The sequence below is a fragment of the Manihot esculenta genome, chromosome 16, assembly GCF_001659605.2.
Source record: "Manihot esculenta cultivar AM560-2 chromosome 16, M.esculenta_v8, whole genome shotgun sequence".
Lineage (NCBI taxonomy): Eukaryota > Viridiplantae > Streptophyta > Magnoliopsida > Malpighiales > Euphorbiaceae > Manihot > Manihot esculenta.
In genome coordinates, this window is record NC_035176.2 from 30,785,511 (window position 1) to 30,924,159 (window position 138,649).

Consider the following 138,649-nt stretch of genomic DNA (forward strand, 5'->3'; position numbering starts at 1 on the left):
CTTTATGGTCATAAGACACAGAAGCAGTAACAGAAGAAACCCAAGAAACAAAAAACAACAGCAGAAACAGAAACAAGCTGCTCTTAGACATATTCCTCATCAAAGAATTGCCCTTTACTTATTTTTCTTTCTTTATCTTAGCTGAATGCTTTGCATGCAGATGAAGATTTGGGTTTTTCTAAAGAAAGATTGTATTTTTGATTCTTTTAAGAAACAAAGTGAAAAAAGAAGCAGGCTCGGGAGAGTTTATAATTGAAAGTTAGATAACGTAATGGAGTTGTGGAGTTTTTATTTATGGATTAGTTATGTGTGCGAGTGCAGGGAGAACTGGGCAACTGCTTTTATAACAACACTAGAAGAATGAACAGTCATGTGGGGTCCATCTTCTTGCCTCTGTGGTCTTGTAATAAGTTAATCCTTTCTCCATCTTCGAATGGATTAAAAAATAAAGGTTAACTGTTAATCATCATTCTGGCTTTTTACTTATTTATTTTAACCAAATTCCCCCATTCAATAAGATATTTTTTCTTTTCTTCCAAGAAGTTTTCTTCCAAGAAGCTTATCCAATCCCAATACCAGTCGCTATGAATTTAAAAATTAATTAGTGTTTTCATTAGTCTCATTTTTTTATAAAAATATATTTATTTTTTATTAACTTTAAATTATAAATCTTTTTAAATTAATAATTCATTTCATATACATTCAAAATTTAAAAATTATTAACTTTAAAAATATTTAATTTAATTTAATTTTAAACCGAATCGATTCAATACGCACCCTTAAATTCTGAATAAATTTATAGAGTCAAATAATATCAAATTTTTACATATAAAAAATTCAGTACATATGACTAATCAAACAATTAAAAATTTAGCATTTTTTTGAGCATTTGTATTTATTAAATTGGATTATCTAAATGAAATAAGCTGTTTTTAATTGTAATTTCTTTTTAGAAAAAAAAGAAATAAAATAAATTGTAAAATTGTTGAAAACTGTGAGTAATAGCATTAATTATTGAATATGGAGAAATTAGCAGCAAAAGGTTAGGTGGGGATGTAGGAGGTAATGGGAAATGAAAGGACACTTCTCCATTACGAATTGCTTTGTGAAATAAATGATTAAACAAACTTCCCATTATTTGACTTCAGAGTCCAATATGACGTCGTAGCTTAGCTAACTACTACAGTTAACTTCTTCTGCTATTACGCTTTTCAACGATACTGTACTATTAATTACTTAATAAAAAATTAATTTTCCGTATATTATTAGATTGCTATTTAATAATTAAATTATTATTATTAAATTAATTTAATTTTAATCTTTAAATTTTAATATAATTAATAAATAATATTTATATTTTTAAAATTTAATATTTAAATTTTATATAATTAATTTATTTAAATCGACTTTTTATTCATAATTCAGTTTGTCATTAATCAATAATAAATATTTAAAATATTCTAATTAATATTTAAATTTTTTTATATAAATAAATAATTTTATATTATAAAAACTATACTTTAATTCATAAATTTTAATATAATTAATGAGTAAATTTTTATATTTTTAAAATTAAATCTTTAAATTTTTTTATATATTGCATTCATTATAAATATCAATTCAAATTTAGGAGATGGTTAAATTTTTTTTGAAAATATAATTTTCTTTAAAAATTTATAATTTACTTAAATATTATTTAATACTACTTTAAAATAATCAAAATTATAAGTATTTTTTTAAAAATTTTGAAATTATAAGTATTAAAGTATTTTATTAATAGAAATTAAAAAATAAAATATATTAAAAATTAATTAAATAAGATATTATAGATAAAATTAATGAAGACTTTAATGTTATTTTAAATAAAAAATAAAAAATAAAAATATTTAAATTATAATAAATAAAAATAAACTGATTATAAAAAAATTTAATATTATAATTTTAAAAATATAAAAATTGATTTATTAATAATACTAAAATTTAAGAATTTAAGTTTAGTTTATTCAGTTAAAAGATGTAATAAAAATATTTATACTCTTTTAACAAATGAAAATAAATTGAGAGATTTATAATTTTAATGAATGAATTATAAAAAAATTTAAATATTTAATTTTAAAAATATAAAAAATAATCGATTAATTATATTAAAATTTAAAGATTAAAATGTAATTTATTTTTATTATCTTAAAACAATAAAAAAGAAAACGTTGCAGACATTATTTTCTCGATGTTTGACTTGGTTAGAATAACAAATTTAAAAAGTGATAAATATGTATTTGTTTAGTTAATATTTTTTTTATTTTTTAAGAATTTAAAAGTATTTATTCTTTTAATAAAGAGAAAATAAATAATTAAATTATTTATTAAAAATTCACCCCTTAAAAACACAATTCATTTAAAGTAATCAATACAATTGACTAGATAAAAAACCTATAAATTCAACCGTTCTCAATTTCTCCTCGTGAAACGCATTTTTACCTTTTTTTTTTTTTTTCCATCAAATTAAAGAGTTAGTAGTTTAGTTGGAAGAAAATATAACTGACTTTTCTCTTTAATTTTTCCCTTATTTTTAAAAACGAAAAGAAAAAGTTTTCTCTTTATTATTTTTTTATTTAATTTATTTAATGTTTTTTCTACTTTAAATATAGTGTAAAAAGTATGTATATATATTATTTAGACCACGTACCCATTTAAGCAGTAAAGTTGCCGTATCCACTGGGCCGTGCGGTCGACAGTCAGCCGAGTTCCTTTGAACGAAAGCGTTTTCTGCGCGGATCAATTGGGAAAAAAATTTTATATGCTGCCTCGGCCCTCGCCTACCCATTTCTTTCAATAAATTATTTATTTTGTGTACTAATATAACAAAATTTACTCTAAAACATATTTTTTTTATTCAAATATATATATATACACACATTAATTTTTCAAAGTAGGAAGAAACTATAATAAAAAATCAAAAAATCAAACTAAAATCATAAAAAAATGATTCCAAATGAATACATGATTATAAAAGTAGTTGATGATTTAGCATCAATTGTAATGAATGAAATTATACATTTAAAGGCAAAGACAAGTATTTGGGTTGCTATAAATTAAAGCATAATAATATTGATGCTTCTTAAAATTAATACAGCCAAGCCTTGAAAAACAAGCCATATTTAACCAAATACCAAAAATTAATAAAAACCCAAATCCCACAACACTCTGAATTGATGTTTGCTGATAAAATAATTAATATCTACTCATGCCTTAACCATCTGGTTATTGTCTTCTTTTAGTCTTCATTAGATTAGGTGATGTGGGGTCTACATTAATTAATAAATCTGTGTGTTTAAGCTTAATTTTGGTAATTCTAATTTCTAATTATAATTTTAAATTTAATGATATATGGGAAAAATCGTTTCAACTGCTTCAATTTAATGCAAGATCCATTGTATGTGACTGACTGCAACTTTGAAGTTGATTTCAACATGGAAAATTAAAAAATTAAAAAATCTTTTTTTATTTTTAATTTTCATTGCTGGGATTTTTCCAAAAGATATAAACACTAAAAATAAATAAATAAATCATAAAAGACGCTTTCGTGTTTATGTATGGCAATTTCTCCACCTAATGATTCCATTTTTAATATTTTAAAAGAATTAAAATTATAAAATCCACTGAACTTAGATTGGGGAAGGAATTAAACTTTATTCTATATATTTTAATTTATTTTTTTTTTCAATAAATAAATCAAAGACTCCAATGGAGTTTAGTGCATAGATACTTTGCCTAATCCAAACCTGACAAAAGTTATTCCTCCATATATTTCTTGCTTACCCAATTAAAAGGAATATTATATTTTTTTTATTCCATGCAAATCAATTCAATCGGCCCTTTTTTAAGCTAATCCAATTCTCATCGTTAATTCATTCATTTATAAAAAATAGCCTTAGTTAATATCAGTATTAACAAGTTAATTCATATATTTTTTTAAAATTATTCCATTAAATATAAGTGAGATCGAGAATTCGATCTAAAATACTTATATATTATTAAATCAGCTATAGCCATAAGATAAATACAGTTTTTTTTTTGTTTTTCTTTTTTGTAGAAAGGCAAATGCAGTTCAAAAAGGATAGATAGGCAGTTGTGATATAGCCAAGAAGCTGTCTAATTGCGTAACTAAGCAACCAAAGAAACATCCATTACAGTTATATCACTGAAGCCAATCCCACTGCAAAACAATCTGATCCATCAAATCATAGATTAACCAAATCATCAATTGCGAGGATCACACGACGGCCCTTATCCATAACCGATGTTAAGCCGTAGACGTATGTTAGATTTGGTAATGTGGGGACAACATCTAGGTCAGGCCCAGCCAAATTGCCCTCTGCTCTTAGGACATTCTTATCATCCTCAGTTTTCATTGTTTAACGTGGTAGGACCGCTGGGACCCATCTAATTCTTTTCGTCAAGAATGAAAAAACTTACGTGCATACCCAGAAAAAAGGTGGGACCCAATCTAACGAAAATGTCCCTAACCCCAATCTCGAGTCCATAGCTTCTTGGGGGTTGGGTTGGACCAAATATCAAACACTTGTTCTGCACAAATTCACTGCCCCAAATTATATGACCTGATGAAGGGGTTTTGGCAAAACTTAACACGCAAATTGTACTTTACCTTTTTGAAAAATTGCTAATTTTGGTTGAGAGAATGATGGGAACCGTAACTGGGGAGACCCCCTTAAGCCATAAGGCCATATCCCATTTTTGTTGTCCTATCAAAATGACAGCAGAATCTTCATCAGCAACCATGCAACTTGGATAATAATAAAGGAGGCTGCTACATGGGAGATGCAGCATCTTCTTTCTTTCTTTCTTTTTTCTTTTTTAATTATTTTTTTTCTCTCTGGTTTCTTATGGATGAGATGAGCATGCCACGTTGTGAACACATAGGGCTGCACTGATTATTATAAGCTAATGCATATCCAAATTTCTAGCTTCATTGTGGGGTCTGGTTCTATTTACTTGGGGTTTGATCAAACTTTGTGGGACGTCTCTTACACCAACTGTTCATTTATGAATCATGAGAATGTATGGTATGGTGTTGCCCTCAAGCAAAAGGGTTGTTGGACACGCAAAGTCAATCCAAGTAGCCAGCCCATTATATGAGAAATACTGAGATTTATATCATTATTTTACAATAATTAAGAAAAATAGTTTCCAGGAATCTTTCTCAGAGAAAAAGAAACCACTGGTATGCCTTCAAATTCAAGAATCCAAAACTAACTGATTGAGATTTTATGGAAGTACATTAGTTGTGATGATGGATTAAGAAAGATTATCTTTTAAGAATATAATGACATGATCATTTTGAATTGACTGCTAATATTATTGAATCAGATTAGGTCTGCTAAGTGAAGTTTTAACAAACTTTTCATTTTTAATAATCATGAATCATGTCTTCTTCTTAATTTTTAATTGTGGGTATTGGGCTGTTGGCTAAATTAAACATCCTAGAAGTTGCTATTCTTGAATCTTTGATTAGTTATGGAGCTTTGCTTCACATTGAAACTATTGCAATTAGATTTGTTCAACTACCCACCGGCCTTTTTATTTCTCCCAAGAAAGTCCACAGCAAGAAACCCCAGGCTGCCTTAGTCATTGACAAAATTTAGCTGCAATTTTCCACCGGCTACTTCTCAACTACAATTGTACTATTTTCTTTGTTAGGGAAGTCTAATAGAACTTTCATCAAACATAATTTGTGCATATTTTGGTTGGGTTGGGGCCAGAGCTTTCCTCATCTCCCAACCCATATTGTGCAAACTGCAAAGGTGTATCTGTGGCAATTGAATTGTGTCACAATCCACAACTACTTATGATAATTGGTTCAACACTTCAACTTCCAGCTGTGACCACACCCGCCATTTCTAATTTTACAAGGCTGTTGCGTAAAATGGTAAAAGTACACAGTGGTTGGTAGCATCTCTGATTCCATAGGAGCTCTCTACTACTCTTCAATTCAACAAACTTTTTGTCTTAATTGTTAAATTTGTTAAACTAGTTAACCATTAGAAGTCTATAATTAAAAAATCCTGACTGCCAATGAAAGAGATAACTAATAGATATCAACCTACACAAGAAAACAAAAAACGACCTGTCGTTGTAGAAAGATAACAAGATGGTGCCAAGTGATCGAGTGAGATGATTAATTTGATGAACATAGGTTTGCTTTTCCGATAAAAATTGAATTTTTTCTTTTTCTGTGGATGCTGGGTATATAGGATAAAAAGAAAGTGACAGAATTTTTATCAATCCAAATCAGGCTCAGAAAGTGAAGAGGTTTGATCCTTATCTGAATTCTAATTTATGAGTCTATGTTTGATCACTATCTCCTAATTTCTTGGTTCAGATTTCCTCTAAATTAATAAATTTAATTATTGCTTATGTGAAAAAGACACTTCTTTTCTGTTGAACTTCTCTTTTCATTATGTTCATTGAATTATTGTGATATATTATTTTTATTTAAATATAAATAATTGTTATAATATTATACTGCATTATCACGAGGATCAGTCTTGTTATTAAATTATTCTACTCAACTTTATTTTATAAGTAAAAAATTATTGAACTGAATTTTATTTTATTTTTTAATAAAGATGTATTACTCATTCTTTTATTATCATTTTATTATTATTATTTTTTTAAATTATTCCTAGTATGTTTTCAGTAAATTACACATTCTAATTTTTGTGGGCCGGTTAACGAGTGCATGATCCACTACATAGAAAATCAAATGGGCCAATCAGTGGACTAGTTCATTAATTTCAGCCCAATTATCAGTCCATAGAAAATCTATTTAGTTGACATTTTTTTTAAAGAGGCTTTTCTTTCTTAATGGAGGCCACTAACAGAATTAGTGACGAGTTTAACTTTTTTGAAAGTAATTTTTTTTCATAAAATAATTAATTTTTTGTACTGTAATTTTTTAATATTCAATAAAAAAATAATTTTTTATAACTTTATATTTAAAATTTTTAAATGTGAATAGATCTAAATATTTAGACTTTTTTATCTAATAAGTCAATAAAATATGAGGCAAAAAGTAAAATACGGATTTGTGCTTTGTCGGGTACATGATGTTAGTGGTCCAGCTTTGATTTCATGTATATTTTTTTACCAATTTGTGAGGATTTTGAGATCTACCAAATTACAGAAGAAAACGACTTCAGAGATTTTAGGGTTCATTCAAAGTTAAACCCTTCTCAAATTTTCTGATCCATGATTAGTTCATGATCCCATTTTTGTGATTATTTTATATAATCACAAAGTTCTTTATAGTAGCATTATCATTTTATAAAAATGATAGAGTTTCTTAGCGATTTTGATAAGGTTGAAACATGCCAATGGTTTAGAAGGTGATGATTGCATAATTAGATTGGCATCTGGCGAATGAATTAGGTTCCATTTCTCACATTATCTTTAGGGGGTTTGCCCATAAAAGCTTTCAGCCATCGCCATAACTCGTGTGAAGAGGGAGAGAGGAGGACAGAAGTGTAGAGTGTGATGTAGCAGAAAGGCCACAGCCCATTAGATTTGCAAGCAGCAATTTGAAAACAACCTGCGTTTGGACATATCTTATACTCCTGACACCTTTCATTATGTTTTTTTAACCATGTCTCTGTCCATGCTTGTCATGCATAGGAGTGATGCTTAAGCCGCCTACGTAGCCTGCCTCCTCATCGTTTAAATTATTTTTATATTAATTACTTTATATATTTTTTCTAGTTTAATTTTCATATGGATAATATCTTCTCTCATCTTGTAATATAAACTTCTTATGCTCCTTGCTTCAGATTTATATGGATTTTTCATTTTGGAAGATTTACTATTTAGATTTTTGGTATTATCATTATTAATAAATTATTTTTAAAATTTTAAAAAATTTATTAAAATGAATTAGTCATTTCATATTTTAGAAGTCTTTATATGAAAAATATATGCACACCCCCAATTGAAAGCTTTAGAAGTTTTGTTTTATTAAATGTTTCTGTTGCATTTGCATTAGGGATTGTCAATTATGTTGAAATCAAATTAAATTGAAAAAATAAAAAATTTATAATTTATAATTATAAGAATTGAATTAAATAAATTTTGTTTCAGTAAATTTATAGCTCATTTAATATTTGAAATTGCTTATTTATTATACTTGATTAAATTCAAATCATTATTTTTTAATATGTTTAGCATATACTACTCAAATCTAGTAAATAAATAAAATTAATATTAAAACTAGGTTAATTTATCTATTATTATACGCTAGTTTTCTAAATTTAGTTTCACTAATAATTTTTTGCAATTTTAGTCTAAATTAATTGAATTAAAAATTAAAATGAAAAATTAAATTAATCAGTTGGATTTTTAATTTTAAATAAAAATTTCTCGGCTCTAATATTTTATTTTATAATCATGCACAATTTATATCTTTTATGGTTACTTTTATTTTAAATTAATTTGTTTATAATTTATATTTTTCACTATTAAATTATAGAGATTTTAATAATTAATCTAATTGCTAATGACTATCCGCTATTAATAATAGTTATTACTCATGAAATAGTCCAATTTAAATTGGTTCAAATAATTTTTATGCTCACCGTTCAAAATGATTAATTCATATTATTTAATAATTTTGTGGTAACTATTATATACCATTTGGATTTGCTAAAAATCGATTTGGGATAGAAAGTAGGTTCGCCATTAAATTAAAGAAGCTCTAAATTTTATATAGTTTGCTGAGAAAGTTTTTTTTTTTTTTTAGCTATATGCGTACACATGTAAAAATTATATATATTTTGTACGGATATGTAAAGAAAAAATCATGATGGGAAAATTATGCAAAGATATTTAACTGTAGCTTGTGGAAATGGTTAAAAATTAAAAAAGTTGACGGATGATGGCTGTAGGCGTGGAGGAGCAGAGCGGTGCTGTATCCATCTGTCTCTTGCCTGCACAGGCATTCAATGCCGTTTGGCAACTACTATAATCTCAAGATGAGGCTTATTCCTTCCCATGCATTTTTAAATTTCTACTACATCACCTCTTCTCTTCTCAACAGTGTCCCTTCAGCTCCACAAATTTCCACATCCAAATTCATAATCATTAATGCAAATGCAATACAGTAGATTACTGATCATTGGTTCATAATTGTGTTGAAGAATTTATTATGAACCCACATAGAATATTTGTTCATGTACAACTTACCTCTGATTGTTTCTAATTTCTACTGTTACTAGTTACTGTTCTTTTCTCGAAAACTCTCAGCTTTGAAAATATCCGCCAATGAGCTACAGCCTATTGTTACTGTTACTGGTTACGGTTAGTTTAAGGTAAGGCTGAATATTTTGCAGATAGGGTTTGTCATATGAGGCTGTGCAGTAGCAATCCACAGCTTCTCCTTTTGGTTTGTCTCTCTAAGTTGTTTGTTTAGGGTCGGATGTCGTCAAGTCACGTGAATTTCTTTTATATATATATATATTAACTTGTAACTTGTAGCTTCAGGGCTCTCCTCCTTCATTGGTCCTTTTCTTCTCTACTCATCATCTCCCCGGTCTCTCTCTTTCTAGCCTCTCTTTGATCTCCATGACTCCTGTTTATCATTCTTCTTTTTCTCCTTTTCTCATAGACCTTAATGAAGACCAACAACACAACCAATTCTTCTGTTCTAAATCTACAGAAGAGGCTTCTTCATCTTCTTCTTTATCCTACCCAGTTCTCATCAACCCATCTCAAGAAGATGCAGGTTTTTACCATGGGGAATTCCACCAGCCATTAATACGGCATCAAGAACAGGTAGCTTAATAATTATACTTGGCTTTTTATTTATACTTCATAGTATTATTTGATCTCGCTTATCTCATCACTTCATTATCTTCACTTCTCTTGATCTTAGGCTGGTGGGTCATGGGATCATCCACAACTTAAGAACGAGAACGAGAATGGGTTCAAATTTTCTGTTTGCAAGGAAGAAGACAGAAATGAAGATCAACGAGAAAACAGTTCAGTTAAGTGGATGTCTTCAAAGATGAGGTTGATGAGGAAGATGATGAGCTCGGATCAAATAGTTTCCAGTACACCAGAGACTTCTATGACGAAGTTTGAAGATGAAAAAGCCGGATCATCTCCTTCACAAGATGATAATAGAAGCCAAAATTTCTCTAGCAACAGTAACAACACAATTAGGGTTTGTGCTGACTGTAACACAACTAAGACCCCTCTTTGGAGGAGTGGACCACGAGGTCCTAAGGTACAAAATCTTGCCATCTTTCACTAAATATATCCTTCATATAAGTTTCTAGTTTCCTAACAATTTCCTGATCTGGTTCAGTCACTTTGCAACGCCTGTGGAATCCGGCAAAGGAAGGCGAGAAGAGCCATGGCTGCAGCTCAAGCAAGTGCAAATGGCACAATTTTTGGTCCTGAGATAGCAGCCATGAAGACCAAAGTGCAAACTAAAGAGAGAAAACCAAGCAACAGTCATCTTCCATTCAAGAAAAGGTGCAAATTTACAGCGCAAGTTCGAGGAAGAAAGAAACTTTGTTTTGAGGACTTATCAATAATCTTGAGCAAGAATTCAGCTTTTCATCAACAAGTTTTCCCTCAAGATGAGAAGGAAGCAGCAATCTTACTTATGGCTCTATCTTATGGTCTTGTTCATGGTTGAGTCTTCAATTTTAGATTTCTTTGTTTGTTTAGCCATAATATTAGAACTACGTACCCTGAAAAGCTAGAGTTCATATTTTGTGTGAGAGAGAAATGGAGCCATGATGTCTGCCTGTGAGAAATCCAAATTCAATAAGAAGGAATAATTAGTGTTGTGATCTGCGGAGCTAATTGTACTATCAGAGGTTATATATATCAAGCTTAATTAACTAATAACAAAGAGTGTTCAAGCTTTTTGTTGTTTTAATAAAGCTTTATTTCTATTTCTTCCCATCTCTTTAAGGCATACTCTACTCTCGATAGGAGAATTTAAGTTCAATTTTGAAGACAGTATTGTTGAATATCAGAGATAAAATAAAAAAAAAGAAAGCTATTAATTAATCATCATAGGGAACTGTGATCAAGTGAAATGAAGTGATGTAAAACTCAAGCATTTCAATAATGTAAGGTTCACGAGATCAAATATGTACATAGTAGTAACCCACTTTATCTCTTATTGAGTGGCCTAGATCATCTGATCACTACAAGCTAATCATGCCAGCCTCAAGTTTTTTTTAAAGAGATAGCTCTAGGGTTGAAGAGATTGAAGCGATGGGGACCACAAAGGAACTGCAGAAAAGAAAACAAATATGTTAAAAGTGATGATGGTGATGATACACATTATAACCTATAGGATCGCAGAGAGTTTTTTTTTTTTTTTGGTGCAGCTCAGGAAAATAGCCTGCAGATAGTACTTTTGTCTGAGATCTTGTCTGGATTGGATCGACAGCTTAGTAGCTAGTCTGAAATATTTGTTGTACAAGAATTGCACAGTTGGACTTGTGGATTTGTACTGGAGAAGTAGATTTCCAAACTTGAATGTTGATGGAGGCGGAACCAAACCATTCACCGCCTGGTGGGTGGGTACAAATCCCACATGGGTGACTTAGGGAATAAAATGATAATATATATATTTAGAAATTTTATTATTAAAAAAAATATAATTTATCGTATTTAGTATCAGAATTATTCTAAATTAGAAAATTACGTGAAATATAATAAAAAAAATCATATGAAACAGTTAAAAATTATTTAAATCAGTCACATTGCAAAATTAAACTACTTTTTGATTAAAAAGTGAAATATATTAATAAATTAATATATGGAGGTGTTTATAAAATTTTAAAATTAATTTTTTTTAAAATGATTAAATTTTTAATACAATTTATATATATATATATTTTAAAATATTCCTTATATAGTCAAAACTTTTATATGATTTTATAAAAATTTATTTATTTATTTTTTCTTCCAAAAAGGAACCAAGGCTAGAAAATGATTAGTAAATATAAAATACATTATAATAGAGTCAAAATTAGTAAGACCATTACAGATAATCATGTTGGTTATGTTAATTACTTCATTTATCAATGGCATCAGAGCCAATCAGCCAAAAAGCAACAAAAATTCACAGCCCAACAGGGAGGAGCCCCAGGTTTTTCTATTACCCTTGAGCAGGTGACACTTAACAGTGCATTCTTTCTATTGGCAGACAACACAACACCTGAACTGCAAGCAACAGAGCAAGCCAGCAAGAAGCACAAGCACCCTCATCAAATCATCATTGGACCATTGATCTGAATGGAAGCTCCGGAGTTGTCTCCAAAGAATCGCTAATTAAGCGTTACAAGCCTATATGGCGTATTCTATTGATCTCTAATCTCGCTCTTGGAGGTCAGGCCCACCCTTTTCCTGTTTCATTGTCCTTGATTTTTGGGTTTTCATTGTCGTGTATCTTGTTTCTTTTAATTAAACGGTTGAGCGGATTTTGGTGTTGGGGTTTTGAGTTTTGTCGATAATGTGTTTGATACGTTGACACAGACGAATGTTTTGTAGGGTTTTCGGAAGCTTGTATCATATTTCTTTAATGTTACTTATTTGGTGTCCTTTTTTTTTGCTTTGTTTCTAATATGAACATAGAAATATTGATAGGATGCTGAAGTTCAGGAAATGCTTTTGTTCGGTTAGGTTAATAAAACACATGCACTACATGCATTGCAGGTATTTAAAATGAATCTTTTCTCGAAGGGCAATGGGGACAGTCGGAAACTGGGTTTTGGCCTTAGTTGTTAAACCGGCTGCTGCATGCAGATGTATTGTATAAGATGTATATGAAAAGCCTTGATTATGATTTATGATGAACCTTAGAAATGTGATCCTAGTATTCTGAGTTTGATGAAGTGATCATGGGAGTCCTACTTTAATAATGTATTCCAAACCATGATGTAAGGATTTGCTCAAAATCTGTTCTGCTGTTGGCTTGCTGGAATCAAGAGTGTTGTATACTGCCAACATTTAGTTCAGCTCCACTTGTTTTTAGGCAATGTTTATTGAGCTTTTAATCACCTTAAACGATAGAAGTGTTCAATGTTCTCACATTTCTCAGATAGAAGTGCATAGCTGTTATGCGCTTTCACCTTTTTTGCACTTCATGGTTAACTTTTTAATGTTACCGTTATTTATAGCATTTTCACCCTCTTCTGATTGGAGCTGTGCGCTGGTCAGTGACTGAAGGATAAGTTAATAAGTACATGGGATTGAGTCATACTGGGAGGTTGAGGTGTTGATTATGGTAGGTTAACATCATCGAAGCCTACCTTCTCACAATATGTGATGAATTAGTCTTTCTGTAATTTATGCGTATCCTGACATATAACAGATTCAAGCCTTTTGCCTTCTTGTGGCCATCTGTGCCAAAACCAAGTTTATTTGTTCTTTTACTTCTCCAACAGGTTCGGACTGCAGCTTATTTAGTAAATGTTCTTTATTAGTTGTGTAATTGGGTCACCATTGAAGGGCAATCTTCGGTTTTTTTCTTCCATGTTCATTATTGCTGGAGTCAAATATGATGTTTCAGATCTGCAATTAAATTTTGGTATTTAAATGTTGTGGTCATTCATGTGTGAAGTGTCAAAATTTCAGTCAGCTGCGTATTTACTATTTTCTGATATACTTTTGGATAATCTGAATCAATAATCCAGCTCAATAATTGAAGTGTCTTGAGCCCAATTACTTGACAAATAATATGCTAATCACAAGGAACTGAATTAATATGGTCTTACTCTGTTGGAACAACTTGCAGCTTACGTGTTTGCTAAGGCAAGGGGGAAAAATACGAATATATGAGGAAAGAAACCCACAAAAAAAGATTTGGAAGAGAGCCCAGCCCCAGAGGAAAAATTCTTGGATTCAACAAATCTCACAGTTCTTGAAACTCTGCCCCCTGCTCCAGATGTTGTAAAAGCAAAGGAGCCCATACCTGAAGATCAGCAGCGTGAGCTTTTCAAGTGGATATTGGAAGAGAAGAAAAATCAAGCACAGAGACTCTCAGTAGAAGAAACAAATTGATGAAGAGAAAGCCATCCTCAAACAGTTCATAAGGGCAAAGTTTATTCCAACTTTTTAACTGATGTTTCTAACCTGATTTGTTCTTGCAAAAAATACGAAGTTGGAAAGGATTTGCTACTCTTCAATTGTTAGACAGAGAATCTGAAATTCCCATCAATATGAATGACTTTACATTCTTCTTGAATGTTTTTGGGCCCCGGCTACATACCAGAAATTAACATCGATAAACGGTATGTTGGGTCTTATTTATTGATAATCATACCTTGCAGCTGATAGAATTACAGCAAGATAAACAAAACTGCAGCCTTGAGATGAAAGCTCGGACATAAAGCACCGGTTTCATTTGTCAGGCAGCAACAAATGATCAGCATTGGCTTTCAGCTTCAACATGGAGACCCAAAGGATTCTTAAAAATCAAATCATATGTTTCTATCAAAAACAGTTAAGCGAAGACAGGCACCAATCCATCAAATGGAGCATTTATCTTGCATTAAGCCAGATCCTTGTCCTTTGCGTTCATTTTCTGAGCATCAGACTTCTCGATTTTAGAATTATTTTTTCTTCCTCCCGTCTCTGTATATATGAATTTATCAGGAAATTTTTCCAAGCTGAAGGCTTCCATGGACAGGACACTAATGATCTGAGCTATTTTGCGAATAAGACAAACAGAGAACCGGCTTCCCAAAGAGCTAGTTAAAAAATAGTTACGAAGGTTGTGGGGACCCCCCACCATTTCTGCAAGTCCACCACAACCTCACTCTTCCATCCAATCCCATTTTTCACATCCTTGAATCCATACAGCCACTTGCCAGAATTGAAGCAATCTTTATAGATTTTTCCACTATCCTACTTCGCAAAGCTTTTATCTTTGATGCCAGGAACCATCCAAGTTTCAGGTATTAAAGCACTAAAACTTCTTAACCGTAACAAACCTGGCAGTTATTTTGATGCTGGTTTTGTTTCAATTCAGTTCTGGAATTCATGGCTCTTCAATCATCATCCTCCCTGGCAGAAATGTCCATAAAGAGTAAGCAATCACCTCCAATTGTTTGTCCTGTTTTGAGTAATTTCTAACTTTCTTTATGGGGAAGAGAATTCTACTGATTCTTGTATTTCATAATACAGTTTCCATGAGTAAAAGAGAGTACCAAACTTGGGAGAAAGGGGATTTCTATTTGTAAGTTGTAACATTACTCATACTTTTATAGTCTGGTTTCAGAATTTTGCTGTTTAACAATTTCAGAATTTTGATAGTTATACTTCAGGATGCTCAAGGAAAAGAAATATCAAATACAGGTTTTACGCAATTCTTTCCCGTTTTGCTTCCATCTATCAGGACTGAAGCTCTGAGGCTTATTAGGATGATCCTGTTTAATGGCAGCTGTTGAAACCAGGTTGGTGTTGAGAAGGGCATTTGGGATGAAATCTTTCCCTTTGAAGGAGTTGGCTATGTGCATATGAAGTTGCAGTTTGTCCTTAATGAAGAAGACCGCAACCGTATCCAGATCATGGTATTGTTTCTGCTTTTTATTTCCTTTAATTTTAATCCCATTATCCCTTTTAATCAATTGCACTTCTAAAGGTTAGAGGAGTTAATTTAAAAAGACACAGCAAACCTGAAATTCAAGTGTTTTAAATCCATATGCTAGGACTTACAAGAAAAATTTTCATATGCAAAGCATAGTAATTCTTAACTGGGTTTGTTTGCTTCTGAACAGAACGAGTTCGTTCTTCGTCCTCAGGATCGGACTTTCCTTTATTAAAAAGAATGGAGGGAACAGTTGGACTTGTACCAGCATGAATCACTTCATTTTAAAGAAGGGTTCTGTGTGAATCTTGAGATAATAGAACAATGCAGAAATCAATGAAAGCTCCGCAGATAAGGAAAATGCAAAACCAGCCAAATTTTTTTTCAGCTTTCTGCTAAAAACTTGAATCCGTTGAACTGGTTAAGCAAGGTAAAGATGACGCATCAATGCTACAAAGCATAGTCGCATGTGTTGGCCTTCCAATGGCAGAAATCAAGTGCAGTCCAAATTTACCATAAAATTTAAAACTAATTGAAGTGTTTCGCATCAATTGCACAATTGCTAAGCAACTTGTTCATCAGGAAATGACATTCTGGTGGCAATCCACTCACTCGGAAGAATGGAAAAGGAACTTAATTAAAAGGTTTACAAGATGTAAACATTCAAAGTAATGCAGGAGATGAGCCTCATTCCTCAGAATGCTACGGTGCCTGAATATTTCCTGATGGCGGAAAGGGTTGTGTATCACTGCTGGTGGAATACAAATTAAATAATGGATATAATGAGAAGTTGCGATGCAGAAGCAAAAAGCCGACTAGGAAAGATGAGTTACAAGTCATTCTCGTTTGACATAATTCATTTTATATTTAAAAAAAATAAATTATTACAAAAACATACCTAATTTCATTTTCCTGAAAATAAAAACTTTACAAGTTAAAAAATAAATAAATTTTCATTCCCAATAAGAAATTTAATAGAAAGTAATTGAATCAAATTAAATTCTTATGAAAATTTTGATTACAAAAAGGAGGTAAAGGTAAAGTAAAAGAGCTTGATCTAACAAATTTAACTCTGGATAAAGGACAATAAAACGTATAGAACACGAAGCATAATAAGCACATGCAGACTGATGGTTTTAGCAGAGTCAGGTGAAAACTAATTGCATTTAGCAGTAAGCACAGAAGCACAGGACAAAATTTGGTAACTACAACAACAGTGCCTATTGGCATGATCACAAGCAATCAGATCTTTATATTAATCAGAACAGGAGCCACACAGGCTAATTGTTAAATGAATTGAACTTCGATCATGCAACTGGCATGCCAATTGGCTGTCATACTGGCTCATTTTTATTGTTTATAAACAGCATGTTAATCACCTCTATGAATTAACAGGCCTTCCGTTTAACTTGGGAAAGGGATCTTGCTTGCTCAACACTACCACTTTGCTTTTATGTGCAAAGTATCCTTTAACAAGGTTCTTGTATATTAATATGGCCACAATACATTCCACCTGCAACAACAGCAATTTCAATCAGAAGACTACGGGCCAAATGGCAAACAACAAAGAAAGCATAAAATGAAATGGCCAATGACAAGAACAGATAACATACCTCATCCAAATCCATGTCCATCTCGAGCCACTTCAGTGCTTTAATAATTGTTTCCAACTTCATCTGGTGAGCTTTGCTCGGATCCTTCTGCTTTTGGATGATGTAACTGCAGTTTACAACCATTAGTAAACATTCTTGATTAATAAGCATAAGCATTCATATTAATACACTACGAGGCAAGGAACTTACATTTTTTTCAGCAATCTTTGATAAACCTGGAGCTCTAGCTTCTCCAGAACAAGAAACACACCTGATCTTAGAAACCTAGAATGAAAATAAAGGAGTTCGCAGTTAGCTTTTACTCCACTCATACTGTTGCACTAGTCAACCATGCAAGCAGAAATCAAACATACCGGTCTTCATGCTCCTGGAGGGCATGTCGAAGAAGTCGAAGGTCACCCCTTTTTAGAGCTTGAACAACATTTTTGTACTGTCAAGTTTAACAAATGCTTATTAGATTGATGCAATATAACGACATGCATTTCTGAGCACATAAATGCTTGTACAACACTTGAAAGGGTTGTTGGCACCAAGAGTTCAAATTTGTAAAAGTAAAATACCATCCATAGTTGGTGATTTGTTCTTTATCTCTGATCAACATAATTACTGGGTATAATTCAATTTCTATGTGATGCTGAAAGGAATACATGTACAAAGCCAAGTCAAAACAAACAATTTAAATGGTAGGCCCACCTCAACTAGGTTATACTTCTCCAGGAGCTGGTCTTTAGGCAAGATACCTATTGAAAGCTTCACAGGTATCAGATATTTTAGAATCATCCTGGTCAACCAAAGATTTTTTAAAAACGAGGTGAGCTAGGAAATGTAACATTATTAAACTACATAGAATTAAATGACAGAAAGGTTCAACTTGACTAAACATGCAAACTTAAAAACAGGGTTAACACATATAGTCCAATTTGACTGATTATGGAGAAATAGAATTGCACATCCTCCAGAAAGGACTATTTTTTATGCTTCCATTTATTTTAAACTTTATTTTGTATGTGCATGCAAGTTTATTCTTTTGTAAATACTGGTCCACATTTCTCCTTTTCCCAAGTAACAAATCCCATTAATTTTAACAAAATTAAAAGTCAAAATATAGTATTTCAGCAAAATCAGAGAAGCAAATTATCAGTTTGGCTTGGCCAACTATAACTAAAAGCTTATAAAAGCGCCATTTTACAAAAAATATTCCAAGAAAACAATAAAAGGTTGCAAAGAATTACAAATCATAGCCCACAAGTGAAAGCTTAGAATCTCCGTCTAAAAGTCTCAAGTTCAAACCCAACTCAGTGAAACAAGGGAACTATGATGAGAATCACCCCTAAATTTTTTGCTTGTTTAAAATTCTAATACATCACTTTCAAAAAAGCCTCATCATCATGCACACATAAATTTATGCTGCAAGCACACCTGAATCACCTTATATTTGCTTCACTGTTGGGGTTGCAGTGCATTAAGGCATATGATAATTTATGATCAGCCTGCAAGACAAATCACAAAAGCAAATTCGCTGAGTAAAGCTAATTAGGAAATTCCAAAGTTCAATTTTTGAGCTTTTGCATGCATAATTAGGTTTGCTGTTTCATGAAAAGGTTCAAAGATCCAATGAAATCAGCTGAAGCAATGTCTTGGGCTCTTGGCCAGTGCATAGTCAACATTATGTCATCAATTAGAACAAGAAGGACCCCAAATCCCAAGCTCTGAAGCACACCCCAAAACAAAAGGCTTTCAGATCATCAAGTTTTACATACTTATTTGAAAGGAAATTGGAGCACTTACAGCTGGGAAATTTTCATTGAAAACTTCCAAACGGCCAGTATAGTACATGTAGGTGACCTGTAATAGATAGGGAAATACTCAAATTTTTTACAAAACTAAATTTACATGCAACACTAGAACTTCCACAGAAAGGAAAAATAAATGTAACAAATTGTTATCACCAAGCTCTAACCTTATCTCTCTTAGGGAACTCCTCAAAATCAAAGATTCTAGCAGTCTCAATACTCCTGATCACACTTCGGCAAAGATGAACAGTACCAAGCTGCAAACTAGTTAATGTTAGATTTCTTAATGGAACTCAAGCTTTCTCATAACACCCCATTCCAAAAAAAGCCGTTTTGGATAATACATCCTATTTTTGAAAAATATATACATTTTAAAAGGAGATGGAAACATTCTACAACATAACCAGCAGAGAGAAGCTGACAAATGCCATCACCTTGAAATAAATTTTAAACAACTGGCAAGTCACATACAAAGCTCCCACACGTTTTGGGCCTTTTCCCTATAAATTAACAAGCTCTATTAAACAGTTAGCGGCGACAGGATATAAACTTTTGAAATCAAAATGCACCACTTGTGCATATCGGGTGAAAAGACATATCATAACATGGGGAATAGATAAACATACAGCAAGAACGCCAAACACTTTCATGAGGAATGAACCTGCTCCCTTCAACTTTTCCGGTGATTTTCCATTTGAAGCCAATTCTTTATCAGCCTACAAATACGATAGTGATACTTATTGCTAGAAGTCCCTCCACTAACAGAAAAATCGAAAATATATATCAACAAACAACCTGCTGAGAGTAAGTCAAAAAAGAAAAAAAGTACCCTCTCTGCGAGAACCCTAATTTCGTACGCAACCACAAACAGAGCCTCCAGAGCCCAAGCCGATTCCCAATTTCGAAACTCCTGAATGAAGGCACTGCATTCCCACCAGTTGCACACAAAAAACTATAAATAATCATAAGATTTAACTTGACACAGTACAATAATACTAGTTCAGTAAATTCAAAGTAGGAAAATAGAAACTTAAAAATCAATACTTGGCAGCTTTTTCGAAGGCAGAGTAAGTATCAACCAAGTTCCCAAGTCGATAACTTTGCAGAGACCGGAAAAGCGGAGCTATTATTTCCCCATATTGGGCATACTTCTCCGATTGCTTAATCAATCTATTAGCATCCTGTAACATTAACAAAACCAGCAAAATCAATGTCCTAATTTCTTACAATAAACTACTACGCGTACATGATATGAGTGAGTATAAAGGAACGTGTAATTGGACCTGGAAGACGTTGAGGGCATCGGCGAGGGAGAGAAGAGAGGGAGAGTTGGCGGAGAGAGAAAGGAGCTGTTTGAGGGAAGCTCCGTCTTGGGAGAAAACGGCGTCGGAGAAGCGGTTTAGGTAATCCGTTATCCTCCGATGAGCCTCTCCCATGCTGAGGTACGCCATTCTGGGTTACTTCTGGTGGTCGTGATCGAGTCTCAGTCTGAGTCAACAATTTCCCCGATGAATTTTGTGATTGTAAGCTGGAATTGCTCTTCCTCCGCGTTTTGGAGACGAAAGAAACCGGTCGGGTCCAAAATTCGGAATCGGATCCTCTTGATAATGAGATTGGGCCCAAAATGTCTGTTGTCTGGTCCATTAGAATTTCGGGATAATTAACCCAAAAAAAAAAAATCATTTACGGCATTTTAAAGTAGTCCCTCTATTTTTAATTTGCATAAAACGCTCTTATACTTTTATTTCACGAAGCGATTTTTTTTTAATTTCGTTAAATATTATTAATAAATTATAAATTATATATTTATATTTAGTGAAAGTATATTTAATTCTTATATACTTTAAATTTAATGTTTCAAATTTTATTTACTTAATAAAGTAATTTATTAATTTATATTTTATATTTTAATTAAAATTAATTTCTATAATTTTATAAATTAATTTTAAATATTGTAATTATTAATAAATTTTTATATTTGTGAATTAATGTAATTATTTATTAAATTTTATGTTTTATATTTAAAAAACAATAAAGTAGAAAATTAAATAAAAAATATGTCATTTTCTTTGTATTCTAATTAAATTAAAAAATAAATTATATTCGATTAGCCTAAAAGTTAATTACTGCTTCATCACTGCAAATTTCAAATTTGTTAGGCCGGTGGCTCTGAACGTCGTATTATCGCTCCAGAAAAAGAAAAAGAAAAAGAAAAAGAAAAAGAAAAAAAAAAGCTGCTTTTTCCGCTTGTTTCTTTTCTTTAGACTTTTTCACTTTTATCTTCCATCTCCACTCCAGTCGGCCACCCATTGGAACAATTCCTTGACTCCTTCCTGGCAACTACCTACCTTCTGACTTCTCTTTTGCAGCCTCTACAACCCTTCTATCTTACTCGATTTCCAGTTCAATTGGCTATCTTTACAGGTAAGTTTTCAACTTCTGATTCCCCTTTGAATAAGTGAAGAGAAAAAAAGATCTTGCCTTTTTTGTAAAGTTTTGGTTTTTGAATCATGGGTTCTGATTCGGCTTTGAGTTCCACAAAGCTTGCACAGATACCTACCCAAGAAGGAGAATCACATACTCCTTCCACTGCTCTTCTCTCTTTTAGCACTGATTCATCTGATCCCTCGAATCGTTCTCAGAAACACACCACCACCATCTTCATCTCCCTCCTCCTCATCACCTGCATTGCTCTCTCTGCTGCCTCTGCTTTTGCTTTCCTCTTCTTCTCTTCTGCTTCATCTTCTTCTTCGCCTGCGCCGCCCCAGACATCGTCTTCTCTCCAAACGACTTCCCGTCCGTTAACCAAGCTCAATCACCCTGTGGTCATCTTGATTTCTTCCGATGGGTTCCGGTTCGGCTACCAATTCAAGACACCAACGCCCAACATTCACCGTTTGATCGCCAACGGGACTGAGGCCGAGACGGGTTTGATTCCAGTATTTCCTACTCTTACTTTCCCTAATCATTACTCTATTGTTACTGGGCTTTACCCTGCTTATCATGGCATTATCAACAACCATTTTGTTGATCCAATCACCGGTGAAGTCTTTACTATGAGGAGCCACGAACCCAAGTGGTGGCTTGGTGAGCCGGTCTGGGAGACTGTAGCCAATCAGGGGTTAAGGGCTGCTACCTATTTTTGGCCTGGGTCTGAAGTGCATAAAGGTTCTTGGAATTGCCCTGATGGGTTTTGTATGTTCTACAATGGTTCGGTTCCATTTGAAGAACGGGTTGATAAGATCTTGAGCTATTTTGATTTGCCTAGCGCTGAAATTCCTGTGTTTATGACGCTGTATTTTGAGGATCCTGATCATCAGGGCCATCAGGTAGGGCCTGATGATCCAGCTATAACTGAAGCTGTCGCTGGAATTGATAAGATGATTGGGAGGTTGATTAATGGGCTAGAAAAGAGAGGAGTTTTCGAGGATGTTCATATTATTATGGTGGGGGATCATGGCATGGTTGGTACATGTGATAAGAAGTTGATATTTCTGGATGATTTAGCCCCGTGGATCGAAATTCCAGCTGAATGGGTACAGTCCTACACTCCACTGCTGGCAGTTCGCCCCCCTCCAGGTGTGGCGCCAGGGAGCGTTGTTGGGAAGATAAACGAAGCATTGCAGTCGGGAAAAGTTCAAAATGGAAAGCATTTGAAAGTGTATCTTAAGGAGGAGCTCCCTAGCAGGCTTCAGTATTCGGCAAGTGACAGAATTCCACCAATAATAGGGCTGCTTGAAGAGGGTTTCAAGGTGGAACAGAAGAGAACACAACATCAAGAATGTGGCGGAGAACATGGTTATGACAATGCAGTTTTCTCAATGAGGACTATCTTCATTGGTCATGGTCCGCAATTTGCAAAGGGGCGAAAGGTGCCATCTTTTGAGAATGTTCAGATATACAACTTGGTAACTTCAATTCTCAAGATTCAGGGGGCTCCCAATAATGGGTCTCTATCATTCCCAGGATCTGTTCTTTTGGCTACTTCTTAGTAGTTAGTGAGTGTCTTCTAACCAGTTCTTAAGTTGTCTCATCTTCTCAATTGAAATGCAATTGGGCTGGGATCCTGAGCTTAGGTCGCACATTTTATCTGTTATGAGCTGCAGATATATGACTGGGACCTTGTGTGTAAAAATTATTGAATTATTCACGAATCTATGTGCAAATATTTAAGTTAATGGTTGTTAAGCTCATCTCATATGAGCAGGAACTCTTCATTACCCTTTTGTAATACATATATTGGATGCCTAGCTAGGACCAGGAGATGCTTTATTTTCAAATGAACCTAACTTTGGCAAGTGGCTTGATTCTGAATTTGTGTGCTTCTTGTAGTAGCTATTGCTAGCCAAATTAAAATGGCAAAAACCCAATTCTACCCATGATCAGTGAGTTTCCAATTCTGTGAAATCAACTAGCTATTTCTTTGTGCTATTCTGCTAAAAAGTTGGTCTCTATATTTTATTGTCAGTAAATAGGTTTTTGCATTTATGATCAACTTCCTCATTCTCACATTAGATAACAGGAACAGATTATGAAACCTTTTCCCTTTCTGGATGCTCCATTTAATTGTTGAAAATCTTGAATTGAATCATTATGTTTTACTGTTTACTTGTGATAACAGGGCCCTAGGCTACTGCCTCGTTATGTGATATTCGTTTCTTCCAACGGTAATGTAGTTTGTGATAGAATTTGCAGCCTAAAACCAGGCTATTTGAAGTTCACTTGATTATTTGCACATCATTGTTTCTGCTTGTATGAGAAACTGAAGAGTATTATTGTTTATGGAAACAATCTCTTTTGGAGCTTCTGGTGCTTAATCAGAGGTTTTATGAATCAATGGTTTGTGAAATTGTGATTGCCAAGGGAAGGTGATAATTCTATCAACAAATTCAACCTGTTTTCTGATGGGTGAATGCCAGTTATTGGTCTTGTTTTATATGTGTGTGCAACCTTATGAGTCTTATCATTGAGGTAAGAATGAAAAAGTTTGCATCAAAGTTCAGTTGTTAGTTATAAAAAAACTCCAAAAAAAAAAACTTGATGGGTGATCCTGATACTGCATAGTTGCTTGGGTGAGCACCTAGATTGTACATTAGGTTTCTGAACTCTCTTCTGATCTGTGGATGAGCTTGGCCGGTCACCATTGAGGCATGGGCGTAGAACATTAGAATTGGATAATGCGTTTTGGATTTTGATAGAAGTTTGTAGAAGAAAATTTACCTTAAAATGGGTTGCGAGTATCGAATTGGACTCTGCTGTTTTTGCAGGATATCAGGACAAACCGTTATACATCTGTAGATTTTGCAGCCATTCGAACTCTATCTTCATGTTAATTTCTTCATTACTACCATTCAAACTGTAAATGAAACTTCCTTCTTAGTCGAGCTACCACCGCAGCTTCCCTGAAGAACAAGAGAGCCTAATACCATATTACCAGTCAAAATTCCAGGCCTGAGCATTCTTCTTGATGGACAAATTAAAATTCAAAACTTTCCTTCCTTTTCAGAAATTGGAGTTGAAATATATGGGTCTTGTTTGCCGATGATGAGCTTGGAGATGGAGTAGATTCCAAGAGAAGATATTCAAGAATATGTGGCCAATATCTGAAGGAGAAGGGGGGCTAGTTTAGGCTGGCTTTCTACGGATTGAAGACATATTGGCAGTTTCCGGTAGCCATCCCCCAACCAAGTCTTCGGTGGGAGTGGACAAGACTGTTCAACAAACGTGGTTTTTGTTTTGGCCTTTTTGCTTGTGGTGCTCATGGATCTTAGAGTCTGATAAACCTACTTTAACCAACGTGTTTAATGATCTCCAAATCGAAAGATTCCATTTTTTTTTCCAATTTTCATATATACAAGAAAGAGAATTTTTCAGCATTCAAATTGAACTTCACACCAGAAGTTCACACGTGGGCTGATATTCCCCCAACCAAATTGAATGGAATCTAATTAAAATTTATTTAAAATTAAATAAAAAATAAAAGAAATTAAAATTAAAATTAAAATATTTAATTTATTATCAATTATAATAAAATAAAATAAAATTATGAAAATAATAATTGTAAAAAAACATTTTATTAATAAATTACAATGCATATATTAATTAATAAAACTTTGACCATTTTAGTTAATTCAGTTATAATTCAAACCTTATCAGAAATTAAATTATTAAAAATTCAAATCTACTTTTTAAAAAATATAAACTTCATTGATTTGGTTCAAATAAAATCAATCACTATAATCCCATATTACACTAATTAAATAATGGAGGGTCTTAGTGTTTAGATCCCACATCGAACAAGAATGAGAGGGTTATGGGATTTATATAATTAGTTTAATATTCTCAAACAATCAACATTAGTTATTTTGGACTTGTAAAATATTTCAAAATTTATTTAATTCAATCTTAAATGAAATTTACTTGCAACAGTGTTTATTTAGTTTATTTTTACACTGAATGAATCCTTCAAAGAAAAAAAAAACAATTTAAATTATTAATATAAAATTTTTTTATCAATGCAAAACATTTGTATTTAAAAACGCCTAAACAGAAAATCAAAAACCAATTAAGCCTAGAACATAAACCTCAACCCATAAAAGCCCAACTCATAGCTAAATCAAATTGGTACAAACCAACTCTGGTAAGAAACTAAAAATATCAGAAGCTACATGTAGAAAGAAATGGCCTCAGAACCATGCAACAACACCGCCACCAGCTTTTCACAGCTAATAAATATAGCGAAATCGATACAAGTATCATGACCCACTAGAGTTCACCATCAGCAATCTCTACATCACCACCACAAGGAGAGTAACCCCGACATGACCACTACAAGGAGAGTAACGAACAAACTAAAATCTCAACGCCCGGCCACACCAACGCTACTAAATTTGCTCCAAAAAAAATTTAAATATTTATCACTTTTTATATTTATATTTTAATTTTAAAATTTTAGATAATAAAGTCAATTCTTTCATGTTAGACTTAATTTTAGCCATTTATCTTAATCAATTTTGATAAAAAAAAATTTTAATCAATGTATTGTGCCGCATAGAATTATTCTTCAAAAGACCTATTGAATAAAAAAAATATACACATTTATATGAATTCATATTTATATCAAAATTTTAAATTTTAGATAATAAAATTAATTTTTTTAAAAAACTTTTTACAGTTATAACCAATAGAATGAAATTGAATCTTAAAAAGTTATTGATAAATTATAATATAATTCATAAAATTTCACATTAATAAATATATAATCCTTTAATTTAAATTTTATATTAAAAATATATTTATTTTATATTTATCATATATATAATATTAAATAAACATTTATTATCAATAAATCTTTTATTATATAAAATATCACATATAAATATCATATATTAAAATATTTTATTAAAAGTGTATATTCATGTATGTATTTCTAACCTATAAAAAATTATATTTTATATTAATAAAATAAAATAAAATAAAATATTATATATTTTAATATGTAAAATCATCTTTTTATGATTTTTATAAAATCTTAAATATGTTAATTACGCTTTTTATAAATTATTTGTGATATTTAATATTTTTATTTTATTCATTCATATAATAAGTAATAATAAAAAATTATATTTCATATCAATAATATTAAATTAAATTAAATTTATATATTTTATATTATAATTTTTTATATTTTATTTTTTATTAAACTATAATAAAAATAAGATGTAAATAATAGAATTAAAAAAATAATATTATTAAAATAAAAATATATATTTTAAAAACTATTTTATTAATCAAATAAAAATTTAAATATTATATTATAATTTTTTAATAAATCTTTAAATTCAATTTAGTTTTCTAATAAAATAAAAAAATTTAATTTTATTATTTAAAATTTTAAATATAAATATAAACTAATGTAAATTTTTTGATTTTTTTATTTAATAAATTTTTTAAGAATAATCCTATCATGTTATGTAAATTAAAAATATTTTAATTAAAATATATAATTAAAAGTAAAAGAATTAATTTTATTATTTAATATTTTAATATTAGAATATAAATGTGAAGATCGTTAGGATTTTTTGTTTTATAGAAAAGCCCTTTTAAATTTTGTTTGAAATTATAAGGAAATTCCATCAAAGCCAAAGACAAATAGGAATTTGGGAGCTGGAAAAAGAACAGCGGTCTGTCGCAGCCGCTGAAATCAATATATATACGCGTTAAGTATCTTCTTGGTACGATCTGGTTCACAGAAACACAGGAAGGAGAGGAGGCCGCCTGACACTTCTCTCATTCACGCACCCATCTCACGTCACTTCCTCTCCCTCCATCTATGGCTTCCCTTCTGTGCTTTTGACCTCATGTAGTTCAATCTCTTCTCTTACTTTGCAGTTTCAGAAAACTTTTCTGCTTCCTTCTCTCAATCAATCTCTATAAATGGCTGATATTTTTCGATTACCATCTTTTCACTCGCTTCGTTTCTCTTCTTCTCTGCTCACCTCCTTCTCCTCTACCTTCAATTATCTTCAACCCGCTCTCCCACCTAATCAGAATTACAGCAATTCAGATAAGAAGATTTACCCTTTAGTATATTCTTCTGCTGGTGGTGTTTCTCGCTTCGCTCCCATGCCCAGGAAGCAATTGCTTTCTTTAAAGGTATCAACTTTTGCAGTCGATTGAGCTTCTTCTTCTTCTTTTTTTTTTTTTTTCCTTTAGAATTTAAGTAAAAATAACGAGGATCCTTTTGTTCAAACTTTGAACGTTTTGTTTTTAATATTCTACTTTAGTGTTTTTGTGTGCTGTGAGCGAATTTTTGCTACCCATCTCCTGAATTTGGTTTTGGTTATGTGATATGGTTTTGAACTTTTTGGGGGTGAGAATTGAAATGCAGGGTTTTTATTGAAGTTACATCTTAAAGCATAACACTGCAAATTTTATTTTAATTGACAAGTTTTGTTCATATTTAGGTTTTTGTGTTGTTGGATTCTGCCGATTTATTATCCCTTTCCTTGATAGTTCACTTTAAGAGGATTCCCTGTGGCTAATCAGTTGTAATAATGTGGAATGATTCTCTATTTGCATTCACTTTGCCTTATACATTCCACTTTGATGTGGCTGTGTTTTGAGTCTATGTTATAGATTAAGACATGATGCTCAAAGCTTTATGCCATATTTGTTCTTTCTCCTCTTGCAAAGATTTGTTCTTCCGATTGCTTACTCTTCGTAGTGTTTTATTATTGGGCCATTAGCATAGGTTTAAACCATAAAATCTTGTAGCTATTTACTGATGCTTATGGATGCAGTTTTCATAGTAAAAATAATTATGGTGGAAGGAAAATAGTGAAGGAAAGGTGTTATGTTCAGTTTTCGCAGTAAAAATAAGTCAAAACTTTTAATTTTGAGGCTATAGAGTCTAATAGCATTCCAGGAAAAGAATCAACCAAATGGGTTGATTCATGTTGATATACCCGATTATCTGTTGATACTTTCAATTCAGACTTGATTTAGGTAAGTTTGTGATTTATCCAGTAGGTTGAAATCATTAGGATGAGGAATAGAAGTTAGAACCGTAGAATTGCTTTGAGAATTATAAGCTTCTAACAACAGTAGATTCATCTCATATATTCAAATTGCAAAGAAGGGGAATCTAATTGAATTGAGAATCATAAGATCTTAACAATAATGGCATTTAGTAGTATTATTTTGTTGTCATATTGCCGAGTATTGGACTGAAGCTGTTTTGCATAATCCAACAGATAATGAGAACTTTGTTTGAGAAAATGATATTCTCTAGTACATAAATTTTATTTTAATGTTAGGTTGTTGCTTTCTCAAATGTACATGAATTGCCTGGTTGTTATTTAATTTTTTTGGTTAACTTTTGCTTTGTGGTTTGTAAATTTTATCTTGGTGGTTTCCATGTGGCCAGAGCTAATAGTTCTTACTTCAATACTTTATGCAGGTGCATGCCGCAATTGCTGAAACTGACCAGCCAAAATGGTGGGAGAAGAATGCAGGACCAAATATGATTGACATTCATTCTACACAAGAATTTTTGAGTGCCTTAAGTCAAGCAGGAGATAGATTAGTTATTGTTGAATTTTATGGAACTTGGTGTGCATCTTGCCGTGCCTTATTTCCCAAGGTAATATTGCTTTGGTACTTGACATCTCATTCTTCATTTTCCACTATTATTCGTTATTTTTATTGTATTTCCTGTGATAATTTTGACCAAAAGAATTTTTTTCTATGATTTTAATAAACTCTTCTTTGTGTCCTCCTTTCTATTGTGGCATTTCTCCCAAATCCTTGCTCCTCAGGGTGAAAAAGCACCTGAGTTCACCTTGATTAGCCCTTGGAGTGATCTAATTAATCAGTGCTTCTATTAACTTGTTATAATTATGAGAAAGATCTAATTGTTTTAGCATTTGCTTCATTGTAAGTGGATTTAATTTTGCTGCTGAATTGCCTCTTGGTATGGGATTGTGTAACAAGGTTTCAGTGGTATAAGTCACTGCACCTCTACCTTTTGTGCTGACAAGCTTCTAGAGTTCATTTTGTTGTGAGAATGCCTTTCTGCAGACCGACTAAGTTATTAGCCTGCTTGTGATTTAGGTTATGATAAACTTAAAAGTATACGCTCGTGCAATTATATTTGGTTGATTATACAAGATCCATCCAGTGTCAAATGCATTGCTATGCAGTCTGTTGGAGAAAGATTGCTGAGCGTTAGGTTGAAAGCTTGTATAACAGTAACCACAATCCACATTATGTTACCTGATGAGAGTTGAATCCAAAACTTAATCAGAAACTAGCCCAATGGATATGACACAAAGATTATGAGGTTCTATTCCTTTAAGGAGTAATTAAAAGGTAGCCGCAGGATATATTAAAAAATTGCAAAACGATGACGATAGCCACTGCATTATTCTTTTCTTTTTTATATTATTCTTGTTGGGCAACATGGATTGTTGTTTTATTGAAATGTAGTTGGTTTTTGATAGAATTAGAAAGGTTTATTTGGTGTTCTTTTTATTATATGTTAATAATAATAGCTTGCAAATTAAGAATATCAAAGAGTAAAAGTCGACATCTTTGTTTGTTAATGTGAAACGGAACAAGAATGGATCAGGATATCATGGACTGATCCTGTTTATACGTAATTATTGTTCATGCTGGCATAATATAGATGTAATGGACATCGATATTTTCCCCATTTTTTGGTAGCAGGAAGTGTTATTTTTCAAGAGAAATGTAGGAAACAATTAATAAATGTTGTGCCTTTTTTTTTTCCAAGTATTCCTGGTCTACCCACTGATTTTTTATGTTGTAATGGATTGGACAGCTCTGTAGAACGGCAGAAGAACATCCAGAGATTTTGTTTCTTAAAGTGAACTTTGACGAAAACAAGCCTATGTGCAAAAGTTTGAATGTTAAAGTGCTTCCTTACTTTCACTTCTATCGTGGTGCTCATGGACAATTGGAATCCTTTTCATGTTCACTTGCTAAGGTTGGCATTTTTCTCCTGCTTTTTTTCCTCTGTTAAATTGATAAAAAAAACATCTTTCTTTTGCCAATGTTCAAACCTACAAAAACTGTTTAAAACTCTAGAAACAATACTTCTCCATATATACTTGTTTTATGAAAGAGAAAAGTCATGAGACTACTATCAGATATGAAATGCAAAATCTTCTCCTACAGTCCAGTTCTGTCACTGAGCCGTGTGTGTATGTCTATCTCTAAAAAAGAACAAAGGATTTCATAAATGGACACGCTAATAAAACCTTTGGACAGGTGAAGCATGCAGCTAGTTTAGAAAATCAATATCTCCTTGCTACTGAGATTCACTGTCTCTGACATGTGTTTCTTCCTCTAAATCATCTGCAGTTTCAAAAAATTAAGGATGCAATTGCAATGCATAGCACAGCCGAATGCGGCAACGGTCCGGCGAAGAGTGTTGGGGAACTTACTCTAGAATCTGTGTCTACTCCAAAAGACAAGCCAGCAGGATCAGCATGAAAATAGGAATATTAATTTAAGCATTTGTCTATATAACAATGAGTTGTGGTGTATGTTGCTTAGATATTCAATGTTATTCTGTATATTTTCACTTTTCTTTTGTAGAAGAGTGTAAGCAATAGTTGTCATCCTACTTCCATTCTTTGGCGGTCTTCTTCTCTGTGATGTTTGTAACTTTACTGGAAATGAAATTTCACATCTCCCATGTTTTTGGTAAGTCTAAAATATTGTATTGAAGTTTTAAATAAAATCAATTATAAAATAACACATTAAAAAAATTATAATATGAAAATAAAATATTTCAAAACATAAAAAAATTGAATTTAAAAAGATATAATAAATAATAAGTTTTAATTTATTGGTATGAAATTATCTTATGATTGCGAGCTCTCGAATTTGAATCTTCGAGCCAACTGTAATATATATATATATATTCAAATATAAAAGCATAAAATCTTGGATTCAAATAAGCTACAGAAATAGAAGAATCCAACGCTCGTGATCATTGAGATTCTAATTCTATTATCATTTCAATCAAAAACTGGCTCCCCAACCAGCGTTCGTGCCCGTCCATAACAGCAAAGTACAAAAGCAAAAGGAATATATTACAGATATACTTGCACAACAGCATATTGCAGATGTTTCTGGCAAGATCAAGCCCAACCCTGCTTGTATCTGCGAAAAAGGTCTTCTGTTTGAGCATTTTTGAAGGCACTACAGGCAATAAGATAGACCCATATAAGCACCACCACTGTCACAATAAGAATCACATTGGCTTTCCTCCATTCTTTCCTCAGATTCCCTAACAAACCAGCTTTGCAAGAATTGCAATTGTAGCACAGCTGGCTCTGGTCATTGTTCCACAAGTAGCAGTCTGGGTCTGATGTTGGGTTTGTTGGGTTTAGCCACAATGTTGGGTTCACATAATTGTAGCCACAAACTGTTGGGGGTTTACAACACCCTGACTGTAAATGAATAGTTTGAGACCAAATAAATTAAAACAAGCACATGAAAGAAAAAGGGCAAAAGCAAAGAAAGCAGCTGGCAACCGTATAAGCTCCCACTGTGTATCTTATCTTCTGCAATGAAGACAGCCTGTAACCTTATTAATCCACAGTGAGTTCTTTACTTTGATGGTAATCTATTAGCACAAACTTTCATAGGTTGATTTCAAGAATCATTTTCCTTATCATTGGAGGATCAAGAAAGCCCCATATGTCATAATCCCATTAAAAATATATAATACAATAATTTATAGCAGTTGCCTTTTGACCTGTTTAGTTAACAGTGACCGATCCAATTTAAGTGCTAATTCAACCATCATAATCCCATTATAGGTCCACTAAATTTTGTAAAAAGGAAAAATGGGTCCTGCCCTGAACCGCCCTGTACCGTACCGTCCCGTCTAGCTCAGTCCTACCACTCCAGCAGCTGTATGTAAGGTGTAACCACCACCTTAAAAACTCTTAGTACGTGTCAAAGGAAAGCACATGGAAAACAATTGCCTAACAATTAGCTTGTCGGGTTAAAATCAGGTGGGAATGTGGACTTGAATGTGAATCACAATTAAACTTGAATCTGAAATGGACATTTCCATAAGCTTCCTCTTTTCTACATTTTCAATCTGAAAAGGGCTCAGAATTGTAGAAAATATAGATTGTGAATTCAAGAAATTAAGAAAAATAAGCTACCTGGAGAGGAGAGATATGGGCCACGATGAACTGATCAGCAGTGAGATAATTCTGACCCAGCTTAGAACAAACATCGCTCTCCGCCAGACAATTCCTGATCTTCACCCAATTCTTGGAATTCACCACATGATTTCTGAGCCAAGACGAGAATCCTTCAACCCTATATTCTTTATAACCCCTTCCGGGAACATCATACCCACCATCGGCGCGCGTGACAACGAAAGCGAAAACCAGCAGGATCAAGAGAAGTCCGATGAGAATAGCCATGCAGCAGAGATAGAATGCGATGAGAGTTTCCTTGTACCAATAAGCGCCAACGAAGCCAGCAAGGGAGACAAGGAGAACAAGGATTCCGAGTACGATGATGGGCCAGCGGAAGTAGTGGATGCACTCGTTGTCGGGTTTGGAGGCAAGCCAGATGCCGGAGGCAATTATGGGGATTGAGCAGAGGAAAGCTACGAAGTTTAGAAGTGCAGTTATGTTGTTGGCTACTCCCATGGCGGTGGGTTTTCGATGAAGAGAAGAAAATCATAGAGCTCTTACTACTAGTCTACTAAAGCCTGTGCGAAGAAAAGAGGAAAAGCACGCGGCGTTGACGAATGCTTGGAGGGGGGAGAGTGGACGGGGACGTAAATATTTTTTTTTTTAAATTGAAATTAAGAATTTCGCTGTAATTTTTTTTATATCATAAAGGGAAATCTTCAATTATTATACCTGCAAAAAAGAATATAGTCTCATTAGTGATTCAAAATGGATTTGTTGAATAATTTATTTGAATATTTTTATTTTTTAATTTAATAAATTAAGTTAATTTATTATTTGAATATTTAATATTATAAATTTTGATATTAAAATTCAGACTATATTTTCTACACTAAAAAGATATTATATTTAAATTAAAATTAGTCTAAATATACTATGAAATATCTGCTTTACTTACTAATTAGAAATTTGAAGTTATAATAATTTCATTTTAAAATAATTTAAATGTATAATGGAATATTTTTAAAGTTTATGACATCAGCAGATTTTTATAATAATATTTAGGATTGTAAATATATATACTGTCATTAATATTTTTTAATAATTGATTAAAATTTAAAAATACATATTTAAATTATTTTTAAAATATAGAATAAAATTAAAAAAAAATAGCAATTGTCCCTTATTGTTGATGTATCTAAAAGTAACTTTTTTTTTTTCCCGGGAAAATTTCTGCTCGGGAAACTGGTTTGTTTCCAGTTTACGCTCTACTTTCCCGCGTCTTAGTAGAAGTTCACAAATTTTCGTTTCTTCGCAAGGGAGAAAGAGAATCGCACTGAAATGGAGCAATGGGTTCCACTATTTGACATTTTTCTCAACTCCTTGACGCCGGAAACCGAAGCATCTATGTGGTTACAGCAATCTTTCAATGTCTCCTCATCAAATCGGATCACCACAGGCTCTTTCCTCTCTTTACTTACCAAGCCCATCGATGCCACTATCAGCAGCTCATCTCCTCCAACCTCAAAGAGGTGAAATATTGACTCAAAATTCTCATTTGATTTATCAATTTTAAAATTTTTTTTGTTAAGCTGGACTTCAATGGCTCTTACTCTCGATTATAAACAGGGTCATGTTTATACAGACTCTGCCGGATATGGTACAGTCCAGAATTCTATCCTTTCTTGCCTTTGATCATGAGAGGTTTTGCAAGCGAGACTTGTCTATGTTGGCCAGGAGTATGTTGACAGACAATCAGGGCGTTGATTTCTGGGTTAAGAGGTCTGCTCGCAATCTGCTCGATGAAGTGTCCGAGTCAAATTATCAGTGGATTTCTGGTTTGAGTTTGGATTCTGAAGAACAGAGATTGGATGAAGAGTTTGAGACATTGCCAGGTTGGCTCAAGAGCATGGCAAGTGCTGATGACTCGGTTTTCCCTTGGCTGCCTTTGTCGCCTGGCGAATTGAATTCAAGAGAATTGCTCGGTGGTCATGAAAATGAACGAGATTCATTCACTCAAATTGGAGAGGGTGAAGGTGAAAATTTTGAGGAAGTTGTAGTGGAAATGGAGGTTGATCGTCCTGTGGATGCTCCTTTGGCACTGGAAATTCAAAACATGGCAGCTAGTTTGAGAGCCCAGGTATTGAATTTTGAGTCTCGAGCAAAAACTCTAGAATTAGTTGATGAAATTTGCCATCTTTGTCTAGAGAAAGGAGGGGATTCTTTTGCAGTTCTTGGGTTGATTGAACCTTGGAAAGCAGATGATGAAATTGCTTCTCTACTTATTTCTCATCTTTCAAATGGAATTGATCAAGATGATCTCGGTTGGCCAAGCCAAGTTCTCAGTTCAATTATCCTTCCAAAGTTCCTTATTCTTGAAGAGCCAGCTTCTCGTGTGCTTGTGACCGCAGTGATTGACTACTGCAAGCTTTATCAAAGAGCTGCTGAATATGCATTATTGTTTCCACTGATAATGAGGACTGGTGGTATCAATAATCCATTATGTGATGTAGTCACAAGAATTGTGAAGGAATGCTTGCATCCAGTTCATGTTTCTTCATTCTGCCAGAAACTGCTATGTGCAGGAGAAGATGAGAAAAGATTCATCTGTCTTCCTTGTCATCAATGTCTGATATCCAATGAGCTGGTATGGACAGAGTCATTATTTATCCTTTTTAATAATATCTTAAATCTTAATGTTAAGTTAACTCAAGATTCAGTTGATCTGCTTGTTCTACGGATTCAGGAACTAGCCCAAAGTTTCTCAAAATCTCTAAGATTTGGGAACTTTTTGTTATGTTTCCTTACCAAATGTTCTTTATTGTTGAAGCCTCATAAACTCCTATTGGCAGATGCGGTTAAGCAGACCAATACTCTTGTTACCAAAACTATATTATCAAAATTGTCTAGCTTCTAGCTGCTAATTTGATTTTTAATGAATTTTTTTTTTTCTTGCTGCGTCTTAATAAGTCTCTGTGCCATATGAACTGCACAACTTTTGTTTCCCCACTTCCGTTTCTCTGTTATTTTCCTTCCTTTTTCTGCCTTACTAAACGCAGTGAAGATGGGAATCACTAAACTGACTGCAAACTACTTAAAATCAGGTAGTTGATGTTGCTAATCCAATAGCTATTGATGATAGTTCTGGTTATTCTATTTTTAGAGATGCTAGCAGAAATGGATTGGAAGAAGAGAAGGAAGAATTGTTAATTAGACAAAAATTGCTATTGCTTATGTAGAAAATACTATTACAAACCGACACAGAACCTCTGAAGGAGCTTTAGTTTTGGTGCTTTTAGACATCGACACCATGGTGACAATGATATTCTTCACGGACTCGAACCTGAGGCCCTTACCTAAACTGTCGTGTCAGCATAAAGCCTTAGATAATCGTGAAATCTGTAGTTTTTACTTGTTACTTGCTAGGTACAAAAGTTTGGGAGCTAGAGAGAGAATGATATCATCTGCAGGATTGTAGAAGGTGGCAATTGAGAGTCTGCTTCCGTTCTTGTCAGCCATGACACTGCGGAAAGCACCATAATCAATATCTATAATATATCGGTCGTACATAATAATTTTTCATATTAAGAATAACAAAAAAAAAAAAAAAAACAGGGCAAATGGTGGAATAAGAAAAACAAAAATAAGAACAGGAAAAGATGATTCTGTTTATTAAAAGCCCTTCTAAATCAAATAGTGCCAGTTTTCAATTCTGGTAGATAATAAAGTACCCAATGGCCACTATTTTTTTTTAAAAAATTACCAGACTTAACTATTCTATGATATAGAAAGATAACATGATTCACAAAAGAGAAAATAATAAAAACAAAGCTCATTAAAAAGGAAGAGACAAAAAATCTATATAAAATAAGGAATAAAATTAAAAAATCTTTAATTCAGAAGAATACAGACACAAAATTGATTGAAAAACAACGTAAGATATTAAAAAATATAAAGATTTTAACAAAAAAAATTAGTAGGAATAGTTAGATAACAATTTAAAAGAACTCTTCATGACTGGGGGGGGGGGGGGGGGGGAGGGGGGTTGATTAAGTTTGTATAAGATAGTGGGCCTAATCTAGAATATAAGAAATAAGGCCCAGTGCAGGCTAAAGATCGATTCTTACTCTACCAACTCGCAAAGCAAAGCATTTGCCAATTGGGGTTTCAAAAGACGAGTTGGCCCAAAAGTATATACTCAAACACTACCTCCTTACCCACTCAAATGTTTGTATACCTGTGGCACTCTTGATGGGCAGATTGAGCAACTTTAACTAACCAAATAGTATTTTGCTCACTCAGCTAACCCCACTCATTGCATAGTGTATGAGTAATCATATAATAAGATTGTGATTCCACGTACGACAAATACATTAAAGACAAGTAAATGAAAAGTTAATATATTAACCTAGTTAGTTCCTGAAAATAAAATCGATTGGTAATGTTTCTTTTCGAGTGCACTTTTATCTTTCTTGGATTCACAATTATGGAAATACTATTTTTTTTTTTTATCTTTTATGTCAAATTCATTCCTGAGAAGATTTTAGGGTTCAATACAATATAAGAATTAAGACTAGCAGAAATTAGATACATAGAATAAACAGTTAAAATTTATTTATTCCACTTATTAAAAATGAGGTCCAAACAAGAAAATTGGAATAATTATTGAATCATCGTCAAAACCTAACCCCAACACCTAATTTCTACAAAACAACCAAGAAAAATCTACTTCTCATTTAGACTCAAGACAAAAAATAAAAATATACCACTGAAACGCAAAGCCAAGTCAAGAGAAGGTATTGTGGAGGAATAAGACACAGACATCAAAATGTCTTGAGAAAAGAATCACTTTATTCGGCTGTGCTAAATTTGGACTTAAGTATATTGAAGTGGCCACATGCAAGATGTCTCTCCATCACTGTCATATTCACAGCAAGCCAAATTCTAGAAACAAGTCACATTTGACTAAGTACTATTAGGTTACAATAGAATCTCTCAGGCAGAACCTTTAACATCATAGCCTTTAAAAGTTAGCCAATAAAAAAAGGCGGCTACATAATCTCAAAATTACTAAAAGTTAAAAAAAAAAAAGAAAAACTATGTCATAGCAAAGAAAATAAACAACAAACTAAAGCATCCATAATTGATGATGGAAAACTCAAAAAATTTAGACCATATTTAGACATCAGCTCAATGGCTGGGCATTAAATTAGAGGCTTCAAATTTCAAAAGAAAAGAAAAAAAGAAAAATGAGAAGATTACTATTATTTTGGTTGGGTTATAGCATATAATTTTTCCATATTAGAGAGGATGTTTACCCACATTCTTTTAAACTTTGATCGAAACTTATTTAAAAAAGAAAAAAGGGAAGAGTTTCCGTTTGAATCTCTGTGTTTGTTATTTTAGCCTGGTGCCTTTTTCTTTATTAGAGAATAAAGATTAGGCTTTTTCTCGATTTGGTTAGGTGCCTGTAAATTCGAAAGTTTAGCCATCTTCTCGTCCGCAATGCATGACACGTGATGTACAAGTAAAAAAGAACACTCTTTCAAATTTCCCATGATCACCCTCATTTTTGTCTTTTTCAAGTTTCTTCCCCTTGTTTATTGTTAATTGCTAGTGGTTAGCAACAAAAAAAAAAGTAATTTTTTTTATTAATATTTAAATATTAATATTTTGATTAAATTAAAATATCAAACATTAAGTTAAATATGATCATTATTTTAATATTAGAAGTTGAAAAGACACTTGTAAGTTATTTTTATTTTCTCTTCACATAATTAGAAGAAAAAAAATGCATCTTGGTTTAACTTCAAATTTATCGGCAAAAACTCAATAGAACAAAAATGTGCTTTTCTTTTTTTACACAAAGAATTTGAGAATCATTCTCAACTAGGAAGTTAGAAAATGGCAAATTCCAACTTATAAAAGAAAAAAACAAAACAATTGCTTATTTCCCTTAATGTTTCTCATATGCCTTTATTCTATACCATGTTCATAATCGTATTATCTTTTCAATTATCTATTTTTCTTTTTATAATATATAGAAAAGAGAGAATAATAATATAAACTAAAATAATATCATGTTCGATGACCGTTGGACTTTAAACAATTATAATTCAAGTGAAAAATATTTGATCGAGTTAAACATTGATTTAATATTAAATTATGTTCTGATTCAATTAGACAATTATTTCTGATTCAAATGACATTTTTGATTTAAATGTCCATTGGCAAATAGCGTCGAAAATAATTAAATAGACTTATAAATATAAAAAAGTGATTAAATCTGAAAAAAATAAAAAAATGAAAATAAAAAAAAATAATAATAAAAAAAAAGAAATCAAGCTTACCTAAGATTGACCTGAATCTAGTTATTCGATCTTGAACATCAATGTCAAGCTAAGTGGAACAGTCGATTTTTACTACCATAATATTATACTCCATTGCTCTCTTTTCGGTAAAATAATCACTACATTGGGAGATCATAGATGCTTTTTGCCCAATTGTTAGTGGGATTTGATTCCAGATTTAAGAAGGAGATCAATATCAGCCCTTTCTCAAATAATCTCAATCTGGTTTAGATTTATGATCAATTTTGATTCTACAATTTTAAAATTTACTATTTAGTTTTTAGCTTTTTATTATATAAAAGTTCATTGATTAATTTTTTATTTTTTAAAAATATAATAAAATGTTTATAACTTTTAAAATATTTATTAATTATTCTTTTTATTAATTTTAATTATCAAATATTACATAAAAATATAAAATATTTTTAATATAAATAAATTAATTAATAAATGTTTTTATAAAATTAAAAGATCAGTTAATAAATTTTTTTAAATTATAAAAATTTATAGTAAAATATTTAATTTTAAAATTAATAAGTAAATTTTTAAAATATTAATAATAATTTAATATATTTTTTAAAATTAAAAGATAAATTAATTAATTTTTCTATATTATATAGTAAATTTTCTCGAAATTAATTAGGTAAATTCCGGTCCTATTTCCAATTCAACACGGATCAAGATTCATGACCATGCGTAGCACTGTCCAAATTTGGTCTCTTACAACGTGATCCAATCATCGCTACCGTCAAAAGTGTAGGCCTCAATCAGAGGGCCTATAATATTCGGTGAGGCGCAGCTACACCGTATTTTTACCCAATACACACCACCAGGGACCGTATCGTACATTCAAGTGTACGATCGTCCATTTGTAAGCTAACTAAAAACTTTCCCTCTCGTTCTTCCTTCATGGAAACAAAAATCCAATAACCATAACTCCATTCGCTAACTTGCCGGCGCCACTGCGCGCACCGTCCGTTTCCTTTTCTTTCTCCGAGCTTTCTCTCTGCAATGAGGTTACTTTTAGCTGTGTTATTCGTTTGTGTTTTCCTTCTCTGGCTCTGCGTTACCGAATCCGACTCGGCAGTGCAGATCAATGCAACACCCGAGTCGAATGAGACGCGTTCGAGATCCAGAGAGGACAGCTTCGCTAACATGATTGATCGGGCTTTGGAGAAGGAGTTCAACGAGACGGACCAAAATGAATGTCCGTGCTGGATCTGAGCTCACTTTCTTTCTGTTTGTATTTGCATCCGCATTTCGGTTTTATTTCCTCTAGTTGTCGAATGTATCGTTTTCAGTTTATGAATCAGCTCAGTGTTGCTCAATTTCCAGAAATTTTGCATTGCTTAACTTATTTCCATTTAATTACCTTGGCTCCAACAAGATCTTCTGTAACTGAGTCTTTTCCATTTTCTTTTTTTGAAAATCTTCCCTAGTATTTAATTTGAAATCTATTGACAATTGTAGGTGATCTCTCTTCTTTCTTTTTTGTTTAAAGTTCAATGAGAATGTGAAGCTATTTTGGCTCTTATAATGCTAATTAATTAAACGTAAGCTAGAGATTTTTCTAATCATCTTTTCGCGTTAAAGCAGTATCTTGTAGGAAGGTTGAGTGACAAAAATGCAGATCAGGATTAATTATCACCCTTTCTCTTGCAGCCGCTGATCCTGGTGGCTTCAATAACAGCGTTACTGGACAGCAGGTTCGCAATTCTATTATTATTAATTCTGAAGTGTCTTTTCGTTCTCATCTAGCTGTTTACTGCAACGGGCGTTTTGCGTTCTCTGTTATTTTCATTTTTAACTTGGGATGGGATATTGTCTTCTGGACTTACTGTTTTTGTTTTGCACTACATTTTCCTGAAATAGTTATAAGGATTGAGCTAAAATTTCATGCAGGTATGAAACCTTTGAGTTTGAGGATTTTTGGCTAGCCCGCTAGGTTACTTAGATATGTAAATTATTTGTATTGCAAGTCACTAGTATTACAGAACAGTGTCTGTGAATAACTTAGAGGTTAATAATACTTATATCTGAGTATATATTTGTACTTTTATGCTGTTAGAGACTCACCGGTAAACAAATGCAGACTGCAGGATAACAAGTTTAGGATTCACTAATCTAGGTAAACAAAGACCTTGTACTCTAGGTTTTTTTTTGGAAACTATTCATGTCAATTAAGTAAAAATAATATTGAATTATACATCCTGAGAGCTAATTGAAAGGTTAAAACTTGTGATTGCTGGATTTATTAGAGGTGTTCTAGGGTTTTTAATAACTGGAGCTGCACATTGTAATTTTCAGAAGCAATTGCTCCAGTTACCATTATTTAGTAGTTGGTACATTTGATTTTGTGCAACTAGGCAAACTGGCATTTGCCTTATTGCCTGGTCATGTGGGGCTCTATCTAAGGACAATGCTATTGAGACAAATAGGCCATGGTTAAAGTCCAGTGACAGTTATTAATTAATTGACTGGTCTGAAGTTGTACATTCAGTGCACAGTTTGAAATGCATGTTGGACATTGTATTACCTATTAGATCAAGGGTTCTTTTGGCCCTCTATGCTACGTCTAGTTATGATAAGGCAAAAACTGCTTATTGACATGTAGCTGTAATGAGAATTGTGTCATTCCACCAAATGGGAATAGAAAATTCATGTCGCTAGTGATGTAAATATTAGTTATGTCTGTTAATGAGCTTTTTGATTCTTTACTTTTTGTTTTGCTTGAGCAAGGTTGTGGTCTTATGTGATGCTGAATATAACTTGCTTGATTTTACCAGGCAGTTTTGGAAACTGTTGCTAGAGTTAAGTCAAAGAAAAATGACAGCAAGGAGGAGAAGTATGTGCTTATTCTTAACAAAAAGTTGAGATTCATATTCTTTTTAAATGTTTAGTTAGAAGTAGTTTCGTGAATATTGAATTCAACTTCACCAACTCAAATCTGAGAGCTGCTGACCCATTTATGAACCATATATTAGATCTTTTCAGTTTCATGATGTTTTCAATTTGGACAATGAGAATCGAGTAGAGGATATGCCAACATTGATCGATAGAAAGGTATGCCTAATAGACACCATATGACACTTACTTGTTTGCTCTTCTTCTGGTTGTGTTAACTAGTATTGAATTTGATACTAATGTTTGAAAGAATATTTTAAGCTGATGAAAACTATGACCTTTTTTGCACAATTTATCTTCAGGATAATATCTTTATAATCTCAAACCTAAAATCCAAGTACCCTGTGTTGCAATTAGATTTAAGGTTAGCTCAATTCTCTTACTCTCATGATGCCATTACACACCAGCTAACAGCAATCTTTTGACTGATCGTACGTGCTCGAATTGCTATAATTACAGATTGATATCAGATCTGGTAGTCGTCATTGTATCTGCAACTTGTGGCGGCATTGCATTTGCCTTTGCTGGACAACCAGTTAGATTTATTGCTCCTATGCTTTGTCTATGAATTATAATGAACTGGTGCTTTGCAGATATGAACTTCTTTCATTCTTCTTTACTTTTCAGGTTATTACTGGATATCTGCTAGCAGGATCTATTATTGGGCCTGGGGGCTTGAGCTTTGTCAGTGAAATGGTGCAAGTATGACATTTTTTTACATCTATGCTGATTTACAAATAGTCCTTTACTTGCCTTTTCTGTAAGGATTAAGTGATTTAGAAATTGCCTTTTACCAGAATTTTGCTGTTTCTATATGTGTTATATACACACACACATACATACGTTATATCATTCTTATGTTACCATTAGAGGTCAATTTAGGCCAAATGTGAATCTTTACTTTCCAATTGCATTTTATGGATTAAAACTTCAAACATTTATGGGTTACTGCAAATTTCTATGTAAAATTTTAGCAAACAGATGTTCATGTGGGCATCTTAGTGCTTGATATTGCCTGTTTTAGCTTTTGGTTAATTTGTTTCCATGGAGGATAGTTCATTTTTGGTTGTACTCATTTCACATTTGGTTGTGAAATTTAGGTTGAAACAGTAGCTCAGTTTGGTGTGGTATTTCTTCTATTTGCGTTGGGCCTAGAATTCTCTGCAACAAAGGTTTGCTTGTCTTTTCCATCCTACTTTCATTTTCTTATTATTTACTTTTTCAAATCAACCAACATAAGCTGTGAGATTATTTACATAAAATAATGCAGCTTCGTGTTGTTCGAGCTGTTGCTGTTCTAGGTGGTCTTCTCCAGATTTTCCTATTTATGTGCTTGTGTGGAATAACAGTGTCGGTACGTTACTACAATCTTTTGAATTTTAGATCTAGTTATAGTAGGGGAGGATATCCTGCATGAAATTATGTCTACTTGAAGTCTCTATTTAAATCCACATTTTTATGGAAAAGAATAGGAAATCTTTGAATATTCCTTTGGATGTTTTTTTTGGTATGTATTCTTTTTACAAGAAGATCAATGTTTATTTAATCTATAAGGGTAGAGTCGTAGAGGCTTCTTTCCTTGTATAGCAAAAGACATTTGAAATACTAATGTAGGGTAGAAATGTTTTGGTCAGTTTCTTGTGAATGTTGGGCACTTATGTTGTGTTTGAATAGCAGGAAGGAAAATAATGAGTGGAAAAAGAATAATGATTTGAAGGGAAAATAAAATTTTGTTGTGCTTGGTTAAAGAGAGGAAAGTATTGAAAGGAAAGTTACTTTTTGAATAAGAGAATTGCAACTTCATCCCTAATTTTTCAAAAAACAACCTATAAAATATAGTCATATATTTGCAATTGTAAAAATCTTCCTCCAACTTTCCCCTAGTTTGGAGAGAAAATGAGAGTGGAATATAAATATTATTTTCCTCTCAAAATTTTATTTCCTTTTGATTTTCCTCTTAGCCAAACATGAAAGAATGAAAAATAAATTTATTTTACTCTCTAATTTTCCTTACTCATTTTACTCTCTAGCAGAATTTTTCTTCTTATTTCAACCCAATGGAGCTGCAATTAATTTTAGATTTTGGAATTTTTCAATCAAAGAAAGGAGATCTATTACAATCAATCCATTTATAGTAAGGCTGGAAAGCGAGGAGAGTCGTAATTTCCTGTCGCAAAACTCAGTTCCACATTTTTTGATTCAGATTCAAGATGCATTACAATGTGCTACATTTTATATCAACTCACATCTTATGGCCATTTTCCAGGTTTTGAATGTAAAGCGGTCCCTATCTACTTATTTTCCCTGGCACAAATTTAGTACTGCCTTTGGAAAAAATGTGGAGGTGTGGGGTAGAGGAGTTCCTGTCTTCTACTCAAAGCTTATGGATTTAATTTTTAGAAATATTTGAGTAAAAAGTTCTAAAAGAGGTGTTGATTAATTAGTTGAAAATTCCATTGGTTTTGCTTCAAAAGGGAGAAAGCATTCACATTGGTTCAAAACACAAATTATATTGCAAAGAGAAATTTCTGCATGGGTTTGCATTTTTACAACAGAAGCAGCAGATTTACATTTTCACTTCAGATTGAGAATCAAGAAAATATTTAGAGATTGATGCCAATACTGGGGGAGTTAATGATATGGCAATTGATCTTTTGAACTAGCAATTATGCATCATCTTATTGATAGGGAAGTTTAAAAATTATTCTGTGCAAATTCATAATGCCAGAGCAAGGGTGGATAAAGGTGAAAATAGAGCTTAAGGATCTGCCCTCTCAAACCTTTTATGCCTCTTACATTTTAATGGAATTGTTAGAGAATTTCTTGCTTGAATTAATTCTTTTGTATTTACCATACAGCCTTCAGGACAAGGCTATTTTTAAAAGGGTGATATTGATAGGGATAGGAATAGGTAAGTTTCAGAGTATGCAGAAACTTTTGGAATTGAGTGAGCTGAAATATTCTTTTGTTAGAGAGAATTTTGGAGGAAGATACGTGGAAAGAGGCCAGCTGGAGAAGAGTATAAATAAGGGATGAAATGGGGAGTAGAGAGGTCAGGTTCTGAGTGCAAATTTCTCTGTTACAGAGGGGCATGATTCCTGCACGGGACATTGATCCTGGGGTTTCTTATGAGCCATTTTAATTTCCTTATTGGTTCCTTTTTATTATTCTTATTATTGGATAGGGATTGTAAATTTGTGAAAGGGTTGCATTATTAGACTTGTATTGTTTTCCATTATCAATTAGTGGAAGTTCTCAATACTATTTTAGATCCTCTCCATTGTTCTTTCTATTTTTAAGTCTTCTTTGTTCTTTACTCTATCAATTTCCTTCCTCATTTATTTTCCCTCAATCCAAACATAAGCTTAAGGCACAACATACACGGAAGGTCAGTATGACAAAAATGCTGGATGTTAAGGGATATTTGGTAACACGACAATGGATAGAATTAAGAATGACCACATACTTCAGAGAATGGTTGTAGCACCTATTAGAGGTAAAATGAGAGATTCGATTAAGATGGTTTGGTCATATCCAACGTAGAGCCTCAAATGCTCTAGTACAAAAGTGTAATGAGTTATTTGTTGTTGTTCTTGTAATGTTTGAGAATTATTGGAAGATATCTATTGATCTTTAAAAAAGAACTGTTTCAATTTTAAAATATTGCTTTCAACATGCTATGAATGCTCAAGGATATCAAATTTAGCTTGAGAGTTTGTGGCTTGTGCATGCATGTGTGAAGCATTTCAGTCAGGATTGAGCTCTAGAGCTTACCATGGCGACTTCCATCCATCTTTCTATTCTTGCTGAGACTGACACAATATTTTGTATATTATGGTGGTGATGGTGTGCCATTGGTGGGGTGTGTGTGGGCGGGGTTGTTCCTCGTTTGATGAACACTTCTATTTTTGCTTATAATTGATGTGGGTAAGTTTAGAAGACCAAATAATGGAAATTAAACATCTAAGGCTGTGGCTTAGCTTTGTCCAATACCAACCAATATTTGACATGAGTGGAGAACTAATGCAGTTCTAACTAATAAATACGAGGTAGTGATGTGCATGTTATATGTGAACATACACTTACACGTTTAAATTCAGATGTTAGATTGATATGTATCTGTGAGAATGCAGTATGGGGATTCCAATTCAAACTTCAATTTGTTTTTGGATGGAAGTGATTGGCCTGTCTCTGTGGGTTTGGGGGGGGGGGGGGCAGGCATTGATGTTTTTGGACTTAAGTTCCTGAATTTTAGTTGAAGTAAAAGGCAGCTTAATTGTTTAACGGTTATACTGTTACGTATACAAGTTTTTGATTTGCCCAGCGGCGTGCTTTTTGCAGTTATGTGGTGGCAAATCTTCAGAGGGAGTGTTTGTTGGTGCTTTCCTGTCTATGTCATCTACTGCTGTGGTAAAACTCTAATCATGTCTTAATTATGTTTTCATATCTTGTAAGTTTGACAGGTCTAAATTTATAATGTTTTCCCAGTTTCTAGATTTTATCCATTGTATTGTAAACTTGTTCTCTTTTCAGCGTCTTGCCAGATTTTATATTTTTTGTTTGTTTTTGTGCTCGTCATTCTGTTTATAGTTTCAGTTATCACATCTATTGTAATGTTGTGTCCTTTTTTTGTATATATAAGTTTATACTTTTTAGCAGTATAATTATTCTCAAGGAACAAGGAATGCTTGTAGTATATGTTTGACTTGGTTGTCTCTTTAACCTATTCTAGGTAGTGCCTATGATGTATCCTTTTATTCTAACTTAGTGATTTCAATGCTGCTTTTTCAATCATTATATCTGCATTTCAAACATTATTTTACCATTAATTATTGTTTCCCTTACCTGGTCACAGGTTTTGAAATTTTTGATGGAGAAGAATATTATAAATTCCCTTCATGGTCAAGTCACTATTGGCACCCTTGTCTTGCAGGTACTTTTTTGCTCACTTGTCAAATTCTGTGTCAAGAAATGCTATGTTGCAGCTACACTTATATTTGAATGATTGAGAAAAATTGAAAGAGAACCCCTTGCTTATAATATATGTTTTGATATTGATATCTTTTCCACTGACATTTGCTATTAAGTTTTGAGCTTTATGCCCTGCCAGGATTGTGCAGTTGGTTTGCTATTTGCTTTGCTTCCTATTCTCGGTGGCACTTCTGGTGTTCTCCAAGGAGTCATATCTATGACTAAATCGTAAGAATCTAAACAACTTCAATCTGTTTATGCATTTGATTTCAGCAATTTTCATTACCTAAACATCAACTCTTCCTGTCCTTGCTTTCTGCAGTATATCTTTTATTCTTTGGTTTTCAGTTGATGAAATTTAGCTGTTTACAAGAGTATATATACTAGAAGTTCAAGATATGTAGATATAATGACTTGAAAAAGGACAGTTTGTCATGCTGATGCTATTCAATATTTGCAGGATCTTAAAAGTTTTGCAACTGCAGAATGCCAATATGAACATTTGTGCACATGTATTGTAAACTCATTCATGTCTTAATCACATACAACATATTTATGTTTTCAGGTTGGTACTTCTGGTAACATTTTTGGTTGTCTTGACAATATTATCGCGTACTTGTGTACCGTGGTTTCTAAAGCTTATGATAAGCCTATCATCGCAGGTAAACAAAATTGCTTGAATATTATAGTTTATGGTGGAGAGCACCTGACAAAGTTCTACTTGTGCAGACTAATGAACTCTATCAATTGGCATCAGTGGCTTTCTGCTTACTTGTGGCTTGGGTTAGCCTGATGTCCCTATTCTTCACTTCTTGTTATTAGTGCATTTTTACTGCAACCCATTTTATGTACTGAAGTGACAGGCCGATTTATTCATTTTTTTCTATGTTAGTTAATTTTAATATTTAGTTTCTCAGGCAGTAGGAAAAAGGAAAAAAATAAGAACATTTTTTAGTGATCTATATATGTTGTCTACCAATCCTCCTGCCTACTTCAACCAGACTAGTGCACAGGTATACACCACACATATGATAAATTGATTTTGCCTCTCAGTGTAGTGATAAGTTGGGTCTGAGCCTTGAACTGGGATCTTTTGCTGCTGGAGTTATGATATCAACAACTGATCTTGCTCAACATACACTTGAACAAGTAAGTCTTCCATGCATTTGCTTTCAGAAGTTGCAAACTAACTGTACCCTTTTTTCTTTTCATATTTTTAAGGCTTCCTAAAGAAGGAAAGAAAGAAAAGTGAAGAGATTATAATGTGAAGAATATGATGTCCTTCTATCCTAACAAACATAGTGTATCTTACCATTTTATTGCCTTGTTTGTATTTTTCTTATCCTTGCTGGATATTTCAGCACTCGCACACAGAAGTCCCATTTGTTTGCTCTCATTTAGTGTTAATCTTCCTTTAGGTTGAACCCATTCGCAACTTCTTTGCGGCTCTCTTTCTTGCCAGCATTGGGATGCTAATACATGTTCATTTCCTATGGAATCATGTTGATATTTTACTGGCAGCTGTACTGTTGGTGATTATCATAAAAACTGCTGTGGTTGCGACTGTTGTCAAGGGATTTCGATACAACAATAAAACTTCACTTCTTGTAAGATCTGAGGAAGTACTAGCATGTTTATATATTTATTTAGACCATTGTATATGCTTAATTGACAGAAGGGCCTTAGGTTTATTCACATGCGTAGGTTGGAATGTCTCTGGCGCAAATTGGGGAATTTGCTTTTGTTCTCCTAAGTCGTGCTTCTAATCTTCATCTTGTCGAGGTTAGAAACTTCCGCTGCATGCATTTTGTCTTTTCAACACTGAGTGAGTGTCCACTTACATTAATAGCCAGCCTTCTCATGAAATTTTGTGGTTCTGCATTGGTCTTCCATTTGGTGCATCTATGTTGGGCCTATCGCCCTATCCATTTTGTTGAAAAGTTTGTGCGTTAGTGCTCATGATGACACAGACAATTCTATTTGAATTCAAATCCACAATTTGGGGTTTTCAGATAACCTGAATATGAAATGTATGTTTGTTTTATTCTTTTTCCAGATATTCTAATATTGAATTCTCTCACTCTCTCTCTCTCTCTCCCCTTGGCGTAAAACCATCTAGAGTTGCTTTAAAACCGAAACAATTGCATTCTGACTGTTTGGGCATATTTATTCTCTGTAGTGTCTTTTTTAACAGCACAACTGAAGTTTGTTATGGCTTGCAGGGTAAATTTTATTTGCTGCTGCTTGGAACAACAGCTTTGAGTTTGGTAAGTGCAAGACCTTTATGCTTTGCCTTTATGTTATAGTGATGTTTAAAAAACTACAAGTACTTAAGCCCCATCCATATCCTTGTGGCCTTGAGAGTGCAATATAGAGCCTAATTTGCTGCGTTAAAATATGTATTAGTGAATCTGAATCGTTGTATGGCATTGAGTTTGTGTATTGGCATGGGCTTAACAAGTCATTTACGTTAAGGATTTGTAACTCCTCGAGTAATTTTGCAGGTGACTACGCCATTGCTTTTCAAGTTGATTCCTGCTGTCATTCATCTTGGAGTACTATTGCATTGGTTTCCCCCTGATAGTCCAATGGAGGTAATTGTCTGCTTTCATACATGCATAGATGCACAAGCACATTAATGCAAATATGCATATTTCTCTAATTCCCACCAGGCAGACTGCATATGGTTTAAAATTTTGTCAATTCCAGTGAGGAAAAGTGTTTTGAGGTGTCATCCCTTTTTTTTGCATATGATTTCTCCTTCCAGATTGGATATAAAGGAGATAGCTTTGGCGCAGATAGTGCTAAGTCTGTTACTTTGATGGTCGAAGGCCCTCATGATTCATGATATTAAGTAGAACATGAATCATGGAAATTTCAGCATTTACCTGATGGACTTCTTATACTCTGGAGGACAGGTCCGAAAGAGCGCAAAGGAGGTTGACTGATCAAACACCCTTTTTATCATAAAAAAGCTGTTCATGTTGCCAAACTAACCAGCGAGGGTGGATGATAAATCCAATTGAGATCAAGAAATCAAGAGCTCTGTAGATATGCTTCATACGCCAACATATTTCTAAATTTTGTTCAGGTCACCTCTCTACTCTCCAAGATGGCCTTTTTGTGTAAAATATCCATTTTTGTAATATGACTTGATTCAGTCTGCTTCTTTTTTCCTCCTCCCTTTGCTTAATAATTAGTTAATTGTCTGTCTTTCCATTTCAATTTTTCCCTTAAAATCCAAGGTGGTCACGAAACTTATTATATTTTAATTATAAATGTAATGATAACCACACCAAGTAAATAAGATCAAATTTCACTTGATGTTTGTTGCGTTATATAGCAATACAATGTGCTGATTGGATACTAGTCTACGGTTTGTAATTTGGATTTTGTGCGTACACAATTCATATTTGTAGCACTACCAAATATATGTATATATTCAGCAGAAGCAGAAGCCAAGTTTGTTTATGTATTCAACTATGTGCGCGAATTGTGACCTGCAAATTTTGCTATTCTTTTTTGGGTTATGTCTCATGTCTCCCTTGGCTTTTAATCCTTTTAACCACCATATACATAATCAGCAAAAGCAAGTTTTGTTATTTTTTCAAAAAAAAAAATCTTTTTTTCTTGAGCTTATTTTTGTTAACTTTGCACCTCTACTTTGATGTTAAAATTTTTATTTTGTTATTATATACATAAAAAATTGCTTCAATATATTGTTGAAATTCAGTGAATCAAGTAGTTAAATATTTTATTTATTTCTTGATTTTATTTTGTTAACTTTGATGTTGGAATTGGGATTTGGGAGGGTCAAACCTATGAAAATTGCATGTGTTGATTTGATAAATTTGCTAGCGTTTCTCATGAAATATAAACCACAACTCCGTTGTCCAAATAGCCAAAAAAAAAAGGAGATTGTTGAGGTTGGGGAACAATAAATTGGCTCCTTTGCAGATGGCTACAGGTAATGGAGATCCTTGTCTATGCCTCTATGGTAGTTCATATGTCACTGCAAGGCATGAGTAATTACTAGACATTTTCCAAATCATTAAGCATTCATGAACATTTTTCTTTAAATAAAAAAATAAGACTCGATATTATGGTTTCTCGATTTTAATAAAAAAAAAGTTTATATGATTTTAGCCAATAAAATATCTAGAAGTGTTTATTAAACTTAGTTTGTAAAATTAATTAGTCTAATGAACTAAAACATGTTTTGATAATAGCGTTTTGACTCTCCCTGTATTTCTTTTGAAGCATGACTTCAAAGGAACAAAATTTACCCTCAAAATACCCATTTGCAACGGAAAAAAGGATTTTTTTTTTTTTTGAGGAATTGGATTTTAACAGAAAAAAAAAAGATTATACAGCTTAATGAGAACCTGCAAAAGAATTGCATTGCAATCTTCCAAAAAAGGTAAAATAACGTGGATTTTGAAAATAAAAAGGAAAGAATCTAAAAATAGTATTCTCGTACTTTATCATGAAATACAAACTCTTTGCTATCCTAGAATGGTCCTTCTTGGTCGAGAGATTTCCAATCCCAGCCAAACAACAAAATCTGACAATTGGAGAGCAAAACTAGGCAGGAAATTTCCTGTAATTAAAGTTTATTATTTCCTCAATCAAAACCTAATATTAGAGTAATGAATGAGATCCACCGGAATGTCTGGATTTAAACACTTAAACAGCGATTTGATTAAATAGATTTGATTAAATAGATTGGTCATTCATCCATAATTAATTTTGTTAAATCCATCCATATTTGATTTTAAAGAATGAATATGTAAAATAGAAAAAGGCAGTCAGGATCGACTACGAATATTTCCGGTGGAGATTTTTGAACACTCAAGTTAGATAAAAAATTATTTTATGAGATTTATCAACATAATGAGAAAATGAGAGACTATAATAAATATATATTAAAATCTTTTAAAAGAAATTTTTCAAAGGGTCTCTAATTCAAGAGTTCTTATGTGGTTTTTAGAGAAATTAGTTTCTTTTTCTTTTTCGAGCCTTAGTTTTTTGGGAGAGTGAAAACCTATAATAACTTGAGGGAGAAGAGAGATGGATCCCTCTTGAGGTTGGTTTTTCTTGGATATTCATATCTCGATTTCCTGTTTTATATCCAATCGGATTTGATAGTGGTGTGGTGCGGTAGTCATGTCAAATGACGACTGATCAATGCTGAATCCACTATTCTAGAAATGTTTTTTTTATTATTATTATAAGTTATAAATTTCTTTCTCCATGCTTGTTATTGTTTTCTTTCCCATCTTGATGATTGGTAAACTACATATATTCCTGCATTTTTTACAAAAGGTCATTTGATTTATCAATCTTAGAGCCATCTTATTTAATCTCTAAATTTTTATAAATTTTGTAATAACGGCTAAAAAATCATTTCTCTTTTTTCCTCTCTCTCCCAAAGATGTAGATTCCAATGAAGGCACCTACAAAATTAATTACTATAGTAATTAACTTCTTAATATATGCTATTTAATATATATTAAAAAATAAAATTTATCAGTTTTAAAAATAATTGAATAATATAAATAAAGGTTATATTATTAGTATAAATAATATAAAATTTATTGTTTTTAATAATATTAATTATATTTTTTAATTTAAATAAAAATAAATACATATATTCCGGCAAGAGAAAAATAAAAGAATTAAATAATATTTTTAATAAAAATCTTTTTTACAATTAATGTTTCTTAACATTTATTATTTTACTACTAAACCTACTTTTGATGCCCTAATTTTATTTTAATAAAAGCTTTTTTGGCAATGTTAAATGATTAAAGATTTAAATCATCACCTTGCCTTTTTCTCAAAACGATTTTTATTTTTATTTTTGTTAAACAATCAACTTTTGAATTCTTTATGTTTTTTGCAATTATTATTAAAAATATTTTCTAAAATATATTAATTAAAATTTAAAATAATTAAATAAAAAATATATTTTGTAATCTCTCAACCTTATCCATAAGGGTTACCCTTTTGCTCCACAATCACTTTTGCAGATAATCTTCCTCAGGCTGCCAAGTGAAATTGAAATAATAATAGTGAATTTGGTAGTGAAGCCACAAGGTCTGAGCTATTGAAGGGGACATGACAGATTTGTCCTTTTGTTAGTGCAATAATCCAAATTAAATTTTTGTCACATTAAACTCTAACAAATCCATTAGTATCCAAATATTGAAGGCAAAGGAAAAGTCAAACAAGTTCACTGATTAACCAAAAAACAAAAAAAATCCACAACACTGTAATTAATTATCTAAAATTTAAAATTAATAAATAATAAAAATTTATAATTTAATCATTAAATATTTTCATTACTAATAAATTAAATTTTATATTTTTAAAAATATTTTTATTATTTTTTTATCAATCAAATAATCTTTTTATTTATTTTTATCGTTAAAAATTTAATAAAAAAACTAAATTACTTTTCCTTTTCTCCAATTCCTCCTCCTTTTTCTTCCCTTCTTTCTTCTCCTCCTCCTCTTCATCATTATTATCATTTTCTTTTCATTCTTCTTTTGTATTTCTTTTTTCTTATTTATCATTATTTCTTCTCTTTACTTTCTTTTAAAAATAAAGAAAAACTATTTCATTAATAAAAAAAACAATAAAAATATTTTAATAAATATGAAAAAAGATAAAAATATTTTAATAAATTTCTGAAAATATAAAAACTGACTTGTTAATAATAGCAATATATAGAGACTAAATAAAAAATTGTATGAGAGTAAAATTAGATTTTAAAAATTTTTTCTTTCATTATTTATCTATTTTTAATAAAAAATAATATGAAATAAATATATCGTTGATGGAGAGAAACGATAACAGTATTTTAATACATCTAATAAAAGATAAAGATATTTTAATATATTTCTGAAAATATAAAATTTGACTTGTTAATAATAGTAATATCCAGAGACTAAATAAAAAATTTTATTTAAGAATAAAATTAAATTTTAAAAATTTTATCCTTAATCATTTATTTATTTAAAAAAATATATAAAATAATTATTTCATTGACAAAGAAAAAATATAAAATTATTTTAATAAATTTTTAAAAATATAAAAATTGGTTTATTAATGGTAATAATATTTAAAAATTAAATAATAAATTTTTCAATAAGTAAATTAATCACCAAAAAACTTATTCCGCAGTAATTAAAAAATTACTATTCAAAAGATTGAAAAATATAATGCGGATAATAATTTATTAATTCGATAATTAAAATATATTATATATATGACAATTTTATATCAATGAAAAGAAATTAGTTAATTTAAAATTATTAAATATTTTAAATTAAATAAAAATAAATTCAAAAATTATTTAAGCGGAATATAAGTAACAAATTTTTAAAGGATAAAGAAAGGATGGTTGAGAGATGCATACAAATCAAAGGACACCTCATTGATAGCAACAGCAAATAAACAAGACATGCTAGCTAGTTGGGTAAAAGGTCACTGTAGCTTAAAAGTGATTCATAACTGTGACAACTGATATAAGTTCAAGCAGACAAATTCAGGCACATACACACACAGATGCCACAGCTTCTCAACCTTAATTATTTTAATTTTACTGCTACTAAAATCCTTGCTTATATATCCTTTATTTTAATTTTTCATGTATTTTTATTATAAAAAAATTAATAGAAAATGAAAAATCATACCTGTAGTTAATGCTGTAGGGGTCCCCAGCCCCCCCTCCTCCAATTGTTCTTTAACCTTTTTCCAAATGGTTCCCAAAGTAAGCAACATAATCTGATGGAATTTAATATGCTATTATTAGACAAGAGATGATAATCTATATGCAGATGTGCTGTTTATATATGAATATAAGCTTGTGGACTACCTTCATTCTCTTCTTTCCTTATCTTCTAAATAAAAAGCTCTAAATTCATGGAGATGTGCCAAGTTTCTAGTCACTCATTCTTACAAAATACACATCTTTACTTCTAAAATGATATGTACAAACCTATACGATTCGAATAAATTCGGTTATTTTTTATAAAATTATAAAAAAATATTTTATAATTTTATCGATTTTTTATTTTAAAATATATGATTCATTTTGTATTGATGTAATATCTATAGTTGTAGTGCTAAAACTAACTATAATTTTTAAACACGGTTAGAAATATTACATGAAAATCATATTAGGAGAATATCAATTGCCACAAATTAAAATATAGATTTTGAAGTGAAAATAAATGAAATTATACAATTTTTTTTATATTTTTTTTAATTAATAATTATATTTTGATCATCACATCAATATTTTCTGATGATATTTGCAAATTGTCATTTATTTGCTAATAGATCGATGCTTAAAACGTATTGTTTTGATACATAGACTTTAAAGTGGAAATGAGTAAAACGAAATGATATTTTTTTATATTTTCTCTTTTTTTTTTTATAATTGGATCCATTCGAATTTGATTCGTAGGTATTTTTAGAGACGACTTTACTCCCAATGAGCTGAAACTCATTGATATTATAAAGTTCTTTTTAATGCTTGAGAACTTGAATTTTTTTTTTTTTTTTAAAGTATCGATATAACACATCTGATTCAAAATAAGTGAAATATGGATTAAAGGGTCCAGAAGCATAAAATTTTCCAACTAAGAAATTGAAAGTTAAGGATGTGAATAGTTTCACATAGTGGCTGCTTTTATGTAGGTCTTGCTTGATGATTTCTATCTTATTCTAATCTTGTTCAACTCATAGGTGTAAATATGCAATCTTTGTCATGGAAAGATCCTAATGGAAATGGTAAAGATCATCTAGAAGTACCCACGCAGAAGAATTGACTAAGAAATTAAGCAGATGGAGATCATGCATATGCATGTACATGCACTATTATAATAATTTAATAACACTTTTTATTCGTCGTCAAAAATAAAAAAAAATTATTATTTTTTGTGTAAATAGTGAAGTAAATGCAGCAAATTTCAAATAGTTATTATTCGCACTTAAAATATATAAGATAATAATTTATTAATAGTCGATGTCTTAATTCTATTTTTATGGTGTTAATTTTGTTTATGAAAGCTAGAGAGAGAGAGAGAGAGAGAGGCGGTATGCGTAATTTTGTCTCTGCAACTTTGGGCGATTCATCTTTCCCATTGAAATTGTAGGACCTAAGAAAAGACCCCAGTTCCAGATTTATGATTTTGTTCACTGTTATGCCATAAGCATGAATGGTCCCATAAGGCCATGTTTGGACAAAAAATAAGGCTTGAGTTGTCAGTGTCTATAACTGTATTCATTCAGCTGCCTCAATTATTACAATTACTGCTGCTATTACTGTTGTTATATACTGTGTATGACGCATATGATTTTCATGTGCAAAAACGCAGTCTCTTCAGGAACGACTAAATTAACTTGCTATATAAGAATGGAAAGGAAAATGAAATGATTCCATTCAAGAACTTAGAAAAGAAAAATAATAAAATAATTATAGTAATGGAAACCCCACTTTACAATTTGTTTAAGGCTTATGAGGAATTGGAAACTGGAGATATTCCAAATTAGTACTGTTATTATACTTTTTTTATTAATTACGTGCAAATTTAATTAGATGAGACTGGTAATTATGATTGATTAGGTTCTGGTTTATGAAAATTTTAATAGATTATCGTATATGTTACAAATTCGATAGCTGCAAATCAACATATCTATCTAGCTAGCTACCAATTTCCTAGAAGAAAATTTGCTAGAAAATAATAATAATAAAGAACTTAAGGATGGATGTCTTGATTAACTTCTGTATTAACACATGATGACTAACACTGGAAATCAATAGCACTGAGAGTGATATATAAGCTTCATCTCAGCTTGGATATTAGTCAATTAGCAAAAACTAGCTATGTAGCTCTTATGGAGATAAGAAAAGAACTTGGGGAAGATTTATTTCCTTCCAGAGGAGGTGGACAGGCAAGAGTGAGCTCCAGATCATCATTAGACGCTACGACATCTGAAGATGTTGGTTTTGATCTGTCTGAAGGTCTTGGAAGAGGTAACAAATGGTGGCAAGGAGCTAGTTGATGATGATATTCAGTTTCTTGATTATTATCAGTGGAGTGAAGGCCTTGCAGAAGAGAAGGTAGAATGGTATCTGGCTTCAAGTATTGATGACTAGGAACTTGATGATCACTTTGCTTGGAGTTGCGAGTCCCAACCTACGTGAACACAAATCAATATCAGAACTACAAAAATTTAACAAAATATATACAAACGAAATTCACAAACATAAACGGACGTAAGAAATATGTTTTCTTTATGAACCCTTGACCAATATAGAAGACTAGAAGGGTACTCATACCATGTCGAAGAGGCTCGAACGGCGCTTCTTGCTGTTGAGGCTAGCAAGGCGTAGGAAGTATTTTTGAGCATGGCTAGCAACTTGGGTTGGAGTTCTTGTAGTCACATAGTTTCTGGAGATGCCTCTCCAGTCTCCTTTGCCTAGCCTCTCAAGGCCGATTAGAAATGTTCGATGTTCCTCTTCTGTCCATGGAACTCCTATAATCATCCAAAAATTATGTAAATTTTCCTTTTTAATGAACGTAAAGTACTCGTACCAAAGCTGTGTTGGTGATTTGAAATCATCAACTCAAGTGAATTTTGCTATTTTCCTGTGTAGTTTTAGATATGAATAGGCTAGAAATAATTGGACTAGAAAATATGGAAGCAAGAACCCTCAGAAATAGAAATAAATCGGCTACAGTATGATCCTTTTTCTTTTCTTTTCTTCTCTTTTCTTTTTTGGTTTCCCTTTATATGAAAAGGGAAAAAAAAGCATTATTATCAATAATACCCTAAATGAGGAAAAAATCAATCATATCACATAAATATTTTTCTAGTTATTTTGGAAACCGAAGAACATTAGAGGATTCTTATATGGATGGAGGTGAATATATATATATATGGAAGACTCACCCTTCTTTCTTTCCTGGATTGGGCCGATGAGGCCATCAGAGAGATAACCAGTGGATGTTCTATCAGGAATATCATCGGCAGGAACTAGAGAAGAACACAAAGAAGAAGAAGACGGAGAAGAAGAAGAGGACAAACACTCCATGCTAAAACTCTTTTTCATAGCAATAGAAGAAGAAGAAGAAGATGAAGAAGAAGATAGGTCAAGTTGCACTCCAAAAAGCCTAACTCCAGCAACAAGAGTTCCTCTGAAATTGGTGCAGGTCCTTGAATTATGGCCTATGTTCCCGCAATGTGAGCACTTCCTGCCCATTTCCGCCCAGACAAAGCTCAGTTTCTTACACTAACAACCAACAAAAACCACAAATAACAAACTCAGACAGAGAGATAGATAGAGAGAGAGAGAAAGGAGAATAACTAATAGTTTGGTGGATATATGATGATGGGTAAGGTGGGCTCATGGAAATGGATGCACACCAAGAGAAGATGATTGGATGGACATAGTTGGATATTTTTCCAACTTGGCTTATAAACAAAAGAAATGAAATGCAGCCTGCAATTACAAATCTCTCTCTCTCTCTAGAAAGCTTATCTTATAGCTAATGGGTATCTTTCTTGCGGAGATTAAAGCATTCTATACATCATATATATATATATATATATATATATAAATTAACTTAGTAGGGTTTTGGTAATTAGATTTGAAGAACCTTAATTAAAAAAGTCTCTTAAATAATCCTCCAATGGGTTTGAAGGTTTGGTTACCATCTGACTTAAGAGAAGGGGTTGAAGAATCTTAGAAAATGAGAAGTTTGAAAGTTGGTATTGATCAACCAATGCCTCTTTCTTAGGAATTTCACAAAAATGGAAGGAAAAAAAAACATTATGCATAAGACTATTTACTTTGAATATTTCTTCTAGTTAGTTAACCAAAGTATAATGGAAATGTAATTCTTTATGCATGGTTAAATCAATAAATTAATACAAATTTCATTACATCAAATGCTTAAAAAAACCCAAAACAAAATAAAAAAAAAAATTAAAAAATTAAATTTGATATATATTCCTTGAAGTCTCACATAGATGAGAAGTTGAATAAATAAATTAGAGAGGAATATTCCCATTTTCCTTATTAGTAAAGCAATATAATTAAATAAATAAATGAGATATTGATAGAGACAGAGATGTAATATAATAATAATGAAATCTCTCCCAACTAGATATGTTTTGTCTTATTATTATATATATATATGTAATTAGGAGGCAAGCCAAGTTGTTACAGATTTTAAGATAATGGGTTTTATATTAATCCAATGTATGTGGAGCTCAAGTTCAGAATTTGGATTCATTTGGCATTATCATGGAAACGAATCTTCCCTTGTGGAGATTGGACAATTTTTTTTTTTTAATTTCTTTTAATTTTATATATTTGTTTTTAATTAATGGTACAATTTGTTAGCTACTTGTTTTGGAATTCCTTGTGAGTTTAAAACAGATCATGAGGCTTCCCTAGCCCACAGAGAGAACCATCGCCTTGGTAAATAATAGAAAAAATTATTATTTAATTTTTATCGTATATCCTTTAATTTTAAAAAATATATTAAAATATTAATAATATTTTAAAAGTTTATTAATTAATTTTTTTTATTAATTTTATTATTAAATATTTTATTATTTAACCTTATAATTTTGAAAAAAATTATTAATTGTCTCTTTATTTGTGTATTTTAAATAGTAATTTTTAAAATAATATAAAATATTTTATTAATAAAATTATTATATAAAATTTATAATTTTAAATTTTAAATAATAATTTCATAATAATATAATATTTATGCATAATATTACATATATTAATTATTTATTACTTTATAATATATAATATCTAATATTTTGTATTGATATTATTTAGTACTTTTAGTATTATACACACAACAAAATTAAAATTAAATATATATATATATATATATATATATTTCTTAAGATCAAAATTTGTTAAGTGACAGTTTCAATAAATATTATAATTAACAATAAAATATTTTATAATAATATTAATTTTGATATTACATTTAACTATTGTATGTACAATAATAATATCACTGTTTGTGATATATAAAACATATAGTAAAAAAATATAGATATTAATTAAAAAAATCCTTTTTGTTATTACAAATAACAATTTTTTTTTATCAGAAACTATAATTTTATTATAAAATACTTATAATCTCAATTTTAAAATTTTATTGATAATTATGTTTATATATAATAAAAAAAAATTGTGAAAAGATCTCTTTTTTATATATTTTTTTATATCAGTCAAATTTTAAGAATTACTTTTACTATATTGTTAGTTATAATTTATATATTGGTATATAGAATATTTAACTTTATCATTTTTTATATTTTTTTAATCTAAAAAAATAAAAATAAAATCAGTATAATTTTTTTCACTATTATTAAATTTAACTGTCACATGATTTTGGGATAAATAATTTAATAACATCCTCAAAAATATATAAATACAATAAAATAAAAATTAATATAATTAATTATAAAATAAAATTAGATTAGATTAGAAACTAATTAGTAAATACTTTCACCTTATAATGCACAATTAAAAATTTAAAATCAGGAGATGCGATGGGTGAAAAGTTATGGGCTATGATAAAATTTATTTATTTATTTCAGTTTTGAAGAAAAAGCATTAACCACTTGAAAATTTTATAAAGGCTAAAAGCACAAACTTTTATTTATTTATTTATTTATTTTCTCTCTGCCCTAAAAGCACCAACTTTATTATAAAAGTATACCAACTTAAACCTAGCTAGTACAAGCAGCAAATTTGTACTGCTCAATTCTCATCTTTTTTTTAAAAAAATAATTTTGGTGTTAGTGCTTTCCCTTTTTTCTTTCAAAAAAAAAAAAAAATATGGGTTCGTTCACAGATAGCACAAATTTAATTGGCTGATTATTTTTTTAACCTAAAAATAAAGCAAAATAATTAAATAAAGAAAGGGGATGCCAGTTTTTATGATCTTAAAATGGCAAAACCAACAGCAACTTGGTGACGTTGGGCTGCTTGAGATGCTGTTATATATTAACAGCTCTCATCGGATCATGTAATAAAAAATCAAGAGAAACTTTATTATTATTAAGGGAGAAGCCTAATTCAAGCCACCTACTTCATAAAATTTTCAGAATATTATTTGATTATTAAAGGTTGATTTTTTTAAGAATTTAATTCATTTGATTTCTCTTTTCTATCTTTTTTTAATTTAAATTTTATTTTTTAAAAAATAAAATCTTACATAATTTTGTAGAAAACAATATGCAATAGGAACTTTTTAGAAAAAAAAAAAAGCACTTGGAAAATGGCTGACAACTTCAAATAAAATCCGTGGAGTTTTCCAAGTTTGAACATGGAAAAAGTAATGAATGGGGAAGGCCACTTCACAGGTCATTTTCAAAGAAAGAACCTCAACCACTAATCACAGATATGCCTGTAAATCCTTTCCCCATATTTAAAAAGCAAAAATAAAAAATTAATAATTAAAGTTAGTAATTAATCCCTGTTATACAATAAAGTTGCAGAATGTCCAATGTACAAGCACTTTGCATCTTTTTTTTTTTCAAAAAAAAAAAAAAAAAAAAGAAAAAGAAAGAAAGAAAATGTTCACTTATCTTGCCTCAAAGGCAAGGCTAATGACAATAATTAACAATTAATTATGCTCAATTTGCAGGTGATATGCAGGGGAGGGATGCAGCTCTTGCTAGTGTTGGCAGGTGAAAAATAACACTATATCTTTTAAGTTTTTGGATTTTGATTCATCATCCCATGCAATTAATTAAACATACCCACATTGAATTTTATAGAAGATATATTGAAAATGACCTTCACTAGATCTAGCGAGAGTTTTTTATTCTTTTCGGCTTTTTATTTTTTTAAAATTAATTTTTTTTTATAAAAGTAGTTCATTATCTCATGCTCTTTATAGAAAAGAGACGGTTACTATTCTCTTGTTCATAATATAAATTTTAGAGAGAACATTTTCTCTTCGACTTTTTTTTTTTTTGGGATGAACTTGTAATTAGTTGTACTGTACTTCGTCTGAATAAGAGGCCGTTACTATGTCTCACTTCGTGAAAAAAGTTTACATATATCTATATGACCAAGATGGAGCTTCAAAGGAAGGAAATTTTCAAGACTGGTCGAGCAGATCCATCACAATGGTAGAGGATTTATTGTCTAAGCCTTAAGGCCAAAGGCCTGTTTATTTTGTGAGCTTAGGATTTCTATGTGTTAAATTTAGTGTAACATGCTCTTTCTAATGATATTTACCTAGAAAAAAAAATACCCACTTTCACATAACTCATTTCCTATCAAGATAAACAAAAAATTGAAGAGTTAAAAGAATTGTGCAAGAGTTGCTAGTTGAAGAGTTGAATCATATAGCTTTAGCAAAATTATTTATTATAGATATCTAGTTTGTTTTTAAAATTAAGTATAAGTTGTATATAAGATAAAGTTGTCGCTGTTAATAATTGATTGAATAAAGAGAATTTTTATAAAAAATTATTTTAATTTTTTTTTTAACAAAATGAATCGTTGCGGTTGCAGGCTGCATCACCATGGTCCGTTAATGGTAGGAAGCTTTGGTTTTAGGACCTGGCAGTTGACTAGGCTACACCAACTACGGCTGCTAAAATGTTATTTTAGAGAAGACAATATGGTCAATACACTAGGAGAATTTGTCTATCAATTTTCGATACATCTGAAAACAAAAGAAAACAAACCGTGCATAAGTCAAACTATTATTACAGAGCAACTTATTTTATAATAACAATAACTTACCTGCTTCAGGAATGTGAAAGCCCCTAATCTTTTTGGCTATTTGCACCAAAATAACAAAGAGAAAATGAAATGTGTTTTTCAAATAGGAAGTTTTCAATGGAAGGAAGAGAGAGAAACTCACAATGAAATGTCTTCAAGAGATATTCCAATGTCTAAACTTGCACTTTTCTAGTCAATTTTCTGCATAAGAATCATGAATAGACTGCTTCACCGGAACATACAGCACCAATTATTTTGGCTGTTTGCACACTCCACACGCAAGACCAGTATAATGATTACATAGTAGATTATAGGAAACTTATCTAAACCTGGTCCACTATATACCCCAAGATATAAGCAAGTAGTTCCCTCAATGAAAAAATCAGATGGAACTCGCTTTCACCTAAGAATTTCCTGTAGATCACCGTAACCTATCTATTCTTCAGCATCTCCAAAGGAGCCATTCCACCTATCAAGAAGTCACTTATCCTAAAAATTCAAGCTTATAAGTTAGGAAGATTCAACATTCAAGAGAAAGTAATGAACAAATTCAATCTTGGATTAGAAAGAAATGAGACATGATGGGTGAACAAACCTTCACATTTGTTCTTACAACTTACAACTATACATCCAAGAATGTACGATTGCAAAGCTAAAGATTTACTCACTACCACATAACAGTAATTTAACAATGCTCCTAGCAAAAAAAAAAAAAAAGGCTCTTCTTTGTTTCCAGTTTCCACTCTAATGCTGCTCTTGCACCTTTCCAGACTGGATTGCTGTAAGGTCTCTTCGCTGCTTCTGATGTCATTTTTGCACAATCTGTTTTCATCTAATGCTTTGAGAATGACTTACAGAAGTTCAAAATTGGTTGCTTGAATTCATGACCATGTCACCTTCCAACATCCGAAGCACCTTTATCAAAAAACTTAGGTATCAGTTAATCATGAAGTAGTAACCTTCTGGTGCAAAACAATAAAAAAATATAACAAATATAATAAAACAATCATAAACTCCTGGAGTTAGAATGATTCTCTGACCTGAGACATCCGAGGCCTCGAATAAGGATCCCGGCGAATGCACAATGAGGCGCAATGCATCATGTTATGCACTTGTTGTTCCGAGTAGCAATTCATCAAGCGTGGGTCAAGAATTTCCTGAATGGCATGCTTTTCCAGGAGTGGACGCACCTGCTCCAGATCTCATCACATAAGCGATGACCAAGAAATAAAATAAACCAAAAGGACAATTTTTTTTCAGCCAGTTTTCTTGAGCTCATACCCATTCAGTTAGGCACTGTTGGCCTTTTGGTCGTTTGATATCAATAGCTTTCCGTCCTGTAACCAGCTCCACCAACACCACCCCAAAAGAATAAACGTCAGCTTTTTCTGTGATCTGCCCACTTTGAGCATATTCTGGAGCCAAATACCTAAAAATAAAACATTAAACTATCATTATCTACAGATAAAATAATGGAGGATGGAAAGAAAACCTTCCAATAGTTTTACCCAAATGTCCCAATTATCCTTGTTTCAACTCCCATGTCTCCATTTGGCTGCCACCTTGCAAGTCCAAAATCTCCAACCTGACATGGAAAAGTAGGAATTAGTTCAAACTTGTCCTTTCCAATAAAATGACATGAAATTTCATGAGCCTATGGCCTGAAAGCAAAGAAGACAATAATGATGCTGAATCAATGACAGACATATTATCTGGTGCAGTGATATGGTTATAGAGAGATGGCAGGAGAATGAAATACCATTGGTTCAAAATCATGGGTTATGAGGATATTGTTAGGCCTCATATCACGATGGACTATGCAACCCACTCTACATTCTTCATGAAGGTATCTCAGTCCTCTAGCTGCTCCAACAGCAATTTTTTGTCGTGCAGACCAGTTCAATGGATCTTGAGAGTGTCCTAAAAATTTCAAACAATGCAATTGACTATCTGGGTAAATTTCATTTGCAAAGAACTATGGATATGGAAGCAAGAAAAAATGCCATGGCCATAGAAGGGATAGCATATTTTACTTGTAAAAAAATAATGATAATAAGAATAATAAAATAAATAAATTCAGTGAATTATTTCCTCTTATCCCAGAAAGGTACTAAATATATCAGATGCACTCTAGGAGAATTTACCAAAAAGATGTGAATCTAAAGATCCATTGCAAATATATTCGTAAACCAGCAATCTTCTTCCATCCTCCACGCAGAATCCAATCAACATCACAACATTACGATGCTGTGCACAACTGAGAACCTCAACTTCTGAACAAAATTCCAGATCACCTTGTGTACTAGCCAATTTATGTTGTTTGACAGCAACCACCAGGCCATCTGGCAAGACACCTCGGTGAACAGAACCAAATCCACCTTCAGCCAAGAAGTTTTCTTGTGAAAATCCATCTGTAGCAAGTTCAAGTTCAGCAAAACTAAACCACCTAGGAGGATTTCCAAATGCAGGAGCCTTGTGTCGACACGCTGAACACAGTGGTGGAGGACCAGGAGGCACACGAGTAGACAAGGAAATTGCTTCCCTGATATTTTTGCTTAAGTTCAAATCAGTTCTATAATTCAGGACTCCAATATCATGTTCTCGGCCTAATTTGGATAAATTCTCCAGCAAGCTTTTAAATGTGAATGTTTGAGCTGTATTTTTTGTTCTTCGGAAGCCATCCAGCAAGCTTTTTGCAAGTTCACCACTGGAACTCAGATTATTATCTATCCATGGCTGGAAATATAATCTGTTGCAGGAAGTCACCTTCTTATCACAATCTGAACCAGATTCAGACTCATAAAGACTTCCATTTTCCTCAGTGAATAATAAATGCTCTTTCTTCTGCCCCCCATAAATCCCAGATAGAAAAAATGGTGAAGTCCCTGGATCTGAGCTTGATATTGATGATGTCCCAACATCTGTTGCAGTCAGTGAAGATTCATGATCTGGACTACTGGCAGGAGTTACAAATGGGCCCCTTAATATATCTAGCGTATGATGCTTGCTCTCAATGTCCTTTAAAACTGGTTCCATCACAAATGGCAATGACCAACACATTTCAGTTTGCATTGCTGGGGATCCGATCAGATTCAAACGAAGAACCTTTGGCTGAGACCTTTTCATCACCACAACATTACATTGTAACTCTTCCATGCAGTATTGCTTCTCATGTGTCAGATGTCTGCACAGGAATAGAAACCTCAGTTGAGCAAGTGGAAGCACATTAAATTTATACAACCATGATAAGAAAAACCACCACGTAATTGCAACATTTCAGAATCCTAGATTGCAAGACACTGTCAATTATATGTAAGAGAACATGGTTTATTTGATTTTATTACTTGTCCAAAATAACCCAGTTTGATTGAGCCTTCTTGGCTTCAGTAGCCACCACTCCAGATGATGAACCAGCAACAACTTTTATCCTGATTTTTACCTGTGAAAAGGAATCAAAAGGTGTAAAAGACTTGAACAAAGAGAGAATAAAAAAAGCTAGGCCATTTAAAGCAAAGAAATCAGTTCCAGACCTTCTCAGGGTCAAATACATCATGGATTTGAAGCAACATTTCAGAGCATGAATCTGAAATATCATCTCTCTGATCTAACCCGGTTCCTGATGCTGATTTCCGGTTACCACTAGTGCAATCACTGGTGAATCTTGAGAAACCCCAAACTCTTTTACCTGAAAGATAATTTAATCCACTTTGGTCATCAATATCAAAATATCATTTATGGACCTCCTTGAGTCATAATAACTGGACAGGGACAAAAGGGAAAAAATTAAAAATTTCAGGGTCATAAAACTCAACGTTCCAATTATTGTTTGTGCATTTAACTTTGACAATGAATTGTTTATGAGCTATGCTACAGCATTGCATATTTGCTAAAATTCTTTATATTTGCTTAAGATGCTGGCATGCTACAATAGAGACCTTAAAATGAAAGAAAGCATTTACACTAGATGTGAAAATTTCCCTATTGTTAGAGTCCATAGTCAGCAATTCATCTGTTTAATGTCCTAAAATTAGCGATTCAAAGGGTTTATCAAATTGAGAACGCAGTAGAACTAAATATATCTGAAGAACCGATCTGTTTTTTTGTTTCTCGCGTTGAAGAAGGGATTTTTGCAGCAAGTGATGGGACTATTACAGAGTAACTTTGTGCAGAGTCTACCAATATCATTAACCAAAAAAAAAAGCCCTGAACCTGACATGTACTCATCAAATTCAAGCGAAATAATAGAAGTACAAGAAGAGCATTATAGCAAAGTTTCCATGAAGTATTACAGAAGCAGAGGCATTAAAACAGGGCAAGCAAATCCCTGACAGTCAATGGCATATCAAAATTTCAACTGAGAATTCAGCATTCTATTAGAAAAAGAAGAAGAAGAAATCAATGGAAGATTACTTGAGGAGTGAGCAGGGATGACCACCAGTAGATTAATGCAATCCCCTGGCTGAACCACATGAGTCAAAGCCCATACTAAAGCTCTTCTGGGTATCTCTTTTGACGCCTTAACAGCAACCACCACCACTTTCCCGACCACCACATCTGAAGCACCCTTTTCATTCATATCATCAGTCAAAAGAAAATCTAACCTGTTTACACCGCCACTTCTACTTTATTTTTTTCAACAGTTACACACCATATGACCAGAACCCACATCAAGATTCATTATCAAACAAATTATTGAGCACGAAAAGGACTGCATTATCAAGTGGAAGCACGGAAACCAAGATGCTTACAAAGTGCTTGATAAAAAAGCTACAAATGGTAAAAGTAGCAGAGGTCTTGCTCTTGCAGTTGAAGGCAGGGATACTTCTCTTTTTACATGTAAAGGGCACTGTAGACAGCTTTGGATCAAGCAAACGCAGATGGATTTTTGCAAGCATCAGCCGTTTCATGGAAACTGAGGCTGCTGCTTCTTTTTTGATGTTCGTGTGGAAAGCGTGACGTTAAAGGGAACAGAAGTTGGTTTCCCCTTCAGCTTTTTTAATTTTTTTTTTTCTTTTTCATTTTCATAATTAAAATTTACTTTTTTTTTCTCAAATAAAATTTACATTCTTAAAATTACAAGTAATAATAATAATAATATTATTATTATTAGCCTATTCCTTTTAAATATTTTTTACAATAAGTAATGATTAAATTGATTAAAAATAAATGAATAAAAAAAATATATGATGAAATTAAAGTTTAAAGCTATTTTAAATTTTTGTCTTCCATACACTGAGTAATAAAAAAAAAAACTACTTTTTAGATAATTACAAGAGGCAAAGTGCCAATGCAGAAAAGAAAATAAACTAAACGACAATAAGAAATTCAAGAAATCGCTGGTCTTGTCGTTTGACTTTCATCCCTAACGTAAATCAAATAAATTTTGGCATTCGCTTACCCTCCAATTTTAAAATTTTCTTTATCAGATTATGAAATTTATAATATAATTTTTGAAATTAAACAACATTTACAACTTAATATTTACTTTTAACAATAAATAATTTAATTGTGACAAAAGAGAATTTAATAATTATATTTATAAGCAACATGAGAAAATTAGCGACGCTTTTCATTACACGTGGACTGAATATATATAGTTTTAATGAGAAATGCTAATGGTACTCGGTTTATCGAGTAATTATTTAATATTTTTAATCTTATTAAATAAATAATTAATATTATTATCTGATAGAATAAAAGAAAGTTCTATTTTTTTTTAAATGATCCTTTTTAGAATGAAGCCAAAATGAAAACGATGACGAATTCACGATTAAAGTTGCGAACCAGCTGTGGACTAATTTGTAAAAAGTGGGGCCAAGAAGCAGATATCTTTCAAGATCTGGTAAAGGAGTGGGTCTCTCTTTACCTACGCATGTCTTCACATTATAGATTAAAGACAGATGAAACAAAGTCAAACGTCCAATTAGAATATCAACTCCAATAATACTTTTAAATTGATAATTATAAAAAACTACCCCTAACGGTTATAGTATAGAATAATTTTTGAAAATATATTAAATCACATAATTATTTTATAATTATTTTTATTTTAAAATTTCTTAATTTGCTTAAACCTAACCAATGTTGTTTGGAAAGTTTAGAGTCGAACTACGAGTGATAATTTTTTGCAGCAATGGAGAGATTTGTTCTGATTCTACCAGCTGCACCAATGTTGTGTCGATTTTAACTGTCTGGTCTCCTCCACCGTAGGGTTAGATTAAGATTAATATTGATGCCCCTTTAAACTCGGAATAAAATTTATTAAGTTTCGGTTGTGTAGTCCGAAATACTAATAGTAGATTTATGGCGTTTAAAGCAGGTTATATTTACAATTAGATGGAGGTTAAGTGTGTTGAGGCAATGACTTTTCGAGAGGCGTTAGCTGGATTAAAGAGTGCAGATGGGATCGAATTCTTTTCAAATCGGATACTCAGGTTCTTGTTGTGTCCATTAACAATATTTCGTTAGATGATTTATCACATTTTGATTTTTTGGTTCAAGATTGTAAATTACTTATATCCAATTATGAAGAAGCAGGATGTGATTTTATTCATAGGTCTGCGAATGATGTCGCTCATGTTCTAGCAATATCGATTCATTTTGAGTCAGGTCAAGGAGTTTGAGTTCATATCTCTCCTTTTTGTATAATTTCTTTGATCGTTTTGAGGTATTGATATTTTTTTCTTAAAAAAAAAAAAAAAAAAAAAACCAAACAAGACTTTATTTTGGGGGAATGAAAAAGTTGGCATTATTAATGAGATTGCAGTAAATGGAGAGTTTCCAGTTTTCGAATGTGAAAGGTGTGTGAAAAATGGAAGTTTCTGCTTTATTGTTATTACATATTCATTCATTGATGAGACACTGAAAACTAAGAGACAATGAGCACCCAACAACAGAAAACGTACAAAGGTTTTCCCATTTGCCAGCCATGACATGAAATTTAAAACACCAGAAAGCTGCTCTCCACAATCACAATATTTGTTTCTTTCTCCATCTCCAACAAAACAAATCATAAAAGATGCCATTTCTCACTTTCTCCACCCTTTTTTTCAACTCAGAATCAAGAAACCATACTAAACTGAAATCAAACAGTGTTAGAGCTTAAGATTGTTGACCAACCCTATTGTTAAGAAAATAATTAATGGACACATTGTAAAGATATAGATTTGGGTTGGTATTAACATTTGATTTTGGAAGGCAGATTGAATCTTTTTTTTCTTAGGTGGGTGGATCTAGCATAGCAAATAGAGTAGCAGTCATGGGCTAATGCTGGAGTAGATTGGTCTTCCACTTTGAGGAAGGAGGAGGACCCATGGGTTGCTAGTTGCTACGCAGTCAATGGCTAATCATCTTATTATTTCAAAAGGTGCGGTCACCAAACACTCCAAAAAGCACATGCATGGGCCCAACGAGCCAGTGTTGTGATATGAACAATTGGATGTGATTGTGCTATTTTAGGTTTAATAGGATGCACACATGACCTACTTGAGTTGAAGTGAAAACAGTATTAAAAATTATTTCAAAATTTAAATTTAATATATTTTATTTTTAAAAAATTAAATTTATATAACACTTACCGTATTATTTTCAATTAAATAAATATAAAAATATTTTATAAATTTCACTCATTTACATTTCAAAGTTTACATTTGAAAGTTTACATTTGAAAGTTTATAATTCAGTTATATTAAAATAATTCATAATATAGCAATGTTGCTAAATAACCACAATTTTGGACATTGTTAGAAAATATTAGGACACTATTCAAAAAAATTAACATGATAGGTAAAATATAATCATTAATTTTAAAAAAAATACAAAAAAGGCTATGTGTTCCATTTTTTTTTTAAATTTAAGATATGTGGTTCAAATTTATATCCAAATAATATGTTATGATATAAATTTTATGTCACCATTCGTAACGACATTCAAAAATTATCGTTATTTGCTAATGATATCATAGCATACATTATAATTTTGATATAATATTATTTTGACACAAATTGAATCATATAAAATAAAAAATTAATAAAACCATAAGGTATCTTTTTATACTTTTTTGTTTTCAATTTTTCAAAATTTAATAATTGAATTCAAGCTTCTATTTTATATCATGGAATATTTTACTATTTTTTGTTTAAAATTATTAGTGTTAAATAAAAATAATGTCATATCGTAGATAATTATTTGATGTACGGATAGCATGTATTAGCTAATTGTTACACTTTGGTTAGAGGCGCTAGAACTTTGGAGAAAAATGTCATGTCCCTTACGAACTAGCAGTGTAATTGTGCCAGTCCTAAGTCCATGTGCGGCAATTAGCCTTCTCCTAAGACTAAATTAGCCTTACCACCAAGTTCTAACTAAATTCAACTCTAGGAGTTCTAAGGCTACGAGACTCATCCTAGCTTAACATAAGAAGCTCAAGGTCAAAGAGCGGTACAAGCAGAAGCAACGTAACACTTGAGATGGTTGGAAAGGATTGTAGAAGGTGAGGGAAGACGTTAGAAGTTTCCACCATTAAGTAAGAGGTTAATATGGGTGAAGGAAGCTAAACACAACTTAAGTAAGAGTTATTTGAGGAAAAACTAACTTCATTGCACTTGGCAGAAATTACAAGACAAATATTATAAAGAATTTCAAAAACTAGTCCAAAGGCTTTACGGATGGTGCCTAAGAGTACGTAGAGGCATTTTTAGATAGAAGACTTGCTCTGACTCCCAAATGAGCCATGTGGGGGTATTTATAGGCAATTGGGACTGAATCACCACCGAAAATACATCGCTAGCATGTTTTCATGCGTCTGGTCTGTTTTAAGGCGGTTTGGACGCGCCTGGCAACTTTTAAAAATTTCTAGACATTTCTGATAGCGAACCTCATTTTCTGTCTGCCACGGGTCCGTGCACTCTATGTTGCGTGTCCTAGTGCCTACGATGTCTGCGTATCCCTCGCCTAGAAGTTTCGTGCGCTTTCCAGCACCCAGTTGAACCTTGTTTACGTATGGCACTGTAGAACCGCCTTACTGTAGCTCTTGTGCGTCTGCCCCCAACATGAACTTCACTTGCGCGCTTGCTGCGCGCACGCCTTTGGGCCCCAACATGCCTTGTGCGTGCCTTCTGCACTTGGCCCTAGCACGCCAATCGAACCTCACTTGGTGCTTCACAAACCTACCACACACGCTGGCCTACTGGGCAGTCCGCTTGGCCCAATCCTTAAGTAAACCTCAGCTGCTGGCAATCTCGGCCCATAACACAACCTCTTTTCCCTAATCGTGTCGATCGCCAATGGCACCCACGAGTCCAAAACACCTGTTGTTTAGCCAATCTACTATGATCGGCTTTCTCTCTCCCCAACCAATAGAATTGGCCCATTTCACTATATTTGGGCAATCCAACATGCCCTCATGCCCAATTGGCTCCAACACACCAAAGGGCAAATTTCTTCTATAAAAGTGAAGATCCTTAATGCCTTCAATAATACCTCGTCAGATTCTCCCCTACTCAATCCATGCCCTTGTATGAGGGACCTCCTCATATGTCCACCATACATGAGCACGTTGCCTTCAGCCCTCAATAGTGCCTCAGCAACATACTCCTCGTCTTTGTGGCTAGATGCCTTCGCCAACCTCTCAGTCTCGTACCTACTTTGCTCCACCTCGAGCATCATTGCCTATGCCATCTACTCGACTCGGTGAACTACATCCCTAGGACTTCAAACTACTTCAATGGGACCCAAGTCCACGGCACTATCCACCTTTTTCATAGGTGATCGCTATCTCAGCAACTCCAAACCATGGTCCACATATTCCTCTAGGTCCTTCATCACTAAACACAATGGGTATCCGCTCCCCATCCGTCAAAGCACACACACCCGCTGCACATACAAGCACCCAAAAATAGCGTACCGGCGAGACTCCTTGTCCCCTTGCACCATCACAACAAGATAGCTCCTCCTTAAGCACACACTCATCTCATCTCCCAAATACTCTCCTCAACAACTCATTCTCTTTCCTAGGAATAGCACACCATAAGATAGGAAAGACATCCAAAACTCATCTCATCGCATGACTCTCTCGATGGCTCGGTCCAAGGCTCATCGTATCTCCTCACGAACCTCGGCCACAAATGACTCGAGTTTTAAGGTGCGAGATTCCACCTCCTCGAATCTCTCCACATCAATGAGGCGCACTTGCACTCCAACAAACCTTAACTCAAAGTCCCCTAACTCCACACTCACTCGGTTAGGCTCCTTTTGACTCCATCCTTCCCCTCTTTATATCGCCATCATGCTCCAATCCTCTTAAGAGTGATCTTGCCAACAACCTCCTCAATCGGGCTTGACCTCGTTGGCAAAAACTTCCTTCAATGGCAAACCTCCTCCAACAACCAACCAACAGGTGGGGTACCAAGCACTCACCTAGCTTGGCAACACGTGGGTAAACTAGCCTGTTCACTTCCAACTTCAACTCAACCCAAACTCAACTTCCACTCGAAGCAACCCTAAACTCTTGCCAACTCTTCAAAGACTTAGTCCTACCAACCAACTCGCCTTGAAGAACTCGGCTAAGCAAACCAACAGTTCAGACTCCAACTCGCCTCCAACACAGCCGTCTTTAAAGCTACCTCGCCTCAAAGAACTAGCTCTCCACAGACGACATTGGCCCTAATTGATTTGATGCCACCTATCACGTCCCTTGTGAATTGGCAACGTAATTGCGCCAATCTCAAGTTCACGTGCGGCACTTAGCTTTCTCCCAAGACTAAGTTAGCCTCACCACCAAGTGCCAAACAAGCTCAATCCAAGGAGCTATAAGGCTACGAGACTCACTCTAGCATACCTAAAGAGCTCCAGGTCAAAGAGCAGTACAAGCAGAAGCAACGTAACAGTTGAGATGGTTGGAAAGGATTGTGGAATATTAGGGAAGACGTTGGAAGTTTCCACCATTAAGCAAGAGGCTAAAATGGGTGAAGGAAGCTAAACATAACTTAAGGAAGAATCATTTGGGAAAAAATCAACTTCATTATACTTGGGAGAAATTACAAGGCAAATATTATAGAAAATCCCAAAAAAACTAGTCCAAAGGCTTTACAAATGGTGCCTAAGAGTACTTAGAGGCATTTTTGAGTGGGAGGCTTGTTCTTGCTTCCAAATGAGTCATGTTGGTGTATCTATAGGCAATTGGGGCTGAATCACTGCCAAAAACATGTAGCTGACGCGTTTCCATTCATCTGGCCCGTTTTGAGGCGATTTGGGCACACTTGGCAACTTTTAGAAATTTATGGGTAATTTTGGTAGTGAATCTCGTTTCTTGCCTGGAACGAGTCCGTAAGCGCTGCACGCCACACGTTCCAGCACTTGTGCCGTTCACGTGTCCCCCGCCTAGAAGCTTCGCACGCCTTCCAGTGCTCGATTGTACCCCATTTGTGTGTGGCACTGTTGCACTGCCTTACTGTTCACGCCACCTTACTATTGCCTGGACGAACCTCACTTGTACATCTGCCCCAGCATGAACCTCACTTGCATGCAATGAACCTCTCTTGCTTGCATGCTTGCCTAGCGTCCCCACGCACGCGCCTTTGTGCCCCAGCATGCCTAGTGTGCGCCTTCTCCCCCGCAGCTCTTAGCCTCGCATGCCAATTGAACCTCACTTGGCGCTCCATAGGACTACCATGCACGCTGGCCTACCTTGCTTGCTGGGTAGTCCACTTGGCCTAATCCCTAAGTGAACCTTGGCTGCTGGCAATCCCGGTCCAACTCCCAAATCGTGTCGATCACCAATGGCACTCACGAGCCCAAAACACTTGTTGATTGGCCAATCCACCCCGATCGACTTTCTCTCCTCAACGAACATAGTTGGCTCGTTTCACCATACTTGAGCAATCTAATATGCCCTCATGCCCACTTGGCTCCAACACACCAATTGACTAATTTATCCAATAAAAATGGGAGCTTCGGTGTCTCCAATAAGACCTCGTCACAAAAGGCTGCAAAACTGAAAATGCGGTGCATTAGATTGGAGCCTATAAAGGGAAGGACCCAAAAGCTTTTAGGCCAATTGTTGAAATCAACTTGCTCATGTCCGTTGTGAGGACTCGGGAGCCGCCTCTAGGGATATAGCCGCTCAGGTGCTCATTTGACTAGCTTATCTCGTTACTTACATCTCCCGGTTCGATACTCACTTCACTTGTGGCCGGCGCTAGGATCCGGATCAGCTTAAGGCCGCCGAGACCCGTAGCAAGCCTAACATACCTCCTGTATACCTGTTAAATCCCATACATGATCATACATATATATAAAAATTTAAACTTTTTTTTTCTTTCATTCACCAAGCTTAACCTGTGCATGCACAAACTCATAACCATAAAACCCCACACTGGAGCCCTCATCAAATGCTCCAATGGGGTAACATATCATACATTAAGCTTGGTTTACATAAACATCAATAAAACATTTCATTAAAAGATCATGTACCAAAAAGGGATTACCATACACTAGGGCCAAGCACAATTATATCCTCAATACAATTCTTTACATTACATCACATTATAACATTTTACAATACATGTCCACATCTAACTATTACATAAAACATGACTCCTTTACTCTTGTTGACTTCCTGGTCTATCCCGTGCCTGCAAACCTGGGGGTTAAGGGAATGGGGTGAGCTACTAGAGCCCAGTGAGCAGAATAATAAAACATTATATTAAAATTCATGCTTTCATGAAATGCATCACATCACAAACAATTCACATTAAAGATGAACTTGTCACCAATAGCCCTCTACATTTCCAATAGTGCCAGAACGTGGAATGGGTCCTGGTCTTTCTCTTACCTAACATATGTAACGATCCGAAAATTGGACCGCTACCGGCGCTAGGATCCAGATCGGCTTAAGGCCGCCGGGACCCGTAGCAAGCCTGACATGTAACCTGTAAACCTGTTTAATCCCATACATGATCAACAAACATACATAAAAATTTAAAACTTATCTTTCATACATTCTATCATACACCAAACTCAACCTGTGCATGCACTGAACATAGCCATAATTATAAACTTGACCCCTCTGTGGGATCTCATCAATGCCCCCAATGGGTGGCATACCAAGTGTTGAGTTGGCTAAACATAGTCATCAATAAACATTAAGATCATGTATCAAAAGGGATTACAATATACTATAGTCAAGCACACTTCTAACCTTAATATCGTTACATTACATATCTATACATCATTATACAATCTGTCATGTCCACATTCTAACTATTACATACATAGGACTTCATTACTCTTCTGGACTTCTCTGTCTAACCCGTACCTGCAAACCTGGGAAATTTGGGAGAGGGGTGAGCTACTAGAGCCCAGTGAGCAGAATCATAAAGCATTTAAAACACATGTTATCATGGAATGCATCACATCACAACTAATCATATCAAGGATGAACTTGTCACCATTCAGCCCTCTACATATTCCAATCATGCCAGGGGCGTAGTGCAGGCCACACCTGGTCTTTCTCTTATACATAACATAACATACATAATCCATGGTGCCGGGGGCGTAGTGCAGGCCACGTCCGGTCTTTCTCTTACATAGTGCCAGGGGCGTAGTGCAGGCCACACTTGGACTTCCATACCATATCATCATGTCATAACATATGAGGGCTAACGGATCATTCAACATTCATCCACATCAACAACATATTATGCAATGCAACATATTCGTGATTTCTAATGCAAACAACCTAAAATATCACATGGCATCCGTGATGCATGAACATGCTCAAAACTGATTTATTTACTTGAAACATAAGAAGTTATTCTACTCACCTCTGGCTAGCTCTGACACTGACTGAAGCAACTGACTCACTGCTGGGGTCTTCGGTTCCTCGGGTCCGAACCTACACAGGTGGACTCAAATGAGGGACCAAACAACTAGAACATAACTCTAAAAACATCCCCCAAAAACCCCCTAAAACATCATGAAACAACCATAGAAGAACATGCAAAGGAGGCCTGGACAGGGCACTTTCAGCGGCAGGTTCGGCGGCCGAAAGTCCCTCCAGAGCCGAAAGTCAGGCAGGTTCGGCGGCACCTTCGGCGGCCGAAACTCCCAGACAGAGGCGAAACTCATGCATGTTCGGCGGCACTTTCGGCGGCCGAAACTCCCAGACAGAGACGAAAGTCTCCTTTCGGGGGCAAGCTTCGGCAGCCGAAGGCTGCCTCCACAAGAGGGTTCGGCGGCCGAAAGTCCCTTCGGCTGCCGAACCTGGTTTCTCCCAAAGGGCATAAACTTGGTTCAAACATGCACAAATGCCTCCAAACTCAAACCATCATGCATTTAGCTCAACCAAAACATGCATACAAGATCCTAGGGGCCTCAAACTACCTTAAACCCCAACTACAACACATCAAACACACATTACAAGCCACATTGCTCAAAAACTCATCAAAAACCCATAAACTCAACATAAGCTTACTCATGCATTTTCTACCCCATGAACTTGTATAAAACTTGTTTAAAACATAATGTAAGCTAGAGATCGACTCTTACCTCTTGAAGATCGGGAGTAGAGGCGATCTAACTTGGAGTTGGGAGAGATTTAGCTCCTTGGGTCTCCAAGTTCAAAACTTGCTCAAAACTTGAAAATCTTCAAAAGAAAGTAAAAACTTGTGAAAATCTTGAAAGATCTGAAGGAAAAGACTCAAGATTGGTGAGAAACGGCGGAGAGCTCACCTTGGCCGACAATGGGAAGAAAACTCGCCCGTTTTCGGCTAAGGGACCCTTTTATAGTGGCTGGCCAGGCCACGTTCGGGGGCCGAATGTGCCTCCGCATGCATGCCATGTTCGGCGGCCGAACTTGAGGTTCGGCGGCCGAACCTGGACTCCCCTCATTTATGCCTTCAGGGGCCTAAAGCTCACCCGAAAAGCATGCATGTTCGGCGGCCGAACTTTGAGTTTCGGCGGCCGAACCTGAGCTTTTCTCCAAGGTTGTTTTTATTCAAAAACTCATTTCCTCTTTACTTAAAATCATCAAAAACATTAAAACATTTCATGAAAAACATGGTTTTACCCTTCTAGAGGTCTCCGACATCCGAGATTCCACCGGACGGTAGGAATTCCGATACCGGAGTCTAGTCGGGTATTACAACATATCATAACATTCCAAGGTGCCAGGGACGTAGAATGGGTCTTCCTGGACTTTCTCTTACATAGTGCCAGGGACGTAGAATGGGTCTTCCTGGACTTCCGTACCGTATCATCATCATATCACCATATCATTTCATACGAGGGCTAATGGATCTTCCAATGTTCATCCACAACAACATCATATTATGCAATGCAACATATTCGTGAATTCTAATGCAAACAACCTAATATATCTCATGGCATTCATGATGCATGAACATGCTCAAAATTGATTTATTTGTTTTGAAACATAAAGATTCATTCTACTCACCTCAAGCTAGCTCTGAAAAGACACTGAAGCAGCTATCTCACTGCTGGGGTCCTCGGTTCCTCGGGTCCGAACCTACACAGGTGGACTCAAATGAGGAACCAAACATATCTGAACATGACTCTAAACTATTCCCCAAAAACCCCCTAAAACACCTTAAAACAATCATAGAAAACATGCAAAGGAAGGCTGAACAGGGCACCTTCGGCGGCAGGTTCGGCGGCCGAAAGTCCCTCCAGAGCCGAAACTCAGCCATTTTCAGCAGCATCTTCGGCGGCCGAAAGTGGTTCCAGAGCCGAAACTCGTGCATGTTCGGCGGCACCTTCGGCAGCCGAAACTCCCTTCCAGAGCTGAAATTCTAACTTTCGGGGGCAGGGTTCGGCAGCCAAAAGCTTGCCTCCACAGGCAGGTTCGGCGGCCGAAAGTCCTTCGGCTGCCAAACCTGAGTTCTTCCAAAGGGGCAGAACTCAGCCTCCTCATGCACATTTTGCCTCCCAAACCTTTCAAACATGCATTTAGCTATTTTACAATATGCATACACAAGCAAACAAGCATATAGGGGTCTCAAACTAACCTAAACCCCAACACAAACACATATAGCAACTCATACAACACACATTATCCATAAACTCAACATTAATCTAAGCATGCATTTCTACCCCATAACCCCTCAAAACTTGTTTAAAACATACAAGAAAGGTAGGATCTAAGCTTACCTCTTGAAGATCGAGAGGAGAGACGATCCTAACTTGGAGATGGGAGAAATCTAGCTCCTTGGGTCTCCAAACTCTAAAACTTGATCTTAGCTTCAAAAATCTTCAAAACCAAGTTAAAACTTGTTAAAACTTGAAAGATTTGAGGAAAATTATCAAAACCAACCATGGGAGGGCATAGACTCACCGTTGGCCGAAAATAGGGGAGAAAACTCACCCATTTTGGGCCATGGGGCCTTTTATAGGTGGCTGGCCAGACCACCTTCGGAAGCCAAAGGTGACTCCAAAACTCATGCATGTTCGGCGGCCGAACATGAGGTTCGGCGGCCGAACCTGGATTTCCCTCTATGGTCTTTTTCATTCAAAACTCATTTTCTTTCTTACTTAAAACCATAAAATACATGAAAACATTTTATAAAAACATGTTTTTACCCTTCTAGAGGTTTCCGACATCCGAGATTCCACCGGACGGTAGGAATTCCGATACCGACATCTAGCCGAGTATTATAGCTTGCCTGCATGAGAGCTCCAGTTCACGAAAGAAAGAGATGCGAGCAGTACAACTGCACAATGGGAACGAGAGAATCTACATCATGTATTTTCCTTAAACATTAAAAATTAGCTTATCGATTAAGTATAGTATATTTTTGTTATAGGAGTGTTATAAAGTTAAAATAAATTTGAGTAAGAAGTTAGTGACCTCGATGTGGTAAGGCAAGAAGAGTTCAACAGTATCTCATTTTCTTTAGCCGGTAATTAAGGTAGGCCATCATTAGCATTCGAGTGAGAAAAAATCCGCCATCCAAATTAAGGAACAAGTCTTCTCTTTTTTTTTTTTTTTTTTTCACTTGAAAGAGTAAGTGAATTCTCTCGAAAACAATAAATTCAGCAAACTCGGAGAGAAAATTAACAAGAAAAATGAAAGAATGTTCTCTTTCAAGTTTTTAGAGAGAAAAAAAGAAATACCTTCTTATATATGTATATATTTTTTGAGAGGATTATTTGCATATGTATTCTATAAATAAATATGTGGAGTTTACTCAATTTTCCAGTTTGAATTAACCGTAAAAAGAATAAAAAATCATTTGTGAGCAAGGGATTTTATCCATGTATTGCAAAATTTTTCTTATTCTAGGGTATATTGGCGTTTACATTGAACGTTGGCACACACGACATGAGGTCAAAGTGGTTAAACTGGCTGGATAGACATTGTCCGAACGACACCGTTAATTGCTCATAACAGCCCACAGTGGCCATTTTTAAGAAATTCATCAATCTCCAGTAGATGCTTCGTATTGTTCTTCACTATTGAGCTCATATCAATGGCATCGATGGTGCATCTTCAACACCCACGAAACCAAATGACATTTCCTCCTTCCGCTGGACCTAGAACCGCTAATAAAATATCATACTCTCCTCCTTTCTCTTGTAGCCTTAAAATCTCTCCACCTTCTCGAAAGCGAAGTAAACTCAAGCCGCTTTGCTCCTACGCGGACTCCAAGGCCAACAACTCCCCTGCCAAGGTTTATCGCCGCCAGAAACGCAAAAACCCTCAAAAGGATTGGAAATTTAGCAATAATAATCAAAACGATAATGACCCATTGCGTAGAATTTCCACAATTGTTCTTCCAACAGTTGATTTGATGAGTTTGTGCAAGGAAGGCAAGATTAAGGAAGCATTGGAGTATGTTGGTCAGGGTGCTTTTGCTGATTATGGTGTCTTTGGTGCTCTATTGGATTCATGTGGGAGTTTGAAGCTGCTTGATATGGGTAAACGGGTACATGAGTTATTGAAACAGTCACCGTTTGCAGGTGATATTGAAATGAACAACAAATTGATTAGAATGTACGGGAAGTGTGGGTGTATGGGAGATGCACGCCGGGTGTTTGATAGAATGCGGGAGAGGAATATGGGTTCTTGGCATTTATTGATGAGCGAGTATGCAGAGAATTGGCAGGGGGAAAATGGTCTTATGATGTTTGAGGAGATGAAAAAAGAGGGGTTACATCCCGATAAGGAGACTTTCGTGGCTGTCTTCGCAGCATGTTCTAGTGCAGGAGCTGTTGAAGAAGGTTTATTGCACTTTGAAGCAATGAGGAGTGAGTATGGTATCGCTCCAGGGATTGACCATTATCTTGGGGTAATTCATGTTCTGGGTAATGCTGGTCATTTGAGGGAAGCTGAGGAGTTAATTCAGAGAATGCCATTTGAGCCTACAGCGGAAGTTTGGAGGGCTCTGAGGAATTATGCCCGAATTCATGGAGATATTGAACTTGAAGATCGTGCTGAGGAATTGTTGGTTGCTGTTGATTCTTCTGAGCCCAATGCTGATATAATCCCGCTGCCTCAGAGGAAGAAACAATCTGCTACTAATATGTTGGAGGAGAAGAATAGGTTGGCTGAATATCGGTGTACCGAGCCCTACAGGGGAGAGGGGTATCAGATGGTGAAAGGTTTAAATGGGCAGATGAGAGAAGCAGGTTATGTTCCGGACACAAGATATGTGCTTCATGACATTGATGAGGAGGCAAAAGAGCAGGCCTTACTGTATCACAGTGAGCGCTTGGCCATTGCTTATGGTTTGATCAGTACTCCTGCAAGGCAAACTCTTAGAATCATGAAGAATCTTCGTATATGTGGCGACTGCCACAATGCAATAAAAATTATGTCAAGGATTGTTGGGAGGGAGCTTATTATCAGGGACAACAAGCGGTTTCATCATTTCAAAGACGGCAAATGCTCTTGTGGGGATTACTGGTGAAAAATGTTACTGTTTGATGCCATACTGCTGTGATTATATATGCCTTTAAGCATCATCTGTAGTTCATTACTATAACTTTTAGGGATTACAACATATTCAGGTGTCCATTGCTTGTAGTAGATTCCAAAAGTACATTAAATCGACAAGAAGTTGAGAGATTCACCTATAATGACATCCGTACACTGTTTATCAACTTTACATGAGAAATAATCCATGCAATCTGTTGTACAGAAACTTAAGCATCAGGAAGGTATATATTTCACTGCATATAAATTCACCATGCACAAAGCATTTGCACAACGCGGAGGAATGAAAATTCTTTATTGATGACAAAAGTAAAAAAATTATTCTATGTACAATGTACTCGCAACCTGTCCTGAGAGGATATACTCACATCCTTACGGAAAAATTACTTCTTATACAACATTTGCCACCATAATATCTGCGAAACTACATGTACAAGTTTATTGAATGGGAGTTTGGATGGATGTTACCTATATGCTTGCTGGTGACATTACACAGCTTCAAAGAATTGAGTGAAAATTCTGAATTACTCAAGAATACTAAATGGGTCTATGAATTGGTAACTACATCAATTAAGAGTGAAGTGATGGTTGACTGTTTCTTTTGTCGGTCATAACTTCTATGACATCTCGAGATGGAACTCTGAGACATGATTTCATGAGGTCATAAATTGTAAAACCAATTGCAACAGAGGGTACAACCTGAAAAGACGCATGCCAAAATATTTAGCAAAAGTTAGTTAAATGCAGGCAAAGAATAACATAATGAAAGTAAAACAAATGCAGGATTTTGACACCTTCAAGTAGTTGATGCTCAGCCCTGAAAATAATTGCTTCCATCCTTGCTTTTGGGCAATCATAATGAGGGTTTCCATTGTTCCTTTCAGTTCTGCTGGATTTGATGTTGCAAGCCTTTGCACCTATATATTAACATGATTTCATGATTTTTCCAGTTTCAATAATTATTCCAAATTCAGTGGACATGGCGACTAGAAGCAAATTACCTGCATTTGCCTTCTTACGACATCAAGAGGGTATGTGAAGGTCTGTCCCAACAAACCAGCAACAGATCCACAAACCAGTTTGACCAAAATATTGTTCTTGTGTTCCTCAGGAACATGGCGCTTCATTTCCTCGTAGAAGTAAAATTTCAAACCCGCATAAGGGAAGATTCCATAAAGCGATGGAGCTGACAATGATTTACAATCATAAATTGTAAAATCCTTAAAAGAATCTAAAGCAGCCACAGAGACGTACAGCAGCAAAACTAAATACGAGCTCTGTTGCAACACATACCCACACCACGATAGAGACCTCTAGGCCCAGACTCTTTCAAAGTCTTCGAGAAACAATCATAGATTCCTTTATATTCAGTACTAGCTAGCCCTTGAACATTCAGTTTTGATGAATCGACCACCTGCACTATCAAATACAATTCATTCTAGGTGAACACAAGTGTAGATTGGGGAAGGGAGAGAAAGACATCCTCTTAGCTACATGGAGCTTACTAGGAGAAGCCAAACCCTGTGGATGCTGATGCTGTCACTGAGCAAATGTTCATTGTGCATGTGCTTTTGTATTTTTTATTTTTTTGGGTGGTAGAGTGGAAGGATGGGTGGAGAGAAAGAGAGACCACTTATTTACCTGGTAAGCTAATTTAGTTCGAACTAAATCGAGAGGATAAGTAAAAAGCACAGCTGTTCCTCCAGCAAATGATCCTGCCACAAGATCAAGTACAGGACCTCTTCCAAAATTAGGAAAAGTGTGGATGATCCATCTACGATATTGCTCATAGGTCATATAATGCAAAGCTGCATAGGGAATGATTCGGGCAACACTAGCACCATTCCCTCTGGAGAAAATTAATCCACAACATGAATAAGTAAAACAGCAAAAAAGAAAACATAGATCTTCACACACACACACACACACAAAAGAAGAAGAAGAAGAAGAATAATGACTCAGTGATCACCTGTAGAAACCCATAATCCCTTCTGTCTTTCCAATCTTTTTAATGGATCCAAGCAGTCCTATAGCCTTGAATTCATCTCTTCTGGTCTAAAAGGACAAAGAAATCAGCTTGTGTTTCTTTCTTTTAAGGAATCTAGGGTTGCCTAACAGACAGAAGTAATTGGAACTCTGTACTAGACAGAAAAAATGGATTAGTGTTCCAGGTCCAAGGTTACCCCACATATTCATCCAAATATGCTTCACCATTTTCTGCAATAAAATTCCATGTCCTGAGGACCAATATACGATTTGTTTACTTCACAAATTCCCAGTAAACTAATATACCACTACAGATCATTTCACTTGATTCTTCACTCAGCTTAAAAAATTTATGACATTCTTTTCAAAAAGTATTCTTAGTTAGTCAAAAGTCTTTCCAGCAAAAGTTCAATCAACACTCGGCCACACTGAAAAGTAAGAACAGAGGCGGTGATACAAGAATATTGCTTATTAAGAATTACTACGGTTTCTCCTGAAGTGAGGCAGTTAGCCTTGTGAGATACATCTTTTATAATTAATATTATTGGTAGCCATAAAGGGTTTCATCCATGTCCAATTATTGTCCCTTCACATAATCAACAATATTCTGGTTTTAGTTAACGGATAATTTTTCATAGTTCCTTGGTCTAATATGCCATATTAACTTGCGTGAACTTGCCATAGAATTGGAGTCCAAAAGAATAAGAGTAACAAGAGATACAAAATGAATTATGCCATATAAAACACTTCAGTTTCAATATATCATTCCCTCGTCCAAATCTACTTTCTTGCTATAAACTGCATCTCAAATGATTGTAGTCCATCAGCCCACAATCATGTAGATCAGAAGAATGTTTAAAAGATAAACATCCAACCAGACTCACGAATTATTCCAAACCTAACTCTATTGAAGACAATTGCCTTCAATAGTTTCTGGTATCAACTTTTGCAGCACAGAAAGAGAAAAAGAATCAAATCCATAAACAGAAAACCACAGTATAGAAAAGTAAAATTTTCAGCTGAAACACTAGGAGATATGTAAATCTTTTCAAAGAACGAAAGATCTAAACGCCTCAATTTTAGGGCTGCTCGCAACTTCACACCCTAGATTCCTATAAACACACTCCCTCCATTTGGCATGATTCATTTTATAAGAAAAGAACCATGAGTGATTTTATTTCCTTTGAAAAATGAAAAATTTTGAAGTTAAAAAAGAAATGAATTCTTTCCTTCCAAACAAGAATTTTGGTAGAAAAGAATTGAATTAAATTAAATTTTTGTGAATTTTTTTATTTCAAACAAGAGGACTAACTATATTTCTTATTTTAGCCATTGCAAATATTTTGAAACTGAACTCCACCATATATCATATTAAATTAGATATCCAATGATATCCTAATATTGACAATTTTCAATAAACTGGGTTTCCAAAAACACGAATTTCTCAGCTTATGTAATCAAAGTTCAACTCGAGTCAAAGCAAGTCCATAATCAATTGAGAACCAAATTCTCTCATAACAATACCCACCAAGAAAGAAGCAAAATCACGATCAAGAAAGTTAAAAGAAGACAAGAACCAGCATAAATCTCTAGAAAACACAAAACCAAGAATCAGACTCAAATATAATTATAATTTCTAAACCAAGGACCCGGCATTAATTACCTGAAACAAAATCTTCACACGTTCAAGGGGAGCAACAGTAGTCTTTGCAAGGGCACCAGCGACGCCACCAGCAACCAACTCCTTTGCAAACAAAGGCATGCCCTCTATCATCCCATCCAAGAACAAACCCGTCCCTCTTTCCTCTCCCTTCTTTGTCATTATTCCACAGAAAGAGCAGAGAGAGAGAGAGAGAGAGAGAGAGTTGAAGTTTATTAATGGCAAGCAATTATTGACTGTTCTGATGTGAAAGAAAACTGGGAAAAAAGTCTGGGACTCTGGGCGGACGGGAAAGATGAGAAACGTTTCTGTGAAAAGGCCGTTTTATATGTTTTGGGCAACGCATAAATTAGATTCCTACCTCGCACGTGCGTAAGAGCAGAGAGTGGGGAACTGTAATTGGTGGGAAAATTATACAAAAGTACTTAAATTTAGCGCTGATATAAAACAAGTAAAAAAAATAATTAAAAATAAAAAATAGAGATTTGTTTTTATTGGAGCAATCCATCAGTGAGCTATTATGTAGGTGATTGCTTCTAGATAAATCTCTGGCCGTTTCGCACCCCTATTTCTTTTATCACTCATCATGATAAGTGATTTAATATTTTTTTTAAATAAAATTAATAATTTAAATTTTATGAATAAAATAAATACCAGTTGATTTACAACAACATAATTTTTCTCTGCAATTGCATATAACATTTACCGAAATTCAAATAAAGTTATCTTACTAATTAAAATGTTTAAATAAATTTTAGTATTTAATTTTTATAGATAAAGCAATTAGTGGTTATATGATTTCTCTTTGCAATTGCATATAATTTTACCAAAATTCGAGTATATTATAATTTATTTTTGATTTTTTTAAATACAATTTAATTAATTAACTAAATTCATTAATGATATTAAAGTTTTAATTTTATTATGAAAATATATGTAAACGTGAATTTCCCCAAACATTTTAGTGTTTCTGTTTAATATGCCTAAAAATTAGGTACATTTGTTTTTAAAGTAAAAATTAAAATTTTGAAATAAAAATTGATAAAATAGAATTTAAAATCACTCAAATTCACTCAAATACAATTATGCTATGCTAAATCTGTTAGTGCAAAAATATTAAATACATTTAGTTAATATATATTTAATATTTTATGAAAATTCAATATTGCTAAATTAAATATTTAGATTTAGATTCATATATTCATTATACAAAGTTTTAATTTTATAAAATTTAGTATGAATTGATTTTTAATTTTTTAACTTTAACATAAATTTTTAATTCGTTTTCATATAAAATTGAGGTTGTATTGAATGTCTCTTATTCAAGTATATATACATACACCTTAACTGAAATATCCATTGAAAAGTATCCGTAAAAATTAATTTTTAGAAAATAATAATTTAATTGCATAAAATAGTTTTGTGAAAATTTTAATTTAATTTTGTCGATAAATATAAAAAATTTAATATTAGAGAAGGTTTAATTTTATGGAGAAAATACGAAGCAATAATAGGTTGCGTTAAAGGGCAGCAATTATGCAGCCAAGCCGGGAAAAATCTTGGACGGTCCAAAATTGTGCAGCCGATATAGACTTGGTAGGGACCGGTTTAGGTTTTGAATTGATCAGGATTGGTCCGAGTCAAATTAAAATCAGACTTGAACCATTGATTTATGAGCTTGAGCCGGCATCAAATCGGTTATAGAGGATCAGTATCGGTCTTTTCTCTCCAATTCATTCATGATTGACCGGACTAGAATCAATAATACAAACTGCTACTTACAACATGGTTTAAAACAATTTTTTTTTTTTTTAGATAAAGGGAAATTTAGTATGTGGTTATGTTTTCTTGATATTTGACCTTCTTACCTGGCCAATCTAGTGGCTCTCCTTTGCCTGAAGGGCTCTCCTTTGCCTGAAGGGCTCTCCTCTCACCTCCCTGATCGATGTGAGCTGGAATCTTTCTACAATTAATGCTAAATCTGTTGTATAATTAATGAGGAATAGATAGGGTTTGAGAACTTGCTTCATGTGTTGAAGTCTTGCACTCTGATGAATCTAATTGATTGGAAAGGCTACTCTTGATGTTCTCTTCAGTGGAGATTGTGTTGATAAGGTGGAGAAGTATCTTTGCAAGCTCCTCTCCATTACCCCAGTCATGAACTTCTGCCTTGACAAGAGTTGCATTGCTGCTAAGGCGATTCCATAAGGGATACTCCTTCCTTGGCATCACATGATCACCCTCTCCAAGTTTCAGAGATGGACAGAAGTCACCATTCCCATCTCCTAGGTAGATGAATCTTGTTTTCTCATTTTCAGTGGTCGAAGCACGGATTTGCGCAATTACCAGGCCCTAAGTGGAAGCAACAGATTAAATTTTAGTGAATGATGGCCACATAAAATAAGGAGCTAATTTAACATTATGTTCTTACGATTACTCAGTAAATCACTGTGCAGTGCATGAAGAAATGATAAATATGAATTGAAACCACATAATTCTTTTAATTGCAAGAACTAAACCTGCTGGCCCAGGGAAGGAGAGGTTGAAGTTGATGCAATTAAATGTCATACTCCGTAGACTATTAGAAAATAATTTAATGGGTACGACTGAATAGCCTTAAAATTGTCCAAAAGACATGAAGGAGCATCACAAGCCATAACTTTATAAGAAAAAAAGATATCCCAACCGAAAATCTTAATGATCAAGTAGAGAGTTGCGTGCTGCTAATAAATCTAGTCAGCTTTATGCAAGTCTCAATACCCATTGAAGTGCACAAAGGTGACTGTAACATTCTGCTCTAGTTCCTTTCAACGCATGGCTAACCAAAGCTATCAATTGACATAAAAAACAAATCCAAATTATAAAATGAACGTTGTCTCTGTTCACAAGTGTACATGCATCAGTTCTCAATCCAATCTAGAGGACTTAATTTAGCATTTCTTGCAATAGGCCAAACGCAGATCTTACCATGCCATCATGCAGAAAGCACATTAAAACTCAACCAATGAACTACTGTCAAGCATATATTTTTTAATAACTATCTGCGTAAAATGGTCATTATAACTAAAAGTATTTACCTTGCACAAATTTGGAGGGCATAAGTGGCAACCATGAGGAGGTGTGTTCAAATCATGATAAGGGAAAATTCTAAGCCTTCCCTCATCATCTACAAAGCTTGGATTTGTGCTGATCTGGGAGAAGCATCCCAACAATCCATGATGATCCAAGATTTTCTCAATAAAAAATTGATTTGCATCACTAATTATTCTTAAGTCACATCTGAAAAAACCACATTGGAAACAGAACCTTCAATCAGTACCACAACAATAAAGAGAAGAACTCAACAAGGGAGAAACTGTAAAGAAGACAGGGAATAAACTACTACCAACCCAAGGGCATGGATTGATTTTATGACTGCAATAACTCGAGGATGCAATGGCATCCGACCTAGGCACTCTGCAATATCATCAGCTGTTTTCCCTTGGGAGTGGAGCTCCTTCATCATCCTATCCTAAAATGTAGTACAAAATCTTTAAAATCACAGTAATTATAACATTCAGGCCTTCTCAATCACACTGAAACCATATATTAAAAGCAAACAATCAGAAATTTTCAGGACTTTCAGCCATCTTTACCCGTCAAGTATTACAGATTAAAGGGGAAAAAGAATAAAAGAGTAAAATTTTAACGGGAAACTATCTCTAACTGGTTCCTGATAACGTAAAGCAAAGAGCTTTTTTTTCAGCTGAAAATGAAAATCAGCAGGAGACAAATATGCTTTTCCTTTCCTTTCAAGTTCAACTTTTGGGGAAGAACATAAAAACTGAAACAGAATCATAATTAAGACAATCCATCAAAATTCGCCTAATTTAACATCTCTCTTTGTGCAGCATATATAATGCGTAGGGGAAATTGAAAGAACAAACCATGAGGGAGTTCCAGGGCAAAGTAGAACGAAGCTGATTGAAGAGTGAGGTGAGGCCCATCTGAGTCACCACCCATCTGTCACTGTCACCATCGATTAAGGTGCGGTCAAAATCGAAAACCACCACAATTCGTGCCATCTCCGCCGCTAAATGTGGTTTCAAGGTCACCAACAAAGCTATCGCGCAATGCCAAATGGGACCCAACAAGAAGATGGAACTTCCTCACCTCTTCTCCACCAAAGTCTGGTTGGGGATTGGGATTCCTTTCTGAGCAATTATATAATGACGCGCGATTCCATGATCCGGTGAATAGGCGTAGCGGAAGAAGTTGAACTTGGCCGTTGGATGACCATAAAGACGAAGGAAATTAATATTTAACTCCATTCAAAAAGTTTAATTTAGCTGTCCTTTTAATCATTTGTTTAAATCAGTTTAGATTTCTTTTTTTAAATTTCAGTTCAATTTAATTTTAAAAATATACTTTTTAGCTAAATTTATTAATTTATTGATTCACATTTTAGATATATATATATAAAAGAAGAAGAAGAAAGAAAGATAAGAGCAGAGGAAAGCCCACTCAATCTAATAAGAAAACACAACAAAGCTCATCGAAAAATGGCCGCAACTTTTGAGAGCTAAATTTTTATTCTTTAACTTTGTAGCTTAGAGCTTGGTGAACTATTGGGATTGGGAAGGTTTTTGAAGGAAATAATTTGCCTTCGCTATCAGCAATTGCTTTTGGTAAAAAGGGTCCATCTTCTTAAGTTAAAACAACAGCATACCAATGAGTGACTTGCTGATGGGGGATGATATCTCAAAGAGGGCTTGGTGAACTATTGGGAAGCGTTTCAACTTATTTTACATTGCAGTTGAATTCAAATTAAATCAATATATTTAGATTAATTCATATTTTTTTTATAATTTATTTTATCATTCAAGATTTAAAATATTTAGAAATGTAAAATTCAGGTCGACACCTTTTTACATAATAACGGCATTAAGGGTTAAACATTGCTAAGATTAATGACCTAGTATCATATTTGAATTGTTTGTGTTGTGAAAATTCTTATATATATATATATATGTTGCATTCCTGTTTATGTTGGAACTTTTTCTTTAATGAATAAGAAGTTAACATATTTAATTTAACATTGTATGAAGACTCAATTCTCCTGCAGCACACCTTCAAAATAGAATCTCTTGGTGCATCTTTACAGACTGTCAAAAATCCATGATGCCATTATCTAGATATAGTACAGTTGCAGCAATAAAAATACAAATTCACAGCTCAGAGAATGACTGAAAGGACAGATGCACGCACACAGACAACACAAAATAAAATATGAAGTATATAATATAATTTAGGAGATCTCGTCTCTATTATTGATTGATTGTCATCATAAATAAATTTCAGTCCTCTTTGGAATTTACAGATATCTCCAATTCCATGACTCATTTATGGCTTTTACAAAAGAATGAATGCAAGTCATCTCCCTACATCACTTATACTTCTTCCCTTATCTACAACTCCAACCTTTACCTCAACGTCTCAAAAAATCTTTTTATATAAAAAGAACCAAAAAATTAAGCAATTCGAATTGCTAAAGTGAGAACAATAAAATAAAATTATACACTTCCTGACTTAACTCGAAACACGGGTCTTTATCGGTTTTAGCTTCAAACCCATGCTTTCGGGAGAGAGAAGCTCTGGCGAGATGCAAGCTGGGCTCAGTGGGCTCCTTGGGCTGCCACTGGATTGCCTGTACAACCCATAGCCCATGAAGAAGTACTCCATGGGTATTAACATTGCATGTGGCTGTTCTTCTGTTACCATTGATCCGCAAGCCTGGACCTGCACAATTAAAACATCTCATGAATAGTTATTCAAAGAAATGAAAGTACCATCAGGTTAAAGCATCCAATTTCAATATAGCAACTACTTTCATACTAAAGAATCACAATAAACAACGATGCAACATGAAATTTACCAATTACTCGGAAATATGGCTAATCAAGCATCGAATTGAACTCCTTGCATCTTAAGCATCACGCAGAACATTTCTTATAAACTGTGAAACGTACCTCAACCAAGGCACTAAATCTTCTATCCAACTTTGAGGTCATGTGAAGGGCCTCAGAATGGAAAGGAGAGTTATCACCAACAAAAACAAGAGTCCGACATCTTAATCTCTTCAACTCGCTAGAAAGGTCAGGTCTCCTGCAGGATAGCAATACAGAACTTCAAATACCTAAATTATGTGGATAGAAGCAAGTAATCCTTCAAAAAAATTCATACCTGTTAATTGCTTGAAGAAATCGCAAAATGTTTGTGCTCTGCCTCTCCTCAAGCAACTTAAAAACAAACAAGAATCAACTAAATATCACCTTTCTAAAACCACAATCTAAAAATGACTAAAAAAACAAAGATAAAAAAAAAAAATAGATTGATGGTAATGCACAATTCAGCACTAACTTTTCTGCATGCTTGAACTATATCTGAATCTGCAACTTCTGCAGTACCACGAACTTCCTGTTACAATTTTATATCACATCACTCAACCGATCTAAAACTAAGAGACTATTTAAGTACATATTACTAGGTCATGATGCACTAGCTAGAATACCTTGCTGAAGTATCGCTGAAGCAAAAACTCCTCGACCAATCCACACATGCCATAGAAATATAACAAATTTGACATTACCTATGGAATAAAAATTGTGTCAATCAAGGATTCAAGATATGAAAGCTACTGGTTTTCAGTTTAAAATTAATAGCATCGTTTAGGAGAAGAAACCTTGTTATATAACCATTCAGTCCAAGAGGGAGCTTTGCATAAAGGGGATACAAGTATCAATCCAACAACCCGCTCTCTGTATTTCATCTGTAATGCAAAATCTTGATTAATTAAAATGGTGGGAGACATGTACAAATTAAACTCATAACATCCCAGGAAGGAGCATACGGCAAATAGGGTAAGGACGTATGCACCAGCTGTCACCCCCATGCACATCACTGCACCAAGCCTGACAAATAAATTTCCACCCACCAAAAAATAAGTTAGCATCATGACTTGAATGACCTCCTTCTCAAACTAAATAACCTAGTCAAGAATTAGTTAATGCATAATATAAGAACTACCGATGAAAGAGTTCTGAATACTATCAAATAGCAAGGAAAAGAGAAAAAAAATCATTATACTCACCCAAAAAAATTGAGAACCTCAACAATCTGATCTGCTAAGTCATCAACAGAAGGCACAGGATCACGGGGGCAAATTGGAGCAGCTCCCAACTGCAAGAACTCTTGTAGAAGTGCCAGAAGAAAAATGTGAATAATTTACCAGTTACAGAAAGCATGATATTGTTAAAAGATAAAGTAACTTGGAAAAACAGCTAATTTATCATGCAATCCCATTCAGTTGTCCAATTCACTGACCTCATGCCCAGGAGGACTAATGTGGTAAATGCAGAAGTTGTGAAGCAGCATAGAAGCAGCTTCAGGACAAAAGAATAATCCTTGGAAACAAGACATATCTGATAAACAAACATAAAGAATGAGGAATATAACATGTTAGATTGCAAAAATGTACTGATTGATGGGAGGACAAAAAAACCTTTTAGATACTATGCTAAAACTTACGTTGGCTAGTGATGCACCTTGATACCAAAGGAAATTGGACAAAACACAAAAAAGAATTACACAGTAGAATCAATTCAAACCACATAATATTTTCTCGTGAAGATGCATCTAAAATATCAATACAAAAATAAAAACTAATGATGATGATAAGAGAGAGAGAAAAAAAAAGGAGCAAACTGCTCATATCCAAACAGAAATTCCAGATATATCATCACAGTTTTCCAAACAATTAGGTGAATATATGTAGAGACAGCAAAAAAAAAAAAAAGGAATAAGAAGGATTGTAACAAAACTTTGGGATTTGACATTCTGCACTTACGATTTAGAGCTAAGTCGGGATAAGTAATTAATGCTGGCTTGTCTTGGTATCCATAGACTATAACAGAGACAGAACCACGGCCAGTTCTTACATGATATTCCTGAAAGAGTTTGTACAGAACACATCATTAACTGATAATGGAAAATTTTAAGTGACAAAACTAAAATAAGCAAGTAAAGCTAAGTTATTAAAAGACTGTCATAAAGGTGCAACAGAGAGCGTGCCGCCACCATTATATTTTCTGATAACTCGTTGTTTGTTCAAAAAAAAAAAGACTTCGGTTAATATAAGAGCAATAGTTTGTTTCTTGTACACCATTTTACTTAACAAAGCACCAACTTTATCCAGACAAATTTATTCCAAGAAAAGCTTCCCATGTGCGCTTAGCCTTGTCAAAGTAATATGCCAAACTATCTTGCTACATTTTATCAAGATACCTTTTGCAGAAAGTAAGATGAAAAAAAAAATTAAGTGGTTCTCAATTTCAATCATTGCATTCTTAAGAAAAGGATGACAGTTCAAAAGATAGGGCATCGCACGTATTAAAAGAAAACATTGACCTAAAACTGTTTAAAAAAGGAATAAAAAATAAAGAAAAATCAACAGCTGGATATCTTTATATAATATGAAGAAATAAGACAAGAAAAAGTTAGCCAAGCATCCAAGGTTTCTTCAATGGACTGCAAGTAACTTTTTATAAAACCCAAGAAATGAATGTAACTGTGAAGGGTACCCCAAAAAGATTGAAAAACAAAGAAGCAGATATTACCAGCAGTAAGAACATCAATAGATGTTACCAATGCTAAAATTTCCAAAACTTGATTTGCAGAAAACAGAAAACAAACCAAAAGCAACTTCTGAAATCTTAATAAACAAATAGATAACACGAATTCAATCACTTTTAGCATTAAAAGCATAAGCTCGGGTACCACTTCGAAAGGTGAAAGAAAAACAAGGAGATGACAAAAAGAGCTGTTGGTAGTAAAATTCAGAAACACCCAGAAAAGACGTTAACCGAACCCAGATTCCCTTGATAAAAACTTGATCCAAAAACGGAAATCATATATAAAAATAGGAAAAAACCAGAGGCACATTTAACAAACAACGAAAATAAGGAAATGCATGGATCTGACCATCATTATTGCCCGATTTCGATCTAGCAACATTGAATAACAGGGAAAAGAAATATTTTGAGAACAAAAAGAAAGAAAGAAACAATAAAATCCTAAAAAAAAAAAAAAAAAAAAACTGGGTTGTTGTCGTTTCAGCTTACAGAAAAAGAAATTTCCAATCCAAGTATGGAAAGGGATGAATCGAGCTCATTTGGGCAGCAATCTCGATTTAACAAGAACCAAAAATTAAAACAAGTATTCTTAGTTCATGGACCAGTGGGGAAGGAGGGGGCAAAAACAACTGACTCCAAATGGATTAGGCATCGAAAATCGAACCTTTCCACCAAGATAGATCTTCTCCAGATCAACGGAAGCGAAATCATTTGACTCTGCCATGGCCGAGGCTCTTTCTCCGTACAAAGCCCCAACCTCAGAGCTCGCTCTCTCTCTCTCGTTCTCGTTCTCTTTCTCTGTGTCAAGAAGTCTCTCTGGAGGGAGGATTGGCTTCAATGGCTTATATGCCAAGCGACTCTTTCGCCCTCCAAAATTCTCTCGAACTGCAAAAATAAAGTAGCGGTTAACCTCCACCGACGCTCTTATTTTCCGTACTAACAGACTTTTTTAACTTTTCTCGGTCTTTTTTAAATTTTACCGTGGTCAAAACCCCAACATTAACTGCCCGGTCTTCCATCAATCCTACAAGTTAGTTAGCAGCACTCAGAAAATGAAACGTCGTCGTATTAATGCCTGCTTAACAAAATAGTGTTGCAGTGACGGTGAAGACAACTTTAAGAAAAGGAAAAGGAATGATGAGTTGCAAATGGCATAAATCATTAGGTTTGACTGCCAAGTGTAATGCAATTGTTTTTTATGCTTGAGCTTGAAATGATGTGTACATCTGTCATTCCCATATGGACCCACCCATGCTCTTTTATTGAAGTTATTGAGAGAGGCCTTAGAAGTCACAAATCGTTATTGCTTGCCGTTGATTTGACTCAATTTGTCTATCATGCCATTTTTATCATATATTTATATGCTAATAATATGTGTATTCAATTCTCCCGTCTAATGTCTTTCTCTTTTCGCTTTAATCGTCAGAGAGCTCGATTCTCGTAGGTTTCTACGAATTTCTATCCTCGCTTGCTGTCTCCTAAGCGAAAAGGCCTCCTTAATCGTCATATTTTCACCTCATCACCATTGAACAAAGTGTATATAATGTCATTTCTTTATTTTCCAATTCTTTTGCATTCTCAAATGTTTATGCAATGATTTTGTCACATAGGTACATCCGGTTATTTTTAGAGCTCTCTCACTTCTACTTGATCCATTATAGCGAGTATAAATAGTGGGCGGTTAGGCGTTGGAGCAGCCATGTTTCTATCTCTGAAACTTTTTTAAGTTATATAGAATTACCGGTGAATGATTCGATTCGATTTAAAAATTAAAATTTTAATATTTATAAAAATTAAATTAAATTTATTTTAACATAATCCATTTAATTTAATTTAATTGGTTAATTTTTTATTTTTTATATTTTATTTTAATATTTCAAAATTTTATTAAAATATTTAATTTTAATATTAATTATAATTTAATTTTTTTATATCATCAAAAATAATATATTAATTGATTTGGATTGATTTTATAAATTTTTTCTAATTAAAATTAAATTAAATTAAAATAATTAAAATTATTAAAAATAAAAATTAAATTAAATAAAAAAATAAAAAAATTAAATTAAAATTTTAAATTAATTCAATTCCACCAATTTTTTCAATTTAAATTCAACGCTCTACATCTTATATTAATTACCTTATTCTCTTCTTCCAAGTGAATCACATGCTAGATCCAAACCACTGAGTTGTTGCTTACTTTTGAGCCTGAAGAGAAAATCAAGAAACGTGAAATGCATATTGTATATAAGGGTGAAATACAAGAGATTATTTAGGGTCGTAAAAACGGGAGTGAAATTTTAAAGAGTTCATGTTTAATTGGTTAAATTTAATAGAGTTTGAGTTTTATTTATTTTGAATTTAAATTAAATATTAATAAATTTAAATTTAATTTATTTAATAAATAAGCTAATATGAATATAACTTTTATCGAATTTATATTGAAATAGTTTATGAATAATTTAATTTATTTATAATTATTATAAATTTTAATTTAAAATTAATAAATTTATAATTAAATAATTTTTATTAAATAAATATATATATACAAGTTAATTTTATAAATTTATAACTAAATTATTTTTATTAAATAAATATATATATACAATTGTAAATCTATTGAAAATAAATTTTTAAATTTTAACAACATGAATATTTACAAGTTGAATTCAGCATGAGAATTTTATTTTTAATTATTATATACTTTTTTAGGCAATATCATTTACTATTGATAACTAATATTTACATAATCAATTTTATTAATATAAACCTCATCCTATATAAAAATTAAAATATTAAATTTGTAAATAAAATCGCAACATAAATTGCTAAATGACAAATAAAAAAAATAAAAAATAAAAATAAAAATAAAAAGTTACAATCACAAGTATATAAATATGAATGAGTACCAAATAAAATTAATATTGAAAAGTATTTACATTATATTTTAATAGAAAAAAAATCGTTGTTAAAATTTAAAGTTTAAATAAAAATATATTTGAAAATGATTGATAAATTTTAAAGTAAAAAATATATTTTTACTACAATCAAGAGAAATTAATTTATTTTTAGTGGGAAGAATTATATTTTTGAAGTGCATAACTAAAGATAGAATAAAAAGGTCTACAGTCTACATAATAGAATGGAAATAAGCCGACACCGTAAGGACCGGCATCAACAACTACTCCACTTTCTGGTGCCCACTCTATTATTTGGAAAATTTTGCTTTCAACTTTAACTGTGTCACCATCTATTACATAAGCAAAACTGGAACTTCTTACAGTAGATATAAAGCTTTTCAACGATTAAACAAACACCAGTCATGGCATAAGAATATTAGGCTTATTGCTCGCCAGCACCGGTGATGTTGCAGCGGCACAAAGGGCAAGAATTGCTGTGGGAGAGCCAGGAGGATATGCATGCCGAATGGTAGATGTGGCCGCATGGCACTTGTTTTCCACCTGTAGTTGATTTGAACCCCTCCATACAAACCGCACAAACATCATCTGTAACTGTAACCACCACTTGCATCTCATCCACCCGAGAATTTGATGCCGGGATTTGCTTCGGCGGCAAATTTAGAACATCTTCGACGCCGAAGCTTTCATTTGCTATATCATTCAGAGTGAGAGAAGAGAGAACCTCGTCCAGGTCAAAGCTTGCATTGGCCATATTGAGTGGAGACAGAAGATTGAAGAGACGATGGGCAAGTATTGAAAAATTCTACTATTGATAGGCTACAACTTTATAAAGAAACTCAAATTAAAGATTTTCTTTGTTCCATATTTTTCAAAAGGACTTGCACCAATAAATTTATTCTGAAAATATATTCCATTGTAACGCCAATAAATTTCTAATTCCTTTACGTTTATGTAGCATGATGCTCTAAAATTTAAAAAATTGAGTTTTTCAGTATGTGTAAGCTAAGCGTCAGACTCCATCTCCATACCAGGCGGTCATTTAATTCTTAGGCGGTCATTTAATTCTTTCGGCGCGGTCATTTAATTTTTCCGGCGCGGTCATTTAATTTTTTCGACTCGCATGCGGACAGAACTGCGAAGTAACTGAACCTGCTATCCTTCGTTACGTCATATCACCAGACTGAGTTTTTTCCACTGAGTCTGGGCTCGCGTGTGACCCGACCTGCCCCTATGGTTTGGGTCAAAGCCTGAAAAGCTGGGCTGGTCGGCCTAAAAAAATCAGCAGGCTCTGGACCGACTCCGTTTTCTCGGGCTTGACCTGTCTCATGGTAGATTCATTGTCTAACTTTTATGAAAAAATTGGTTTAATTTTTCCAAGGATTTGAAAGCTTTATGGCCAAGAATCAAAAATAGCTTAAAACAATGGCGATGACCATGACCAAAAAGTAAACAATTAAATTAGAAAACATATGGAATTCTGTCCATATATCCTACAAAGTTAGAGGACAACAATTGGAGCCAAGAGGCTGGCCTGAACTTGTGCTGCTGCTGCCAAACAAAAGAGCCAAAACTCGAAAACACACACGCACAGAGCACGATGGAGAGAAGGATCAGTAGCTGCTGATTGCTAAGAAAGTGAGAAGACAAAGATAAAAGAGAGATGGCAGTGGGCTCCAAACTTTTTGCTGTTGGGTCTTACAAATTGTTTGATGACCTCAGTTTATAGAAAGAAGGCTTAGGACAATGATTAGGCAAATCTACCATACTGTCACAATTGGTAAATTTCTGAGGATTTTACTAGATTCAAAGTGAGCTTTTCCAATTCTGAAACAATCATAATTTTCTCAATTTTTATCAGAAAAATTCATGCCATACGTTGTAAGAAAGCTTAACATATGTATTTCCCATTAGGACCAATTTTATTCCCTAAAAAACTATATACAAAGATATATAAGGCCTCAAAATAGGCCACCTGAGCATGTTTCTAAAATTGCACAAATTAATTTTCATAGCATATCATCGTATAAAGGTACAAACACATTTGTAACATTTTAATCATGTCATATAGACCAGAAACAAGCATATTGGTTAGCTGAAAAAAACAGAACTCCATGGATCTAAATATATACAAATGAATCAGATTGTATTTCACAGCCTAAGGGCACCTTATTTGTAGAGAAATTGCTCCAAGGAATATTCAGAGAAAGGGAAGACATTTCAGATAATAACTTGATTGCCAAAGTTCCTCAGGGAATTGTATCCTTCGTTATCCTTCATTGATATTCTTGAGCGACAAATAACAGCAATTGCTTTCTAGAAGAGAGTGATGTAAACTATTGTAAAGAAAAGATGCATCAGTGCCTTTTGCAAACTCCAAGATTATCTGTTCATGAACGTCAAAATTACAATTTCAAATCCTTTACAAGGGCAAGAAGTATCTCAGCAAATTCTGGCGCACAGTTGAACATTGATTTTGAACCGAAGTCAAATGAGTATAACACAGTTGCCAATGCCATATTTTCCCTTCAAGGGAACACATGGCCACTTCATTCAAACATCTTCATCAGAGATTGGATTCTCAACTTCTCTCTTGCTACCCTAAACCATCAACTCTGACATATGAAAACCTCCATCCATCTGAATCAAAATTGTTGGAAATGTTATGCTCAAGAACCTTAAACTTTTTCCTCGTTCCATCAATCCTCTCTTCTTCACTCTTCCTCCATATTCTGTCGATCTCATAGTTTGTGCAGCAGCTTCTCATGGACCCATTTATCTCTTTATCAACCTCATCATGATTTTCCTGTTCTCCTCTGTTATCAATGCAAAACAGAAGATTAACATCTGCTTTCTATCCTTCTGGTTTAAATGCTGGTTGTACATAGTCAGGACTTGCAATCAAGAGCCAATTTGACATGGAACTTGGGGATGTTATCATCAAATAGATTTATGCCTTGATCATCAAGGTTTAGTAACCACTCTGGAGAATGATATGAGGTTAGCATGAAAAATACGATACTGGAACAAATTTGATTTAAAGCAAGAACTACAAGATGCAAATATCTATAACAAAGAGAAATATATAATAACTAACTTATAAGAGCCCTAGGTAATGCTCCCTTCAATATACTTGCACTATAATTTGGGATGGTAACTGGGAACTGGAGAATAAACTAGTATGAGCAATAGCTCTCTTTTGGTCCCTATTTTTCCTGTATTGAGTTGCAATAAGAGTTGGCTTCAATTTCTAAATACAACACACACAAACACCACAGCACTAACTAAAATACTTTTTTTACCTGAAAAGCTCTATGGAATGTTATGAAGGGATCAATCTTTTCACGGCAAGATCTTTCACACAATTTCCAGGTCAGTTGATTGCTTTCTGAAGACTGAGGAAAGAGTATCTACAAATATAGCATCATAATAAAGAAATGTCTAAAAGAAATTCATCTTCAGAACTCTTCAGAGAAAATTTTCCACATGGTGCTCTTACAATAACAATCAAGCAGTAAGGTATTAACCACAAGGGAGAAAATATTACTAACCAACAGTAAAATTACTGGTAAGGTTCGCTCCAGAGCATTCTGTCAAGGGAATGTTATCGTTTATCATGATGCAAGCACATAAAAAAAAAGCCAGTGAAAGTAACACCAAAAATATTCATTTCTACGTTCCTTAACTGCATTACTTGAACAAACTAGATAGAGCTAATGCCATCTGAGCAACAGAACTCCTCTTTTTCCATTCAAACGTACACAAATCTACATTTCAGTTTGATTTAAATTCTATGTCCAACATCATTTTTTACCAGTTTCTAACAAATAACTCAAAATTCAAACTTAAAGATTAAGCAATACTAAACCGAAGAAGAAGAAGCTCGCAACTTAGTTACCAAGCCAAACTTTTAGCTCCTTTTCAACTCCAATCCCCGATTCCCCATTGATAAATCCAAGAACAGTTTGAACAAGAAGACCTAGCTAAGAATATCACAGGTGAAGCTCTAACACTAATCTCTTCACATATTTCATCACTCGTGACTGGTAAAAAAGCCTTGAAGCTAGTTCCCATCCGTCCAGACACTAGCCATAATTTAGAACGATAATTAAATTTGAATAACTTTCATTTGCTCATATCCTTGTTCCAACACACAGTTAAATCTCCAAGAATCACACCAATCAAAGACTTAACCTCTTTAGCGGCTTTCTCCACTCTTCTAGCTCCCAAATCTTTGCACAACAACTCAGCAACCAATTTATAAACGGAAAGCAACCGAAGTTAACAATGCTATGCTTTTCGAAGCACTACACTGTTGTTGAAGATCCGGATATAAGTAGAAACAGCTCCTTTTGCCATCAAAATATGATCTGAAAGGTCCTATTTTGTTGTCTTCCAGCTCCTGAAGGAAAAAAGCAGAGCATCCCAGATAGACTGCATTAATTGGTAGAACATCACGAAATGATAAATTTTTGGTCTCCTTTGTGGGTTTCATCTAAGAGGTGTTGCAGTGGTTGGCGTAGTACGAAGCCATAGTTTTCTCCGCTAAAAAGACTGGGTTTTGGAGACGAGGCCATGCTTGCTCGTTCTTGAAAATGTAGAATTTTTGTGTAGATGGTAATGAAATCAACCAGAGATTCAAAAAGGCAATTCTGCAACTCAAACCCCTAAACCATCCGCTTCCAGATCAAGCCAGAGACCTTTGTAGGGTTTTAGCAGAACGACATCGTTTTCATTTGAGGGAATTATTGTTAAAAATTCTATTGTTGTTGACAATAGTACATATGCTAGTTGGATCTACGTGTTATCTTTCATCCTATTGGTCGAAAAATTCTGGGCCCACAAACGATCCAATCAGAGAGCGAGAAACACGTATCAGCCGATAGTCTGAAGTCTCAACCAGGTTAAATTGACTGCCACCTGCCGTTACATATATAATCCTATGCAACATTTGCAGAGGAAATAAGATTTGAAGGATCCACGCAGCAACTTCTCTGTGATTTTGCAGCTAGAAAGAGAGAGCTATGGCTAATATCAAGCAAATTCTGATAGTTTTAGCGACTCTATTGGTAGTTTCAACATGGGTGCCAGTCTCTTTTTCCGCCCAGAAACCTGTTTTTGCCGCAAGAAAAAAGGACATACCATTCATCAAGTGCCAAGTATGTGAAAAGTTGGCAAAGGAGTTGTACCAGCAAGTGGCAAAAAAGCAGGCTCAGATCTCACCCAAGAAGGTAATTTGATCAACTGGGTTCGGTTTCAATTTTGTTTTTGGTTGGAATTGATTGTTGATTTGTGTATTTTTTGGCGTGCTAGATCACTGAGTATCAAATCATTGAGATGGCGGAGAATGTTTGTAATTTGAAGAAGGAAGAAGCTGATTGGATTTTGAAGATTGATGTAGTGGAGCAAGGGGATAAGTTGGAGGTAAGATTTTGTAGATAGATTAACAATTCTTATCTTACAATTAAAATAAGTGAAACTTAAGGAGAAAATTTTGTATTGAAAATCAATCAACAAATTTAGGTGCTTTGTTCTGTTGTTCAATGTCTTCTTGAATTGCTAAATTAAGTGCTACTCTTTTAGCTGGTAGAACAAGACTCTGAAGGAGAATGCAATTCGGAATGCAAGACAATAGCGCAGGCATGTGAGGAGGTGAGATTTTTTTGGAACTTCAACTTTGTGTTCTTGATCTCAGTGGCAGGTTAATTTTGCTGTTAAATTCTCTAGACTGTAATACTGAATGTTGGTTCTGCAGATTGCGGGGTATACTGATACTGATATTGCTGAATTCATATATAGTTCCAAGCCCAGTATTGATTCGTTGGTAAACTATTTGTGTAAAGACCTGACTGATTCATGTAGAAAGAAGCCACCTCCTGTTCCCAAGGTAACCACATATGTTGTAGGATAATTTCATTTTGCTTCATGAGGTTTCTTCAAGGACTATTACTTAAGAAAAGAACATGTTGATCTTGGGAATTTCTCATATTGAAAATGGGATTAATTGTGGTTAGAAATTAGAATGTTGTAGTTGAAACGCTGATAGCTTGCACTAGTACAATAATTGTATTCAATTTTCTGGATTAGGTATGGCCTGTTTTTTCAAGGTTTTAGCTGTATCCTGTATTTGATTTTACATGTGATGTGATGTGATGTATTGTATATGGATTAACAGTGCATCTATCACTATATGAAATCATTGAAGATGAAAAATGATGTTGTAAATGTAAGTGAAGATATTATCAACCCAGTTTCTATTTTCTTATCAATTTATTAATTTTGAAAAATGATGTTCCCTATAGACATTATTCTTAAATGTTGGTTAAGAAAATGTGCCACGATGCTTTCTCTTCGCATTTAATTTTTCCATCCAATTCATTTTTTCTCCACCTTCAAATGTTCTGCTCCTTATATGCTTTACTTGTCTTGTTACTCATGAATCACATATCAACAACTGAAGGTATTTTATTATCTTCCTAAAGAGCAGAATACTCATAATCTTATATGACCTTTGCTTTATCAATATGTTAAACACATTCCATTTAAGAAAAATAAAGCTTAGTTCAGTCCTTAAGTTGGTTTTTATTTCCATGTTATAGGATAGGACTCCAGGAGAAGCATTTGTGCCAAAATCATCCAAAGATGCTGAGGTGGAGAAGTTTTTGAAATCCATGGAGGTAGCCATTGTTTCCTTTCCTGAAGCTGTACTCATATATGCTATACATTGAGTTAGCTTCTGATTTGTTTTAATTTGCTTCAGGGTGTGCCAGGAGCATCTAACTTGAAAATGTATTCAAGGGAAGATGTGCTGAAAGTCAAAAATTTTGGTAATGATGATGGTGATGACGATGATGATGAAGATGATGTTGATGAACCACACTTCCATTCAAACTTGGTACAGTAAAATTAAAAATGGACTGAACTTTCCTTTCAAACTCCCACTCACCACTTCACTTAACTGTTATACACCAATTTTCTTGCAGGCAAAAGCTATGAAAGAGAAAGAAAGCAAAACTGATGACTGGAAACAGAAGATGACCAAAGGGGTAAAAGACATAGGAGAGACATTGAAGAGACATGCATACAAGATTTCCAACAGAATGCGACAATGGTGGAAAAGAGTAAAAGCAGAACGCACAAATAAGAACTTAAATACTGGCAAGTTAGAGCTTTAGGCACCATTTGATTAAAGACAACAATCTCTTCTCAATTTTGTTCTTTTCATAGGAATGTGTAATTGTGTTCTTTTAGGCTTAAGATCGCAGAGAAAAATGGTGGTTAGCTACCACTGAGCTTGAATTTAGTCAGACTAGAATCTCAATCAGAGCCAATTATACCACGAAAGAAAAAGCTAAAAAAAACATGGTGGTTAGGAAGAGGACATTTTCTATAATTTAAATATTTTATTTTATTTTATTTTATCAAAGGTAGAAAATTTCATTATTAGCATAAACAATATAAATCCTAGTATAAGAAAAACATTCAACTGAAGCCTATAGAAAAGCCTAATAGTCTAAATGTCCAATATAAGAAACCTTAAAAACCCATAGTGCCATCCAACTCGAAAGACAAAACACGACTAGATGGAGAAAACTGTAAGAAAAACGCTGCCTATGTCAATCGTAGCCTGCCAAGAAAAGCAATGGCCTTCAATAGGAAGAGGACATGGAGAATCACCCAAAAAGGAGTAAAATAACAAACTGAAGCTCCAGATTTTCTATTCTAAACCATCCTCAGAGGCATCAAAACTGAGTCACATTCACATGCAGGCAGATCAGAGGTTTGGAAGAGGTAAAAGAGCCAGCAATGAAGAGTGGCCGAGCTTGACTGGTTGGGAAAAATAGAGACGCCATTTTCTCAGAAACCAAACTCAAAAAACAGCATCATCAGGCTATAGATGAGGGAACCACCATGGAACCACCGAAAGAAGAGTGATACTCAGAGCTCTACAGCTTCACAAAGTTTTGAAGGTCATCGTTAATGGCTTCTAAGCTTTTGTATAAGACCCCTAGAAATGAAGCACCCCTTATAACACAGCTCTCATCTAGCTGATCTTAAAACCACCTAGAAAAACCAACAAAAAAAAATATTCAGGAAACATATCCCTCTCTTTGAAGCCCACCTGCAACAAAACCAGAACACAACCAAAAGAGAAACTATCTACAGGTGGGGAGGGAGACTCACTTTCCAGGCTGGGAAAGAAAGCGTCTCCCCAGCCCGGTAGCTGACGAAAATCCGACGACAATACGGCAGGGAAGAGGTTTAACCTCAAGAAAAAAAAAAAAAAATAAGACAGAGAAAGATGAGAGAGTCTCTCTATCAAAGGCACTACATTGCAAATTTCCACAGAGAAACTATAATATAAAAAATTCTATTCATACTATTATATATGAATTTATTAATACCTTTTATTATTAAAATTAAATAATAAAATATAAATCATTTTATTAAAATTAATTTTAAGGAAAATGTTTTATAAATATAATTATTTTCTACAAATAAATGTTAAAATGGAAAGAAGGGTTTTCGGTCTGGTTTGGTGTCCCATCTCTTAGGATTTTTCAAAGGCGAGTAATAGTCAATATTCCATTAGTGTACTAAATTTCTATGCATGAATATATATATATATATATGGGCTGGCTTAGTTCAGATATTAGACCATCGCACTTGTTCCGATAGCCCCCTTTTTTTTTTATTTGTTTGATTTTATATTTTTTAGATAATTGATAATATTTTTTTAAATTAAAGAATATTAAAAAATCTTCTCTTTTTTCTGAGAATCATCGATTATTATGTGGTAGAAATTTTCAATTAGGAATAATATGAATAAAAATTAGGCTTACATTATTCATCGACCAGGTCAGTGGCGTCTTTCTGTTCGGTCTTATCAACAACGCAAGAGAGGCTGGTTTGAACAACAACATTTTGCCTCAAACCATCGGCTGTAAACTTTTCCTATTAGTAAATTTTTTGCAAGATTAATATGCGAGTACTATTACTTTTTAATTTTTTTTTAATTTTAAATTATGTGTCAAGATAATATATTTTAAATAAAAAAGTTTTTTAAAAAAATATTAAAAGTATAAAAACTTCAGTTTGATATATAGATTTACGGAGAGCAAAAACTAAAAATTTAATTTAAGGAAAAAAAAATACTATTTAATACATCTATTTCTATAAAATTAATTAATTGTTCCATTTTAAAACATACACTAATTAATCATGTAAATTTTTTGTTAACTCTTCACCCTCTAATAAATTTTATTCGATATGTAATTTCAAAAAAATATAATTCTTTTGTTTTAAAGTTATAATAATTTCTCTCAGAGACGATTTAATTTGAACGGAAAAAAGAATAGATGAAGTAAGAACATAAAGCTAATTTAAAGACCAAACAATTAGTTCTCTACATAGTAACTTTAGAAGGGTGAGGATTTGCCGGCTTAAACAAGAAATATTTTTTTGGAAAAGAAAAAGATTGATGAGGGATAAATTATACAAAATTTCAGATTGAAATTCTAAAGATTAAAAGATCCGACGTCAATTAAAATATATATATATATATATATAAGAGAAAATGAATACATGAAATCAACGGGTCATCATTTAGACCTTAAGGTTCTTTGAGTCTTTCCCTCTGAATCGAAAATTAACATTTCAGTTTTCACCTTCATCCTTTTAACCAGAGGTAGACACATTTCTACAGAGTTTCAAAACTAAAATTGAACTATTATCAGAAAATGATAATTTTAACAAAATCCTTAATCCTATATATCCTACACACTTCACATTCACAATTAATCCCGAGAGTCAGCCAAAAAAATCTCAACTCAACACTCATGCCACATTACATAAGCCGATAATTAATAATTTCAATATTTTAGTTCTACAAAGTAGAATGGAGCTATAAAATTCAACACCCTATCACTTTAAAAACAAGTACAATGTAAGATCCTGAATTAGATTTCAAAAATTCAACATCGCATTCTCAATCACCTTTTCACATACGTCAAAAGAGATTAGAATTATAGACAACAAGGATCACTGAAATCAACCCCACAACTCTCTCACTCTTCAACAGATAAGAATTATGAAAGACACACAACTTCCAAGTAGAAGCAACTCACTAGATACACTAGTAGCGGTAAAAGCATCAATCTTTGCCATGCTTCGATCTATGGAACACATGTATGTATATGTATATCATCGCATCTTATAATATTGAACCCTTGAGACCACACAGCGCCGCCCATTTAATGCATATTTGATCATTATATCAATGTCACGAGGATTCTTTTTGTTTGGTGCTACAGTCATGTGCCCTGTCAGGGCTTCCCCTTCGCATATAGTGAGCACATCTTCTAGGTATAAGACTGTTTGCTTCCAGTGTGTAGCCCGTGATCTTGGCCCTGCATTATGTCAAGTTCATCAAAGAAGAATTCAAATCTTTCCCATTATATTCCCAAGACTGAAACCCAAATTTAGGCACTAGGAAGATCAGTTCAGGTACTTCCCATCTGGCCTAGCTCAATGCCCCCACGTATTAGCATTCTAAACCAATTTGAACTTGTGGCAAGACTACCCATTTTTAGAAGGATTAAACTGGATCTCATTATTTCAACTAGTCACTTGTATGTGGCTCATAACCACTGTGCTCAGAGTAAATGAGATTTATAATTATAATACTTGACTGTGAACCACTAGCAAATGCATCAATGGAAACACTTGAAATGCCAAGAGAATACAAGTGATACAACACCTCTAGGTCCTTTAATCTTCCTAGTTTGTTGAATTTTATAAACACAAGTTTCTAATCTAAAGACAAACAGAACACAAAAGTAAAAATGAACAAAAGGATTGACCTGTAGAGAAGCCCATTAACTTATGGCAATTGGTAAATGACACATCAAAGTAGGCTACCAAAGCATGGATGTAATCATCACGTTCTGCCACAAGTTTGAAAGGAACCGTGAAGGATGCATCCCCAGAAACCATTTTAGAAATATCCATGGTCTGAAATGAGGTGAAGTAAATCAACACACATCAGCCATGAAGCAAAGGAGATTCAACAAAAGTAGAGAAATTGAGTAAACATCTAATGTCATGCCTATCCCACCTTTAATAGCTGGCAGTTCGTGACAATTTGATTCTGATCAACTGTATCAACAAGAGGTTCCATCATGGCTTGCTTCTTGATGCAGCTCATGTTAAAGCCATAGACATTATTCCAAACTACAGTAGCATGACAGCCAAAGGGACAAAATAAACATTATAATCAAGAACCAACAGCTTGTCAGCCTACAGAAACAAACGCATTGAAAAGAAATTCAAAGAACAACTGAAACCGCATGCACGAAACAGATGTAAGTGAACGAGTTCCCAAAACAACACACCTGCTTCATCCTAAAAAATATAATTGTGGCATGAAAAATTCAAGACTCACATTCAATTTTATCTTCTTTATAGTCTGCATCCTCAATGGCTGTCAAATAAAGGGAAGCTTTGTCTGGTAGAAGAATTCCATCATTGACCTGAAACAAGCAAAGGATAAGAAACATCCGTTGATAACAAGTAAATGCAAATAATATAACAATTTTTTGCACGGAAAATAAAGTGAGAAATGAAAAGTAAGCCCAACTCACAAGCCACTTATCCCGTGCATAGAGGACCGTGTTTAACATATTCTCATACAATAGAAAATATCCCATCCATTCTGAAATTATAATATCTACTTTAGCAACCGGTAGCTCAATCTCTTCAATCTTTCCCTTCAAAACTGTTACAACTGTAACAATAAAAAAATAAATAGATAAATAAATAAACAGATAGACTACTTATTTTGCAGGAATGTTGACACACATTAGAATAAGCAAAACGTCAAGACAGAAATACATTACCTTCTGAAAATCCATTTGATTCAACTATTTCTTTCGCCATGTCAGCCATGTCAGAGCACTCGACCTAAAGAAGGAGAATCCAGCAACCATATTTAACAAAAGATAACCAAACCACATGGCAAAATGCAAAATGACATGCATAATAAGCAGCAGTCGATTAACTCAATTCCTTACAAAATACATGACGAGAAGGAAGTGAACACATACCGCATAAACATGCGCAGCCCCAGCTTTTGCACAAAATAGGGATAGAATTCCAGTTCCAGCACCAACATCAAGTATTATTTTATTCTTAAATAGAAACTTATTCTGATAAATAACATTCTGATATGTCTTAGTTCTCACTACATCCTTCAGCATTTCCTGCAATTTAAAGATGGTAAAGGGAATAGCAATTAGTAACCAATTTTTAGTACCAAGGGAAGAATGCATTCCATGAATACTCAAAAATCACATTGCACAGTTTTAAGAGTCACCTAGAACAGACATGCTGCAAGAAAAGCTGCTCAGCAGGTAATACTGAAACAATATGTCAGTAGCAACCCTTATATTAGGGTTTCCACTGAGAACAGAATAGAATTGAGTAGAGAAGAGAGAAGAAATGAGAAGAAGAGAAAGAGAGATAGAGAAGGGGGAGAGAGATCTGAGATAGAAGAAGAGAAATTGTAGAGAAGAGGGAGAAGATATGAGTGAGTGAGAGAGAGAGAGAGAGAAGATAGGGGAGAGAAGAGCAAGAGAATAGAAGAGAGAAATATTTGTTATTGTATTCAATTTCTGGATATCCTCTTCTACAAGTAAACTTCACCATTTATACTAACTTGCTACAATAAGTGCCTACCACATCAACTCCTATAACTATCTCTGACTTCCACTAACCACCTTCAACTCATAACCAATTCTCCCTCCAAATACCAGTCCCTAGCCTGCATATGCTTTAATCTCTTGTATGTGACACAATACATATGCATGGATATGCACATATGGTAAATGAAGCCAGGAATTCATTGATAATTATTATTTAAAAAACTGTGAGTGAGAGTGAGCGTGAGACAGAGAGAGAGAAGTATTAATTTTGGAATGGTTTCTGTAAGGTACTAATAAAGGGACCAATATATGCTAGTCTTGCTAGCACAAATCTACAAGTACTACTGTATTATGAGCAATCACCAATTTGTGTATGCATACTCCAATAAAGATAATCTCAATCTGAACTAAGAACCAAAAAGAGAACAGGTTCTGTTTAGTGTCCATTCTGTTTTAGGTTTTTGTTGTCCAATTATCAAAGAAATTTATATAAATATAAAATATTTCTTTTCTTTTCTTTTTTGGTGTCTAACCCTATGTTTGGTTCAATTCCAATTCCTAAATTTTTGTGGAATTCAATTGAATTCCATATTTTATGTGTTTGATTTAAATAAAAATTAGAATTCAATTCTAGGAATTCAATTCCATGCAATTGGTTATAACTAAAACCAATTCCTATCAAATTTGATGGAATTTGAAATGAATTCTACAAAACTTAAGCAACATCATCTTTTGAACTAAAATACCCTTCCTCAATATTTTTCTCTCAATAATTTATCCCTTTACTTTATTGGTCATAAAAGTGAAAACTATAAAACTAGTTTTCTATTTATTTACTATTATTATATATAGACAATTATATAATATATTTTCTCTATTTTTCTAATTTTATAATATCTAAGTTTATTTTCTCTTATAATAAGACCATTTATTTTATTATGTAAACATCCAAGTCATGAAAATTTATTTTAAATTTATTGATATATTTTTAATGGGTTTTTATTTTTATTAGTTGTTATAAATTTATTAAATATAAAATTTTTTTGATAGTGTAGAACCTTTTTATTTTACTCTTAAGGGTAGTTTAGGAAATGAAAAGATGAGTAATGTGGAATTCAATTGAATTCTGCATTTTAAGTTAAGTCATACCAAACAATGGAATTCATTGCAAATGAATTCTATTTAGAATTCAATTGAATTCCACATAGAGTTTTGTAAGATAGAATTAAACCAAACACTATGTAAAACGATTGCAACACAAAAAACCATAAAAGTGGTTCTCCTAGTTTCATCAACTTGTTTTCCAAAAAAATAGATAAATTTTTCAAAATGGGAAAACAGAAACCACGAATAATTGATACCAAACCGGCCCCATGGAATTTAACAAATCATCCATTTGCAGTTCCAGGAGGTGATATTATACAACAACAGCCACACACTTACTTCGTGAATACCTGTGAACACAACAACAGACAGAAAGCAAAGCTTAGTTTTTGCATAATTATCCTCAGCAAATATATACAATTAAAAATAAAACCTAAAACACATATCTACACTCGATTTGAAGAACAAGTTACTGAGTACCAACTTGAAACTTTTTTTTAAAAGAAAAAAAAAAAAACTTCAGGTATCAAGAGAAGCTATAACATAAGTGTTTGACAAGCTAAGTGTAAAGTTTGAAACTTTCACTCAATCCGAGACTAGTGTAAATATCTATTTTCCAGCAAGCTCTAAGGTTTGCAAAACCAAGTCCACTTCGTGTTTCAGTAGAGATAAAATAGCATCTACAAATACAGGGACTTAACTTCCTAAATTTATCTCAGCGAAAAACCAGAAAATAGAACAAATAAAACAAAAGGCAAAGGTTAAGAAAGTTACCAAAGTGAGAATAGGAATCAAAATAATAATCGGCGCTAGTCTTATTGTCATCGTCATCGTCATCGACAAAGGACACATCAGCCTCGCACATGGAGTCGTCTTCCATAGCAATGGCTTTATCGCCGGCTACAGTTGAATCGACAATATTTGAGCTCTGTGTGGTTAGCTTTTCGTCTTCATCATGGAATCGATTCTTGGTGCCTTGCTGTTGCGCGTCAGTGAAGCCCATAGAGCCCTGATTGTTATTGCTGTTGTTCTTCCGACGGCCCATTCTGAGGATTAGGATTTTGGTTATGGAGGCGGAAGAGCGAAATTAGGGTTTATGTATGGGTTTAGGATCCTGACGCATTTGCTTGTGCATTATATAAGTTTCAGGTATCCTTTCAAAAAAGAAAATTTCAAGTTATTGGAATGTCAAATTTTAAATTATCGCCTGAATTTTAAAATCCTAAAACAATAAAATATTTTTCTGATAAATGTTCTTTTACTCATTGGATTTTAACCTCAACCTATTTTTCATTTTTTTCTAAATTTGATAACCCGTTAACAGAATTTTAAAAATAATACTTCCTCAGTATGTGGAGATAAATCAAATTAAATAAGCCTTTAAAATTTTTAGCTAAGTTAAATTTTACTTTTTTGAATAATTAAAATAAAAACTTTTGGTCTTCATCTAATTAAATACTATAAAAATTTTACTCTTTAATTTCTGTGTTTTAGTGAATTTCTTAGTTCTTTTACTATTATTTTTAAATTATTAAATATTTAGTCATGATTTTCACAAATTATTAACTATTTATTTTATTTCTGTAACCAATTTTTTAATAATGTGTAAAAATGACTAAATATTATCGGTCAACGTAATTTAAAATAGAACTATACCTTCATACAAGTTCGAAATCGTGTTTATTTAATTTTATTATTTCATTATTAAATTATAATTGAAACTAATAAAATTTATTTTTTAATATTAAAAAGGGAATGTTAGAGAATTAATAAGTAAATTATTATTTAAAAATGTGATTTATAGTTTTGAATAGATTAAAAAAAAGTTGATTTATTTTTTTATAAGACAAGGGTAGTAATAATCATAAATTAAACGCTATGAATTAACTATTTTCGATGGTTGCAGATGATATTTTATTAGAGGAGGCATTTTCATTCTTGATGTTCTAATTTGCGGATTTGCTGCATGTTGGTCTTTGGCCGTCTCTGATTGTTTGCTTTGGTTTGGCTTTCTGTTTATGCCTTGATTACGTCGTATTTGGCTAAATCGCTTGGAAGGTCGTAGTGCTTTGTCGATGATTTGTTTGTTAATTTTTCCTGGTGCGATTGGAGCGTCGTATTTGGCTAAATCGCTTCGAAAGTTTTAGTGCTTTGTTGATGATTTGTTTGTTGATTTTGCATGAGACAGCCACATATAAATTTTCTTAAGCTATGATTGAAAAATGATTCGAATGGTTTTTAAGTAACATTTTAAAAATAAGATTTCTTATTTTAACAAATAAGTATAATTAACAATCATAAGCATAGTTTCACAATATCAGCAATTATAAACTTAAGAACTCTAAAATTCTTGAAAGATATAAATATGATTTAGATTGTTTTAGATTATATTTTAGTAGTTGAATTTGAAAATATTAAATAAAAGCTTGGTATTGGATATGATAAGCTAATTTTTAGATAAAAAATATAAAAAGATTAAAAAGAAATAAATAAAGAACTGGCAATTTTGTAAACACACATTTTTGCACAGCCATTTTTAAGGCTCAGCTTTAACACACACGTGTATATTCAGCACATCACATACATTTACACCGAATAAAAATCCTTGTAGAAGAAAGATAATAGGTATTTACTTCTGGTAGACTGGCAGCAAATGTCTTCAACATCTATAAGCGTTTGGTTCAAACGAATATTTTGAATTTTTTATTGACGCCTGGTACATAAAGTAAGAGACAGGAGAGCCTGAGAGCACTGCTCTTGCCCTCGATTAATCCTTAACAAGACGATCCATTGTTAACATTGTTCACTCTACTGCATGCTGAGGCCTTGTCAAGGGGCCATGCTGCTCCTGCCATCACCGCTTCAATCTCCCAAATCTCTCGGGGAACATTAGTCATGTTCTTGCAACCATTGGCAGTGACATGCTACCACAAGCAACAAGAAAAGACTGGGATATCAGAAACAACACAGGTATACGATAGGTTGACGCATGAGAGACTAAGAACATCATGTAATACAACAAAATCATGCATATAAGAAGAATATAAAACATTTACCTCCTATATGGAATCAAGAAAATTGCAAGACTTCAATTCAAAAAAAAAAAAATCCAGATTCTCATGTTTGTAATGAAAATTTTTTCAATAAAATCTTTCACTTCAAAATAAATAGCAAGCATATATGATTATTTTAGAATTCAATTGAATTCTTTTCTTTCTTTCAAATGAAGTTCCTTGAGACAACAAACGTCAATCATGATTATAAGCATTCAGTGTCTTAAGACAGCATAATAGCCTTAAAAGGCTTTTTGTGCACCTTTCGTCTTGTAAGATTATACCTAAAACTAACTCTAAGACTCCATTTGTTTCACGGAAAATATTTTTTACATATCTAAGTTTGGAGCACTCAAAAAAATTAGTTAATGAAAAGTATTTTTCTAGTAAAAAAAATTATATCATTTTAAAACGATTTTAAAACGATTTGAAAAGAGAAAGTCACTTTATGCATTTTGTGAATTTTATTAACACCTCTATATATAAAATTCTTAATATATTTTACAAATAAATGGAGCCTTAAAATCTTCAAAAAGAAGAGAACAGTTATTGCTGAAAAAGGAGTGTTAAATGTAAGTTTTTGTTCCACAATCAACCTTTCTAAAGTCTGAATCAGTATTGTATTGCAAATATTCAAAGTTCACAAATGTAAAAGCTATCTGGATTCAGGCTTCAGGAAAGTACCACATCACTTTCAATCCGAACTCCACCAAAACCTTTAAATCTGCCAATTACTTCACGATTGAAAAACTTCGAAGTATTTGAATCCCCCATGGCTGGATCCAATAAAGCATCTATGAAATAACAACCAGGCTCCACCGTTATCACCTTCAAAGAACACATCTCACTTTTAGAATAATCTCAATCTTTATGAGGGTTTACAACATGGCATAACTGTGTTAAAACATGATGTGATAATTTCCAACAGGAAACCACAAATCTATATCAATTGACAACACTCTCTCTCTCTCCCTCCCAATAAAAAAAGCACACCTGATGGGACTAGTCATGGGTTTAAAATAGCACTAGTTCTAATGAATTCCATGAAAACATATATGATGCATACCAGACGTAAAAATATGACTAGCAATGCAAGATATAAATAATCATCAATCAGTCAATGAAGAATATGAAAATCAATCATATTTGATAGATCATGCATCATAAAGAATGATATATAAACCACTGAGTCGTGCAACCCAATCAGACACAGCAAGTGCCACAGACAAACACCACCACCCATATTGAAGATTTCATATGCAACTGATGAGTAGGCACTTCTTGTCAATTGCCTAGGCCTTTCTTGCTTCATGGAGCTTAAAGCAGATTAATGGTTGATAAAGCGTCAGGTCAATGTCTGTTCGAGTTAAATGATAGAAGAGGAACATTGTTTTTTTTTTAAGGGAAGCCAACACCCAAAAAACAAAATAATTGGATAAAACTTCTATTAACGTAATTCTTTTTCAATTACAATAATTATAGGACGTACACGCAAATAAATCCCCTAAATCATGTATCACTGTTTCCTGCAAAATACCAACAACTGAAACAGCTTAGGCTCCTAGTATTAATTAAACCCCAAATTTACATATAACTATGACCTAAGATAGAATCCAGCATCTGTACCTGGACATATACTAAGTATCAGATTCTGAATAGACTTCTCTGAGCAATGCAATGTAAAAACAAGAAACCAACACTACAAAACCAGAAACAAAAAAAAAAAAATGGCCCACGTCAAGTGACCATACCACCATGCAAAAGAAAAGCAGATAACAAGATAGCTTTACACTAGTGGCCAATAAATAGTGGAGCACACATCTCTTGCTTATAGTATTATAAACTTAATAGACTAGCTTGAGAAGGGTAAAAAGCCTTAGAGGTCAAAAGAGAACACAACAAAAGATAAAGGAACGAACAGAAAAATTACACCTATTTTGACCCCCATATTTCAGTTTCATTTTTTTATAGTGATCTTAGCAACATCAAGCAGCAGATGGAAAAGGATGAGTAAGGGTTACAACTTATTCAAGATAATCATTCATGTACTCACCATATAAACTCATTTCAATAGACACAAAAGAACCTTAATTCATATCATATCAAAAATATAACCAGGAATAAAAAGGGTAAAATATAGTTGTCCTTTGACTAAAAGGTTCTACTAACCATTCCCTCCTCAAGTCCTCGGGCAGTTCGTAGAGACCTCAATCCCGGTTCCTTTGACCTATTTGGTCCCTGCAAATCATACCACCTTTATGAAGTCCATCAAATTCTTTGAATAGAACCACAACTACAACCATTGGTCATAAGTACCTTTAAGTAGCCACCAGGATCATGGGTGTCAATACCCAATAAATGCCCCAGGCCATGAGGCATGAAAACAGCACCCAACCGCTCAGTCATCATATCATCTACATTGCTAGAACAAAGGAAAACCACCAACATTAATATTTACTTTTCTTTTCCTCCTGATAGCTGAAGTGTAGTAGCAAGTGAAAGAGAATATGCTATCAAAAAAGCAAAATCACCCAACAATAATGCACCCTTTCTTCAATGAATCCAGAATTATTTTCTCTGCTAATCTGCAAATAACAAGGAGCAAATGAGAATAAACATGCACAGTAGATTGACAGTGAAAAGTACCAAACATCACAAAGAAAGATCACTAGCATGACTGAGTATTGCATATACCACCTTTTATTTCAGGAAAGAGCTATAATTGGACCTTGAGATGTCATTATTATTATTTTTTTTTTAAAAAAAAAAGGTAACACCACAAGTTATATAGTAAAATAAAGAAATTATGAAATATACCCAAGTAGTGGACATGTGATGAGTCCTGCTAAACATCCCAAGCAAGTCTATGGACTTGCCATTTGGGAGTACCAAAAACAGTTCTACAGTGTCTACCATCTATGATTAAACATCTTTCATGTACACTAGCTTCTGGACTGTGCTTCTGCTTGCCAATCTGAAGTATTTCTTGTACATTTTCTTAATCAAAGAAACCATGCACTCATTTTGATGAGAAAGAAGTTATTTTCAATTTTCACATTACCATTTTTCCTATACTTGTGTCCTGATATTCTTCTATCTGAATCGTTTTTCACAATAAAACAAGCACATCATGTTATCACATCATGCTATTTGGCTAAATCAAAACAAACCCCCTTTTGTGGAAATGAACCAAATGATTTACCTGTACCATACAGCCATACTTTTTATGAGAACATAAGCTATCAGCTGTAATTATTCTATTTGCAGAATCTAAATGCTATTGTACAAATCACATGTGCAACAATGAAATGTTTGGCAATCATATGCAGAAGATTCAATTTCAGCCTTACTTGTGCATATCTAACCAGCTAACTCCAGGTCTCATTGCAGATATGACAGCATTGTGAGCATCGAGTACAGCCTGCAAAATCCATGCAGAAACAAGAATTCTAAACAATGGAGCTGCTAAGAAACATTAAGGACACACACACATGGACCTTAAGGAAGTGAAGTGAAAAAAAAAAGAAGGGATTGTGTTTTGAACATAAGCTTTAGACACACTTACATTGTATATGAGAGACTGATCACTTGTAAACTTACCATTCACCTGGACAAAGAAAACTGCAGTTTCAGAACAAAATATACAATTGGCAAAAGGAAAATAGATAGTCTTATTGTCTTAGTGGTATTTAACTTATTGAATGATATGGGTGATTTCAATCATAAAATGAGAAAAATATCCCACATCACTTATGTTGCTTGCATTTACTTCTTCTCAAAAGGAATAACAGTTGCAATGACAAGAAAGAGACTATATACATCATTCCACCGGCGAAAAAGGAAGCTACTACAACTGGAAAAATGGTACTTACAGGAAACGAGCAAGTTATGTCAGACCCATAAAAATTATATTCAGCTCCCATATCAAACAATGCCACATCTCCATCTTCCAAAGTCTGCAAGAAACGCATCATGAAGATTTTGTGGACTTAACAGAGAATTCTTAAATTTGGGATATTCATCAGAATAACATGAATTCCTTTTGCATCTTTTAAAGAAGATTAATTATTTGTTTGCTCTCCAGGAAATCTTTGTGTAAAAATCAAGCACTCAAATTTCAGTTTTTCTATATGAGGTAAAGAGTTTGCAATCATTAAGATAAACAATAACCAGGATGTATGTAATCATGCTAATGATAAATGCCTAAAACATTTTATTTTTATGATTTTTTTTTCAATAAATGCATTGGCTTCCATCAGCAACAAAGATTTACACCACCGACATGACAAGCCAAAAGGTGTCCAAAAAGCACAACAGATTTCCCAGTCCTGCTTGCCACTTACAGTTACATGCATAGAACATCCAACCGAGCATGTTTACCTCCAAGGCTATAACAAACATTCCATTCTGTTACAAATTCAAACTTAAGAAAATATAATTAATTGCACAAGTAAATGTCAGAAACAATGGTTATAAATCAAAACATTTTGAATTCATCATACCCTGTCATTTGGAGCTGCTGCATGCCCATAATGGAGTACAGCACTGAATTACGAGATAGCAATGATGTTAGCTAATGCTAAAGAAAAGTCGCATCTGTATTTAGGGCCTTCTAAAAAATGTAAACTAAATTCAGTCCTTTTGACCTGTAAAAAAGGTACAAAGTAATAGTTGAAAGCCATTCATGAACCTCACCTATTTTCACCAGTAGCACATATACATGTGTATGAACAATGCCTACAGCCACCATACATGTATGTGTGGTGAAGAAATATGCTTTCCAACTGATATTCTTTCATGCCAACCTGAGTTTTTCTCATAACCTGGTCAAATTTGCAAATTTCAGCATCACAAAAGAAAACTATCAGATATTTTTTGGAATATTTATCAAGAGTTCACAAGAAAACTAATCATTGGAATAGTGCTAAATCCTAGACATACGAGTGTGTGAAGTGAAACTAAAAATGTACACTGGCAATTGTTAAAAGAATCCCAATTGCAAGCAAAGTAGCTGATCCCGAAGTAAAAACCAAGTATACATAGAAACTTATGCAAACTGCCATCTATCGATTTAAATTCATAATAGGAAGAGTACAAGGACTAAGTGAAAGGCCATGTAAAGAAAAACATGCAGTCAGTGATAAGTTTACACTCTGCACAAATGGTTACCTCGACATGTGCTTCAGAGCTGATGTCACAAGCAAATTGAATAACAGCAAGCTCCAGATCGGACTTTAAAACACGACATTCAGTCAAAATAGGATGTAATGTAGTCAAATCTGTCTCAAACTTTTCTATCCCCTGGACATGGATTTATACAAAGAAAACGGTAGATTCATTAAAGAATTAAATGTCAATTCCTGAGAAAAGAAAGAAACAAGTGATAACTGAAAGGCATTGTATAAGATGCTGGAACCTCAAATTCTGCTGGTTTAGAGAAGTTATTACTGTCAGTATTAAGTCCATGCAAGAGGAACAGTAGAGGTTGACAAACTTCCTTGCGGAGTTTATGCAGGACTCCTACAATTTCATCTGTATAATAAACCATGCTAACCCTGTACTTTTCCTGCAAAAAGAAAGATGTAAACATGATTTGAAGAAACATGCTTCACATGATAAAAAACCTTACATACTGAAGCATCTAAGAAAGATAACCTGAAAATAAGATAATGGCTTTATTTCTCCCAACCAAACAGCGTAATCAGCCGGTAGCCTTGGAACGAACAGAATAGAATTCCCTGTTGCAACATCCTGCAAAGAATAATAAGTAAGAAGAATTGCAATGCCAGCCAACAATCGCTTTGTTTTTCAACACACGCACACATATGATTTATTATGTGTGTGATTCAGCGTTTAACATAACCCATCAATAAACCACAGAAATCCAATTCATAAATAAACAATTGCTGCATATAAAGATAAAAGAAAAGCAAGAGAGAGTAGCTAACAATTGCTCCATAGAAACCAGGCTCTGTCACTCCAAAAAGATAAGCGAAATAACTCTCCTGCCTAGAAAATAGAATGAATCGCCCATTTAGAAAAACTATAAGCTATTAACTGAACTCCGAGCAATATTCAAAAGCATTAGCATCAGTACCTGAAGAGTTCGATGTGATCAGTACAGTAGCGAGATTTTTCCTCGCCTCCCTATGAGATTAACAAAGACAAACACGAATAGAATCATCAATATACGATTGCATCGGAAATGTATTAATATATAGGAACGGGTGTATGCACCTGAAGAAAGACGAAGCCGTGGAGAGGACGAGAGGTTTCGGTCAGGTGTTGACGGAGAGATTTGAGAAGCTTTTCGCGGTTGATATCGTAAAGCTCCTTCGGAACTTGAGGAGGAGAGAGAGACGACGGAGACGCCATAGAAATGGCTTCTTTCTGCCGATTTCCGATGACGAGTGTGCCACTTTCTCTGCTTAGTTATACACTGATGGTGCTACCCGTTTTGGCCTTTTTTATTTAATTTACAAAATAGTCCCTGATTTAGTAAATTCTGTAACTTATTCCCCAGCTTTTTAATGAAAAATGATTTAGCATTGAAGTTTTATTCAATTAATAAAATAATTTTTTCATTCAACTTTGCTATTAATTTTTATTAAAGAATTACCAAATTGAGTAATACTTAATATAATAATTATTTTATTACTAAAATAAAATTTTACTAACTAAATTATATTCTATTTAAAAAAAGTATATTTTTTTGGCCAAAAATAATAAGATTCATTGATGAAAACATAGGAGTACAGGAAGTCTAAAAAATAGAATTACATTGTAAAATTATACCAAATCCAAATACTATATTGTAATTTTCTTTTTTAGTTTTGCCTAATAAATGAGCAAAATATAAAAAGTTGTATTGTAGTTCAAATAGCAATTGAATTTAAAAATTAATAATTTGAGATAAACTTTTCCATATAATCAGTTGTATAATATATTTTAGAAAAGTCAGTTGGGTGGAACATACATCGATTTTTTACTTTAAAAAAAATTAAGAAATTAACCTAATTTACATCAAATGGTTGGATCATAATGTTATAGAAAATTTTGATTTTCAATCAATTCAATTATTATAGCTAACGAGATTTTAAAAATTAAAACATTTAACTTAAAAGAATTAATGGGCCTCACTGAGCCCAGCCCATTATTCCAAATACAAAAAGAGCTTAACACTTTGGACCAAACCTAAGTTTATATAAGCCCATTCCAGCCCCTTTCTCCCCATAAAGAAAAAAAAAAAAAACAAAAACAAAAAGACTTGTGTTGTTGGGAAGTCTAACCCTTTCTTTTTCCCAGCCGCGAGGAAAATTTATTTAATATTTTTTTTTATTTCATAATTTTTATATTTTTTTATTATTTTTAAATTATAATAATATATAAAATTATTATTATAAACTATTTTATTTTATTTTTAATACATTTTTTAAAATATTTTTTAATATTTAATAAAATTTAACAAAATGATATAATTAAAAAATTAATAAAAAATTTATATTTTTTAATATATATAAAATAATAAAAATTATAAAACGAAATGAATAATATATTAATAATTAATTATAGTAAAATATATATATATATATATATATATAATATAATTAAAATTTATAATAAATTATTTTATATATAATGATTATATTATAAAATATCTATGATAAATTATTTATAAAACATATTTTTCATCTCTCCTTGTCCTCTCCTCTAAGAGGATCTTTATGTAAATGGTGTAGGGGAAAAAAACTTAAAGAGGTGGGTTTAAAATTTATTTATCAAATTGCAATCTATTTCGCTAGTGTAATCGTGTGTTATACTAGTTCAAGCTTAAACGATGATGGATCATGGAAAAAAAAAAAAAACACTTTATTTTAATAGTTTATGCTTTTTTTATATAAGCTATTAAAATAATAAAGTTTTTTTTTAAATGAAATAATAAAGTAATTATAATTTTATATCTAATTATGTCTTGTAAGTTTATGATTTGCCGAGAGAAGATTGAGAGAAGGTTAATTAATGGTGGACATAAATTTTATCAGCTATTTATTAACTATGTATTATCATCATTTAAAAAAAATTAAAAAAAAAATATTGTTTCTTGTCCCTTAACAGTGAATTGAGTTTATAAAAAAAAAAATTAAAGATAAAAATATAAAATTAAAAAAATAAGAAAAAAAGAGAACAATGAACACAGTAATTTATGAAGGTTAAGCTATATCAAGTCTATGCCCTCTCTTCAAAATTCTACTTGAGAGTTTAACTCCATTATCAAATCTTTTTTGAGTGAAAATTAAAATCTTTTATAATTTTAGAGTAAAACCTTACTCTTTATAATTTTAGAGCAAAACTCTTACTTTTTATAATTCTTTTTTTCTCACAATAACAATCTTTTACTCAAAATCACACCCACTCTAATAAATTCACTAAAGAAACCTTTACTCAATCTTAAAACACAAAACAATTATAACTCAAAACAAATTTTCAAGAAATTAATGCTATAGCGTAAGGTTTAAAGAGAGAAAGAGTGTAAAAAACTTGAATCTCAATAATTGTTTGCTTATATAATTTTTATAACTTCTTCCATATTAAAAACACATTATATTTATAGTTCTGACATAAATATGGCCGTTAGAGATGCATTAAATATAAATAGAGCCGTTTGTGTGCTGAATTAGCCGTTATTTCGTGTTCAGAAAAACTCAGGTTCGACAGTTTAAGGTTAAATTTCAGCGGCCGAACTTTTGGAGGCAAAGAACAACTTCTTGAAAATAGACTTTTGGCAGCCTAAAGTCTATGTTCGGCGACCGAACATTTGGGACTTTTGCTTCTGTACCTTCACTTTCAGAAGTTGAAAGTTTCACTTTAGGGGCATATTGAAAATAGAATTTCGACGGCCTAAAGTTTATGTTCAGTTGTCGAACATTTGGAACTTTTGCCTTTGTATCTTCACTTTCGGAAGCCAAACATTTGATTTTAGAGGATACAAAAAAATATTTCATTAAATTTTTAAAAAATCGTAACTTAGGCTATAAAACTCCATTTTTCAATCCATTTGAATTCTTGCAACCTATATTTTGAGATATTTTATTTTGATAAGCACCCCTTTTGAAAAATTTCATTTTGGTCTCCAAAAACAATTACTTGAAACTTGGTCATATTTATAAGCTTTTAAGATTAAAAGAAAACTTGAGCCAATACAATTAATTAATTGAAATTGACAATGCATAAAATAAAAATTATATTTTGATCCCTTTCTTGTGGTATACTTCCAAATTTGACACTTTTCGTTTTTGAAAATAAAACAATTTCATTTATTTTAATAAGAGACCTACATGCTCATACAAACACTTTTGAAGATAATTAGTAGCACACTAGTTGTTTATTAGTCATCAAAACAAGGATTAGAACACTTAGGTCCAACAGTCTCCCTTTTTTGATGATAACAAACAATTGGTGGATGATAAGATAATGATCGCAAGTGTAGTGTGTGAATTTTAAGAATTACTCCTCCTTAACATGCTTTCCATTTCAAAAATAATTTATGACATATTTAATATTCGAGAAGATACATAAGGGAAGTTTTAACTCAATGAAATGAGATGCAATGAATCCTATATAAATGAATGAGCCTATAAAAAAGACAGAAAAAGACGTCTCAAGAAAAACTACAATCATACAAAATATTCATAATTCAAGAAAGTCAAAATATATTTAATTCAAAAGAGTCAAGCAGTCATCAAGGTACTCCTTAAACATCATCTAACATATACATATCTCCTCCTTTTAACATCATCAAAAGATAACAAAAGCACTAAAAGGGAAAAACAAGGAGAGACAAACAAAACAGAAAAAAATAAAAAAAGACATAGAACATCACTGAGGTGGCACTCCAGACGACTGCTTAAAGAAGAATAGAATCTGCCTTTGTTGCTCATTAAGGATCTGCCGCTGATCAGTAAGTCATCCTAACTGTTGCTCCATCTGAGTCTGGCGATCAGATATGTGAGCAACCTGTAGCTCTAGGCGACCCATAACATCAAAAAGATCAGATATAGTCCGAAAAGATGTAGTCCACTCGGTAGACTTGCCTATATTAACATCTCCTCTAGTAACCTGCTCTGTCACTGGATCAGCAAGAGAAACATCATCTGACTCCTCCTCATCATCAGTATCATTGTCCCTCTGTGCTGATACTCGTGCTGCTCGTCGAGCAGCAAAATCTCTCCTAAAATTATAAAACTCATTGCCTATCTTGGTTAGACCCATATGGAGGAGAGCAGCCTTAGTGAAAGGGTAGTACTCACTAGATAGGGGTAAGGCAGACTCGGTGTTTGGGTCAACCCTTAAGGCTCGGAGAATGATGGTGAGATGATGACCAAAAGGGAGACAATCCTTACTCAACCTAAAAGAGTCTACTATGGTATGAAGCATAATGTGTGGTAGGTTTAGAGCTCGACCCTCTAGGAGACAAGACACCACAAACATGTCAAAATAGGAAAGAGAAGTCCTAGGACCTGCTCGGGGGGAACCTCGTAGGTAACAATACGATGGACGACTTTAGAAAGAGTAGTGAGGTCACAGGTCATAAGCCTGGATGGCAGCTCACGCTCAGGGTCACTTGAAATAACACGAGTCTGGTGAAGGAAAGAAATCTTACCAGTGATCTACTTATGAGTGGTGAATACTTCCGCTCTAGAATTACGAATGCCCAGGTGCTGAGCAATAATGTCAGGAGTGAGATAAACTCACTGACCATTGACAAAGTTAACAAGGTGAGGAGGAGAGTGACGAGTGAATGTGTGCAAGTTAGCATAGAACTCTCTAACAATTCTAGGGTGAGTATCAGAGAGAGTGACCGAGAGATGTTCCTAACCCTGAGTTATAAAAGGCTAAAGGAAGCCATGAGTACGAAACAACTCAATACTATTAACATGAATGGTTCTCCTAGGATAAACAAATCGCAGGGAGAAAGACTGAAAAAAGGGGTCCTCCTCTCTAACTATAGAATATTCAAAAGGTGGAGGTGTAGGAGGGTCTGAAAAAAGAGATTTAGAAACCTCTGTTTGCCTACTTGATTGACCTTTGAAATAGGGATGTTTACGGGCCACTTGTTTTCTTCCCATTTTCAAAACAAAGAAAAAAAACTAGAGAGGCACATGGTATATATCAAAAAGAAACAATGATACAAAAAGCCAATCCATAAGCAATACAATACCATATAATAGGCAAACTTATATAATATATCACCATACCCATAAACAATATCATAAAAAAGAGTAGACCCATAAAAAAAAACACAAACCAAGCTTTGATCAATCTACAATATGCATTCAAAAATAAAATCATAAAACAAAATAAGAGAAATAAGACACCCAAATATATATATAAAGAGCAAAACATACCCAATAGATTATAAAAGACAAGATCAATAATTTCTACAAAACAGAATCATAAACAGATATAGGGAAACAAAAACAAAATCAATGATAACAAAACACAAAAAAAATAAAAATAAAAACAAGAGAAAGAAAGCAAAAATAAAATTTAGAAAGAGAGTATTCACATACCCAAAAGCAAAATCCTTCAAATGGGTTTCTTAAGAGGAAAAAATAGTGTTGTTATACATTTTAATGAAGAAAAATGAAAGATTTTAGAAGAAAAATGGTTCAAGGTAGCCGATTTTTGAGAGGGAGAGGGAGAGGGTTCGGGAAGAGAGAGAAGAGGCACGAAGAAGATAAAAAAGACGATGAGCTATCGCGAAGGGGTTTTAAAATGCGCAGCTTTGCGACCGAACTTAGTTTCGGCAGCCGAAGTTGAAAAAATATTAGGCGACCGAAAAAATGTTAGACAGTCGAAAAAGAAATCCTACTTTATATATTGCTCTTGAAACTTAATGTAACGACCCGAAAACCGATACCCTACCGTAACGGCCCGAACCGCCACCGGCGCTAGGATCCAGATCGGCTTAAGGCCGCCGGGACCCGTAGCAAGCCAAACATACCTCCTATCACCTGGTCAAATCCCATACATGATCAAAACTTTAACATAAAAACTGAAACATCTGATGTAAATACCGAGCTTGACCTGTATGCAACATAACTGGAAACCTAAAAGAACCCCATACTAGAGCTCTCAACAAAACTCTAGCTGGGTCAACATAACATACATCAAGCTGGGATTACATCCAAGGAACTAGAACCTAACCTGTGCATGCATCAAACCACAAACATAAGACCTCCTCTAGGGTCCTCATCCATTACCATAGCGTGGTACACAACACATGCCACAAGATTAGTTCAAACATAACTCAACATCTAGCATAACATACATCATGTATTAAACAGGGACTAACCAAGTCTCAGGGCCAAGCACAGCACTAAACCATAAACATAACTCCACTTAACTTTACATTACATCTCATTATCTTAAAATCAACTTATATTACATGTCCAATTCTAAAACTACTAAACTATAACATAAAGATAGACTATTACATAAGCAAAACCTTTACTCTTGAGACTTCCGAACGACCTCAAACCTGCAACACTGGGGTTAAGGGAGAGGGGTGAGCTAAAAAGCCCAGTGAGTAGAAACAAAGAAAAACAGTTCATTAATTACATGCTTTTATGAAATGCGTCATAGCACAAACAATTCACATCACGGATTGGACCTAACCCCAAAACATCCCTAAGCTATTTGCCCGGCCACCATAGAGGGCACCACAGGACTTCGTAATGCCTGGCCCAGCCAGGTCTTATCCATAGGGCTAGTGGGGTCGTCCTTGGTCCAATCTCCATCAACAGTAAATAATGCAATGCTTCATATTCGTGTAACTAGTGCAATCAACCTATTACATATAAATATGATGCATGAGCATGCTTTAGGCATTTGATTTCATAAAGTAAAAGATTAAGTTTAGTTCTACTCACCTCTGGCAGACGCTGAACTGACTCTGCAACTGCTAACACTGATGGCCTCCTCGATCCCTCGGGTCCGATCCTACACAGGTGGACTCGAATGAGGTGCCAACACACTCTAAACAACTCATAAACAACTCCCCAAAAATCCTCTAAAACATCACTTAAACATGCATAGAAAACAACCTTGAAAAGGCTGGACAGGGCACTTTCGGCGGCACCTTCGGCGGCCGAACCCCCCCTCCAGAGACGAAACTCGGGCACTTTCGGTGGCACCTTCGGCAGCCGAAAGTCCCACTCTAGAGACGAAAGTCAGGCACTTTCGGCGGCCGAACTCCTACCTTCGGCGGCCGAAAGTCTGCTTTCAAGCCAAAACTCAACTTTCGGGGGCAAGGTTAGGCGGCCAATCCATGCATCCAAAGGCAGGTTCGGCGGCCGAAACCACCTTCGGCGGCCGAACCTGAGTTCTTCCCAGAAGGGCAGAACTCAGCTTCACATGCATTCAAGCCTCCCAAACCTTCCAAACACCCCAAAACAAACACCCAACCTTACCAACACATGCATAAACCTCTAACCATGCACAAAGGAGCTTAATAACTTGATTAAACTCCAAAAACAACATCAAAGCATACATAGACAGTTTATGACCCACATAGGCCAAAACCATCAAAACAACCCAAATCCTCACACACTCTCTCCCCATCATGCATACTTACTCCCACATGCATAGACTAGCTTAAACTTCCAACATATCATCACTTAAACATCTATAAACATACATTAGCATCACATAACATACATTGGGCATAAAACCCACATAGACCCTAATATGCATATCTACCCATACTCAACCATTAAAACCTTCATAAAACTTCAAAAGACACTAGGAAAGCAAAGATCTACACTTACCTCTTGAAGATCGAGGGTTGCGTGATCTCTAACTCGGAGGTGTGGAGAATCCAAGCTCTAAAAGCTCCAAGCTCCCAAAACTTCGATCTAAACTTGAAAACTCTTCAAAACAGCCATAAAACTCATGAAAACATGAAGGAGATGAAGAAAAACATGAAAGCGGCCAAGGGGTGACATGAACTCACCTGAGCTCGAGAATGGGGAGAAAACTCACCCATTTCCGATCTGAGGGCCCTTTATAGGTGGCCTGCTGAACCACCTTCGGCAGCCTAACGTGCCCCCTAAACTCATGCATGTTCGGCGGCCGAACTTGACTTTCGGCGGCCGAACCTTGGCTCGTTCAAACAAGACTTTCGGAGGCCAAAGGCGCTCCCGAAGCCTTTCCATGTTCCGCGGCCGAACTTCACTTTCGGCGGCCGAACCTGACAAAAGCCTCCTTGGTCTTTTCTCTTCAAAACTCAATTTTCTTTCAATTAAAACCCTTAAAATCATTTGAAAATATTTTTAGAAAACACATTCTACCCTTCTAAAGAGATCCAACACCCTAGATTCCGCCGGAAGGCAGGAATCCCGATGCCGAATTCTAGCCGGGTATTACACTTAAGGTTAGGCAGTCGAATATGCTTCCGAACCTGGAATTTTGGGCATTTTACTTAAAAAAATATTGAAATTAGATAAAATATCATTGAGAATGTATTTAAAGTATTTTGCAAAGGGAATCAAATCATTGAAAAAAATAGACAACTTAAAACGTTATTTACATTACTACTCATTACAAGTATGTAAATCATGATGAACTTACATTTTATAACAATCAAGAGGATATCAAACACATTTGACAAACTTTCAAAGAAAAGTAGAAAAAGTAAAGATACAAAGAATAATAAAAAAATTAAAATCATATAATCAACAAAAAACACCATCTAATATTCTCAATTTCCTTTTAATGAAGCTAAATCTTTCTTCATTTAGAGGTTTTGCAAAAATATCAGCTAATTGGTTGTTTGTATATACAAACTCAATAAAAATATCACCATTTAGCACATAATTGCGAATGAAATGATGTCTAATGTCAATATGCTTAATTATAGAATGTTGAATGTGATTTTTTATAAGATTGATTGCACTTGCATTATCACATTTGATAGGAATGTGATGAAGAGATACTTCAAAATCTCTCAATTATTGCTTAATCCAAAGGCTACAATAAAGACCCGCCACCACATATTCGGCTTTGGCGGTTGAAAGTGCAACCGAATTTTATAAATAAGAGATTATCCTAAAATTTTACAAGTACTCAAAACACTTTTTCTATTAAGGATACTTCTAGCAAAATAGGCATTCGAGTAGGAACACAAACTAAAGGATATACTTCTAGGATACCATAGCCCCAAATGCAATGTACCATTCAAATACTTAAGAATGCGTTTAACGGCATGTAAATGTGACTTTTTAGGACGTGATTAAAAACATGCACATAAGCATACGAAAAACATAATATCCGGTCTAGATGCAGTGAGGTATAAAAGGCTTCTGATACTCTATAGAGCTTTTTATCAATCGATTTACCCTTTTCATTCTTGTCAAGCTTGGTGTTTATGCTCATTGGAGTTCTACTAGGCTTGCTATTCTCCATTCCAAATCTTTTAATTAGCTCCTTTGTGTCCTTAGCTTGGTTGATAAAGATGTCATCCTTAGCTTGTTTGATCTGAAGCTTAAGGAAAAAATTTGAGTTCTCCCATCATGCTCATCTCAAACTCACTTTTCATTACATTTGAAAACTCTTCACATAAACACACATTAGTAGCACCAAATATGATATCATCAACATATATTTGTATTACAAGGATATCATTTCTGCACTCACAGGCTTAGCCTGCTAGTAAGTGCATCTGAATAAATCTAAGAAGTCTCAGGTTCTACTTCTCCAATCCTCAATCTCTATTTCAAAAAAAAAAATGATGTCATTTCTATGATTTTTGACAAAAAGGGTTATATCTACTTTGTCTTTTTGAAAAACCATTTTGTAAAAGAAAATTAATTAGTCTTTCATACCAAGCTCTTGGAGCTTGTTTTAAACCATATAGAGATTTTGACAATTTAAAAACATGATTTGAAAAATCATGATTTTCAAAACTTGAAGGCTGCTCAACATAAACCTCCTCCTCAATAAAACCATTTAAAAATGTACTTTTCACATCCATTTGAAAGAGCTTAAAATTCATATAGGATGCATATGCAAGTAAGATTCTAATGGCTTCTAATCTAGCTACGGGGGTAAATATCTCATAATAGTTTATGCCCTCCTCTTGGTTATAACCTTTAGCTACCAACCTAGCTCTGTTCTTAGTGATATTGCCATCTTTATCAAACTTATTTTTAAACTCCCATTTGGTGCCTATGGTAGGATAAGTTTAGGTCTAATAACTAAGGTCCAAACCTTGTTCTTTTTAAATTGGTTGAGTTCTTTTTAAATTGGTTGAGTTCTTTTTGCATAGCAAGAACCCAACTCTCATCACTAATAGCCTCATCTATAGACTTAGTGTAATACTCGGCTAGACTCCGGTATCAGAATTCCTACCGTCCGGTGGAATCTCGGATGTCGAAAACCTCTAGAAGGGTAAAATCCTGTTTTTATAAAATATTTTAATGTATTTTATGGTTTTAAGCAAGAAAGGAAATTGAGTTTTGAATGAAAAAGACCAAGGAGGCATTTCCAGGTTCGGCCGCCGAACCTCAAGTTCGGCCACCGAACATTGGATAGTTTAGGGGGGCAAGTTAGGCTTCCGAAAGTTTCAAAAGTTCGACCGTCGAACCTCATGTTCAACCGCCGAACCTCATGTTCGGCCGCCGAACTTGCATGAGTTTTGGAGGCACTTTAGGCTGCCGAAAGGTGGTCTGGCAGCCCCTATAAAAGGGCTTCATGGCCGAAACGGGCGAGTTTTCTCCCCATTTTCGGCCACGGTGAGTTCCTGCTCTCCCATGGTTGATCTTTGATGTTTTTCCTCCGATCTTTCACGTTTTAACAAGATTTATGTTGATTTGAAGATATTTGAACAAAAAGAGCAAGTTTTGAAGCTTGGAGACCAAAGAGTTGATTTCTCCCCATCTCCGAGCTAGGATCGTCTCCCCTCTCGTTCTTCAAGAGGTAAGAGTAGATCCATAGTTCATTTCATGTTTTAAGCAAGTTTTATGAAGTTTCTTGGGGTGGAAATGCATGTGTAGGTTTATGATGAGTTTTTGATTAAATGTGTGTTTATGAACAATGTATGTTGAATATGTATGTTTGATGTGCTTTGGTTGGGGTTTAGGTTAGTTTGAGACCCCTATATGCTTGTTGGCTTGAGTTGCTTGTTGTAGAATAGGTAAATGCATGATGGAATGGATTGGGAGGCATTTGTGCATGAAAGAGGCTGAGTTCTGCCCTTTGGAAGAACTTAGGTTCGGCAGCCGAAGGGACTTTCGGCCGCCGAACCTGCCTGTGGAGGCCAACTTTTGGCTGTCGAACCCTGCCCCCGAAAGTGGACTTTCGGCTCTGGAAGGGAGTTTTGGCCGCCGAAGGTGCCGCCGAACATGCATGAGTTTCGTCTCTGGAGGGAACCTTCGGCCGCTGAAAGTGCCGCCGAAGGTGCATGACTTTCGGCTCTGGAGGGCCTTTCGGCAGCCGAACCTGCCGCCGAAAGTGCCCTGTTCAGCCTTCCTTTGCATGATTTCTATGATTATTTCAAGGTGTTTTAGGGGGTTTTTGGGGAGTATTTTAGAGTCATGTTCATGGATATTTGGTCCCTCATTTGAGTCCACCTGTGTAGGTTCGGACCCGAGGAACCGAGGACCTCAGCAGTGAGATAGCTGCTTCAGAGTCATTAGAGCTTCAGCCAGAGGTGAGTGGAATAACTCTTCACGTTTCAAAGCAAATAAATAAATTTTGAGCATGATACATGCATCACGTATGCCATGAGATATACTAGGTTGTTTGTATTAGAATTCACGAATATGTTGCATTGCATTGCATTATTTGATGTTGATGTGGATGGATGTTGGATGATCCTTTAGTCCTCGTATGATATGATATGATGATGATACGGTATGGAAGACCAGTGAGGCCCTGTAATACCCGGCTAGACTCCGGTATCGGAATTCCTACCGTCCGGTGGAATCTCGGGTGTCGGAGACCTATAGAAGGGTAAAAGCATGTTTTCATAAAATGCTTTAAGGTGTTTTATGTTTTAATCAAGAAAGAAAATGAGTTTTTGCTTGAAAATGATCTTGGAGGAAGACCCAGGTTCGGCCGCCGAACATGCATGCGCCTCAGAAGTGCTTTAGGCCCCCGAAAGCATAAGTGAGGGAAGTCCAGGTTTGGCCGCCGAACATGGCATGCATGCGGAGGCACGTTCGGCTCCCGAATGTGGCCTGGCCAGCCACCTATAAAGGAGTCTCTTAGCCGAAAACGGGCGAGTTTTTCTCCCCATTTTCGGCCAAGGTGAGCTCTCCGCCGTCCCTCACCAATCCTGAGTTTCTTCCTTCAAATCTTTCACGATTTTCACAAGTTTTCACCTTATTTTGAAGATTTTCGAGTATAAAGCAAGTTTTGGAGCTTTGAGGTTCAAGAAACTCAAATCTCTCCCATCTCCGAGCTAGGGTCGTTTTCCTCTCGATCTTCAAAAGGTAAGGGCTGATCTTGAGCTCACTATATGTTTTAAACAAGTTTTATGCAAGTTTATGGAATAGAAATGCATGTTTAGGTGGTTTTGAGTTTATGGGTTTAATGTGTGTTTATGAGCAATGTGGGTATGTTTGATGTGTTGTAGTTGGGGTTTAGGCTAGTTTGAGACCCCTATGAACTTGTATGCTTATTTGTGTATGATTGGGAGTGTTGTAGAATAGGTTTATGCATGTTTGAAAGGTTTGGGAGGCGTTTGTGCATGTTGGAGCTGAGTTTCTGCCACTTTGGAGAAACTCAGGTTCGGCCGCCAAAGGAACTTTTGGCCGCCGAACTCGCTTGTGGAGGCAGCCTTCGGCTGCTGAAGCCGGCCCCCGAAAGAGGACTTTCATCTCTGGAGGGCAGTTTCGACTGCCGAAAGTGCCGCCGAACATGCATGAGTTTCGTCTCTGTCTGGGAGTTTCGGCCGCCGAAGGTGCCGCCGAACCTGCCTGACTTTCGGCTTTTGAGGGACTTTCGACCGCCGAACCTGCCGCCGAAAGTGCCCTGTCCAGCCTTCCTTTGCATGTTTTTCTATGATGGTTTTATGATATTCTAGGGGGTTTTTGGGGAGTAGTTTAGAGTTGTATTCATGTATGTTTGGTCCCTCATTTGAGTCCACCTGTGTAGGTTTGGACCCGAGGAACCGAGGATCCCAGCAGTGAGTCAGCTGCTCCAGTGTCCGGTCAGAGCTATCCAGAGGTGAGTGGAATAACTTATTACGTTTTAAAGCAAATAATGGACATTTTTAGCATGACTCACGCATCATTAATGCCATGAGATATACTAGGTTGTTGCATTAGAATTCACGAATATGTTGCATTGCATAAATTGTTGTTGATGTGGATGAATGTTGGATGATCCATAGCCCTCGACCTATGATGTGATGATATGGTATGTACGGTACGGAATGTAAGACCAGTGGGACCCATTCTACGTTCGCTGGCACTATGTAAGAGAAAGACCAGGACCCATTCTACGTTCTGGCACTATTGGATATGTAGAGGGCTATTGGTGACAACTTCATCCTTGATGTGATTAGCTGTGATGTGATGCATTCCATGTTATCATATGTTTTAAATGTTTTATTATTTTGCTCATTGGGATCTAGTAGCTCACCCCTCTCCCTTAACCCCCAGGTTCGCAGGTACAGGGTAGACCAGGAGGTCAGCAAGAGTAATGAAGTCTTGGTTATGTAATAGCTAGTGTGGACATGATAAATGAATATGATGTAATGTATCAGTACAGTATAGAAATGTAATGTAATGATGTTTATGATGTTAAAGGTGTGCTTGACCATAGAATGTTGTTATCCCTTTTAATACATGTTCTTAGATGTTTTATGATGTTTATGTAAACCAACTCAACACAGGTTATGTCACCCATTGGGGTACTGATGAGATCCTAAAGAGGGGTCAATGTTTATGGATTGTTTATGTTTAGTACATGCACAGGTTGAGTTTGGTGTATGAGAGAATGAATGAAAGAAAAGTTTTAAATTTTTATGTATGTTGTTGATCATGTATGGAATTAAACAGGTTTACAGGTCGTTTGTCAGGCTTGCTACGGGTCCCGGCGGCCTTAAGCCGATCTGGATCCTAGCGTCGGTAGCGGTCCGATTTTTGGGTCGTTACAGAGTGGTATCAGAGCCCTAGGTTCATATGGTCGGACCTAGAGTGTCGGGCTCATAGATGTTATAGAAGGTCAAGCACAATAGGAAGATCATGTCCACTAGGATAGGATGTTGAGTCCTGTCTTGTATGATGATGTGAAATGCCATGATTTTATGCATGTGCATTAATGATATGCTATGTATGTGATGTATGTGATGCGGGTTCATGTGTTTCCACATGAACCATATGATGCTGATGTTTTTAGTGTTGTGTACTATTTTTCAGAAAATAGGATGAGAGGAACTCATCGATCTGCACGATTGACTGGAGTACCACCCCAGGATGAGGGCACTGATGCCCGTCCTCCTGCATTGCCTAGGGCAATGTCATGTAGATCAAGCAGAGAAAGAGTGTCAAGGGACCCTAAAAGGTCTTTTAATGCTAGTAGAAGGGGGACAGATAGAGGAGGAAGTTCTTCAGATGTGAGGGAGGTTATGGAAGAGGATCAGAGGAGGGATGGGAATCTGGATGTCAACATGTCGGAAGAAGAGACAGGGGAGTCACAGGGAGGCGCTCAGGCCTCGGGGTATGGTTTTCCACCCCATTATCCACCCTTCCCACAGGGTTCAGGGTATCCGATGGGAGGCACATCGGATTACTCCAGCTTTAACCCCTACCCTACCTACATGCCTTATCCACCTTTCTATCCACCTTACCCACAGTACCCAGCTTATCCACCCTCACCTTTCTATCCTACCCCGGCAAACCCCACCTCGGGGAATGCTGCACCCCCACCTCCACCACCTACAGAACCAGCAGCCCCAGTTGCTCAACCTTCTAGACCTAGCTCAGCCGGTGGGAGCAAGGTGAAGATGACAGACTACCTTAAGCTGGATGCTCCCAAATACAAGTCAGGGGATGATCCCTTTGAGTACCTGAGAGTAGTGAAGACGATAACCGATGAGCTAGGGGCAGACGACAGCAGGGCCATTCAGATGGCAGGGTTCACTTTAAAGTGCAAAAAGGCATGGGAATGGTTCAAGTGTTATGTGGACCCAAGACTAGACGGCATGACATGGGAGGAATTTGCAAATGAGTTTGCTGGATGGGCTTTTCCAGACAGTTCCAGAGAACTGAAGATGATTGAGTTTGAGCAGCTGAGGCAGACAGAACACATGAGTGTAGAGGAGTACACGGATAAATTTTTGGAGCTATTGCCTTTTTCAGGGCAAGCTCTAGATACAGATTTGAAGAAAGCCAAGAGATATGTTATGAAACTGCATTCTAGGTACTCCTCTTTGATTCAGTCAGTTGAGAGGGAAAGTTTCAACACTGTGGTGAATATGGCTCGAAGAATGGAGGCTAGTGCTATAATTGAGGGGTCAGTGAAGCAGTCAGTGACCCAGTCTTCAGGAGTTAAGACCCCAAGTAGAGGAGGGCCAGGTCCCTCTTCTCAGAGCTCAAGTAGCAAGAAGTGGAGTAACACCACCAAAAAGCCGAAAAAGAACAAGTTCTGGAGTAAGTTGAAATCCGGTCTGGGATTAGGCGGTGGCTCGAGCTCAGGCTCAGATGGTACAGAATGCCTAAGGTGTGGGAAGCCACACAAGGGAGTGTGTCAGGCTGGGACTAATGCATGCTTCAGATGTGGACAGGAGGGACACATGGCTCGGGAGTGTCCTAGAGCACCTTTTATGGGTCAGCCCCAGCAGACAGCTTCTGGTAGTGTGGCACAGCCAGCAGCTCCAGCCACAACTCAGGGCAGTGGTAGAGGTAGAGGGAGAGGGACAACCTCTTCTTCTGGTTCCCGAGGTGAAGGTCCATCAGTTCCAGCCAGGATCTTCACCATGACACAGCAGGAGGCTAACACATCCAACACCGTGGTGTCAGGTAATCTCATCATTGGGTGTTCTGATGTGTATGCATTAATGGACCCGGGTGCATCTCATTCTTTTATTGCTCCGAGAGCCGTTGAGAGGTTGGGTCTGATAGTCTCTGGGTTAGAGTGTCCCCTATGGGTTAGTGGACCCAAGTGTGACCCGTCAGTGGCAGAGTCAGTCTGCCAGTACAGTCCAGTTTTTGTTGAGGGAAGATGCTTTTCTGCCGACCTTGTGGTTCTAGATTTGACAGATTTTGACGTCATTCTAGGGATGGATTGGCTATCTACCCATGGTGCTACCTTGGACTGTAGAGACAAGGTAGTCAGGTTCAGAGATCAGAACGGGTCAGAGGTCGTCTTCAGAGGAGACAAGAGGGGTACACCTAGAGGTCTGATATCAGCTCTTCAGGCTCATAGGTTGCTTAGGAAGGGATGTCAGGGGTATTTGGCTCATGTGAGAGAGCTTAGTAGTCAGGTCAGGGAGCCAGCCTCAGTGCCAGTTGTCAGAGAATTTCAGGATGTCTTCCCAGACAAGCTGCCAGGTTTACCACCTGCTAGGGAGATAGAGTTCGAGATAGAATTGATGCCTGAAACCCGACCGATCTCTATCCCTCCCTACAGGATGGCACCAGCAGAATTGAAGGAGCTTAAAGAACAGTTGCAAGAGCTGGTAGACAAGGGTTTCATCCGACCGAGTACCTCACCTTGGGGTGCTCCAATGCTGTTTGTGAGGAAGAAGGATGGATCCCTTAGACTTTATATCGACTACAGGCAGTTGAACAAAGTCACTACTAAGAATAGATACCCTTTGCTGAGGATCGATGATCTATTCGACCAGCTAGCAGGAGCGGGTTATTTCTCCAAAATAGATCTGAGATCTGGGTACCATCAGTTGAGGATAAGAGAAGAAGATGTGCCAAAAACAGCTTTCAGGACCAGATATGGGCATTTTGAGTTCCTTGTTATGCCGTTCGGGTTAACCAACGCCCCTGCAGCATTCATGAATCTCATGAACAGAGTGTTTAGCTAGTACCTGGATCACTTTGTTATTGTCTTCATAGATGATATCTTAGTGTATTACAGGAATGCAGATGAGCATGCCCATCATCTGAGGTTAGTTCTTCAGACCTTGAGGGAACATGGCTTGTATGCCAAGTTCTCCAAGTGTGAGTTCTGGCTAAGGAGCATCTCTTTCTTGGGGCACGTGGTGTCAGAAAACGGAATAGAGGTGGACCCCAAGAAGATAGAAGCTGTGGCTAACTGGCCTAGACCCACTTCAGTGACAGAGATTAGAAGTTTCTTGGATTTGGCAGGTTACTACAGGAGGTTCGTTCAAGACTTCTCGAAAATTGCAGCTCCTCTGACCAGGTTAACCAGGAAGAATCAGAAGTTGGTGTGGACCGACCAGTGCGAAGAGAGTTTCGAAGAGCTTAAGAAGAGGTTGACTTCAGCACCAGTGTTAGCCATGCCATCTAGTAATGAAGATTTCACAGTTTTCTGTGATGCATCCCGAGTGGGATTGGGTTGTGTGTTAATGCAGAATGAAAGGGTGATTACTTATGCTTCTAGACAGCTGAAGAAGCATGAGTTGAATTACCCCACACATGACCTGGAGATGGCAGCAGTAATCTTTGCACTCAAGATGTGGAGGCACTACCTCTATGGGGTTAAATGTGAGATCTTCACAGATCATAAAAGCCTACAGTACATCCTGAGTCAAAGAGATCTGAACTTGAGACAGAGAAGATGGGTAGAACTGCTGAGTGATTATGATTGCAAGATTCAGTATCATCCGGGTAAGGCGAATGTTGTGGCAGACGCCCTAAGCCGGAAATCACTAGGCAGTTTATCCCACAGCACGGCAGAGAGGAGACCAGTGGTGAAGGAGTTTTACAAGCTCGTTGATGAAGGTCTTCAGTTGGAGTTGTCTAGTACAGGTGCTTTAGTTGCCCAGATGAGAGTGGCACCCGTGTTTCTGGAGCAGGTGGCTCAGAAACATCATGAGGACCCAGAGTTAGTGAAGATTGCCAGGACTGTTCAGTCAGGCAAGGATAGTGAGTTCAGATTTGACAGCAAGGGGATCCTCCGCTATGGGGGCAGACTTTGTATACCAGATGACATAGGGCTAAAGGGAGACATTATGAGAGAGGCTCATAATGCGAGATACAGCGTTCACCCTGGAGCCACCAAAATGTACCAAGATTTGAAGAAAGTTTATTGGTGGCCAGCTATGAAGAAAGAAGTGGCACAGTTTGTGTCAGCCTGCGAAGTGTGTCAGAGGGTGAAACTGGAACATCAGAAGCCGGCTGGAATGCTTAACCTGCTACCTATTCCAGAGTGGAAATGGGAGAATATAGCTATGGACTTCGTAGCGGGGTTACCGGCGACGTCCAACAGATTGGACTCCATATGGGTGATTGTGGACAGACTCACCAAATCTGCTCACTTCATCCCTGTCAGGAGTGGTTATTCTGTGGACAAGTTGGCACAGGTGTATGTTGATGAGATCGTTAGGCTGCATGGGGTTTCTGTTTCAATAGTGTCCGATAGAGGACCCTAGTTCACCTCCAGGTTTTGGCGGAGTCTGCAGAATGCCATGGGTACCAGGTTGGATTTCAGTACTGCCTTCCATCCACAGACAGACGGACAATAAAAGAGGACCATCCAGACTGTAATACCCGGCTAGAGTCCGGCACCGGAATTCTTGTCGTCCGGTGGACTCCGGGATGTCGGAATCCTCTAGAGGGTAGGAGATATGAGTTTCTCAAGAAATGTTGTGTGGTTTACTGTGTTACAGGTAAATGGAACCAAGTTTTGAGTTGAAATGAACCAAGGCAGAGGAGCCA

General features: G+C 34.4%; 17 protein-coding genes and 3 long non-coding RNA genes across 45 annotated transcripts in view; 8 read left to right on the plus strand and 12 right to left on the minus strand.

Annotated features, from left to right (window-relative positions):
* The window catches only part of LOC110603837 (beta-galactosidase), a 5,490-nt gene extending 5,173 nt beyond the window's left edge, over positions 1 to 317 (minus strand). For 3 of the 4 annotated variants that reach the window (XM_021741781.2, XM_021741779.2, XM_021741778.2), the window contains exon 1: positions 1 to 317. This exon is cut by the window's left edge and continues 71 nt beyond it. In XM_021741781.2, coding sequence (XP_021597473.1) covers positions 1 to 100 — 100 coding nt within the window. In that variant the 5' untranslated portion in view covers positions 101 to 317. The other variant, XM_021741780.2, reaches the window with a different exon arrangement.
* A 9,203-nt stretch (positions 318 to 9,520) lies between these two features.
* Positions 9,521 to 10,973, plus strand: LOC110603163 (putative GATA transcription factor 22). Its single transcript, XM_021740858.1, has 3 exons — positions 9,521 to 9,840; positions 9,941 to 10,294; positions 10,376 to 10,973. Exons 1-3 carry the CDS (start codon positions 9,631 to 9,633, stop codon positions 10,709 to 10,711), a joined length of 900 nt encoding a protein of 299 aa, XP_021596550.1. The 5' UTR covers positions 9,521 to 9,630; the 3' UTR covers positions 10,712 to 10,973.
* Positions 10,974 to 12,036: 1,063 nt separating this feature from the next.
* On the plus strand, positions 12,037 to 16,149 carry LOC110603530. 2 transcript variants are annotated; one of them, XR_002486140.2, is made up of 6 exons: positions 12,037 to 12,423; positions 13,832 to 14,993; positions 15,068 to 15,124; positions 15,223 to 15,393; positions 15,479 to 15,608; positions 15,816 to 16,149. It is a non-coding gene; the product is annotated as an uncharacterized LOC110603530 (long non-coding RNA). The 2 variants fall into 2 exon arrangements; XR_002486138.2 differs by having other exon boundaries at positions 12,038 to 12,423; positions 15,223 to 15,608.
* A 610-nt stretch (positions 16,150 to 16,759) lies between these two features.
* LOC110603395 (enhanced ethylene response protein 5) lies at positions 16,760 to 20,601 on the minus strand. 2 transcript variants are annotated; one of them, XM_021741108.2, is made up of 13 exons: positions 20,315 to 20,599; positions 20,076 to 20,212; positions 19,861 to 19,954; positions 19,658 to 19,747; positions 19,466 to 19,531; positions 19,199 to 19,288; positions 19,027 to 19,083; positions 18,667 to 18,728; positions 17,932 to 18,019; positions 17,592 to 17,668; positions 17,428 to 17,502; positions 17,239 to 17,344; positions 16,760 to 17,138 (listed from the first exon to the last, which is right to left on the minus strand). In XM_021741108.2, the coding sequence occupies exons 1-13, from the start codon at positions 20,480 to 20,482 to the stop codon at positions 17,007 to 17,009; spliced, it is 1,242 nt and encodes a 413-aa protein (XP_021596800.1). In that variant the 5' UTR covers positions 20,483 to 20,599; the 3' UTR covers positions 16,760 to 17,006. The 2 variants fall into 2 exon arrangements, with proteins under 2 accessions (XP_021596800.1, XP_043807742.1); XM_043951807.1 differs by lacking the exon at positions 19,466 to 19,531 and having other exon boundaries at positions 20,315 to 20,601.
* Positions 20,602 to 21,246: 645 nt separating this feature from the next.
* LOC110603394 (ectonucleotide pyrophosphatase/phosphodiesterase family member 3) lies at positions 21,247 to 23,327 on the plus strand. Its single transcript, XM_021741106.2, has one exon. The coding sequence runs from the start codon at positions 21,542 to 21,544 to the stop codon at positions 23,021 to 23,023; it is 1,482 nt and encodes a 493-aa protein (XP_021596798.1). The 5' UTR covers positions 21,247 to 21,541; the 3' UTR covers positions 23,024 to 23,327.
* A 3,888-nt stretch (positions 23,328 to 27,215) lies between these two features.
* LOC110604231 (thioredoxin-like 2, chloroplastic) lies at positions 27,216 to 31,266 on the plus strand. Its single transcript, XM_021742376.2, has 4 exons — positions 27,216 to 27,686; positions 28,993 to 29,175; positions 30,376 to 30,540; positions 30,918 to 31,266. The coding sequence occupies exons 1-4, from the start codon at positions 27,468 to 27,470 to the stop codon at positions 31,047 to 31,049; spliced, it is 699 nt and encodes a 232-aa protein (XP_021598068.1). The 5' UTR covers positions 27,216 to 27,467; the 3' UTR covers positions 31,050 to 31,266.
* Positions 31,267 to 31,519: 253 nt separating this feature from the next.
* LOC110604305 (tetraspanin-2) lies at positions 31,520 to 33,367 on the minus strand. Its single transcript, XM_021742473.2, has 2 exons — positions 32,741 to 33,367; positions 31,520 to 32,014 (listed from the first exon to the last, which is right to left on the minus strand). The coding sequence occupies exons 1-2, from the start codon at positions 33,236 to 33,238 to the stop codon at positions 31,703 to 31,705; spliced, it is 810 nt and encodes a 269-aa protein (XP_021598165.1). The 5' UTR covers positions 33,239 to 33,367; the 3' UTR covers positions 31,520 to 31,702.
* Positions 33,368 to 33,903: 536 nt separating this feature from the next.
* LOC110603513 lies at positions 33,904 to 35,841 on the plus strand. Its single transcript, XM_021741266.2, has 2 exons — positions 33,904 to 34,254; positions 34,352 to 35,841. The coding sequence occupies exons 1-2, from the start codon at positions 34,064 to 34,066 to the stop codon at positions 35,637 to 35,639; spliced, it is 1,479 nt and encodes a 492-aa protein (XP_021596958.1). The 5' UTR covers positions 33,904 to 34,063; the 3' UTR covers positions 35,640 to 35,841.
* A 4,091-nt stretch (positions 35,842 to 39,932) lies between these two features.
* On the plus strand, positions 39,933 to 50,267 carry LOC110603137 (K(+) efflux antiporter 4). Of its 10 annotated transcripts, none has more exons than XM_043952170.1 (20): positions 39,933 to 40,279; positions 40,735 to 40,778; positions 41,859 to 41,941; positions 42,057 to 42,135; positions 42,279 to 42,340; positions 42,436 to 42,511; positions 42,604 to 42,678; positions 43,077 to 43,148; positions 43,247 to 43,330; positions 46,318 to 46,386; positions 46,832 to 46,909; positions 47,087 to 47,175; positions 47,513 to 47,609; positions 47,677 to 47,730; positions 48,001 to 48,096; positions 48,366 to 48,554; positions 48,652 to 48,729; positions 49,170 to 49,214; positions 49,452 to 49,541; positions 49,715 to 50,267. In XM_043952170.1, exons 1-20 carry the CDS (start codon positions 40,084 to 40,086, stop codon positions 49,793 to 49,795), a joined length of 1,737 nt encoding a protein of 578 aa, XP_043808105.1. In that variant the 5' UTR covers positions 39,933 to 40,083; the 3' UTR covers positions 49,796 to 50,267. The 10 variants fall into 10 exon arrangements, with proteins under 10 accessions (XP_043808105.1, XP_043808106.1, XP_021596519.1 ...); XM_043952171.1 differs by having other exon boundaries at positions 49,866 to 50,267; XM_021740827.2 differs by having other exon boundaries at positions 41,859 to 41,917.
* Positions 50,268 to 56,703: 6,436 nt separating this feature from the next.
* Positions 56,704 to 58,483, minus strand: LOC110603075 (transcription factor KUA1). The gene is made up of 3 exons (XM_021740745.2): positions 57,916 to 58,483; positions 57,302 to 57,498; positions 56,704 to 57,158 (listed from the first exon to the last, which is right to left on the minus strand). Exons 1-3 carry the CDS (start codon positions 58,223 to 58,225, stop codon positions 56,844 to 56,846), a joined length of 822 nt encoding a protein of 273 aa, XP_021596437.1. The 5' UTR covers positions 58,226 to 58,483; the 3' UTR covers positions 56,704 to 56,843.
* A 4,801-nt stretch (positions 58,484 to 63,284) lies between these two features.
* Positions 63,285 to 67,711, minus strand: LOC110603119 (inactive protein kinase SELMODRAFT_444075). Of its 3 annotated transcripts, XM_043951601.1 has the most exons (10): positions 67,492 to 67,709; positions 67,154 to 67,307; positions 66,274 to 66,428; positions 66,088 to 66,182; positions 64,888 to 65,927; positions 64,503 to 64,663; positions 64,252 to 64,328; positions 64,025 to 64,172; positions 63,784 to 63,933; positions 63,285 to 63,658 (listed from the first exon to the last, which is right to left on the minus strand). In XM_043951601.1, the coding sequence occupies exons 1-10, from the start codon at positions 67,648 to 67,650 to the stop codon at positions 63,605 to 63,607; spliced, it is 2,193 nt and encodes a 730-aa protein (XP_043807536.1). In that variant the 5' UTR covers positions 67,651 to 67,709; the 3' UTR covers positions 63,285 to 63,604. The 3 variants fall into 3 exon arrangements, 2 of the variants coding, with proteins under 2 accessions (XP_043807536.1, XP_043807537.1); XM_043951602.1 differs by lacking the exon at positions 63,285 to 63,658 and having other exon boundaries at positions 63,791 to 63,933; positions 64,025 to 64,090; positions 67,492 to 67,711; XR_006348909.1 differs by lacking the exon at positions 63,285 to 63,658 and having other exon boundaries at positions 63,887 to 63,933; positions 64,025 to 64,090; positions 64,236 to 64,328; positions 67,492 to 67,711.
* A 12,322-nt stretch (positions 67,712 to 80,033) lies between these two features.
* Positions 80,034 to 81,843, plus strand: LOC110603047 (pentatricopeptide repeat-containing protein At2g15690, mitochondrial). Its single transcript, XM_021740701.2, has one exon. It carries the CDS (start codon positions 80,230 to 80,232, stop codon positions 81,667 to 81,669), a length of 1,440 nt encoding a protein of 479 aa, XP_021596393.1. The 5' UTR covers positions 80,034 to 80,229; the 3' UTR covers positions 81,670 to 81,843.
* A 132-nt stretch (positions 81,844 to 81,975) lies between these two features.
* LOC110603048 (mitochondrial carrier protein CoAc2) lies at positions 81,976 to 85,503 on the minus strand. Of its 2 annotated transcripts, none has more exons than XM_021740702.2 (7): positions 85,345 to 85,503; positions 83,665 to 83,750; positions 83,337 to 83,544; positions 82,989 to 83,109; positions 82,697 to 82,881; positions 82,490 to 82,612; positions 81,976 to 82,394 (listed from the first exon to the last, which is right to left on the minus strand). In XM_021740702.2, exons 1-7 carry the CDS (start codon positions 85,501 to 85,503, stop codon positions 82,266 to 82,268), a joined length of 1,011 nt encoding a protein of 336 aa, XP_021596394.1. In that variant the 3' UTR covers positions 81,976 to 82,265. The 2 variants fall into 2 exon arrangements, with proteins under 2 accessions (XP_021596394.1, XP_043807520.1); XM_043951585.1 differs by having other exon boundaries at positions 83,665 to 83,831; positions 85,345 to 85,479.
* Positions 85,504 to 85,598: 95 nt separating this feature from the next.
* Positions 85,599 to 89,700, minus strand: LOC110603050 (thiamine phosphate phosphatase-like protein). Of its 2 annotated transcripts, XM_021740704.2 has the most exons (6): positions 89,268 to 89,700; positions 88,731 to 88,852; positions 88,419 to 88,620; positions 87,367 to 87,693; positions 87,210 to 87,293; positions 85,599 to 85,734 (listed from the first exon to the last, which is right to left on the minus strand). In XM_021740704.2, the coding sequence occupies exons 1-5, from the start codon at positions 89,403 to 89,405 to the stop codon at positions 87,219 to 87,221; spliced, it is 864 nt and encodes a 287-aa protein (XP_021596396.1). In that variant the 5' UTR covers positions 89,406 to 89,700; the 3' UTR covers positions 85,599 to 85,734; positions 87,210 to 87,218. The 2 variants fall into 2 exon arrangements, with proteins under 2 accessions (XP_021596396.1, XP_021596395.1); XM_021740703.2 differs by lacking the exon at positions 85,599 to 85,734 and having other exon boundaries at positions 86,979 to 87,293.
* A 910-nt stretch (positions 89,701 to 90,610) lies between these two features.
* Positions 90,611 to 94,906, minus strand: LOC110603079 (protein NDL1). 3 transcript variants are annotated; one of them, XM_021740749.2, is made up of 11 exons: positions 94,675 to 94,906; positions 93,227 to 93,326; positions 92,704 to 92,801; positions 92,471 to 92,559; positions 92,231 to 92,291; positions 92,063 to 92,149; positions 91,892 to 91,969; positions 91,741 to 91,797; positions 91,564 to 91,619; positions 91,350 to 91,485; positions 90,611 to 91,119 (listed from the first exon to the last, which is right to left on the minus strand). In XM_021740749.2, exons 1-11 carry the CDS (start codon positions 94,732 to 94,734, stop codon positions 90,910 to 90,912), a joined length of 1,032 nt encoding a protein of 343 aa, XP_021596441.1. In that variant the 5' UTR covers positions 94,735 to 94,906; the 3' UTR covers positions 90,611 to 90,909. The 3 variants fall into 3 exon arrangements, 2 of the variants coding, with proteins under 2 accessions (XP_021596441.1, XP_043807521.1); XM_043951586.1 differs by lacking the exon at positions 94,675 to 94,906 and adding an exon at positions 94,500 to 94,648; XR_006348898.1 differs by having other exon boundaries at positions 90,978 to 91,119; positions 91,256 to 91,485; positions 94,675 to 94,881.
* Positions 94,907 to 98,923: 4,017 nt separating this feature from the next.
* LOC110602998 lies at positions 98,924 to 101,673 on the minus strand. 4 transcript variants are annotated; one of them, XR_002486073.2, is made up of 4 exons: positions 100,480 to 101,673; positions 100,231 to 100,338; positions 100,026 to 100,143; positions 98,924 to 99,911 (listed from the first exon to the last, which is right to left on the minus strand). It is a non-coding gene; the product is annotated as an uncharacterized LOC110602998 (long non-coding RNA). The 4 variants fall into 4 exon arrangements; XR_002486072.2 differs by lacking the exon at positions 100,026 to 100,143 and having other exon boundaries at positions 98,924 to 99,744; XR_002486071.2 differs by lacking the exon at positions 100,026 to 100,143.
* A 193-nt stretch (positions 101,674 to 101,866) lies between these two features.
* Positions 101,867 to 104,354, plus strand: LOC110602992. Its single transcript, XM_021740628.2, has 7 exons — positions 101,867 to 102,159; positions 102,242 to 102,352; positions 102,512 to 102,580; positions 102,684 to 102,815; positions 103,528 to 103,605; positions 103,689 to 103,823; positions 103,912 to 104,354. The coding sequence occupies exons 1-7, from the start codon at positions 101,953 to 101,955 to the stop codon at positions 104,101 to 104,103; spliced, it is 924 nt and encodes a 307-aa protein (XP_021596320.1). The 5' UTR covers positions 101,867 to 101,952; the 3' UTR covers positions 104,104 to 104,354.
* Positions 104,355 to 104,522: 168 nt separating this feature from the next.
* On the minus strand, positions 104,523 to 105,245 carry LOC110602993. The gene is made up of 2 exons (XR_002486069.2): positions 105,113 to 105,245; positions 104,523 to 104,992 (listed from the first exon to the last, which is right to left on the minus strand). It is a non-coding gene; the product is annotated as an uncharacterized LOC110602993 (long non-coding RNA).
* Positions 105,246 to 106,856: 1,611 nt separating this feature from the next.
* On the minus strand, positions 106,857 to 111,896 carry LOC110603939 (protein arginine N-methyltransferase 1.1). The gene is made up of 9 exons (XM_021741947.2): positions 111,508 to 111,896; positions 111,073 to 111,083; positions 109,033 to 109,188; positions 108,826 to 108,889; positions 108,571 to 108,713; positions 108,372 to 108,459; positions 108,045 to 108,160; positions 107,791 to 107,941; positions 106,857 to 107,337 (listed from the first exon to the last, which is right to left on the minus strand). The coding sequence occupies exons 1-9, from the start codon at positions 111,776 to 111,778 to the stop codon at positions 107,132 to 107,134; spliced, it is 1,206 nt and encodes a 401-aa protein (XP_021597639.1). The 5' UTR covers positions 111,779 to 111,896; the 3' UTR covers positions 106,857 to 107,131.
* A 1,310-nt stretch (positions 111,897 to 113,206) lies between these two features.
* Positions 113,207 to 120,229, minus strand: LOC110604153 (xaa-Pro dipeptidase). Of its 3 annotated transcripts, none has more exons than XM_021742268.2 (16): positions 120,024 to 120,229; positions 119,884 to 119,933; positions 119,735 to 119,795; positions 119,442 to 119,537; positions 119,203 to 119,352; positions 118,956 to 119,087; positions 118,482 to 118,609; positions 118,289 to 118,331; positions 117,659 to 117,742; positions 117,352 to 117,393; positions 117,137 to 117,207; positions 116,318 to 116,371; positions 116,103 to 116,208; positions 115,956 to 116,024; positions 114,471 to 114,614; positions 113,207 to 113,657 (listed from the first exon to the last, which is right to left on the minus strand). In XM_021742268.2, exons 1-16 carry the CDS (start codon positions 120,159 to 120,161, stop codon positions 113,508 to 113,510), a joined length of 1,518 nt encoding a protein of 505 aa, XP_021597960.1. In that variant the 5' UTR covers positions 120,162 to 120,229; the 3' UTR covers positions 113,207 to 113,507. The 3 variants fall into 3 exon arrangements, with proteins under 3 accessions (XP_021597960.1, XP_043808030.1, XP_043808031.1); XM_043952096.1 differs by lacking the exons at positions 113,207 to 113,657; positions 114,471 to 114,614 and adding exons at positions 114,655 to 115,312; positions 115,413 to 115,485; XM_043952095.1 differs by lacking the exons at positions 113,207 to 113,657; positions 114,471 to 114,614 and adding an exon at positions 114,653 to 115,485.
* Positions 120,230 to 138,649: the final 18,420 nt, after the last annotated feature.

Bases quoted from the DNA above. Each gene is read 5' to 3' on its own strand.
- LOC110603047 (XM_021740701.2), top strand. From the start codon at position 80,230: ATGGCATCGATGGTGCATCTTCAACACCCACGAAACCAAATGACATTT.
- LOC110603048 (XM_021740702.2), bottom strand. From the start codon at position 85,503: ATGACAAAGAAGGGAGAGGAAAGAGGGACGGGTTTGTTCTTGGATGGG. The intron at 83,545-83,664 runs GTGATCACTGAG...AATTTTCTCCAG, and splicing joins GGGATTATGGGTTTCTACAG to AGGGAATGGTGCTAGTGTTG. The intron at 83,110-83,336 runs GTAAATAAGTGG...TTGATAGTGCAG, and splicing joins GAACTAAATTAGCTTACCAG to GTGGTCGATTCATCAAAACT.
- LOC110603395 (XM_021741108.2), bottom strand. From the start codon at position 20,482: ATGGCGTACCTCAGCATGGGAGAGGCTCATCGGAGGATAACGGATTAC. The intron at 18,020-18,666 runs GTGATTCAGGTG...TTGGTTGACCAG, and splicing joins AACAGTGAAGCAAATATAAG to GATGATTCTAAAATATCTGA. The intron at 17,669-17,931 runs GTGGGCCTACCA...TAAACTTGACAG, and splicing joins AGAAGTATAACCTAGTTGAG to TACAAAAATGTTGTTCAAGC.
- LOC110603513 (XM_021741266.2), top strand. From the start codon at position 34,064: ATGGAGCAATGGGTTCCACTATTTGACATTTTTCTCAACTCCTTGACG. The intron at 34,255-34,351 runs GTGAAATATTGA...GATTATAAACAG, and splicing joins TCTCCTCCAACCTCAAAGAG to GGTCATGTTTATACAGACTC.
- LOC110602992 (XM_021740628.2), top strand. From the start codon at position 101,953: ATGGCTAATATCAAGCAAATTCTGATAGTTTTAGCGACTCTATTGGTA. The intron at 102,816-103,527 runs GTAACCACATAT...TCCATGTTATAG, and splicing joins AGCCACCTCCTGTTCCCAAG to GATAGGACTCCAGGAGAAGC. The intron at 103,606-103,688 runs GTAGCCATTGTT...AATTTGCTTCAG, and splicing joins AGTTTTTGAAATCCATGGAG to GGTGTGCCAGGAGCATCTAA.
- LOC110603050 (XM_021740704.2), bottom strand. From the start codon at position 89,405: ATGGCACGAATTGTGGTGGTTTTCGATTTTGACCGCACCTTAATCGAT. The intron at 87,694-88,418 runs GTAAATACTTTT...GCTTCCACTTAG, and splicing joins GCCCTCCAAATTTGTGCAAG to GGCCTGGTAATTGCGCAAAT. The intron at 87,294-87,366 runs GCAAGTTCTCAA...GAAAGATTCCAG, and splicing joins GCAAGACTTCAACACATGAA to CTCACATCGATCAGGGAGGT.
- LOC110603394 (XM_021741106.2), top strand. From the start codon at position 21,542: ATGGGTTCTGATTCGGCTTTGAGTTCCACAAAGCTTGCACAGATACCT.
- LOC110604153 (XM_021742268.2), bottom strand. From the start codon at position 120,161: ATGGCGTCTCCGTCGTCTCTCTCTCCTCCTCAAGTTCCGAAGGAGCTT. The intron at 118,610-118,955 runs GTAACCATTTGT...AAATTTGACCAG, and splicing joins GCTCTGAAGCACATGTCGAG to GTTATGAGAAAAACTCAGGT. The intron at 118,332-118,481 runs GTGAGGTTCATG...CTCGTAATTCAG, and splicing joins TGTGCTACTGGTGAAAATAG to TGCTGTACTCCATTATGGGC.
- LOC110603079 (XM_021740749.2), bottom strand. From the start codon at position 94,734: ATGGCAGAGTCAAATGATTTCGCTTCCGTTGATCTGGAGAAGATCTAT. The intron at 93,327-94,674 runs GTTCGATTTTCG...AAACTCTTTCAG, and splicing joins AGATCTATCTTGGTGGAAAG to GAATATCATGTAAGAACTGG. The intron at 92,560-92,703 runs GTCAGTGAATTG...GAGTTCTTGCAG, and splicing joins TTAGTCCTCCTGGGCATGAG to TTGGGAGCTGCTCCAATTTG.
- LOC110603163 (XM_021740858.1), top strand. From the start codon at position 9,631: ATGACTCCTGTTTATCATTCTTCTTTTTCTCCTTTTCTCATAGACCTT. The intron at 9,841-9,940 runs GTAGCTTAATAA...TCTTGATCTTAG, and splicing joins TAATACGGCATCAAGAACAG to GCTGGTGGGTCATGGGATCA. The intron at 10,295-10,375 runs GTACAAAATCTT...GATCTGGTTCAG, and splicing joins GTGGACCACGAGGTCCTAAG to TCACTTTGCAACGCCTGTGG.
- LOC110603137 (XM_043952170.1), top strand. From the start codon at position 40,084: ATGAGGTTACTTTTAGCTGTGTTATTCGTTTGTGTTTTCCTTCTCTGG. The intron at 40,779-41,858 runs GTTCGCAATTCT...TGATTTTACCAG, and splicing joins ACAGCGTTACTGGACAGCAG to GCAGTTTTGGAAACTGTTGC. The intron at 46,387-46,831 runs GTAAAACTCTAA...ACCTGGTCACAG, and splicing joins CTATGTCATCTACTGCTGTG to GTTTTGAAATTTTTGATGGA.
- LOC110604231 (XM_021742376.2), top strand. From the start codon at position 27,468: ATGGCTGATATTTTTCGATTACCATCTTTTCACTCGCTTCGTTTCTCT. The intron at 29,176-30,375 runs GTAATATTGCTT...TGGATTGGACAG, and splicing joins GCCGTGCCTTATTTCCCAAG to CTCTGTAGAACGGCAGAAGA. The intron at 30,541-30,917 runs GTTGGCATTTTT...AATCATCTGCAG, and splicing joins TTTCATGTTCACTTGCTAAG to TTTCAAAAAATTAAGGATGC.
- LOC110603939 (XM_021741947.2), bottom strand. From the start codon at position 111,778: ATGGGCCGTCGGAAGAACAACAGCAATAACAATCAGGGCTCTATGGGC. The intron at 108,161-108,371 runs GTGAGTCTTGAA...ATGCTACTGTAG, and splicing joins TAAAGAAGATAAAATTGAAT to TTTGGAATAATGTCTATGGC. The intron at 107,338-107,790 runs GTCAATCCTTTT...GACATAATGCAG, and splicing joins GTTAATGGGCTTCTCTACAG to GGCCAAGATCACGGGCTACA.
- LOC110604305 (XM_021742473.2), bottom strand. From the start codon at position 33,238: ATGGGAGTAGCCAACAACATAACTGCACTTCTAAACTTCGTAGCTTTC. The intron at 32,015-32,740 runs GTAGCTTATTTT...ATTCATTTACAG, and splicing joins CCCATATCTCTCCTCTCCAG to TCAGGGTGTTGTAAACCCCC.
- LOC110603075 (XM_021740745.2), bottom strand. From the start codon at position 58,225: ATGGGCAGGAAGTGCTCACATTGCGGGAACATAGGCCATAATTCAAGG. The intron at 57,499-57,915 runs GTGAGTCTTCCA...GGATGATTATAG, and splicing joins AATCCAGGAAAGAAAGAAGG to GAGTTCCATGGACAGAAGAG. The intron at 57,159-57,301 runs GTATGAGTACCC...GTGTTCACGTAG, and splicing joins GTTCGAGCCTCTTCGACATG to GTTGGGACTCGCAACTCCAA.
- LOC110603119 (XM_043951601.1), bottom strand. From the start codon at position 67,650: ATGAAACGGCTGATGCTTGCAAAAATCCATCTGCGTTTGCTTGATCCA. The intron at 67,308-67,491 runs GTAAGCATCTTG...ATGAATGAAAAG, and splicing joins GCTTTTTTATCAAGCACTTT to GGTGCTTCAGATGTGGTGGT. The intron at 64,329-64,502 runs GTATTTCATTCT...TTTCCATGTCAG, and splicing joins CCCATGATTTTGAACCAATG to GTTGGAGATTTTGGACTTGC.